Here is a 144,179-nt window from a genome sequence, read left to right on the forward strand (position 1 = left end):
TTGTTTCATAGTACTTAACCTTATTGCTACACAAATTAGCCAATGAGGTATCAGTGCGGTCTTAAGTAGCCTATAGATTATATCTTTACATGTATAGGTATAATGTATAGATTATATCTGTACATCATACATCATATACATGTATTTCACTTAGTAGGTAAGTATGTGGTTTCGGACACAAATCGTATAGCATGACAAATAGTTAACTGCACTTGAAGCTTTCATAAAATTACAAATGAAATGTACGCGGTTTCGGACGCAGCCGTGCTCTCTTGTGTGCCGTCAAACGGTTGAGCGCTGCCGTGTGTGTACGTGTCCTATCACAAAATGCTGTGAAAACTCCCACACGGTGTTAGTAGTGTGATTAAGGTGTGTACATGTCTGTAATCCACGTCGATAACGCGACTAAAACAGGAATACTCCACACGTCTTAATTCGATTTGTGTTTACTTCGAGTATGACTTTAGTCGGATTAAGGTCATCAATAATCGCTGTTTACATGCTAGATTCTTAATCCGAGTATTGTCTTAATCAGGTTAATATCGGATTATTGTTGTCCATGTAAACGTACTGACTGTCTGGCTCAAAGTGGATCCTAAAAAAACACTTCTTTTTTTTTTTCTTACACCTGAATGTGAACAAAGGAGTGCTGTGACATCTACGTAGATTATCACACTTATTATTTAAAATAAAATAAAAAAAGAAAGAAAGAAAAGAAGAAGAAAGTAGATCTTGGAACACCTATTTTCTTGCACACCTTTTTCTCCCCCACAGTTTAACCTTGCAGTGGACTAAAGAACCGAAACCTTGATGCCCAAGGCACCTGAATTCTTTACTCTACCATCATATTAGTCGCTGACATTAACATGGCGGCTGACACAGAACAGTGCCAAGGCTACACGAATAAAGAAAGCGGAGTGACGCGAGCTGGAACTGCGATCAAGCGCTCGCTTTCGAACGCACGCGACGCTCCTAATGCCGTCCTCTGATTGGCCGCTGAGATGTCAGCTCGCGCCCTGGCCAGCCTATGAAAATGCCACACAAGTGAGCAACTGGCAGAGTTGAAACAGCGCCGTGTTGATGCTGCGCGCACGCTCTGAAGTTCCTCTGCTCCCTGTAAGCGCGCGAGGAGAATAAACTGACGCCCAACGGTTTTCTGAGAAAAGTCGACGAGGAAACTTTTTATTGGTTGTAATTTTATTTTTTAATAGAATTGAATACTTGAAAAGAAAAGGGGAGGGGGAAAAAAACCCGCTCACCGGTCATGGATGCTTTAAGATTTGTGATGTTTGTGTCAAGTCTGAGCTTCTTTCTCTCTACCGTAAGTTCTTCTCACATTCAACTTCTGATGCTTGTGTTTGTATCAATAATATCTTGACCTATCTAATAATGGTGTTGATATTTTTATTTATATATATTTAAATCGACTTATATATTAAAAGCCCATTTGCAGCCTGCTTATTATGACAGGCAGTTCGTAGTTCTACAAAATGGTGTTGTGTATGGCTAGCCTTAGCTATGTTGAAGCCTAATAAACTAATAACTGAATCATTTGGGCATTTGGAAAATTTCGAATTTGTATTTTAGTCCTGTTTGAACAGAGTCCAGTTGTTGGCACAGCCTGGCAACTGCCACCCCTGAAATATCTCATGATACCCCTATTTACCACTCCTACGCTTATATATGAATTATTGATTTAAATCATTGTAGTAGCTTTTTAGTTTTGTTTTTGTTTTCCAAATGCCTTTAGTATTAAGATCTATAGAACAGTTCTGAAGCCAGTACACTTATGCTATTCATTTTAAACCACAAAACCAGTAGAATTTGGGTGGTGACACCCGCTTTAATGTGTCCTTTGCCCTCCTTCTTTGCCACCCCATGTCTAAAAACCCACACACACACTGTGTGAATCTATTTCAACTTTTAAACCCAGAGAGTACATGTATTCAGAGGAACCTAAACATATTTAATACAAAAGCACAAAATTTATTATGGCTTTCAGTTTCTATATCAACAGAATTTATCATTTGTTCATATAGGTTATACAAAGCTCTAACGAGTTAATAACGAATGCACTTCTGCTTCGTAATTTACAATTTAGACTACATGTTAATGAACTGCGATGTACAGAGGTGTGTCTGGACAATCTATCAATAGTTTCTTGTCTCATTGCCATACTGCACATTTAAAATACTGATATATTGCTGCAAATGATCCGTCTAAATGTATTATGGTGATACAGTCACCATCTACAGGGGTTTGTTTTCAGGAAATGTCTGTGATTTATAGAGTTAGAGAGCAGCAGAAAAAAAAAAGCCACAGTAACTGCCCATCTTGAATCGAAGTGCAATTTGTTCTCAATCAATTATGCGGTTCGAAGTGCTAGATTGAATGTGATCCTGCAGAATCGAGCCTGAAAGTGTTTAAATCATTCTGACAGGCGAAGTTAAGGTTAGAGTGACGGGTTTGACCAAAACATGTTGCTTTTTTTTCTCTGTCTTCCCCCCCCCCCCCCTCAAAGATCAAAGATCTTGAAACATTCTCAAAGATCTGAGACATTTAATATACAAGAGTAGAGGTCGACCGATATTGATTTTTTTTTCTAACAGATACCGATAACATGTCCATGTGCCCGATAACTGATATGCAGAACCGATATTTATTTATTGTTTTACTTCTGTTTTTGACACAGTGATAACAACAACACTGAACTGAGCAAACCGTTTTATTTATAACAATGTTGTCAATTTCAGGTCCTCCTTGCCTTGCATACAAAACAAAACAACTCTTATTTATACACCAATAATTAGAGGGGTCTGAAAGAGTGCAAAAATGTCTTCTTTTTTTTAATAAAAGCTTTGATGAGGTACACAAACAGGTAAACAAATATAGCACATACGAATAAACAAAAAACAAATATATTGCTGCATTGGCGGTCCTGCGCACAATTCTCAAAACGGCCACAAGATGGCGCCATTTATCGGTGGATCCGGTATTACAAAACCGATATCCTATAATGGAAAAATGCGTAAATATAGGGAAAAATATTGGTAAAACTGACTATGAGTCAGTCTCTACACAAAGAGGGCTGAAATCTTTTCATAAGCTGCTCTCAGATGTCTCTTTCCCAAGGTGAGACCCTCTTGACAGGTCTTGCTTTTAGACCGATAGGATCTTGACAGAGATTTGCATTTCAGATCGGAGCACGCTCTGAATCCCGATCGTTTAAAAACAAGCATGCTGGTTTTGAAATGAAGCTGTTTTGCGCGTGGTGGTATTTCTTTAGAGCTGAATAAGCTTTGCTAATCTGGGCAAAGTTAGTTTCCTTACTCACACCTCAGTCATGCTAATTTTGGGACTGTGTGTATTTCCCACAGTGCACGGTGCATATATGTCAGCTATAATGTATGAGTGAGTTGGTTTGCAGTTGGTGTAAAGAGCTATCTCATGCACTAACTCCTAATTATCCACTGAAAAGGCTACAGAATGCAAAATGATGAAGCCCTAAACAAACCCATAGTACACTACCACACAACATTTTTACAATGAATCTGTATTGGACATATAGCCTATCTAGGTGCCGTGGGTGCCATCTGTCTAAAACGGCGTTCACCCTGGGCGAACCGACGTTTAATATAACGATTGACACCGAAGGCAGAAATACATCGACCAGTGTAGTGACCTAAAAAATGTTGAATGAAGAAGATGACACAAAAGCCAACTCCGAGGACATGTATGTTCTGAGCAAGGATAAGCCTGTATGACTTCTTTACCGCACCGATTTTTGTTGTAATTACAAAAAGAAAATAAATGTGGCAAACTATCTCACAACCACAATGCAATTAGAGAATAGATGCATTTGTAATGATACGCTAAAATCCATCAAAGCTAGTTTTTAGCCCTTTAAGGGCTCAGAAAAAATGCAGAGCTCTCCTAACTAAATAATTGAATACTTGCATTGTCCCTGCAGTAATATCCAACACTTAATGTCATCCACTTTACAAGTGTAAAGAGCTAATGGTCAGCGAATTGTGACTTTTCAATATTGGATGTTGTTTTTCTGTGATAGTAAGTCTTTTGAGAATTTAAAAAAAAAAAGCAACTGATTAGACAATTAACGAAAAACCCTTAGACCATTTTGTTTAGTCAGGCAGCATCTAAGTAAAATATTCCAGTAGTGTAATTGTCCGTGAGCTCTGGTTACTGTCTGTTTGTCTGACTTTCCGCCTCGAGAGGATGAGTTTCTTTAAATTGCCTGTAGATGTGAGCGATTGTGCAGATGTATTGGCCTCCTACTCAGCGTGCACCCCCTCCTCTCGCATGCAGTGCTTTGAGAATAGGCTTACTGCTTTTCTGCTGTCTGTGTTTATAAGACCTCACACATACACACTTACTTCTGTACACAGTATCTGGATGAGTATGAGAATGACAAAGTAGCTACCGCTGCTGTTTTGTGATTTGTTTTGCTGGAATCCGAAAGGTATTACGTGAAAGAAAGGTCAGAGGTCAGCACCAGGCTATTACACGCTGAATGAAAGCTCTTTGAGTGCATTACTTCCTAATTGGTGTTTCTATACTGAATGCATGTAGAGTACAGGACAGGCATATAACCCATTAGGGCTGATAGTTAAGTGGTTAAGCTCCTCTACTAGTGATCAGAAGGTTGTAAGATATTTAGGAGTTTAGCATCATGCCTTCATAACAACATTAGCCAGGTTTTTGTCCTTAAAATGCTCCTGTGTTTGGAACAAATTTACTACGCATCCCATCTCAAGCCTCCGCTTCACCTCATGGCTGCATTACCACTTCAGGCGTATTATTTTTCTAACAAGTCAACGGCCCGTCATCAATTTTTGCTTACTTATTTGTGTAAGATCAAAATTTTCTGTCGTTTTGTTTGCTGCTAGCTCTGTGTGCTGTGGTGGACAATAGGCAAATTTTTCCGTTATTTCAGTCAACTTGACTGGAACTACTTTAGCTGTGCATTTACTGAAAAATAATTGCGCACCTCAGAACGTCTGTCAGCCAATCAGAATCAAGATTTCATCACCTCTGTGGTACAACACAGTAATTAACAGTAGTTCATTTTACAAATACAAGTTACGGAGTCAGAATGTGCTCCGGTGAGTGCTTGAACACTAAATTAAACACATTATAAAATATTCATGAATTAAATAGCAGCACTCAGTTCAATCAGTAGCAGGAGAAGGTGCAATTTCTCATATTTTTTAATTATAGTAATAGAGCAGACTTTACTTACTCAGGCATTGTATGTCCTACTATGCGTAATCACAATCATTCCTGTTTGGCAGCTCTTTACTCTGATTAAGAGAGAGACGTTGGGGGTGGGGGTGGGTGGGTGGGTGGGGGGGGGGGGGTTATAAAACTACACTAAAATAATTGCCAATATTGAATAGTTATGTCAATAAAATAAATAAGGTGTCTGTATGAGTGAAGCTTTCCATTCACTCAGGTCTATTGTTACTTCAAGTCCCATGACTGCCAGAAAGGCACTGCTGGGCCTTTGAGCAAAACCCTTAACTCTTAATCTGCCCAGGATATAGATGTTTGCCTTTGTGAACTTTAAGCTTGTGCTTCAAACTTGTTAGTGTGTAGCAATCCCTCATGCATTAATAAAGCATGTGCTGGTCGTTACCTCACAAAACCATTGGCGGTGTTCTCAATCCTGTGATTGCTTTATGAATTGTTACTGCAACACAAATAGTGGCCAGAGACTGATGGAAGTCCTGGAGTTGCAGATTCAGCACAGCGTGATCATATGAACCACATTGATTGTACCGCATGTTGCCATATCATACTCTATATTAGTTCTTCCTCCTGATTCCTCTTTCGCCATTGTTACACTACTGGATCATTATCGGGGCCATGGGGAGTGGAGAAAGCAGTTAGGTAACATCGCAATTATAATATTCTAGTTTTTAGGTGTATAAACTGCTGATGAATGCTCCTCTCAGTGCAGCTCTCAGTGCAGCTCTCAGTGCAGATAATTATCATCCTACATCCCTTGACTGTCCAGATGTGAGTATGTGAGGAGCTGAGCTACATTTTAAATGTGGGATGACCGTGTGTCCTTGAGCCTGACTTGCTTCTGAGTTAATGTGTGCTCCCTGATCACTTTAAGTGATTTCTAATTGGGGAAACATGTTAATGACCAGGATCAATGAGGCATGACATGTACCACACCACACTGCCAGTTAAAACATTTTGGTTAAACTTCAAGAAATGTGTTCATGATAAATTCCTATGCAGATCTAACTGGGTCACCCTTATAAGGCATTTGTAGAACAGAGCATATGTTGTTTTTTTTTTTGTTGTTGTTATAGCTGATAATAACACTGTCTGATATGAAGCCTACAATCAAATCTGGGCTCACGGTAGTAACAAGCAAGTGCACTCACCTTTAATAAAGCAATCTGAGAGTGGATGATGACCAAGTCCTTAAATGCAAAGATGTAGGGATTTGATAGTAAATTTGTTTATTATGTTGTATGGGATATATCTGGCAGCAAGTGAACAGTCAGTTGTTAAATATGGGCAAGTGTAAGGATATGAGAGACAAGGGCTATATTGTGATGGCTAGATGACTGGGTCAGAGCATCTCCAAAATGACACGTTTTGTGCGGTCTTCCTGGTATGTAGTGTCAAAAACAGGCCCCACCTCACAAAAGGATCTGCTGCTAACGTCTTGGTGCCAGATACAACAGCACACCTTCAGAGGTCTTGTGGAGTCCATGCCTTGACAGGTCAAAGCTGATTTGGTGGCCCAAGGCGGACCTACTCAATATTAGGCATATGGTTTTAATGTTATGGCTGATCAGTGTACAATGCCTTGTTATAGAGAAGGTGAACTTTCTAAGCAAATTCCACTGCTGATAATGCGTAAAAAAACAACCTTTTTTTTAATACTGTGTATTCTTACTGGCAATTTTAGACGAACTCTTGGGACTATACCTCATCTTTGTCTGTGTATAATGTATGTTAGTCTTCTGTCCTTCATGAAAGTCAGTTTATGACCACAGAACATTTAGCACACTGTAATAGAATCAGAAAATTAGGCTGGTTGGTGTGTTGGGGCAGTTCCTGGTTATAAATGTTGTGAAGAAAAGATGGAGATTTTTTAAATGACAGATCCCGGTAATTGACAAAGCTGAAACTGACACAGAAAGCTACACTTTCCATAATTAATCTGCTTAACCCAAGAGATTTGCATGTCTGTGTTCATAGGCCAGCTGTGTTCATTCATTTCCACTAGACTCCTCATTTGCCCATTCTGGACATTTCACACCGTCTTTAGAAACAGCAGCAGTTTCTGAATGGCTGTCATCTGTGTGGCCCATGCACGGGTATTTATACCAAATGAAAAAAACATAAGGAGTACATTTACACTACTGCAGGGTTTGTATTTTCATGAAGCTGTCTTCACTGTGAACTATAAAGCTGTTCTAGTAAAGTCTGTCCACTCGGTGGCCATCTTGGTAACACTCTTGAACAGTTATTTTCAGTTCTACAAGACCAGGCTTCTATCTCCTTGAAAAGAGAGCCACTATTATACTAGAAACAGATTGACAAGATGATGTTGGAAATGGCTGATAAAATCTGAATAAATGGAATAAATGATGTTGAGATCATATTTCTCAAACCATCACTGACTAGGGTTGTGACGATACACTCCAGTCACGATTTGATTCGATTCGCGATACTGGCTCCATGAATCAGTTCAATTCTCTGAAAATTTTGAACCAAATTTTAATGAAGAAAAGTGACTCCTTTTTTATTTCTGAATCATAACCAATGCAAAACACGGTGCATTTTTGTCGGTATAAAACTAAATAAATCAAACATTGCAAAAAACCGAACAAAATGTACTACATATGCACCATATGTTAAAACGAAATAAATAAATTGGTAAATTCTCCCCAAAATTTAATCGAATAAACTATATGAGTGCTGCAGCAACACCCATGGCATCATTTGAACTCAAAATAAAACTCCAAAGTCGGTTAAAATGGCCGTATTTCACGCCTCTTTCTCATGTGGTCGTGTAACCGTATAACCTATAATGTGTGTCGGTCGTCGTGGTCCGGAGCTGCTGGTCACTTAACAAGTATAGATAATTTCAGGTAAAAGCACAGGCTCTCCACGAAAAAAGATGCTCATGTGACTAGCGTACTCTCTATACATTAAACTCTATTGGATGCACAGATTGGAACCACTGGTGTTCAAAAAATAATAATTAATGCATAATTAATACACGTCATCACATTTTTGCATCGCGAGGCACCCCTGTCTCTGATGCAATGCTTTCCCCCTTCAATAAAGCGAACTTTGCACAGCCTTATACAGCAGCTGTCTCAATGCTGTTCTGAAAATTCCTGAAAATTGTCTGCTTACCTCAGCAGCTTCCTCCCAAAGGAAGTGATATTCACTATAATGATTATTACTCACACTCTTCTAATTGTGAGGCTGCGCCCATGTGAAAACTCACCTCATAGCAGAACAACTGACTTTAATATCTGATTCACGATATTTCTGCTTTGGGAATTCCCTTAATAATTTGAATAGTGAGTGGGTTATTACGGTGAGTCATTTCATCCTAAATTAAACTAAGAAATGGTTATTTCTTTTTGTTGCACCCTTGAGCAGGACACTTAATGTCAACCTCGTAGGTTCATATGTATGTTGGATTCTGGCTCACTTTTACTGACGTACAGACATAACGTGTCTCTCTGTAATGGTCCAGTTTGAAACTGTAATAAAAGAAAATCAATCATTTTAATTGAGTTAGAGGACAGAGGAATTTGGTCTTTAAGTCATGTTCAGCAATGGACATTTTACTGAACTTGGTGAGATATATAACCTCAGCTGGTAAATCTAAAATGGGATGTGCTCTCTGGGCTGGATGGATGGCAGTACTCTCTCACCTGTCAAACACTAACCATGCACGTGTCTGTGTGCTCATGTATGAGGAAGAAAGTGAATAGCGCCTTCCTAAGTGTTCAGCATTCCTTCAGTTGATATACTTTGCCTTGTGACTTGTTTAAATAAGGGAAAACAACAGTCCCAAACTTTTTGGTTGTGCTGCCTGACATATAAGTTGCATCCAGGTGGTCTTCCTCCAAAATTACCTCCTCTCTCTCTCTCTCTCTCTCTCTCTCTCTCTCTCTCTCTACCGTCACTCTCGTTACATTACAACCCCCTCCTCACTAATTGCCCTCGTCTGGCCTAGTGTGAAGGGTGGTTAAACAGCTGCATGGTGTAATCTTAAAGGTCTGTGTTAAGGAACCATCCTATACATGGACTTTACATCAACACAGCACGGTATGATTTACTTACGAAGTCATCAAGGCTGCTTTGCTTTCTGGAATAATAAAAAATACTTTAATTACTTATAAACTTATAATTGTCAGTATTCGGTTTTGTAAAAAAAAAAAAAAAAAACATTACGGACGTGTATGTGGTAAGCTGAATGCAGTAATAGATGTAGTCAATGCTCCTGAATGATTAAAGGTTAAAGTGACTTACAGGTGAGAAAGAATCCAAGCACAGGTCTGAGGGTTAAAGGTCACGCTTAAGGGTAAACAGTGGCTCTTAGAATAACCAAAGCAGAGCTTTACTAATAAACTTTATAGTTTCTGAATTCTGCGAATGCGCTGAAAACTACAACCCCAATTCCAAAAAAGTTGGGATGCTGTATGAAATGTAAATAAATGTAAATAAAAATAGAACGCGATGATTCGCAAATCTCATAAACCCATATGTTATTCCCAATGGAACATAGAAAACATACCAAATGTTTAAACTGGGGAACGGTACCATTTTAAGGAAAAAATGAGGTCATTTTGAATTTGACAGCCGCAACACGTCTCAAAAAAGTTGGGACAGGGGCAGCAAAAGGCTTTTTCGTAAAAAAAAAACTCTGACTGTAAAACCTAATGCTGATTTAATTATTTAAAACATTTTTTTTCGTTACAGAAAGTTTTTAATTTTATATTATTGTTTCTCTATATAGAGTATATACCCCTTTTAAGCAGAGATTGTACATTTTCAACATACAGAAGCTCCGAATAAAGCATAAAATGCCTAATTGCACGATCAGCTTCTGCAATTTTAGCAGTTGGAGAAACTGCAGAATGACATCTGGATGACATATGTCTTCCCTAAGGTCAAATAACTTTGTGATTAAAAAAGAAAGCACCGTAGGCTTCTCAGAGACTGCAGGACTTCATGACTCTTGTGGGGACACGTGCACTCTCCCTCTCTCTCTCTCGCTCAAGTCTGTCAAACTGCCAGAGCCAAACGAGGCAAAGTGACTCTACATCAGTTAAATGAAGCCTCAAAGATAAAGGAGTGGACCGAGGCAGCGTTTCTCACTCCTCCTCCTCTTCCTCCTGCCCACGCACTTTAATTGGCTTGGTCTGAGCTTTGCTTCAGGAACGTCAGCTTCATCAGGTTTATCACTCTCCTCTGCATTCATGCATGCAGATCTTGGGCTACGGTAGCATTCTCTCAGCTTCAGTAAACACAGCCCGCACTTTATATTAATATTAATATTTTTATAGGCAAATGTAAAAACCTATAAATATTTTGATTATATGACTGACAGCAGAGCCGTAACTTTTCATTTCAAAAAGATAATGAAAGGGATGAATGCCTTTGAGTAGTAATACTAAGCTAAATAATTGTAGTAATAATCATTAAGTGCACAGTCATTACTTGTTAATAAACTCTGTGATTGTATTTGCTGATTCAGAATGTCTGATCTTAATGTTTAAAGATAATTATCTGGTCCAAATCAAAAACAACGTAACACTTCAATAATTTGAGCAATGTAAACGCGGTGAGATCAGCATATAAGTGCTCAAATCTACTGTATTGTTATCTAGCATTATGTTTTCAAAGCACGCTTGTCCATGAGTTCCCCAAGACATCTTAATACTATGTTAGATTGTTCCACTGTACCAAGTACTGGAGCTTTCAGAGTAGAGAGGTGAAACGGTCGTCTCTATCAGTACAGAAAGTGCCACCTTTTCAATTTCTACTTAAAGATATTGTGCTAAAAAGATATTCTAACACTGATAGAGTAAAGAAAGGGCTGTGGAACCATGAGAAGATGAATATAGATCTCAGATATAAGTCCATCCATTCTGGCAAAGGTATAAAGCTAAGCACTTTTTCAATGTTGGACGCATAACTGGCGTGAACACACTTTGTGCTATGATGACATCAGATGATACTGAAAAATATACTGTAGTAGAGGTATGTTTTTGGTCATGTAATGTAATGTAAAGAAATGTAAATTTATCCCCAACTGTGCACAACTATGCTCCTTATGGTCTAAATATCCAATGTAATGTACAGATAACATACACTTAAGATGAACAATTACATGACAAGCGTTTGCACTTGAAAGTTCCAGTCTAGCACCTTTTCTCTGAGTTGACGAAAACCAGAACTGCTCTCTTCTATTGACTCACTCTTGGATCTTATGTTTTTTTAATGAGTAGTTCAAAAAACACCCCCAGATGAGAGAGAGAAAGAGAGAGAGAGAGATAGAAAGATCAAGTCATGACTCTTGACTTCAGGAGCAGAACATACCCATAAGGCATTGCATCCTTTTCAAACCAGAAAATAAGCAAAAACCGAAGATATTCGGAATAATTTATTTATATATAGTCCAACTCGTAAATCTATAGGACAGAAATTTCATTTCCTATTTGTTTATTAGCACGCTCACGTATTAGCATGACGACGACACGAATAGTTCCAGTGAAATAAATAACTGCTTACTTTGCTGATTATTGTTCTTGCTGTCAAGGTTGAAATCTGTTCCTGCTGCAGGAGGCTACTTCAGTGACCTTTGGTGAAGATTCAGAACAGTTTTAACCACATTTGCCAATAATTCCGGAGCCGACTGTAGGTGATGCACACTTAAATCTCGATATACCACGAGGGGCTGTAAACGGACGGCGTGTTAGAAACAATATTGAAGTGCAATATAGATATGCATTTGGGCTTTTGATGACTCTGAGATGAGATTTGATGTTCTCGGTTAGATAAGTAAGTAAACAATGTTCCATTAATGTTAAGCGCTCATACAAAAATGGCCTATGTTCTGAATAACCTTCGGAGTCATTCTTCAACGCTTTGTTCACATGCATTTATCCAATTTTAAAGTGACTCAGTGCTTAATTTGCAGGGCTAAAGTGTTTTGTTTAGAAATAGTGTTTGTGAACCGCCTTTTGCAATAATTAATTAGTGCCTTCATGACCGCCGGCCAGTCTTCAGAGAATAGAGCCACAGGATGAATGATGGCGTCTGATTCTTCTGACTGCAGCATATTAAGTGACTTGGTGAGCGATGAGCTTGTAAATGGAAGGCTCTATGGCAAAGAAACAAAAAACGCTGTGTGTGTGTGTGTTAGTGGAGACAGAAAAGCAACGTCCAGCACGCTGAGTCATCCTACAGCACTTGTGTATTTCTTGTGCAGAGTAAATCGAAAAGCAAGGCCAAAGAGAGCTGTAAAATGAATGTTTTCATTTGCAGTGCACCAACTTTTCCAGCTCCAGAACTTTCAAGATGCATCTCAAAGCCTCCAGTGTCCTAAGAGTCGGATTATAAGACGCCGTGTTTAGAAATGACCTGGACCACATGAGGAGCGTATGCGAAAACATAAGGCTTGTATTACTATACACATACCGCTTTGATTTACATAAATAAATCCCAGCAAATTACTGGACTATAAACACAAACGAGTAGGAGCATTATCAGGTACGCATCAGCAAATATCCTCTCTGAGCCGATGTGTTCCGCTCACAAGGCACCATGGCTGAAGGAGAGAAAATGGATTAATCGTAAGGTATTGTGATGAGAGGAAGCACTGTATGGAGCGTGACTGCTTTGGGAAGTGTATTCATGTGCTAGTCTGATTCTGATAATTCATCAGAAATAAGTGTATTGTTGAAAGTGCTGTTTAGAAGTCCATGAGCAGAGGTCATAAGTAGGAGGATAAAGGTCATTAACAGGAACTCACTGGTATTTACATTCATGTTTATTCATTCAGCAGATGTCTGCTACATGTGATACAGAAGCATAGTACAAGTAAGGATCTGAGCGACTTTGTCAAGGACCAAACTGTGATGGTTAGATGACTGGGTCAGAGAATTGCGCATCCCACAGAAGAGTTACTGTTGCACAAAATGGTGAAAAATTTCATGTTGGCTATGATAGAAAGGTGTCAGAATTGTGGCTGTGTCGCCACAGACCAGTGAGTGCCCATGCTGAACCCTGTTCACCATTGAAAGTGCCTACAGTGAGCATGTGAACATCAGCAGCAGTGTGATTCTCTGGGAAATGTTCTGCTTGAAAACCCCAGGTCCTGGCATTCATATGAATGTTACTTTGGCATGTTCCACCTACCTAAATATTGTTGCAAATAAAGTGCACCCCTTCATGGCATCGGTATTTCCTAATGGCTTTGGCTTCTTTCAGTGTGATAATGCGCCTTGCCACACTGCAAAAATTGTTCAGGAATGGTTTGAGGAACATGACATGAGTGAGTTCAAGGTCTTGACTTGGCCTCCAAATTCCCCAGATCTCAATCAGATCAAGCATCTGTGGGATGTGTTGGACAAACACATGCGATCCATGGAGGCCCCACTCCGCAACTTACAGGACTTAAAGGATCTGTTACTAATGTCTTAATGCCAGATACCACAGCACGCCTTCAGAGGTCTTGCGGAGTCCATGCCTCGACGGGTCAGCGCTGTTTTGGTGGCACAAGGTGGACCTACACAATATGAGGCAGGTGGTTTTAATGTTATGGCTGATCGGTGTATGCATACCAGTACTTTCACTGTCACCTTTTGCCATTTCTCACCCACTAGTTACGCTTCCCTTATTGCGAGAGAGCTAACAGTCTGTAAAGGCAAGAACACACTGGCTGATGGATGACAAATTGTGTCAAAATCGTAACCTTGCATGATCTACTTTATGGCAGCTGCCATAGTGAGACCGAACATGGTGCTCATTTAAATTTTTAAATCACAACAAGGTTTTTTTTATATTTTAAAAATCTATATTTTTTAGATGTGTTAAAAACCTATCATTATCTAATGATCTATAGTAAAAGTGTTTTAACTATACCCTAACCCTGAGTATACTATACCCTAACTATACCCTAACCCTGAGTGTTTGAGAGTTCTCTATGAATACTACAGTAAATTAAACGTAGAGCCATATATGGCAGAACAGTTTGGCAGTACAATTGGTGGCTTGTATTGTACACTGTGTGTGTCAATATTTTATGTTTTAAAGATCAAAACAAACAAAAACGTAATGATTGATTGTCTACACGTCTTATATAATGTAAACACACATGAGATGAAGAATACATTTGTTTTGTTGGCTTGGAATAAGACAGTTTATTATAAATCTTTACACTGGCTCCACATGTTTGGAACACGTGGCCACAACGTTCTGACATTTGTTTTTTGAACGCCTGAAAAATGGGGCTACGGCGTACACAGTTACAGCACTCCGGCGTCTCAAGTTAGCCAAAAAGAACAGCGCTTTTTGGGTGCCTGGCATGACACTGTGGAGCTACACTCTGAACACAAAAGAAGAGCTAATTACAGTGCTCAAGTCCTATCAAATAGTTACCATAATAACCCTTACCTTGGCATGTAGAAACAGGACGTAATAGAACAAGTTGAACCAATTACGTTAGTGTTCGTGCAGCTTTGATACACAGTGTGTCCAAGAGTTCGGTTCAAGAGGACCAGGGATCATTTTTCTGAACCAGTCACGGGCTCGGAAACAGTTGGAGTTCACCAAGCATTACAGGCTGGAGTTTGTACGAAGGCCAAGAGAGTATAATTGACAATGCTCTCTTGGTGGTAGGCATAGCCTTCGTCGATCGACTGTAGATCTGAGCGACACTAACTAGTCCCAGGAGCTTGTGAGGTCATGTGTTCTGCAGAGGTCAGTTAGGGTCTCCTCCAAGCATGTGCAGCTGTTCTGTCGTGTTGCATGAGTGATAGTTTGGCTGTCTGGCTTTCCCTTGTTGTGTGATCGGAAAGAGCTAGTTACCCTTCTCAAAAAAATAATGACACATATGTATACGGGGCAGTGGTAGCTCAGTGGTTAAGATGTTGGACTATTGATTGGATGGTTGTGAGTTCAAATCCCAACATTGCCACTGCTGGGCCCTTGTGCAAGGCCCTTAACTCTCAACTGCTCAATTGTATAAATGTGAAGAATGCAAGTCACTCTGGATGTGGGTATCTGCCAAATGCAGTAAATGTAAATATATGTGTTCCTACAGTAAACTATCTCTCTCTCTCTCTCTCTTGCTCCCCCCAGTGAATTCCCACTCTTCTTTCTTTTAAACATCGTCTTCACTGACATTCATGACTTGTTTTTTTTTCTCGGTCTTTCGCCTCCTCTTTGACATTCAGTCTTTGGGCCAGTGACTGTCACTATGCGTTTGTCATCGCTGATCATTCCTTTCACTGGTCTTCACTTGTTTACAGCATTATATTATCTTGCTGCATTTCATCCCTCATTCTGTGACTATAGGAAGACCGAATTGTGTCAAAACGCCTCCTAAAGCATAGCAGTGTGCTGATTTTACATTCAACATGTGAAACTTTAGCAGGCCACTTTGAAAAAGCATTAAATGACTGTAGGGAGAGAAATGAAGATGAAGTGGGTGGTGAACAAAGCTGTTTATTAGAGTGCACTGCACAATATCACGCATATGCTTTCATTCAGCTTTTATGCATTATTTTGAACGCTATCAGGTTGTGTCCTTCTAACTTTGAAACACGTTGGATACAGCTGCATTTTATTGCGCCACATAAAGATACTACAGATTAAATGCAAAGGTGTTTTCAGTGCCGTATGCTGAAGCCTTACAGTATATTCTCCTGTTGTTTCTCACACAGAGCAGTGCAATCCAGATGTGTGACGTGGTAAAGGAAATCAAGTTGGAGCAGGAGCAATGTGAAAACCGAACTGCTGCCAATATAACTTCAGGTAAAGTTTATAAAACCTGGGATGCTGAAGGTCATCCTAGTCGATAGCTTTACGTTTTCAACATTGTAATAGTCTGTGGGCATTTTCCTTTCAAGCCTCTGACGCAGTGCCCGATGGTGAATGAAAAGCTTTTTTTCCCCACCCTTTCCTGCACAAAGCCAGCTTCAAGGGCTTCTGAAAGTTCATACCAATGGTTATCTAGAACTTTCTTTGAGCTCTGAAATGATTTGTCCTCCTGTGACTCATTCTTTGCTATGACAAACCAGTGTGAATTCCATTTCTCTGAAGTGAAAGTCATGTTCGCATTGTAGGAAGATAACAAGAGGAGTAGGAGGACTCAAAGTCCACACTCATCCCACTGAGTGGTTTGAAGAGATAGCTATGTATTTCCGGTTCTGTAACAGACTGCCTTGAGACTCGCAGGAGTCATCACAAAAGAGTATACCTTCCTGCAAGGCACACTTCCAAAGTAATGTTTGCTGTGCACTGGTAGGAAATACCAGATTTTCACCCTCAGTTGTAGAAATGACCCTTTTACTACAATTGCACTATAAGCTACAGTGCCCTCCACGGATATTGGCACCGTTGATAAATATGAGCAAAGAAGGCTGTGAAAATTTTTTTATTGTTTGACCTTTTGATATTTTGTTAAAAAAAATTCTCAAAAATACTCTGCTCTCATGGATATCAAACAATTGCAAACACAACACAGGTTTATAAAAAAAATCCTTGATAATATAGGTGTGCAACAATTATTGGCTTCCCTAGGAATTCATATGAGAAAAATATATTTGAAGTATATCCCCATGACTAGGAACAGTTTCACGGGGTATAAATATGAGGTAACACATAGGCCAAATTCCCTTAGTCATTCATAACAATGGGTAAGACCAAGGAATATAGCTGCGATGTGCGACAAAAGGTTGTTGAGCTTCACAAAATGGGAAGTGTCTATAAGAATATAGCACAAGCATTGAAAATGCCCATTTCCACAATCAGGGCAATAATTAAGAAGTTCCAGTCAACTGGAAATGTTATGAATCAATCTGGAATTGGACGTGTGTCTATACTGTCTCAACGCACTGTGAAGAGGACGGTTCGAGTGGCCAAAAAATCTCCAAGGATCACAGCTGGAGAATTGCAGAAGTTAGTTGTGTCTTGGGGTCAGAAAGTCTCCAAAACCACAATCCGAAATCACCTACATCACCACAAGTTGTTTGGAAGGGTTTCAAGAAAATAGCCTACGGGTTATACGGTCAGATGAAACCAAAATAGAGCTTTTTGGGAGTAAACACCAGAGGTGGTTTTGGCACACACAGAGAGGTAGCCATATGGAAAAGTACGTCATGCCCACGGTTAAATTTGGTGGAGGCTCTTTAATGTTTTGGGTCTGTTTTTCTGCCAGAGGAACTGGATGTTTTGTTAAGATACATGGCATCATGGACTCCATCAAATATCAACAGATATTAAATGAATATCTGACTGCCTCTGCCAGAAAGATTGAAATGGGACATGGTTGGATCTTCCAGCAGGACAATGATCCAAAACATACATCAAAATCAACACAAAAATGCTTCACTGACCACAAAAAAAAGGTCCTGCCAGGACCATCCCAGTCCCCTGACCTGAAACCCATAGAAAACCTGTGTGGTGAACTGAAGAGGAGAGTCCACCAGCGTGGACCTCGAAATTTGAAGGATCTGGAGAGATTCTGTATGGAGGAACGGTCTCAGATCCCTCGCCATGTATTCGCCAACCTCATCAGGCATTATAGGAGAAGACTCAGAGCTGTAATCTTGGCAAAGGGAGGTAGAGTGTATTTTTGTGAATTTTTGGAAAAAAACATCAAAAGGTTAAACAATAAAGACAGTTTTTCCACAACCTTCTTTGCTCATATTCACCAAGGGTGCCAATATTAGTGGAGGGCAATGTATATTTGGTTGTTAATTGTCTACACAGCACAATATTAACATGTCATAGAAGACGACCACAAAAAAGTCTTTAATATTTTATTTCATTTCTGTTTCTAATGTTATTATTACTGTGCCGGTATACAGCGCAGGCTAAAGGTCTACATTAAGACTTAACTAAATGTAGAATATTCACAATAAGGTTTTAAAAATGAGATAAGACAGAAAGAAAAATATCTAATGGAGCAATATGGACAAAAAACAACAACAAAAAAAACCCAACAGGTTATAATGGTGTTCCTTTATACCTGTTCCTGTTTTTACCATATGATGACCTAGTCTAAAGATATCACAGAAAATTACAGGAAAAAAATATTACAAAATCTTTACCACCTGCACTGTATGATTTAGGATTTTTAGGAGTCCTAAATTGAGGGGTTTTGAGATGTTAGGGAAGTCACAGCCAGATGCGAATATATGAGAACCACTGGAGTAAGGACTTTATTGGGGATAAATTTAAAAAAAAAAAAAAAAAAAAACCTCATAAATGCGGTGTCAATGGTGAGATAACTGTCCGATCAAACATGATGTAAGACTACCTGAGGTAGTTGTAAAATTAAATGTGACCAGACAGTTCACTTTGTTGTTTGAATTTCAAACTGTTAGTAGAAGAGGCTTTGGAGTAGTGCATATCAACAAAATACTTTAAAAAAATAAAATAAATAAAATATTTAAGTGATAATCACATCTATTGTATAGGGACATTTTTTTTAACAGCTGGAGACATATCAATATCTTTTATCAGTTAGGTCTTGTATAAGTAAATGAAGTCATGTGAAACACCTGTTCCTCTTCATCGTGTGTGTTATGCTGGAAAAACAGCAGTGAAATGCACATTCGAGACATTAAGATGCGTTGTAATTGAGTGGTAAATCCTCCTTCTGTTGCCAGGCTGCAAAGGAATGTGGGACAGAATCGCCTGCTGGCCGACAGCCAAAGTCGGAGAACTGGTGGTAATTCCATGTCCAAACTACTTCAGGTATCTCAGCGAGCAGCACAATGGAGGTGAGGCACGAAAGGATTTCATGACGAACTGAATGCCATTGGGGTGGACTTCAAACTAAAATGAAAATATGAACAGTTTGTTCCACTGGGTTTTAGAACAGTCCTTTCAGGTGACAGAACTGCGTCTGAGAACAAAGTTTAGACTCGTAGGAATGTGTTTTTTCTAAATCCAGTTTGAGATTCCACACGTGGTTTATTATATAACAAACATTTAAAAGAGGCTGTTTTGTCAGCTGAGCTCTAATGACTGCTGGCAGATATTGGCGTGGCAAGAAATCTCCGTAATGCCATGTGGGGATTTCAAGTCGAATTGTTTCTGTTAGCTATTAGCTATTGCAGTGTTTTTATACCTCAAACCTGAAGCTAACCGTTTACTGTAATGGGGTTTTGGGTCTGAAAATGGACTGCAAATCTAACATTAGCTTGCTATCAACATACACACTCCCATCAAATGGAAAATGGAAGATCAGCGATATGTATTTGATGCTCTTGTAACCATTAGCGTTTTGTATCAGGCTTGAGAGTAGAAGATTTTTGAGATTATTTGTAAGATCGTGTTAAAATTCAGATCACAGACCTGTTCAGTTCCTCAGAGTTTCATTTCTTGTTTATGTCATGAGGCCGTGTAAAAGGGATGATGTAAACAGAAAGTCGACAAGAGGGCTATTTACTGTAATAGCCTTAACCAGATGGAGTTTTTATGCATTAGAAAAATCCGGGTTTGTAAACATATGAGTGAACTGAGTATGCGTTTTGATTCTTTTCATTTTTTTTTTTTTTTGCCTTGTTGGTTCTCTCAATCCCCATGACTTATTACAGTACGAAAAGCTGTAGTGAAACGCTTTTTCGATGCACCAGAAAGAGGTCAGTACTGTAGGTGAATTCAGAAAGTTAATTCACAAGAACCTCATACTGTTTCTTTGGTCATTTGTCTTTCATGAAAAGTTCATGATTCCTAAAAGAACGCTCGTATAGAGGAATACGTCGAGATGAGCATCTGGTACAGGGAATGACGCATATCCATAGCATACTGGCACTCGGAGAAAGTGCTACGCTGAGTACTGAAGCGCTGAGTTTAAGAGGACAGACAAATTACACAGTGGAGCTGAAAGTGGGCTATGGTTGTACCATGTCCATGTGAAGAGTGAAATTAGTGTTAATGTCTGACATGGGAAAGTGTACGGAGGCGGTGGGAGGGAAATCATTTTTCTTTACCTTTATGATCAGGTATCCTGGGGAAGGTTGCCATCTGGTGGACCTGCTTCTTCTTATGGTTTTCATAGTATACAAGCCGTCCTTGGCAACGTTGGATTTTAAGTCCAATTTTCCTGCTTATTGTTGTTGTTAATTTCATATGTACTATTTCGTATGTACTATCCAAAAGTCTCCTCTTTAGTTAGTATTTGGAAAAATCTGAATTCTGAAATGTCGATGTTAAGTATCTTGAATGTTCACTGTTCTTGATTCTGCACTATTTCTAGTCTGCTATTTAAATCGAAGCAAATTCATGCTCTTGACCATGTTTGTACTGAAAGTCAGATTTTCCTCAGTTGAAGCTCGTGTTCAGACGACACTCCAGTGGATTTGATTTGAATCATCGCAAAATAACACAAATCTTCAGGTTTTGCACAAACTTCTGCCCGAGTGGCGTTAAAGCGAGAAGGGGCGTACCAAATAATAAGAAATTCTGAAATTCGTCTAAACATTTCTAAGATTGTATTTTTCTCTCAGGTTATTGTCGATAATATCATTTGCAATGAAACATTTTGTAAATTTAATGTAGAAGCATTTTCACTAGTGCTCTCGGATTTTTAGACCACACGGTATTCAATTTTCCGCGCATTACTGAAGAAATGTCAAATTTGCTGAGTAAAGATCTTGTTTATAAGAGACTAACTAGCTAAATAAATGTAAACTGTAGGAATTCACTTACCTGCATTATCTTACAAACAATGTGTGTGTGTGTGTGTGTGTGTGTGTGCCTTGACGGTGCTTGCTGTGTTTCTTTGTGTTTGTTATTTCTGAGCTGGCATTATCTACCACGTCACTAGCGTCTCATCGCTCTTCTTTAGACAGAAATCCATCCACATTCAGGACCGCCTGTGTGGCACGTCTTTATTGGAGTGTGACTCAGAAGACATCCTGCTGGGTTTTGATTACAGTGCGTTCAGCCACTGATGGACAGATCAGTGATTCATCACCCGTTCCTCTCAGGTTGTGTGAATAGCGTGATTTCTAAAAGAGCAGGAATGTGATAGCAATACAGAACCGCTGTTTATTTCAGCGCTGAGCAGCACTTAAGGAACGCAGCAATTCGACGTGCCATTTTTTTTTCTTTCGCAAATCAAAACAAGACTATAAAAGCGTAGAAATGGAGTGGTGCTTATTTAAAGTAGTGTTTATTTTCCTAGTAATGGTATACATCTACAGTAAATAGTTCTGCGTTCTGGGAGAAACCGCAGAGATTTTCCACAAACTTGGGATACAGTCGCTGAAATACAAAACCGTAGCCTGTAGAAACACAAGCGAAGGTCAAATGATTTAACTTTGGGAACATTGTGACATGCGATTTTAATCCATCACACGATCTATTCATGTTGGACGATTTACCACAGGCTCGTAATTCATATAGTACCTTGCAATGGCCGTGTAGCTAAAACCAAGCTGTTGTCGAGATGACTGAGAAAGACACACTTCTCACTGGCTCTGTTTAGTCTGCGGCTCTGACAGCTGGAGCCCCAGCTGTGCTGTTTGTGGAAGCCTCGGTACAGTTTATAGACGGACTCTAAAGAGCATCCGAGCAGCTGTGTCACTGTCTGCTATGGAATTGCAACATCTCAGACTGGTAGACATTACAGCCGTTACTGTCCTGTAGGTTTATTCTACTAAAACTGCAGTAAATTGCTCTCGTCCTTCACTTTTTGTACTATTAACCCCGAGGTTTCCAAACTACAGTAGGGGTCGTGACCCCACGTGGGGGTCAGTTGATTTACGAATGGGGTCGTGAGAGAAATTCACATTCTCTCTTTGTTTTTATACATTTATTTGACAAATTAATATTAGATATATCGCTCGAACTATGAAAACAGATTTTGTCATTTTTGGAACGTCGCATTCATTCATGCCGCACTTTAAACAAAGCGCGTACGTGCTATTCTAATCTTTTTCACGCAGCAGGACAGGAATTCAGTGATGAAAAGGACACATTTTCCTGTCCAACAACCTTCAGTAAACACACTAGTGTTGCAACATTGCTGAGTACTACCACACTTCCTCGCTATCACACAGAATTAAAAAAAAAAAACCCCTCTCATCTAGCCTTCAAACTCACCGGGAAGGTCTGTTTTGCGTACAAGTCTTCTGGATTTTCTAGACTGGTAAATACTTTTGAATTTAAGGTCAGACTTTTGAATTTGAGCATGCGCATGACACAGCGGAAAGCACAATCAAGCCCGTGGCGAAAAGTTTTAAAGCGAAACGGATTAAAGCGGATTTGATGTCGCCGTGCATGAAATTGCTAAACATCATACTGTTCGACTTGGAAACCAAACAGAGACGTAAGCTTTGGCTATGACGTCCCAACTATAGTAGATGTGGCTTTTTAAACCTCTGGGTGTATATAAGATTGGCAGGCTCATGTACAAACTAGGCTTCGCTACATCGTGTCAGGCCGTATCACACCACCCAGGTGTGGATTATGTATATTTTGAAGTTGGATGTGACAGCGGAAAGAGACGCACCCTTTTCAGCCTTTTTGAAAAGCGTCAAGACATGCAAGTTCACCCTTACAACTAGACTGGTAAGCTAATGCTAGGAATATTCCTGTGGTTTTTAGTCACTTAGGTTTCCCATACCGTTCCTAACATAATAAAATGTTCAAATGTTGCAGTACTAGTATTCCTAAATTGTATATATGGAATTTAGGGTGGTCAAAGCTTGGGTCGCTTTTGAGGTCGTTTGCACCAAACACTTTGGGAATCGCTCTCTATGAACTTTTTGTGTATTGTCTTGTGAAGCAACGATATTTGTGACAATATATATGACATGACAGAATAAAAGTTGATTTGACTTACTGAGCATTAATATGAAGAAGCCATGTGACCTTGGTGCAGAAATGGTCAAATAGAAAGCATTTATTTCAGTACATACATCCAAAGCAGTACATCCTCGATCTCTGCCAATGAAGAGCATTGATGTAATGCTGAAATAAACATCCATTAACAGGTGCCAACGATCACTGATGAGCCATTAATGTATTAGAGTTCCAACAAAATCACCTGCTCTTAAAAATAAAATAATCCAATTAGCCCTGCCTGTTAAATTCACTGTGTGAATGAAACACCATGAAAATGGCTTCCATCATCCGGTAACTGATACGAACGTGACATTTAAATTTGTACATTTAAAGTTATTGTGATCGCTAATTATAGACTATCAGGATTCAATTAATATATTAATTCTTAAAAATGATTAACATATAATAGTCCAGACTGTAATTATGTCAAAATCATGGAAAATACCGGGAGGAATATAAGCATCTGTGGTACATCTGTGTATTTGAGGCTTCTGAGTGGCACAACAGAAAAGCGCTCACCCTATTCGACCTTGTAATTTCCCGACAATGTGTCAGTCATCCGTAGCTAGGAGACAGGAGAACAAACCCGGCCATGCGCTCCAACCCCCCCCGTCAATGACAGCGACACTAGCCAACCGTGAACATTTGCCCGCTCATGTATGTTCAAAAGGAGAAATAATGATGAGTCTAATATGGAAATAGTCATTCTAATTGACACTCAGTGACCTGACCTTGTATAAAAACAAAACAGTTGTTAGTTAACATCACAGATTATCCACAGTCAGTGGATTAAAAAAAAAAGAGAGAGAGATCCCAGTGTTGCATGTCATTATTAATCTATTACCATAATCAGTATTAGGCTGGTGCAATCCTAATATTGATTTTATGTCCCAATTTCCACTTTGTCTCAGGATCTTTTTATTAAGATTGATTTGTAATATATGTGGTCAGAGAGGAAAAAAATATTGTTGAAATGTCATTCTGTCTTGTTAAGGATCAGTGATCGTGTTTAAGAGTCATTTAAGAGTAGACCGAGCCAGTGTACTGAATCATAAATGACGGATTGACGGAAGTGACAGATACGTGATAAATTCAGTGCAGTGTGTGTGAGGTCCTTCTCTTTAGGTTGAAAAGTCGTTGGTGACTTGCGGGATTTGAAGTGTGGTAAAGACGAAGGGAGCGAAGGGATGACTCACCCGTTAATCAGAGCCGTGAACTTCCTTCAGGGTGAACCGTGTCCTTAACGGTTTGAAAAGCAAAGCAAGCGCTTGACTGAGGAGGAGAATTTCAAGTGCTTTATAGAGTTTGTTGAATTGATTTTAGAGTGTCAGTGAAACTGAGTGATAACACATCACTCAGCACTTAATAAAAGGTCAGAGTGTGTCTGGTGTTTAAAAAGAAGGTACATTTATTGTTGTCATATGGTGAAGTGGTATTCCACATGATTAGGGATTCAGGGTTTAATATAAACTTAATAAAGCATAATGAGGTGTGCTGTTATAGGGGAATAATCAAATCCAGTGAACTACCTAGCTCTATTTTGTGTAATAAACAGTACTGTGTTTCAGCAAATCGGATTTAGGCTGCAGCATGTTGTATTTGAAAACAGTAATTCTACCACAGAGTGTTCGATTCTGATTGGTCAGTAGGTGTGCATGATTTTCGTATAACAGCACGGCTCAGACAGTAATTCCAGTTGTAACATGAACGACAGGTTAATATTAACGTTCTAATACATTATTGTTTCCATAGTAACAGCTAGTGTTGCGTCCGAGTCCACATTTGTCGAGTTCGAGTCGAGATCTACCCTGGTGAAAAAAAAAAAAAAATACTTTACTGTATTTCAAATATATTTGCTTTTTCAATAGTACATTGCAGATATTCTAACAAAGAATTTTATCATCTTTAAATATATAAAAAGTATATTAACATCATGTTTTTATCTATTTTCACTTTTAACACACTTTCAAATAATTGTAATGTAGCATATTTTCTAAAAAATATACTTAAAGTGAAAGTTCCGTGTAATTTTTCAAGTGTACTTATTTGGACTTTATTTTTTAAATATATTTTAGGTATATTTTAAACTATATGCTCAAAATGATCACTATAACAATGCACTAAAGGCATATTTAATATCCGGAAGTTGTAATATATTTTAAGTTAAATTTGATTGTAATTTTTAAGTTTACTAAAATTCATGCTTGGAATTCACTTCTTGGACATTTCTTTCAGAAAGTGTTGCAGTGTATGACTAATGCGTTAAAAGCCCATTTTTTAAACATATTTTTAGATAACGTGTACGCAATGTACAAATGGCTACACTTATAATTGTGATTGAAGTGTAAGTATGTTCAATAGGTTTTTATACTGGCACAGAAGTATCATGTTACAGTCGTACAAATCCATGCTAAACAATTCAGCAACAGCACACTTAAAAACTACAGGTACACGCAAGAAAATGTGAGTGTTCTACTGAACAGAAAGTGGCAGCTAATAGATTGTAATTTCACAAGTGACAGTTCAACCACAGTACAGCAGACAAGTAAACACTGGTTATAGTCCTTAACCGATCGAGTCCGAGTACAAAAGGGGCAGAGTCGGACTCAAGTCCGAGTCCTTAATGGCCGAGTCCGAGTCGAGTCCAGAAAGTAATTAAATTGAAATAAGATTTGAAATTGCAATTGTAAACTCAACACTGAGCTGTTAAATGAACATTTTAACCTTCACAAACCAATGGGAACATAAAAGTAACACAAAAATATCCCACTATTACATCTTCCGTTGGCATTTAATATTTTATTTCATGTCATCAGCACCTCAACTAGTTTCCTATCAAACAATGGTTTCAAAGAAAAAAAAGGGATATAGAGGTATATGTAGAATTTTTTATATATTACAAGTGTATGAAAATATAAATTAATCTGTTTTGTTATTGTATCACACTATATGGTGTCCTCCAGTTCGAGTTGACATTTCAATGATTTGATGCGTCTCCCCTGCAGTTATATAGGCAGAGCGAGAGAGAGAGAGAGAGAGAGAGAGAGAGAGAGAGAGAGAGAGAGAGAGAGAGAGAGAGAGAGAGAGAGAGTACAGAGTAGCATTACATTTAAAAGCAGGTCATAACAACAAGCTTCATGCTTTATTTCTGCTTTTAATCTGTCTATGAATCACAACAACAAACTCATTTCTGAACACAGTTCTGTTCTTGTAACTAAATTTTAATTCCTAAAATGAAAAATCAAAAAATCCCTATCAGCAGGGTTTATGATATTTACTACTTTAAGAAGTACATTTCATATTTTGCGAGAAATTTAAGACTGGAATCACCAGATGGTAATGTTTATGGCTGGGTGATATGACTGCAATCTTATTTCATGATAACGATACGCGTACGATACGCGTCAGGTAGGTCTATCAGTAGTATTCGAGTAAGAAATACTACAGAAATTTAATAACACAATTAAATGTAAAATAAAATAGACATTATTTTAAAAAATAGAATAAAATAGGATAGAAATGTTATTAAATGTACTGAAGTTAATCAGTCAAATGAGCGAGTGAGGGATTTTCTCTTTGTTTCTCGATTAAAAATGAAATGACGCACTTATATAGCACTTTTATCCAAAGTGCTTTACACTGTGTCTCATTCACCCATTCACACACACACACCAACGGTAGCCGAGCTGCCATGCAAGGCGCTAACTTGCAATCGGGAGCATATCGGGGTTCAGTGTCTTCCCCAAGGACACTTCGGTATGTGGAGTCACGTGGGCCGGGAATCGAACCGCCAACCGTACGATTAGTGAACAACCCGCTCTACCACCTGACCCACAGCCAGCCCGTTAACATTAATGACACTGACAGCAGCAGGTTTATTAGATTTCCGTCACTTTACGACTTAATGCACAGATCCAATATAATGTATTGACACACCGACGATATTTCCCCCAACGCTTTACATTCACTTAAGACATAACCCACTGTGTTTGCATGAATACTCGGCAGACCTGCTTTTCGACATGATGTGCGTGTATTTATTTGACCGTCCACGCGTAATAAGCCGCTAAAGAGAACTCAATTCGGTACTCGCACGCTCAGGCAAGTCAGGCAGGGAGACATTAATGACTTTCTTATTAATTAATTTCTTAATTTTAAGTTGCTTATTTTTTGACTTTCTTTTCATGTTGCACATGACGCGGATTCGACTGTAGTCGGAAAAATTTCCAAAAGGTCCAAAAGAGATCAAGTACCCCAACTCTAGTAACAGCTCACACACAAGGACGCGGCATATAATCTAAGACTAAAAATAAACTGATAAATAAAACATGTTGCTGTTTAACAAAGTAAAATATATCATTATTGATGCGGTGATGTTTTTATTAGGAGACATTTATTTAACATTTATGGAAGGAGTCTCGAGTGTAAGCACTTTGTAACCGGTGAGGTTTCCCAGCACTGGAAAGTCTTGAGGACGGAGGAGTTTCCTTTCTGGGTTCTCGGTAAAATGACAGGGAGGGAGGGAGGGAGGGAGAGAGAGAGAGAGAGAGAGAGAGACGTGAGAGACGGTTTATCGCAGCTCTAAAGTAGGTGAGAACAGGAAATAAAAATCATGGTGTTGTTCATTAATAAAAGAAACATTGTAATCGTTGGCAAATCGCTTATCAGTCACATCATTATCATTCCTTAAGTAACAGCGAAGATCTTTTCTGATATTTCCGATAGCATCTTACACAGTATGTCTCAGTTAATTCTCACTGCTCTGATTAATGATGCGCAGTGTTCCATTAGCTCATTCATTCAGCAGTGTACAGATCTGCACTCATGTTCAGCTGTCAGAATGTTATTGCTAAATAATTATCACTTAAGTGTGAATAAAATAGATCCGAGCCTACAATTCAAACGTAGCACCAATGCAGATGCTTGAACGAAATAGGTATGCTTGCGCACATATGCAAAAAAAAGTCTTTGTTTGGTATCGTATTTGAGGAACGCTGGAATTTGGTGCTCGGTTTTTGTTTTTAAAAACATCTGAAAGTCTAATTAGCAGCAAACCACTTTAAATAACGATTCCCTGCGTCATACGTAGCTTATCTGTCGATGGATGGCTGAAGGTTTTGGGTTGTAATAAGCCTGTCATGATTATTCATTTATTTATTGAATTCCTGCTGCTTTTTCGAATGCAGTGCCTGACTCTCTGTGACTAAATTCTACTATGTAATATTTCAGATTGAGAGCAGGCAAAAGTCCACATTCCACACATTCCACACAAGTTTCTATTTTAAAGTTGTTGGTTGTTTTTTTTTTTTTTACTTAAAAAGCTTCCTAGTGCCTTCCTCTGCACTTTGAGAAAGTCATTCTCAATTAGCTTAATCACCATCCACGTGGATCAGACGTGGTGCGTTGGGTGTGTGTGTTTGACTTTGAAGTTTGACTTCTGAAAATCACTGTCTAGTAAAAACACTCATTGCTATAACAAACATGCCAAGGACTTTTTTTTTTAACATAAAAATTTTAGTGGTGAGGCTCAACACAGAGATCATACAACCCCAATTCCGAAAAAGTTGGGACAGTATGGAAAATACAAAAAAAACAAAAAACAATAAAAAGAGTCATTTGAAAACTCAGTGCACCCTGTACTATATTGAAAACACATTATTAACATGTTATTTGATGTTATATTACATTACTTTGTGAATTTCAGTTATTTTTGGAAAATATACACTCCGTAAAAGTTGCGACAGTCGACTGTTTACCACTGTGGGACATCACCTTTTCTTTTAATGACACTTATTAAGCCCCCATTCATCCATTATGTATTTCTTCAGCTGTGCAACTGTACGGGATCTTTGTTGCCTTATTTTACGCTTCATAATGAGTGACACATACTCAATCGGATACAGGTCAGGACTCCAGGCAGGCCATGCTAGCACCTGCACTCCCTGCTTACGCAACCATGGGCTTGTAATCTGGGCAGAATGTGGTTTGGCGTTGTTCTGCTCTAGATGGCAGCGTATGTTGCTGCAAAATGCGTACAAATCTTTCTGCATTAATGCTGCCTCCACAGATGTGCAAGTTACCCATGCCATGGGCACTGGCACACCCCCATACCATGATAGACGCTGGCTTTTGAACCTGACGCTGATAACAGCTTGGATGGTCCTTTTCCTCTTTGGCCCGGAGAACACGACGGCTGTTATGCCCAAAAACTATTTCTATATGTTGACTCGTCGGACCACAAAACACGATTCCACTGTGCTGCTGTCCATCTCAGATGAGACTGAGCCCAGAGAAATCAGCGGCGCTTCTGGACAGTGTTGATGTGTGGCTTCTGTTTTGCATAGTAAAGCCTTAACTTATATCTGTGGATGCAGCGGCGAATGATGTTGTGTGACAAAGGTTTACCAAAGTATTCCAGAGCCCATGTCAGGATATCCATTACAGACCATCCATCCATGACGGTTTTTAAGACATTGACGTCTAGTTAGACGTTGGAGGCCTAGTTAGACGATTGCCTACTTATTTCAACTTGACACATCGCTATTAGTCCTAAATTGCCCCTGTCCCAAATTTTTGGAACATGTTGCATACATCAATTTCAAAATAAGCATTTATTAAAAAAACACAAAACTATGCAGTTGATTAGGTAAAACATCAAATACCTTGTCTTTATACGTTTTTTGTTTAAATACAAGTCAAAGTACATTTACAAATCACTCCTGTTTGTTTTTATTAGCATTTTCCATACTGTCCCAACTTTTTGCAAAGGTGCCTTGGTCAGCTTAAACTTGTAAAAACACCAGAGCACTATTCCTGAAATAACTTGTGGAGATTTCGCTAATTAGTCAAAATGCTCATTACTTTTGAACTTGTAATGATTCCCTAGCAGATGCCGAGTGTTCTTGATGTAACCAATTTATGGTTTGCAAAACAGGCCATTTTGAATCCAATCAAACAAAACCATTTTTGTGTCTTTCCTAGAAACACACAAAAATGTTTGTGAAGATGGTAAACGGAAAGTGAGGCCATATCTCAGCAACGGCTTAACGTATTGCCATCACACTTAGGTTCTCCATGGGAACAAACAGTGATGGTCCCAGTGGCTTATGGTCTCTGTCGCTGAGGGGTGGGGGTCAGAAAGTGCTTGGCCCCTTAATTGCTGTGTCCGTATTCTTTTCCTGCAATAAGTTAATAATTAAAACATGATTAACCAAAAATCATGCCTATTTTGTAGATTTGAATGGACTTTGCACTTTAAATGGCTGTCAGCTGTTTGTTAGTCAGGATTAGTGAATTAAAGGGTCTCTCTGGCTTCGGAGTAAAGAAAGTAAATGGGAATAAAATAAGAAAAAAAGGGATAAAAAAATAAGTGAAGGAAGTATTGTGCATGTAGGATTCATTCACATCTACACTAAATACAGTATCGTTGATAAGCAAACGGTGCACATATTTGTTTGGGTAAACTTAAGGTTTGCTTAATGATGTCGTCTTTGATTTTTCGTTCCCATAAATTATTTATTTTTAATCTTTGATTCAATTCATAATGGTTTAATCATGTGTTAAGACATGTACATGCTTGTCCGTAATCAAGAAAGCACAAATTCTGCCATAACTGCAGATTTGGAATCTTATAAAGGGAGGGCTGGAGGGAGGGATGGAGGGAGAGAGCGAGAGACAGAGAGAGAGAGAGATACTTTGGGATATAGAGCAAAATAAATGATTAAATATTCAAATAATGATGTTTTTGCAGACAGTGTAGATTGGTGGTGATGTCATTTTATTTCAGCTTCTTCTGGGGATATCTGATAGATGACTCATGAGCTGTTCTGATTCATTTTATCCAGATAAAATGTTCATCATGGGGCAAGACTTTTCATTTCTTGTGTAGAGTCCAAAATGAATGTTTCCTGTCTGGAATATGTGCTCAGATTTTCACACTCTCATCACACATGAATCAGTAATCTGGTGTTAATGGATATTCTCCTGCAATAGTGTGTGTGTTTGTGCATGCGTGCGTGTGTGTATGCGTGCATGTTTGCGGGTGTATGTGTGTGTGTGTGTGCATGTGTGCGTTCGTGCGTGCATGTGTGTGTGTGTGTCTGCATGCATGCGTGTGTGTGTGTGTGTGCTTGTGCGTGTGTGTGTGTGTTTCCTGTTTACGGCCACTGACCATGCCTGTTAGTGGGTTTAAAATTAGCCCTGACATTCTAATTAAGCTGTATTTGCCACTATTGACTGCCCAATGCTTTTTGTAGCGTTAATTCCAAGTAGTAAATAAGTTTATCAATAACCAGACTGAACAAAAAACAACAACAACAACAACATTGCAGTGGCTTTCCATTCTGGTAAACTTTTCAATCAACATTGTACAGTAGTTCTGGCTGTAACATGAAGGATAGGTTAATATTAATGTACTCGTTCTAATACGTTATTGTTTCTATAGCAACAGCTCATACACAGGGTTAAAAAAAAAAAGTGTTGTTTAATACAGTAAAACATACAGTGTAATCAATGGTTTAGTGATGTTTTTTTTTTTTTTATTAGGAAACATTTATTTAACATTTATGGAGTCTTGGTTGTAAGTGCTTTGTAACAGTCAAAGTTTCCCAGCTCGGAAACGTCTTCAGGACAGAGAGAAGTTTATGCTTTCCAGTTACTTGGTAAAATGACAGGCTGTGTTTTGAGAGAGTGTGAGAGATAGAGAGAGAGTGTGTGTGTGTGAGAGAGAGAGAGATGGAGGGAGGGAGGGAGGGAGAGGCTGGTGAGGACTATAATGTAAGTGAGAACAGGAATTAACTTGTCTCTCGAACATTCCACAACATTAAATCTAGCTATAACCATTAAAAAGTGCACAGTTTTATACTTTAATAAATTAAGCATTATATTCATTGGCAAAACGCTGTGATGTAAGCACGATAACCCACTCTAGACCCTGCTGTAATATGAAAATAATGCACTCTGTGGGGGTTCACGCTTCACATCGTGCCGCATACACACCCCCCAACGTGCATTATTTTCATATGACAGCATGGTCTGCAGTGGGTTATTCCTTACTTAATTAAAGCAATCAAAAATCATACAGTGCTATTATACAAAGTCTATCTGAGAAAATACACTCCTCACTCTGTGTCACGGAAAGGATGACAGAAGGTCCCCAAGATTAAAGATAAATATGGTTATTTTCTCACGATGAATGCCACTTAATACTAAGATACTGTTAATTACTTATCAGCCTGTCAACGTTTATTCTGAGACTTTTGGCTGTGCTAAAATTGATTGAAGGCTTGTGTTATCTTGTCTGTCAGGACTGACGGTATATTAGTGTAAAGGTACTTTTCCTTTAATGCTTTTATGCTAAAGCGCACAGAATAAAATGCGATGTGCTTTATCAGCCTGTATTTTTTTATCACCCAGTTTTTCATGGCTTGAAGGCTGGACCTTGATTTAACAGCTTAAACTCTCAAGAGCAAACAGGAAATCACTTGGTAATGTGGATGACTTTTCCTGTGTATGACTTTTAAAGTAGTGTGGGTGACTTTAGTTGCCAAATGTGAATATGGGCTGAAGTTTGTAAATCGTACTCCACTGTGCTTAATGTTATAAGATGTAGTATTTCTTTCAAACTCAATCTTGCATGTTTTTGTCATCACCCCCCCCCCCCCCCCCCCCCCCCATTCCCTTGGCAAGACAATCCAGCAAATGATTAACTCTAGTACACATTTGTCATCACAGCTGCATTAAGACTGTCTCTGCTTTTCTTCATTTTTTGGCCCTGGTCAGGAACAATGAAGCAGAGCACACCCAGTTTTAACATTTCCACTGTTACGTAGCTGACATCATTGTAAAAGTACACACAAAACCCTACTTAATTACATTACTGTATATTTGTTTCAAAGAAAACCTAAACAAACTGTTCATTTAAGATATCGCATCGAATATTTGGTCGATAAAACATGATGTAATCCATTTTTAGTAATATCGTCCTGCCATATTTCACACCATGCAGATGGTTCTAGATAAATAACTGTTAGATCCCCTCTTGACGTTCCCTCTTGACTAAACTTCATGTTATTTACTCAAAATGTCAAAATGTTCACTCAGTGTGGAGGTGTGGCTGAAAGTACAGGAAGCTGTGACATGTGATTTAAGTCTGGAGATGAAACAATAAAGCTGTTTCATTATGGCTCATGCAGCCGGATCTTAGATGTAATCTGACTCCTGTTTCACTCTTTGAGTATTATCAGAGGCTGGAGCACAGAGGATGTACTTAAGAGAGGCAAAAGCCAGAAACAGCTTGTAGAATGAAAGAAGTTTGAACCAAGTTCTTTGGACTTATAAGGTTTTTGCATTGCAGTTCATTTTTTTTTTCCAAGTTGTTTTCTTTTTCAATCTCAAGCATCTCTTCAGTCTTGTACTGATCATTAAATCAAATTTGGTTCAGTCGAAAGGAAAAGGTTAGCCCGAAAAGGACCGATTCATTCCAGAAGTGACAAGAGCGGGACTGATTCGTTTCAGAAGTGGACACTGTCCAGAGCAGGACTGATTCAAGTTCATAAGAAAACATTATTGAGGGGCTTATTCAGTTCAGTAGAAGACATTGTCCAGAACAGGACTAACTGATTTTGGTAGGAGACATGATCCAGAACAGGACTTATTCAGTTCAGTAGAAGACATTGTCCAGAAAAGCACTAATTGAGTTTGGTAGGAGACATGATCCAGAACAGGACTGTCTCAATTCAAAAGGAGACATTATGCAGCTAGGGACTGCTTTGATTCAAAAGCCAACATTGTACAGAGCAGGAATGGTACAATTCAAAAGAAGACATTGTAGAGAACTGGACTGATTAAATTCAGAAAAGGACCCTGCACAGTCAAATTATTTTCAGTTGAGGACAACTGATTCAGTTTTGTTGGAGACATTATCCAGAACAGTACTGATTCAGTTCAGAAGAAGACAATATCTAGAACAGGATTGATTCAGTTCTATAGAAGGCACTGTCTAGAACAGGACTAATTTATTTCAGAATAAATTAGGCACCGTCCAGAACAAGACTGATTCAGGTTTATAAGAAAACATTATCAAGGGGCTTATTCAGTTCAGTAGAAGACATTGTCCAGAAAAGCACTAATTGACTTTGGTAGGAAACATTATCCAGAACAGGACTGTCTCAATTCAAAAGACGACACTGTACAGAACAGGACTGATTCAGTTCAGTAAATGACCTTGCACAGAAGTCAGATTTGTTTCGGTTGAGGACAACTGATTCGGTTATGTTGAAAACAGGACTGATTCAGTTCAGAAGAAGACAAAATCTAGAACAGGAACGCTTCAGTTCTATAGAGGAAAATGTCCAGAACCAGAATGATTCAGTTCTGTACAATACATTGTACAGTACAAGACTTAATCAGTTTGGTTGAAGACATTGTCCAGAACAGGACTGATTCAACTCAGTGGAAGAAACTGACACATTGTGTGTGTGTTTAATTTAGAAAACACGCCCGTCTTCATTTTATGAATACACAGAATAAACAATAAATACATTTCTGTTAATGTGTGTGTGTGTGTGTGTGTATATATATATATATATATATATATATATATATATATATATATATGGTCAGTGTTGTTCATGTCCTCCACTCTGTCTCTGTCACTCAGGTAATCTCTCCAAGACTTGCACAGCAGATGGCTGGACTGAAGTGCTCCCCATAATGATTTCTGAGAATTGTGGGTATAATCCTAATGGCACTGTTGATGATGTAAGTCCTAGTGTCTGTCAAAATACAGTTTGTTTGTGTGTGTTTTTTTTTTTTTAATTTTTTTTTAGAAAGTTGACATTGTGCATACATTTAAAAAATATATATTTATAAAATATTCATACTCCTCAGACATTAAATTCACTTTTGCCTCTACGATCTTGAGATATTATGCTGAGAGCCCATGCGCACACACAGCTTGGAACTCATTTCTTTTTCTTTATATTTCATTCCCTCACCGTGGCCTTCACCTCAGCAGCTGAGTTTTAATGTTCTTTCATTCTGACTCAGCAGTTCATCTCCTGCTCTTTAGCCGCCTGTCACTCTCCTGGCACAGAGCAAAGTGACACATTATACTCCATTACACTGAGCACTTGACAACAAAGCATTCTCAAGAAATATTGCCAGGAAATGCCAGGTCCTCAGTGGTGAGCCATCTCCTAGATTCATACAGCTCTGTGATGGAGGTTACAAATGACCATTTTATGCCAAAGCCATTTATATCTTTATACATATTGCTGTATTGACGTTTCCTCTCAACGGTTCAGGAGAAACACAGTTGAGGCTAAATGTTTGCATTACCCATTGATTTTGAACGGGGGGGAAAAAATAAAGTGAACCTGTATTTTGCCATTCATTTATTTAAAATAGTATGTTAAAAATGCATAAATTAAAAAAAAAATTCAATGAAATAAACACAAAGGCAGGTTAAAAGTGAAGTGTAGTCTTGACCCCCTCAGTCTCTAGACTTGATCTAAAATGGTAGATACAGACAGATCACAATGATGATGATCACCTTTATGCTATGATGAACCATTTCTATCTTGGGAGTGGCCTCTTCTAGGATGACTCCGCCCCATCCACAGGACACGAGGGCTCACTGATATTGTTTTTGCCTCTAATTTGTAGCCGTCTATATGTCTAGAACAGTGTGTAGAGGGTTACGAAAGAAACAGACAAGTTATTCACATTCAGAAGGGGGGATGCAAACTTTTAAACCTAACCATTTTGAAATAACATGTTATTTGAACCATAGTATATGAATTGGAAGTTCCATGAGGGAACGGTGCACACACTGTCTGTCAAGTAAGCCGAGCCTTTTCAAAACCTTTACGTTAAATCTTACATTTCCACACAAGACATAGCGGTGAATCATATAGCTGTTCTGCACCCAGGGGAAATAATTACACATGAATTATATTTCGAGATAGGAAAGAAAGATCTTGAGGGAGAAAATATGCTAGGAAGGTGTACTGAATGATGGATGAAGATCATAATGTTATCTCAGGCAACAGCAGGAAAAGGCAGTATTTTTATATGACAGACGAATGTGTTCTGACCCTGCTATTGTCAGTGGAGTTAAGCTCAGCAGCTTTATTTAAACAAATGAATAAATAAATAAATAAACACATCCCTGCTGAACACTGCTAGCTCTTACGCAGAGCTTTTTAAAGAATTCTTCCTGCTCATTTTTATATTTTATTTTGTTTGAGGTTTTTTTTCCGACGGAATGACGTCCGTCGAAGCTTTTCCTGAAGGCTGTGCATAACTTAAATAAAAGAAAGTTATTACTCAGTTATGTGAACAAGCTTAAAAGTAAAAGTGTTTAATTAGTTGAGCCAACCTCATCGACTGATGTCCCTTCTGTGTAATTGTGAGTAATGATGCAGTTATTCAGTGAGTCTGCAGTTTACTTTAGTGGCTAATAATTAAGTGAAGCCTAATACGTTCTTACAAGAACTAGGGCGAAAACTGACAGCAGCATACGATAAGCACGGCGAGATACAATCATTTTTGGTGAACTGATGTTACTTTTGATATTTATACCATGTGAATGTTTAAATGAGATGTAAATATGTTTTGCATGACAATGATATGAAGTCCTTTAGAAAATATGACGTCGGAAAATGAATAAGCCAATGTAGCAGTGTACTGTACATGTCAGAGGTGTACAGTATATCAGGGTTAAAAGAGTTGCAGGATCTAATACCGCCAGTGTCAGTAGTTGCTAAGAGAAACAAGCTAATCAACTAAACACCCATGGGACAGTTGCACCAGCTGGACGTAAAAAAAAGTTGTGTGTAAGGCCTTCAACAACACCCTCTGCTTCATTGACTGCCGCTGTTATGATCTGCCAGACGTCAGTGGCGCCAGTAAATTTAAGCTTGTAACCATAGCAACGTGAAGGGCGTGGCAACTATCACCTTTGTAGAACGTTTCAGCATGGACGTGCATCGTCTACGCCGGGTGTAGCTGCGCCTAGTCGTAGTTTTCGGTCGTAGCTGGACGTAGCTAAGCCCAGCCTTGTGAAAACTACGACTAGGCGCAGCTACGCCCGGCGTAGACGATGCACGTCCATGCCGAAACGTTCTACAACAGAAGCCGAGGGTGTTGTTGAAGCTGAAGAGGACTTAGTTTTTCTTACACATCAAATGCTCAAAATTTCATCAGACACCAGTCATCGAGATTAAAACAAAACAAAAAAAAGGCTTGAAATATTTCACTTTATGTGTAATGAATCTATAATATATGAAAGTTCCACTTTTTGAATTAAATTACGGAAAAAAATGAACTTTTCCACGATATTCTAATTTCTTGAGATGCACCTGCATTCATGAATAAAAACATTACGCCAGCAACCGTTTTTGCATTTAGCTTGACTTTGCTATTAATTTTGCTCATGCTTTTAGACAACAAAAAAAATGTAAAAAAAAAAACTTATGTAACAAAATGAATACATTTTAAACATTTTTCTTGCATTAAAACAGGGACAATTCTTACTGCAATTCTTTTATAGGCTGATGAATCGAATTATATTGCTTCTGATGAGATTAGCCGTCACATCCTCCTATGCGGCTTGTTCTCTGAATTGTTCCACCTCTGCCTCCACTGGTCCCAAATCCTCCATTGGGAGAGGCACTCTCTTGGCTAGGCAAACAGCACAGCTGCTGTACACCTGATGGTACATGCCCTCTCTGGCTCCATCCTGATTTCACTGTGCAAGCAGTGGAATCTAAAAAAAAAAATCATTAGTATGTGTATATGCAGTAGCTATGCATAATAACCAATACTAGTTTAAGTGCAGGCTAAAATGAGCAGGATTAAACATAAGCCACACACACACGACCTCGTCCGTGAGTGCTCACGGTTGTGTTTACGTATCTTACGTCCAGCCTAGTCTTACAACCAGGTGTACGTCCAGCTGGTGCAACCGGCCCACAGAATCCAACTGTACACTGAAAAATAAGTTGGATTGATATGAAATGATTTTCACGGCCTCAAATGGACCTCCAGTCTTTCACTAGGTTGTTGACAAAATCGTATTATCATTTACACTTTGATTAAAAGCCAATAGCTACAGAGATTACTTCACATAATGCACTGTGTGTTGCTTTTAGATCTCTTCTAAGCATAATTTCTACCAGGCGGTTAAGATCGGCTACACCATCGGACACAGCGTTTCTCTCATCTCTCTGACTACGGCCATAATCATTCTGTGCATCTTCAGGTAAGTAATTACTTTCAAATGCTGAAACAAACACTCTGCATGAGTTTATATGACGGTTTGCTGATTGATTTTTAATTAGTAGTCCATAATTAGTCTACTCAAGCGTGCTGTGACTGGAAAGGAGAGAATAAAACAGATAGCACTACGTGTTAGCGCATGTCAAAAACTTCACGCGCTGACGATTTAAAGCACAAAATAATCCCAAATGAGAACAATCCCCTGATAATCCCTGACTGGTTACAGCCATCTCAGTAGATTAGCAGCTTGTATGCACACACATCTTGATTCCTGACAGGTCGAGATTGTTTTTAACGTTTTTTTAACGTCATGTTTTACCTTCAAAATAAAAGTTGCGCTGTGTTTTTAAAACTGACATGAAGGATCAACAACGATGCTGTGTACATGAGATACAGATTTAAATATTTACCTTGTAAGCAGAAGTGAGTTATCAGCAGGACAACTTTTGTTTAGGGCTGATCAGACAAAATGATTCTGCGGAATTTAAAAACAACTCTGTTGTCTATAATGTCATTTCAGTGGAAGACTGTTAGGCCGATTGTATTCGTTCTGTTCTGTTTTGTTCTTTCACGTTCTCGCTGCATGATTATAAAACCGTGAAGACTTTCCTGAGGTCAGGAGACGCACTTCCTGAGAGCATATGCCAATTAGCCGTTGTTAATGTGGCTTTAAACCAGATTTCCCAGCTCAGTCAATCGTAATGCTGTCTGTAATCACCTCCAGTGCAGGGGCGGGAGGCTAATGCAGCCTTAACATGTCACTGATCAGCTCAATGTTGAGTTTGCATGGCCTTCAGGGAGATTTTAAGGATAAATTTGCAAAACACTGTTTATCGTGTCTGCCGGCTCATCACCTAGACCCTACAGGATGACAGTGTTCATCGCAGGCTCTCATTTTGATGATTAGGTTTGAGCTGTGTAATTTAACACAACAGAGCAGAACCAGAGCTGCGTTGGAGGAGATTACATGCACCAACAAAGCTGTAAATGTAATCATTTGTAGACTTGCAGAATGCTGTGTCGTCGTTGTTGTTGTTGTTGTTGTTGTTGTTTGACTCCACTGCTTTGATTTCTCCACAGAGAAACATTTTGTGGACTTTTAAGGACACCACTGGGAGACAGTACAAATGAGCTAGTATTCACTGATTTGAACAGTAATTTAAGTACCTAACTTTAGTGTTAGGGTGGTTTTATTTACATCACCTTGCCATGCGTTTTTATTTGGATTTATTAAGGCAAATTCAGAAAACATCAGGGATAAATACACATATAGACAACATCATAGAAGGACAGAAGGATACCCCATATTCAGAAACCATAACACAAGCAAGAGTCAAAACAATCTACAGAGAAACAACGCTAAGACTTTGCAATGCGAAACAAGAAGGAATAAATATCTTATCAAGGAGAAACACAGAACAGGTGAACACAATCAGCCAATGACGAGACATATCGCTGAATTAGGGAACACTGTTGCAGAGAGGACAGATTACAGGCAATCGCAATATTTCCACACAAACTAAGGTGATGCTAGAAGGAGGAAAAATTTCAGTACAATCATAACGTATTCATATCCTCTCATTGTCAGCAAACGTAAAAATATATATGATTAAAAATGCAAGTACACCACAGCAGGCTTTGCTAATTGTGGGGTAGTAACCAAGCTCTCTTAAAATAATCAATTCTATAATGAACAAATAGAATCAATGTGAATAGTAGACATAATTCTGCTGTTAATGTAGCATTACTATTATTACTAAGCCAAACCATGGCTTCTTTCATATCAAACTTCTTTCATACCTTTCTATACCCAATTTTGTATAAGGAATGTGTTTTCAGGATGATTCATACCTGCCCTTTTTCATACTGGTGAGTTGGAAGGTCGCAGAACGTTCTGTAATGAAGAACCCCAGGGATATTTGAGAACTATAAATATAAGGCATGCTCATCGTACACTATACACCGGCTCTGAACAGCCTACCGCTCCATAGTAGTAATTGGTTGCAGTCAGTCGGATGAATTCAGGTGCACACCAGTGATCAAGAGTTCAAAAGGAGTTTGCGTAACTCTCATAAGGCTTATTTGGACAGTATTTCTTTTAAACGGGGAATGGGCGTGGTAATCCATGCTTTTTTTTAAAATTTATTTCCATCCGGATTGGAGGTTGTTGTCCTTCATGTTCCTCTGAACATACAGGATTTCTGGCTCAAAATACCTCAGACAAACTCAAAGGTGGGCTGATAATTAAAGAATCCAGATAGACATCTCAGGGATTATACAAGCAGATGTTGCTTTTTGCATTTGGAAAATGGTTTGACCGCACACACAGACAAATAATTTATAAGTACTTAGAGCAACCAAAATAACAGCTGCTTTAGGAGAGTCTTACATTTTTTTTTCGGGGGGTTTAATTTAGATCTTTATTACTTTGTCTGTATACTGCCTTCACTGAGAGCTTGTTAGAAGAAAAACAATTAAAAAGAACGAGTAATTATCCTGCAGGCTGATTAAATTGGTCAGTGAAGTGACAGCTACTGGTAGCGTATAAAGCTTCACTGTATAATTGCAAAAGCCACAATATCATAATTATAGTTTACAGTTTATATATACTGTAGTTTATAAATAAATCATGGTCCAGTGATGTGATCATATCATCATGTGTGATCTAAACATCTGGATTCATCGGAAAAGGAAACCTCTAGAAAGTCATTATATTTATGGTTCGGTTCACAGGCATCTGGATGCAAGAGTTTTATCAGAGAGGAGACACGCAAATACTTTACTTTATGGATGTATAGTTGTGTAGTGTAGATAATAGGAGCATGAATTGTTTGCAGTCTCAGAGACATGTTTGATGTACCTGCAGGCAGGGTTAGAATGGGTAGCCCGAAACGCAGGCTAAGATCAGCCAGATGTCAGAAACAGAAAATACCTGAGTGTACAGGAATACAATTTTCTTCCTAATTTGGTCTTGGCCAATTCCCACCCTCGCTCTGATTGACCGGGGAGAGACAATGTACTCCTCCTACACAGAGAACACGGCCAATCTTGCTCTCTTGAACTTCCGGGTATGGATGGTTGTGGCATCAACAGGATTTGAACTTGCGATCCACTCAGGAGCAGGAAAAGTGAGTTAAGGTATTAGGAAACAAGACCGGAAAGATACTGATCAGCAGTTTGGAATTTCTGCATCAACACAGATATGACTTTGTAAAGAACACAACGACACACTGCTCAAAGCACAGTGGTGAACAAAAAAAAAACCACACATACATAAGGTGTTAGACCAGGAGACAACAGGAACAGGAACTCTAGAACACACAGTAAACAGGAAGTGTCTTTGACATAAAACCTTTACAAATCAGATTGTAAAACATGTAACAAAATGTAATCATATATTTTTCTACTTCCTGTATGGCTACCATGGCTAAAACAAAGCTTAACAAATTAAGTTTCAAGTATTCTTGCAATTCTGCAGCAGAACACATATTAGTTTTATAGCCTCCTGTTTAACTTTGGATGGTGAAAACTCTTGGCATGGTAAGAGCAAGAAGATGAATCTAGCTGTAATATCCTGCATATCTGAGCCAAGCTAATCATTTAGTACTGCACGTTATAAAATCTAATCAAGATGCAAGTGCTTAATTTGCACTGTAGGGTTTCTCACTATAAGTGTGTTATATTAGGAAATGTTTCATCTCTTTGTCTTGGCTTTTATAACATGAGCAGCTGATTTGAATTAACTTGGATCTATTTGGATTATTAGAGAATGTAACATGAAATATGATTTAAAACAGTGACAAAATATGTATTTGCTGATTTAGGAATCTGTATGAAATCCTTGTTGGAATTGTTTGTGTCTTTGGAATTATGTAACATTTTAGTGATGACCCTCAATTTCATAGTGACTTCATTTGTTAGCATAGTGTTAGTGCATTGCTTTTACAGAATGTCAGGTCTTCAGTGAATGGCCGAGAGTCCATAAAAACGTTGCACTCAGCGATCATTCAGCAAGCAGGCGGATGAAAAACACTGTTTAAGCAAACTGCCAGATGCTTTTCAGATAAATAAAGAGGCACAGGTAGTCATTGTTTTTCTGCACTTTGTGGATTAAAGACCACCGGAGTCAGCCAGCTCAGGATAAGAGTTATTGTTAACATTTCTACAAATCATTGTACGAATTGCGTACCTAAAAATGTCATGCACTCAGGCTATTGTCTTACCTCATTTGCTTTACCGTAAGCTGTCATCGTATTAAAAACCCACCATAATCTTTATTATCCTAGCTCCATAATTCTCTTTAGCATGCACCAAATTATTCTTATTCTTATTCTAGGCAGCACAATTACAAGTTTGCATGAGTTGGGATTGTTATAAATGTCAGATGTCTATTAAACTGCACTCCAGGCCTGTAATTCAACTCACCATGATTGTACACCATAACATTAAAACCACCCGCATAATATTGTGTGGGTCCCCCTTGTGCCGCAAAAATAGCTCTGAGGCATGGACTCCACAAGACCGCTGAATGTGTGCTGTGGTATATGACACCAAGACATTAGCAGCAGATCCTTTAAGTCCTGTAAGTTGCAAGGTTGGGCCTCCATGGATCGGACTTGTTTGTCCGGCACATCCCACAGATGCTGCGATGCGCTGTGTGTTCTGACACCTTTCTATCAGAGCCAGCATTAACTTTTGCAGCAATTTGAGATACAGTAGCTCTTCTGTGGAGTCGGATCAGACGGGTTAGCCTTCACTCCCTACGCACATTAATGAGCCTTGAGCGCCCATGACCCTGTCAGCGGTTCACCGCTTGTCCTTCCTTGGACCACTTTTGGTAGGTACTAACCACTGCATACTGGGAACACCCCACAAGACCTGCCATTTTGGAGATGCTCCGACCCAGTCGTCTAGCCATCACAATTTGGCCTTTGTCAAAGTTGTTACGCTTTTATGACAGTTTTTCCTGCTTCCAACACATCAACTTTGAGAACTGAGTGTTCACTTGCTGCCTAATATATCCCACGCCTTGACAGGTACCGTTGTACCAAGATAATCAATGTTATTCACCTGTTTAATGTCTGATTGGTGTAAACATTTTGTTGTTTGTCATTAGGATTGCATGATGGCTATCAAAACAAAACTGTAAAAGTTTTTGGTATAGGATTAATGAAAGCTTTGGTTTAACATTAAAAAAAAAACATTATTAATTGAATCACTCAGCTCAGATAACATCAAATATCATCACAGCCCAATTTTAGGCATGCAAGAAATCTGACCACAGAGTGACAGGCAAGAGATGGCAGCCAATCAGGTGAAAGAGAGAGAAAGATTTGAGAGAAAGCAAACAGGTGTCAGAGTGAGAGCTTTTTGCTTGCTGTACAGGTAAGACATTTATTGGTTCTCTAACTTGGTGGGAAATCAGTGAATGATTTATTAGGCTTGTTGTGGATTTTACATCGTGAGATACTCATGACAGAACTCAAGATCACTGGCTAGTGACTACTTGAAGTGTTGGAGTGTTTCTCTGTATGTATGTACTTCAAGGTCGATTATATCGGGTGAGATCCTGTGTGTTTTTTGTTTGTTGGTTTGTTTGTTTGTTTGTTTGTTTTTTGACAGGCTTGGGAGCAAAATACTGTACACAGATTAGATTAGATAATTAAAATAATTAAATAAATAAAAGTGCAGAGATCAGAACCATGGTTTCATAAAACCTTATGACTATGAGTGATTATATGTGCTTATCACTTGGTAACAATGCTTTATAGGCATTTTACTACACTTCAGTAATGCATCAAGCGATACCTTTAGTTCCTTGATAACTAAAAAAATCTAATATAAATGTCACATTCATGATAAGTTCCTGAGATTTTTGTCATTTCTTTTTTTTTTTGTAAGTTAGCAATTTGGAAGAATGGGCCTGGTTTTGGCTTGTATCTTGTCCTATTTTGGTTCTCCCTTATTTAACTCTTAATGAGGATGTTTTACTTTTTTACTATTTTGGAACAATTTGTAATAAATGTGCTTTAAAATTCTGTATAGAATTTTCTGACAGTAGTAAGACTCACAACATGGCATTACAATGAACTACAGTGTCTAAAACGGGTCAGATTTCTGTCGGACTCACGTGCACATCCTTGGTTTTATTTCCCCAGGAAACTCCATTGCACAAGGAATTACATTCACATGCACCTGTTTGTGGCCTTCATCCTGAAAGCCATTTCGCTGTTCATTAAAGACGACGTCGTCCTCTACGATGTCGTTCAGGAGTCGGACGACTGCTTCACTAGCTCTTCACTAGTAAGTCCACTAGCTCTTCACTAGTAAGTCCACTAGCTCTTCACTAGTAAGTCCACTAGCTCTTCACTAGTAAGTCCACTAGCTCTTCACTAGTAAGTCCACTAGCTCTTCACTAGTAAGTCCACTAGCTCTTCACTACTAAGTCCATTGCAGCATTTTTCAAATTCAGTGTTCATCCAGTCACCTGCAGTCATCAATCACTTATCTTGCAGCGTCTCTTATTTGCATTGAGATTTAATTGATTAATGATATGTTCTTCTGAGAGATATATGATAAAGAAGTGTTTATTTAATTGTAGTTTTTACAGTAACCCTGCCCTTGTTGTTTTTAACTTTTAATACTGGTTTCAGTTATGTGACTTTGCAAGGGTAAGACTGAATAATAGTGTTTAAATTTCCTATTACCTATATCCATTCAAATGTGGTTGTATTAAAACATTTTTCCTTTACACACTATTTTAAATCAGAGTTTTAAACAGAGTCATGTTATAAATATTAAGTCTGGTGCATCTGTTTTGAAACTTTACATCCTTGTGTTTTAGTATTTCAAACTGATTTTATATAGCTTTTTTTTTTTTAAGCTTGAAAATAGATGGGTATACAGTACCGAGAGTTTCTTTCAGCCTCCCTGCTGTTATTGTGTTCTGTAAAGTCCACACAATGCAACAGAACACTTACTCCTTTACTCAGAGTGCCTGAGTATTTTAAAGCATTGTTTATTTGAATAATTCTGCATCTTCATGATAGCTTCTTCTTTAATCATTGCTTCTGGCTCCCACTAATTTCCCATGGTTTGCTTGCCCTATTAAATTCCACTCAAGTCCACTCGTGTGAGTTGACATTATGGTCAAGTTTGGAACGCTGACACTGCAAAGTTTTGTTCAACGCCACACGAACAAAGCTGTATTTAGAAATGTGTCACAATATTTAACATTGAAGCTGCATTTGTAAACAGCCCCTTAAAGACAGCCACCGGCACAGAGAAAGTAACACGGGAGATCTCGTGAGAGGATTCAGCTGCTTATGTGAATAACTCACATAAATAAACTGGATCAAGGAAACACGAGCCTTCTTATCTCTGGAATGCTTGTCCAAGCAGTTTTCTTCAATTTACCAATGTCAGAATAGAGATAACGTGAGAGCAAGGCCAAATACATCTATGTAATTTTCCAGTTCTATTTGAATTTGTATACGTTTAGAGTTACATTTAATATTGTAGCGCGCCTTTGAAACAGGTTAGTTCGTTTGTGAAAGCACAAAAGAGACACAAATAAGTAAACTGGCGGTAATGAGATACAGGTGAGAATCATCACACGTTACCTCCTCCTCTACGTCCATAGCTAACGCTCACCCACACCCACGCCACCGCATTCCTGTTATCACTTTATATCAGTTATAAACAGTCATTCCCTCACCACGGCAATGCCCTCTAACTTGAACATTTCCCTGTCTTGGAAAGCATAAAGTTACATCTTTACTGTTACAAAGCACTGACACTGGAGCCTCCTTCCAAAAATGTTAATAAATAAATGCCTCCTCTCAGAAAACTTCACCATATCAACAATTAGACACATTTTTCAAATCAGTTGATGTGTCGCGTCCACCATACAAGTCCCTGTGCAAGTTGTTACTATAGAAACGATTACATATTGGAACAAGTGCATTAATATAAACCTTGCAGCCGGAACTACTGTCAGAGCTGCCGTTATGTAAAATGAATAATTTTCTGACCAATCAGGCTCGAGCATTCAGCGGAGCTGGGGTATAATTTCAGTTAGCGCACAGGAAATATTATTAGGAGAATTATATATCAGAGAATTGCCAGGTTACGGGTTACAGGTTGAACTATCAGTGCCTTCAACGTTAAGCCTGGAGCTTAGGAGGATGACAGATCATTACCAAAAGAGTATTATAAAATAATCCATTATGTGGCGATTTGCTGCATGGGGTCATATTAAACACATGATAAAACTCTAGAATGAGGCTGATTCACCATGTTTTCACCCTGTGCGTGGCCTCACCTCCAGCCAGAGCTTTTTAAATCCATTTCAGGAAGAGGACCTGAAGCAGGAGGCCATGTTTCAGCTAGGCTTTTGGAGCAATTTTAGATGATGTGGGTGCATTAGAACTACAGACAGAGCCCATTTGTATCACATTCCCTATGCAGAAAGCATCAATCAGTTTCCACACTCCAAACCACAGAGTGTTTCTGTTTCCCGGTAAAAAAGTTTGTGAGAGATTCATTATTGAAATAGGAACGAAGCTCGGAGCTGTGGGGGTGTTTGAGTGCTCGTCTGATTCGGCTTGATTTTGCAGCACCTCAGGGAGAGAGAATTAGAGACAGAAACATTTGTTCCGACTAAAAAATAATTCAGAGGCACACATCACAAGGCACGTCCAGTGGAGTTTTGGAGCCTTCTGTTGTGGAGTTGAGTTTGGTCTTTTTAAATTTTGTAGAAAGAAGTCGAGAGTCATTATGAATTCATTACGTGTATACGATGTCCTTACCCCGGTTGTGTTGTGCCTTTTTTGTCTCTACTCTCTGATGTCTGTTTGCATTTCATTGGTTTTATCTCACAGTTGCTTGTTTACAGTCTTTTGGCTTTTGTGTCTCACCACTGCTCATACCATCTACCATTTTTCTTCGTAAATAAAGCTTAGTGTATCTGAAGTCTGTGTTCTGACTTTTTGAAGCTGCTAATGATTAATGATAATGATCATTTAGTTTAAAAGGTCTGCCACCATTTTAAATCTGGAATAAATGATATATAAAAACATTATACCACAGCCCTGTTAAATTCTCAAATCTGATTGGTCAGACGGTGTTGAGTAATTTTCTATAGCAGCAGCTCTGACAGCAGTTCTAGCTGTAATTCAGTCTATTAAATCAATCTATCTATTATATTTTCTAAAGAAGATGTTTATTTAATGTTTTCTGCAAGGAGTCTCCAGTGTTAGTGCTTTTGTATGTCTTTGTACTAGAGAAAGAAAGAGTTGCTGGTGAGGCGAAAGACTATTTATACAGCTGCTATAACATAATGATAACAGGAACTAATTCGTATTTGTGGACGTAACATAAAATGTAACTATAAAGGGATAAAAAGCATGACGGGTTGTTCTCATGATGTAGATTTAATTTAATTAACGTTGTTTCTTGGGGGAACCTGCTACAATTCTGCAGATCTTTGGCTCTGCAGTTTGCAGACATCCTTGCTGGGGTTTTTGTTTGTTTGTTTTTCTGAACCAGAATGTTACTTATACAGGTCTTTAACAATCGTCAACCAGGGAAACACAATACAAAGGACAAGATTTTAAAAAATAAATACAATTAAAAAAGGGGGGGGGGGGGGGGGGGGGGGGATAAGCAGGATATTGTCTGACTGATAAGGGATGTTTAAAACAACCACCACAACAAAACAATCTAGCTTAAAATATAGCTTAAAAGACAAATACTCTCCAAAGCCATTGTAAGCAGCCTAGGAGTAAAATCGTGCTCATAGTCCTGGATTTTCACAGATGAAATTTTAAAGAAATAAATGTTAACAAAGAAGGCAGACTTACAGCTAAGCAGTCTGAAAGCACTAAATCCTCTTATCTTCTTCACTTACGAATTCATTGTTATGCTAAAACGAACGAAAACCCAGTGACTCTACACAGAGAAGCAAATTATGACAACCTCCTTATGATAAAGCCTTCCCCACTAGCATTAATTACTGTTTTGTTTTTTTCTTTTTTACCCCACACAGTTTGTGTAGTAATTAGCCAGAGCACAGTTGGAAGCTCGATTGATTTGTAAATGAGTTATCTGAAATGATCAGCTAATGAAATTGAAACTTTATTCATTCGCATGTTCTTGATTGTGTGATATGTAATTCTGTGAACATGTCTTTGTTTTATTCTTTCATGAAGAATATTTCAATGAAGCTGCGGCAAAAGAGACTTGGACATTTAAAAAAAAAAAATCTGTGCCCTCTCAATCAGCATACTCTCAGCTTTCCCGTTCCACCACTTACTGAACATAACAGTATAAACAGATAAATAAATAAATAGAAATGAATTGAGAAGAAATGAAAAAAGGATTTCTTTTGCATTTTATTGCACACATTCAGCAAAAACAATTTGAAATATAGCTGCATGCAGCAATTATGGGACCAAGCACAACAGAACCAAAGTAAGGAGTTAAGCAAGAGTCAGAGCATGAGCAACAGTTCGGTTTGGTCTATCAACAGAAAATTCATAACTTATTGCTGGCATGGACTGAAGATGATCTGAGTTGAATTTGGTGAAAATCAGACAAACAGTCAGTCAGAAAAGCAAAAATATGCTTTTTTTCATATATCGTGAGCACTAGGTGGTGCTGTTCCAAAACTGTGCAGGTACCCACAAGGCATGATGGCTATGACATGTACTAAGTTTGGTCTGAACGCACTAAAGCGTTAGGGAGATATAGCCTCACATCCATTTCAGCGTGCTCATCATCGAATTCGTTTGCATGTTATTCGAGAACGGTCTGACTGCACAGCTTGAATTCATTATGTTTAAGACCGAACGTATGATGCGAAGCTTTTCTCAATTTTTTTAGTCTGATGTGGAGTTTAAGGCAGGTTAAAATGTAACATGGTTTTTAAGGGGTTTTTTAGTTAGCATGTGACAAGGCGTTACCCATAAGGGTTACATAAGGATTTCTTAAAGAATTGATTTTGAATGTCAGTTACTTTCAACATTTCTTGTGTTTATTTTCAGGTCGGCTGCAAAGCTGCCATCATCTTCTTCCAATATTGCATTATGGCGAGTTTCTTCTGGCTCTTGGTCGAGGGCCTGTACCTCCATGCCCTATTGGCTGTCTCTTTCTTCTCAGAGAGGAAATACTTCTGGTGGTACATCCTGATTGGCTGGGGTAGGTAGCTAACACTTGTGAATCTGATAGTACAAGAAGGTATCCAATATTTTTGGACAGGCATCGTTACGGCAGCTGTCTTCTAAGGTTCTTTATTTTGAGCATGTTCGAATGAGCATTAGAACTTGGTATGCGCAATTATTTCGATAAATATAATTTAACCATGTAACGCAGTATAACCCTGTGTGAATGAGTGTGTACATATTCATCATTGGATCTTTTGCTTACAAGGCCTAAGTACTATTCATACAGGATAAAAATTTCATGCCATATGTCAGTTAAGTAATGTAGTTGGGGAAGGTCTGTCGTAATTAGTTTCAATTCTCAAAGGCTAAACCATGTACTAAAAATGACATGCATACTACATACCCCTCAAACGGATTGCTTTGACATTTATTATAAACGCTTGTTGTAGGTCTCATGCCTGCACAAGTTGATTATTAATAAGGTCACATGACCATAACATGTGCGTAGGCTGTAGTTGTGCTAGGACCTTCTTTTAAACAACATCTATATTTTATTGTTCTGCTTTTTAAACTCAGCCAATACTCGGCTTTGTTTTGGTCTCAGCAGGAGACGATAAAAAGGGCGCGTGCTCCTAGAGGGCTTTATTCTGAATAAAAAGTGCAAACCCTCTTTTCCCACATGATTTAATGGAATATTTACCAACACATCAATTCGGACGGGATTTATATTTCTGGGGTTATTTTTACTGGTCATTTTTTAGAAGGTAAAACACAGTGTATGTAAGTGCAGTCTGTTAAAATTACTGACATGATGCATTTGCACGGGATTAAAATCCCAGAGAAATCCCATTCTGGTAATAATTACAATACATTACTCCAGTTCTCCTTGTAAAACTAATCCAGATTTTATGTGAAATATCCTAGGCTCAATACCACTGGCAGCAGTGAGTGGAAATTCCTGTACCAGTCCATACAGGATTTAGGAGGAGTATTTTTCTGATTGTTGCGGTCAAAAATGCTTGATTTTGCAGCGTTTTTCTTTTCTTCCAAATCTGCGATGCAATTTGCAAGTTGAGGTTTTTTATTTTTTTTCGGTGTGTGTGTGGGGGGGGGGGGGGGGGGGGTGTTTGTGGCAAAAACTACTTGTATTGGCAAAATTGCAATTGCACTAAATTATTTTGCACGGTCTTTCGCAGTGATGTTTGTTGGTAAATGAGATGTTTTGGCTGTATTCATGTTCGACGCATGTGAATTGAAGAACACTCTGGCTGAATGCGCAATGTGTTGACGTTACATGGCGCGCCTTGGCACAAATCTGCGGAAAGTCCGCGGTAATTTTGAAAAATCGCAGACTCCTGCGAATATTGCGGAATTTCCTTGATATTGCATTAATTTCTGTGACCGCAAAATCGCTAAATTTGGCTTATGCACCTGATTACCGATGAAAAGATTTCAGGAAATCACTCAAATCTTTTGCACATTATTTTTCTTTTAGGAGGGCCGATGATTTTCATCACAGCCTGGAGCTTTGCCAAAGCCTATTTCTATGATGTTGGGTATGTCATATTCATAAATCACCACACACAATAAAACCAATAAGGTTACATTCTCCTACAGGGTTAAACCTGAAGTTAATGCAAACTGACAAACTCACAGCGAGTTACTGAGAGTAATTCAACACTGGTAATTGAGCCTGCTGCCTCTAGAAATGTATGTTAATAAGTGTCATGCTCTGAGGTTATTTTAAATCAGCCATAAAAACACCATTCCTTCCCTCCCTTTCTATCAGGTGCTGGGAACTTATCGAGAACTCAGACCCGTTCTGGTGGATCATCAAAACGCCCATATTAGCGTCTATACTGGTGAGATCACTCATTTTCAAGGTTGGAGAAAAAAATCGATTTACAGCTCAATCAAAGGTTATATAATGCCCTTGATAAAAAATAATTGAATAACCTGAAGGTGTATTTTATATTGAATTATCTGTCACTGAGTTATAGAGCTGATCATCTCAGTGTATTGTCACCTTATCCTTGTTTATTAGATATAAGTAAGAGGTGTCTAATTTAGCTTCATATTTCCCTGAGGACAAAAATATGAAACTGTTTATTGATTTCAGTGCAGCAGACAACTGGATTGCTATAGTGGTAGCCCTTTACAGTACAGTATGCACCTATTTCAGTTAGATCTATGGCCATTCTAAGTAATTTCTGCTACATACTTTGCATATTTCATTTTAAGGTACATAACTTGTGTAAGTGCTACCAGGTTTGTACATCAGTACTCAGCGTTTAGTAGGTAATACTATAGAACTTGTTGAGAACCTATTGAGGATGGCCCTACATGGACAGCCTGAAGATCATTGAGATTATTGAGGATGGCACCACTTCAAAACTATGAAGATGGATTTGGACCACAATTCATACGAATAGTTATGCTATGATAGCTTTAGGACTGCAATTGCCATGAACAGTTTTGCACTCAAGTCTCCATCATGTGAAAACTGTATTGAATTTCCTGGTTATACAACTGCACTTTTTGGCCATGTAGTGCACAGTTATAGAAGGAATTTATGTATAATTACACTATCCGTTGTCACCCAGGTGAGAACGGGTTCCCTTTTGAGTCTGGTTCCTTTCAAGTTTTCTTCCTCATATCATCTCAGGAAGTTTTTCCTCGCCACCATCGCCTCTGGCTTTCTCATTATGGAAAAATTCATACATTAAAATTTATATTCTGAATGTATTTATTTCTGTAAGCTGCTTTGTGACAATGTTTACTATAAGTAAAAATAAAAATGAATTGAAATTAATTTTCCTATTAAACTGGCCAGTGAGTGTATTTACCCATTACATTATTTGCATTTATTGCACAGTAGGAACAAGTGTGATTCTACACGCATAGCAGTTTGGTATTTAAATATAACATGCAAGGTATGGCCCAGACATTACTTATAATCTTTACATCAGTTAAATTATAGTGCTACATTCTGTAAGTGCATATGAAAATATTACTATGATTATGTGATGTTATTCCCAGTATTATTACTTTTAATACTCTTTCAATCTATGCAGAATATTTCATTACTGATCTTTGCGTGTTTGAAGGTTTCTTAGTTCAACCAAGTATGTGAAGTTTTCACACCCAGTGTGGACAAAATAAAACAAGATGAAAATGGCTAGACTAGACATGAATTATATAGTGAAGAAGGATCCAGAAAGAGAGAGAGAGAGACATTTCCTCCCCCAGTCCAAAGACATGCATGGTAGGCTGATTGGCATGTCCAAAGTCCCTGAAAAAGATTAAGCGGTATAGAGGATGGATGGATGGACTTATAGTTACAGAAGGTTTTTTTCCCCCCTTTGTGCCCAGATTCACAGTTTGTATTGTTCTATATTCACAAGTAATCTGTCGGAAACAGTCTGGTCTATTCAATGATTTTGGACGAAACTTTTTTAAACACACAGACTTCTTGCTTATCTTGATAACTTATCATGACTTAGAAGTCAAATTTCAGCCAAACACGTACCATATATTGCACTCACCAATCAATCCAATTGAGCTCTAAAACAATGCTTGTCAACCGACACTGCAAGCTGACAAAATCAGTGTCTATTGACTGAAAATATTGACCATGTGCTTAGTTCCCGTGGTCTGGCCATGTGACCTACAGATTGGACTGAATACGAAAACAGGACGTCCTCAAATTAACAGGGATTTAAAGATGGACCGGCACTTCCTGACAGCAGGAGAAATATGATACAATTAGCAGCCACTTTGCAAGAAAATGTATCCCATTACCCCTGACTTTGGAGAGTATTTGAGAGGGAAAAGCATCGTAGATTTGAAGTCTTGTAAGAACGTAAACAAATTACTTTTGGCACTAATAACAAACTCTTACACAATAAAAGCCTTTAACTACATACATCATCCCCTGCAGGGGGAGAGAGAAGGGGAACGTGGAGGATGTGCCTGGCCACCGTTGGAAAATTTGTTTCCCTAGTTAAATGTTTATGCAAATTTGATGATGTCTGGGATTTGCGCTCTCCAGCAAGCCTGTGATTTGTGGCTGTAGCATACAAGGATAGAGTAGACACTTCTCACTTCCATCCACCCACTCATCCCCTTGTCAAAGTGCAGCAGAGAAACAGCTGTTCCATGCACATCGCACATTTGAGGTTTCCACAAACATCATTGAACAAGAGTCCATTAGTCCTGCTGTTTTGGGCTTCCTGTATCTCTGCTAATAGGCTGCAGCTTTAGTTTTTGTGACAAACCAACACTTTGTGCTTTTGGGTAATAGATTAGTTTTATGCTGTAGCATCAATTATGGAACGTGGCACTGAGTAAACGAGCACACAAGTCATGCTGTTGTTTTTTTTCTCCAATGACAGATGAACTTCATCCTGTTCATTTGTATAATTCGCATACTGCGACAGAAGATCAACTGCCCCGACATCGGGAGAAATGAATCAAATCAATATTCGTGAGTGTCTTATTCGCTATCAGTACTTTTTTTGTTAATGTGTTTTCTATGCATTTTCCAGTTGACAGAACATGTATGTTTCATTTAAACAATTTTATTTCATGTAATTGTAATGCAAGGTAGAAGAAGAAAGACATTTGAGTCATTCCCCAGTGCCCAGCGGCTCAGCTCAGCTCTCTGCATTTCAGTCTCATCTCCGTAAATGTCAGTGGCTCATGCCAGCTCTATCCATGTGACTTAATGTCCTTTGTCCTTACGTAGCTTTCTGTGATGCAGGACGAATCTGTCTTAAAGCCCCTACAGTATCATCCCGTCGTTGCTGTTGTTGTTATTCTGTTTCATGATAACACCTTACTCGGGTTTTCAAAAATGTACCCCAGCTTCCTAATGCTTCCAGATTACAGATGAAAGAAAAAAAAAAATTCACCCAAAGCTGTTTGTTTGTTTTGCCCTCGCTCTGCAGGAGGCTGGCTAAATCGACGCTGTTGTTGATTCCGCTCTTCGGGATAAACTTCATCATATTTGCATTCATCCCGGAACACGTCGAAAGACAGCTAAGGCTGGTGTTTGACCTCATCCTGGGTTCCTTCCAGGTATGGTCTTAGAGTTCAGGCTTTTTTATTATTATTTTTTTTCAGCAGGGGCTTCGTGTATCATGATCTAAATTTACGAGACGAAGTGGGAAAAAAACCCCTCCGCCCAGGTTGTTGTTTTTGGCTCATTGCACAGATTCGGTATCTCAATGCCACACACTTTGACTGTCTTTCAGCCAAGCTTGTTTCCTAATTTCACCCTCTTTTTCTGTTTTAAATAAGCTTCTCAGTAGAAGGCGTAATTGCGTGATTTAGGCAGCGTCTCCAGGGTGTTGCAGTCTCAGAAACCATGATGTGTCAACTTTCCTTATTGTCTACTGCATGAGTCGGAGAGGAATGGCCTCCCACATACTAATTACGCTGTCACAGTCACGTTCCATGAATAAATGAACTGACAGGCATCCCTAGTCATACAGCTCAGTGTAATCAATTTGTTTAGTTCCCAGGAGGCTGTGTTGAATGAATGAGCATGTAAAAAATCCTCCCTGATGTGTGTGTATATAAGATATCCTTACTCTACTTACAGGGCTTTGTAGTGGCTGTCCTCTACTGCTTCTTGAATGGAGAGGTAGGTAGCTTTTAAATGATTTGGACTCCTTATACGAAGCATTAGAATGAATCCATAATAGAAATGTCCCGCTGTCATATGTTCATTGTAAATAATTGCGCAAAATTTAGACTGGTAGTGTCTTATTCTTACAGCTTTAACTTGACTTCTGACTCTTTTTTTCTTCTAAAAGTTGGGTGCGGTCTGTGAAGTTTAATTTGGCTCATATTAGATTCCAGTTTTGTTCCTATTTCCTAATTTGATTTGATAATTCTGGCATACTGAGCTGCCTCGGAAAACAAAACAACTGTGTTCTACAGATGAACTGAAAAGAAAAACTTTGCTTGGATGAACTTTTCACGTTCAACACATTTTCATTAGACACATTAATGAGGCACGTTTGAATAAATTAAACAGAGCATGTCTAACCTTTTGAACTTGCTAATAAAAGTAACTGCGGACTCAGTTGGTGTAACTGGGTATGTGTAAATCTACACACTCATATTCAGAGTTGGGTGTATCACAAAGTCGTGACAAAGTAACGCGTTACTATAATCGAATGACTTTTTCTAATAACGCAGTAATGTAACGCATTATACTTAAAATTTATGTCATTTGATTACAGTTACTGATGTCGATAAAATTACGTTACTTGCATTACAAATTTATACAGTATTAAGTAAAATGCATTTTTTAAATAAATCATAGTGCGGTTCGTCACTACGTAACTGAACGTCAGTAAAAGAAGACCGCCTGTAATTTTATATCTTCAGTGAACGGAGGCGAGACCAATCAGACAGAGTTTACAGGAAAATACGTGGAAACGCTCGTGTCTTATTGGCTGACAGTCGATCAGTTCTGCAAAATACTAGCTCACACAGTCAGAGTGAGGGAAAATGGATATACTGTATGCCGATTTTTTTTTTTTTAAACCACTGAAGGGGTTGAAACTGAAACAGTAACATCCTCTGATACTGAGCAGGAAAACACAGGTGTGTAAATGTGTACATGAGTTCCAGTTTACGTGAACACGATATGAGCAGAGCAGAAGGAAAGTTAATGTACTTTGCATGGCACTGTAGCAGCTAAACCCATACAGTGATAGCTTAGCTGTGCCTTCCCTTGGCTAACGACACCAAACTAGCCTAATTAGAAAAAAATTATGTTTTATCTGTCTGGTTGTCCTACAAACAGTGACAACACCTGAGGCAAGTTTTATAATAAATCTAACTTTTTCTGATCACGTCATACATTGATGCACGCTAAAATTACTGAAAGAACTATGAGTTTCACTTTGTAGTGTATTTTTGTAGGTTTGATAGGTTTTGAAAGTAATCTGATTACTTTTTCCATGCAGTAATCAGTAATGTAATCAGATTACAATTTTAAAGTAGTAATTAGTAATCTGTAGCGGATTGGTTTTTTTAATTAACTTACCCAACACTGCTCATATTCATAATCCCATCCTGACCGTTGTCTCTCTGCTGTTTCTCAGGTTCAGGCTGAGATCAAGAGGAAGTGGAGAAGGTGGCATCTGGAGAGGTTCCTGGGCTCCGGCACTAAGTACCAGCACCCGTCTATAGGCAGCAACGGCAACAACTTTTCCACTCAGATTTCCATGCTGACGCGGTGCAGCCCTAAAACTCAGCGAGCCTCCACCTGCCACGACGACTCCTCCATCACCATATAGCTCAGCAGAGTCACCTGACACAGGACAATAATCGTCTGTAGATCCGCTCATGCTGTGTGTCGTACGCATCAGGATATGGGTGCAGAATTCTGTGAAGTTCCTCTCAATTCTGATGGCTTGAGGGTTCCACAAGCACTCCACAGCACATTCTCTAGGGATATGAGCTACGTCTGGCTCAGAACTGAATGTTGAAAGGTATTTCCATATAACAACATAAATTTCGTTTTAACTGTTGCATCAGTGACATGCGGTTGCGGTGATGTGCTGTAACCAGTGTTAGAAATATCAGCCAAACAATGGGCCTCATTTACCAATTCAAATTTTCCCGCCGGATTTGCAAAAGTTTCGGAAAGGCTGATTTTCTTCATACTTGCGTGCGTGTGGTGTTCACCTGTCACGTGCGAAGTGCGTTCCCGACACGGCTCATTTGCATGTATGACGCCCACACAACTCCATAAAAGGTCATGTGCACAGACAGCTGGGAGTCAAAAATGAACGTTCAGGATTAAAGGCTGAAAGGTGGAAGTGGAAATGATTTAGATTCGCTTCTTTGCCAATACAAAGAATGAATAATATATAATATTAATAATAACAATAACTGAGGGCTAAATCTTCCATCAGCTGAGGCATTTATTTACAGCTATGCGCAGACAGACCGGCCCTCCGTTTATACTATACCATTTATTTTTCATAACTGAATTGAATTTGTCTTTTTTATTTTAATTCATGCTTTTCCCTGCCGAAAAAACCAACAGAAACCATTACAGAAATTGTAATGGTTTCCACTACTAATGCAAACCATTACAAACCATCAGCTAACCATTAAAACCATTACTATTATTGTATCCACTAGACATAACATGCCACCAATAGAAGGCAACACATTAACAGTAGAGGCCCACAAGGACCATTACATTCCATTATATTCCATTCTATAATTCCCATTATAACCATTAAAACCATTACAAATTCTATGAAGGTTTCTATTGTGGGTTTTTTTTTTTTTCCAGCAGGGTCGTGCTGGCTCATTTTCTTTATATAAAACGACTGGTTTTCACAAAATGTTCTTTGTCTTGGACCTAGTGAACTAGCATGAAGATGAGACTCCAAAGCACTTTGATAAGACGCTCTGGATAAGAGCGTATGCTGAACGCTGTAAACGATATAAAAATACGCCATTTAGACTCAGCATTATGTTCCATATATAAAAGTGCAGTAATCCATGCAAATTATATGATTTGAAGTCGATCAAGTCGAGGTTTACATTAGTCAGTCTTCGCACGCGTAAGTTTACACACACTCAGGAGCACGAGTAGGTTACAAACATTTTTTCCCCCCGGATTTACGGCATTTTCATGAATACCAAATTTCTTGTGTAGACGATTGATCAAACGATTTGCGAATAAATCTGTTTGTATTCAACTTGATAAGTGAAGCCCACTGAGTGCATACTGAACAAACTGCAAAAAATCAGATGGCAATAATACAATCAGCACACAAAACGTACATATGTTACAAGTAATCTGAAAACTGCAGCTGTACATGAGCTGATCATTTGACAGGCCCAAAATTCTGATAGCTTTATCAGATTTCTTGATATCCAGTAAGACTTTAATCTAATTTAGGATAACATCGAGTCAATCAGATAATAATTGGATTATGAGTATGCATGTACACCCACTTATTTATTACAGTACATTATAATCAGTTCTGGCAACTCAAGTGGTTCAGTAGCTATTCTGCACAAAGATGCTGAGTGATTTGATTTTGGATGGTAAAAATATTCTACGCAATAGTATTAATACGCAATAGTTCGGTTCTCAAAGTGGTAAAAACAACACGAAACAGCATGAGTATTGGCCCTGTGTAGATGGATACGACTCAAAAGCCTAAATGGTACTGAGAGAAAAAGTAGACTACGTAAGTGTAAATAAAATAAAAATGATTAACCATTACCAAAGACAGGCGTCTGTACAAATATTTTAACAGAACTCTTCACTCCAAACTTACTTACAATGCAAGAGCAGTTGTTTAATTAGAACAATTAATGTGTATGCAAATCATGTATTTTTTGCAGGCAACGTTCATGAATTGTTTAGTTTCAGGTCTGTGGAAATCTGCATAATTAATCCTTTAAGGGATGCGACTGCTTTCTGTTTTCAGAGAGAAATATATACAGGTTTTGTGGATATGTTTTGCAGGTAGAAACCACAAAACCTTTTGGGAAAGTGTATTTTTTTTTTACTGCATTTCTCCAGTGTTGAAGTGTTAAATAAAACTTTGTGTTATATATTCATGTATTTAAACATTTACTGATGGACTTCTGCAGCTGCCCTTAAACTTTATTATAAGTGAGTCTAGATTAAACACACTTTCTGTTCTTTTCTCAGTACAGACATGTTGAAATTATTGTTTGTAGTAGTACACTACAGTATACAATACACTGAAAAAAACTTTTTACTATATTCCCACATTTAATACTGTTTTTGCTGTTTTCTTTTCCCAACTAGGACTAAATAATTAGTAATGAAGCTGAACTCTCCATTATATAACATCACTGCTGCTTCATGTTGTCAGTGTCGCTCTTAATTCGGAATATGTTGTCATATGTTTACTTTGAAGAAAGTACACAGCACCATAACTATAAGTATGTGGAGTTACTTCTCCACTTCACTGCTGTGTAACTGAATGTGATTGTGTTGTGCTTGAGGGACCCACTATGTTGTACAGCAGTGTTTCCCAAATCTGCTCCAGCAACTGCCATAATCTGCACGTTTTAGTGTGTTTCCTGCTGGAACATGTCTCAGAACTAGCTGGCTAAATGTTACAGACAGAGCAGCTAAGTATATATTTTATATCGCATTAGTATACAAACATTTCCTGCCCTGAAATGACACCCAACTCCCTATTCTCAACATTAGCAAAGTGTATTGTGTGTATTCTGTACCCTAGCTTACACAGTTTGGGCATTAACTTACTGCAGAGAATTGTGGGATTTAACAATTGCTAACTAATATGCTCAGCTAAGGGTTCGGGCATGACAACAAAATAACACAACTACATAAGTACATACATACAGCGCACTATATTAGGGAATTTCAGATAGTGGTAAAACTAACTCACCCTTGTGCATTGGGAATCCATTTGGCCACCGAGACTATATATAATATAAGGTTAGAAAGTAATCACTAGGGTCCAATCTAAAGTTATGATGTCTATCCAGGAAGCATTTCAGAAAGAACAACTGAGGGAAAACTTGTTCCTTTTTTTTTTTTTTTCCTTGCTTAATGAAAATATGGCTGTGGCAACAGGCCAGCTTAAATGTTGGTCAAATTCAATTAAGAAACATTATATTTAGTCATATTAAATTGTAAAGTAAAATAAATAAAACAGCCAAAAAGTGGAGTTGCATCAAATGAGCACTTCGAAAGAGATTTCATGTTTTAATCGCTACCTCAGGTCACAACTCGCAGCTCGTACATTTGCATTCGTTTGCTTCTCATTAGACTAAGTGAACAGAGGCTACTAAATTAAACTAGAGGCAGAGTTGGGGAATTTTTCTCGCTTCGTCCATTTGTTCATTATCAAATCGCGGTACTCGTTCGCGTTTACATAATCGTCTGTGATCGTGCGACAGTAAAACACCAGCTTTTGAAAAATGGCATTTAAAGTGTAATCCCTTTCAGACGTAGTAAGGTCACTGTATTTATTCTTTAAGAATAGACCGCATCCAGTGTCCATGTCTACTAACAATGAATAGACACTAGGCTTGATTTCTAGTGTTTGAGTCATAAACATTACCACATTGAGGCCACTTAAAGCTGGACCATAGTGATTCATTTCTAACCTTATATAGTCTCGGTGGTCAAATGGGGCAGTGGTGGCTTGTGGCGGTTAAGGCTCTGGGTTACTGATCGGAAGGTCATGGGTTCAGCCCTGCGCTGCCAGGCTGCCACTGTTGGGCCCTCGAGCAAGGCCCTTAACCCTCTCTGCTCCAGGGGCGCTGTATCACACCTGACCCCAACTTCCTAACATGCTGGGGTATGCGAAGAAAAGAATTTCACTGTGCTGAAATGTATACGTGATTAATAAAGACTCATTATCATCATTATCATTATGATGTGTGTCAAAGGAGGAAACACACTAAAATATGCAACACAGAGAGACAACAGCAGCAGGACAAGAAAACACTGCTGTATAAACAGGATCTGGATTCAACATGATTAATTTATACTCATCAGAGGAAACCGCACTGATTGTGTAGATCCTGAAGATTCCAGAAGGCTTTTATTTCTCTGCTGGGACTCTTTTTTTTTTCCTTCTTACATGAACAAATAACAACCAAAAGTGGATTGTTGACTATCCAAAATCTAAATGGAGATACACTGTAGAGAGAAAATGTGACATTTCTCCCAGACACCTTGCATATTTTGTGAATGAGTTTCCAAACTACACAGTATGTGTATAGGGTGTGTGTGTGTGTGTGTGTGTGTGTGTGTGTGTGTGTGTGTGTGTGTGAGGGAGCGAGAAAGACTTGATGTATTTATAAGCTGAATGCCCTTCTCTGCACTATCATTATCATTCCCATAAGGTATCATTCCTTGTCGTACAAGCAGAGTCTGTGTTCTTTGCGATTGTGTTTGCGTTGGTTTATCACTTAAAGCTGAAGCGTGACCGGACATTTTTATGGCTCGACGTCAGATCCCATTCAGCGATAAACAGCGAAACCAAGCTGGAAGTTTACATCCAAGAAAACGAGTAAAATCGGATCTGTCAAAAACGGATCCAAAATGTCGATGTTGATGTTTAGTGTAGATTAAAATCCAAGATTAAAATAATTGTGTATTTATGGTAGAATAAAAATGCCATGGCTGTATTTTCAAGATGATGCTTTTCTCACAGCCTAGCCTGTATGTTCTTGTCTGTGTCTAGCAAACAGAACAACCAGTCCAAACCACATGCTGTACATAAAGCACACACTAAAGAACGTTTGGTAACACTGTATTTGAAGGCTACCTACATGCATTAACACTGAATAACATAAATATAGAATAATGCATGAGTACATATGTAAGGCTTGGGTCAGTAGTCACGTTATTTGATTATCACTTAAGTTTGGAGACATTAAAATTCAGCATTTTTTGCTCTGAATTATTTGTAGTTTTCTGAAGTAATCAGTTATCTTGCATTACTTTAAACCGGTTGCTAATTTACTGTCAAGTATCTGACATAATCCTGATATAATCTACTAAATGCATTATTCAGTGCTTATTCATGTGTCATTTTCTTCATACCCCTTAATTTCTTTTTGTTCTTCTAAATACTAACACAAGCCTTGTATACATACGTATGTATTATTGAATCTCATTCAGTGCTTACGGAAGTGATCAAAAATCCTTATATTAATAGCCTTCAAATAAAGTGTTGTCTAAAATATGTCTGAAGTTTGAGGATCATTGTCTTAAAGAACTTGTGTCATCTCTGAGCTCATCACGAACACAATAACGAAGTTAATATATACTGTGGTATGCTCTTTCTGCTTTGTTTGTGGATTGCAGTGGATTACTTAGTGGAAAGTATTTGCTGTAAAGTGGAAGTATTTCAGTTAAAGAAATGATGAGTATGTTTAATTCGCAGCTAGTTCAGGTCACCAGCTTAGTTATCTCAACACTTTACGTTTAAAAGTATTTTATTTTAGCTTGTGTTCTACAGCCATTGTGTTCAGGTACAGTGTAAAATAACTTCAACTTACAGTTTCATTTTTTTTTTTTTTGTACGATACATTAAAATGAGATTTCATTTCACAACTATTTAAAGCGTTTGTCAATGTTTAAACAACACAAATGACCTCTCATTCATTGCCAAAAAGAATGTACGCCCTCACAAAGTATCAGGTGGCTTTGATCTGTGTTCAAGTTTTAGTTCAGATATACGTCGTGTACTTGGCCGTGTAAATTTTGTCGCAAAACGACAAGATGCCAAACGTTTCCATCCGTGGTGCTGTACAGGTTTTATTAAGATTAGTAAAAAGGTATTAAATGAGCTTTTTTTTTTTTTAACAATGTACCATTTACACACATGAACAGCTGAAGAACTGGATGTTGTGTAAATTAATCTGTGTTTGTGTATTGTCGAAGTGAAGCAAACAGTTCAGTGCATTATGCATGCTGCACATGCAATATCCAGTACACGGCACATCACAGCCACTATACATGACGAGTGCAAATTTATCCAACCATATGCGAATAGTCTGATTATTTTTGTACTCAAGCTCAAATGTGCTCACGTGTATTGTCGCTGTATGGTATTTTTGTAAGATGAAAAGCAAACTATTCCAGTTCTGTTTTACAGTGTTTACCACTATACCATTGCCAATAAACTACTTGAATTATTGTACTCTGTACTAGTACTCAATCTGCAATGTGTGTATTAATTGTAACTAAAATTACATTGACAGTCCCTGAAATGTACACGAGTGTACAAGAGTTGTATTTTAACACCTCGACATGTCAGAACCTGTATTCCTTTGCAAATCAACTGAGCCTAATATTTTTTTCTCTTGCTTTCAAGATGCCATCAGCTTTGTACAGGTCTATTTTTACGTGATCCAACTGTGTGCCTTCTGCATTTCCCCTGTAGAGAGAACTGCTGATACTGATCCTCAGTGGTTAGACTTGCCGATTATACTATGTGAAGATATTCAGGTAGAAATAATTTTGCTCGAGGATATAAGAATATATTAAGTGTAGATGTGTAAAAATATAACTATCAAGAAAAGGAAGAACACTCTGTGTCTGAGCAATATGAGCAAATGTAAGTCATTGGTCTGTTGTGTAGCTAATATATTCTTTACCATGTTGACGTTTGTGTTAATAGGTTGACAGAGGCCAAGCTTTGTTTTTAATATAATTCATGTTACCTTGTGTTTTCTTCTGTTTTGGATTGCATATTATAATTTCCTTTCAGGTGCTGGTATACCTGTGGAATCCTTGCATCGCTATTACAGAAGAGGCCTTTAACAGTGGATACTGCTGATGGAAGTTGAACAGCTACATCTACAGCTTCTACGACAGCAACAACCTCTGCATTCAAAGGTCACCATCATCTCTCAATAATCTCTTGTGAACATCTTGAACCAGCTTTGTCTTGGGAGGTAAACCCAACTGGAGGTGGCTACAGGCAGGACTCCATCTACATGTATGTTGTAGAGCTCACCCAGCTTCACAAAATTCATGCACTATACCTGTGATGAGTCATTTTAATAGTCCCTGAGCAACTCATCAGTTCAACCCACAATAGAACAATGGAAGGCTCTATTTCAGGGTAAGGCTAGGAGCTTTATAGATCTGCATTGGGCTTGCCAATCCCTTGTTTGCCCTCCGAAGTTCATCACAAAGAAATAATTTCACTCTTCAACTTAAACATACCATCATTCTTGGGCATCTGTGGATCCAGAAACAAGTCCTACATTTCCATGACCCACAAAGAGATACCTCATAAGATGTTCAGCAAGACCAGGGCTACAGAACTGCCGACACCTCAGCCCTGTATCTGCTCTAGACTTACTGCCCAATGCCACACCTTTGCACTTCCATCTACTCACATGTACAGATACCCTTCCCTTTGGTACCTGCCACACTCCAGCAGCAGAGCACGCATCAACACCACCCTGAATCCACAAAGTGTGTACAGCCTCATTCGGCAAGGGGGTCCATTAAAAACTGCTTTTTGAACAATTTCAGGACAATACAAACATCAGCACATGCCTTATGGTCTTGCCAGTGCCCTCTCTATGTTTCGGGTTTTCATAAATGTAACTTGCTCAGCAGATTATTCATGGTCATATATACCCTGGAGAAACGCATCCGTCATGTGGTACTGTCAAGGTTAATGTAAACACATTGGTTATTAAAGCTCAGCAGTGTTGATTTCACCTATCTCTTTCCTCTTGTGGTTAGAAGAATCTTCTACTGGCTCTCCAGTACTCTATCAGCACCTTTAACCTTGCTCTATAAAGGTTCTCTACACAGAATCCCCTGGAGAAGAATTATTGGCTGCCCAAAACATGCTTCAATCATAGCACGTTTACTTCTAATCCAAATTCCTTCCTGTCAGTTGTAGCTGGAGTTTATTAGGGTTTGAGCCATGCTATCAAGAGATCTTTCCAAATTTACATTGGTTACATTCTTCTCCTAAAAACTAATATTTACAGAGAGGAACTGTAATGTTGACAACCAAGAGCTCCTTACTATCAAGCTGACCCTTGATAGCAAGTGATTACCGGTTGGATGATACCCTCCATTCAGAGTACTTTGTAGATTTGATACCTGTTATCGTAGTGCCTCCCACCGGTTTAGTTTAATTATTCCCATTTTCTACAAAAATTAGACTAGGAAGCATACGGCTGCACACCCCTGGGCCAGGTAACAAGACCACTGGGAAGGTCTGCGTTCTTGTGATATTCCAAAGTAAGTGTGCAGCAGTATGTTCTTGCTCAGTATGGGATCAGGCCAAGACTTCTCTTCAACTTCTAGACTGCTCCTTCTGGTCTTTTGTGATCCCATCACTCGGTGACGTTGTCACGTTCAACTGCTTCGTGGAACAGTTGAGTATCACCATGAGTGGGTAACATCCTGACTCCAGTGGTCAACTTGAGAGGTGAATTTATTTTAATATCATTTTTAATGCAATGTTTGACAATTCTGTAAGCAGTAATAAAATGTCAGGCAGTTAAGGAGATAGTAAATGTAATATTTACACTAAAGAAATGCAACTGGTAGAACATATATTGCGGATAATGTGGAGATGTGGATAATGAGGAATCAGCGCTTCAATCATGACTCAAATTCAGTTTGAAAAAGCAGTGAAGTCCTTGACGCATGATGCAGCTTGTGTACCGTTTCATTCTGCTTTCTAATGAAGTTGCATTACTACCCGCTGTCCTTGGAGTCAATGATACATTCAGGTGACCTTTCAGTTCACCAGCATAACAGAAATGATGACGCACTGCAACATGAATTAGAGAAAAGAAGCCTGCAGCTTATTTCTAACCATTTCACGTGAAGGGAAACAGGACGGAAACTCAAATACATGCAGTCTTCATATAAACACATCACGTGTTGCTCTTAAGGTGCACTCCGAAGCTATAACAGGTGTCCTGCCTTAAAGCATGTTGCAGTATTGATGTGGGTTGAAATATTTATGCAGCAAAGAGCTCTATGAAACAACTTTCTCTGTTCAACAAGTCTAAAAGCTCTGCGCCGGCCCAAATCAATAAATCTGTATCATTTAATATCCGCCGTTTTAGGTTTTTCAGCATTCTGGTATCATGTAAGCCTGTCGAATGAGAATACAATAGCGAAAAGCAAAAACCTGCCAATTTGCGACATCTAAGTGTTCATGCTGAATTCTTTAGAACCGAGATTAATGTTGAACACAGAGAATTAATACAAGTAATTCAATTTAAGTGAGCTCATTACCCACCCCACCTCCCACCCCTATGCTGAATCCATTATTCCACCAGTTTTCTGCTCATTTGAGTACAAATGATTCATGTGGTGTATGAGGTCAGGCTTTTTGCTTGAGGTGCTCCCAGGATTAGCCAGGTCTGGATTAGTATGTGGGTATATCAGTGAGACTACAGAATGATATTGTCTGTTCACTATTCGGTAGTGGAATTTTTACACCTCCCATGGACAAGGCTATCTTATTGTTGCTCTGATGTACTTATTTCTTTCCTGTCATTTATTCCCAAAAGTGCTGCAATGAAAGCGTTTGGAGGATTTGCTATATACAGTGGATATAAAAAGTCTACACACCAGATAAATCATGTCAGAAGTGTTTTCCACCCTCAATATGAAATTACAACGTATAAAAATGACGTGAAAAACAATCAAAAACATTTATAGGGGAAAAAGAAAAACTCAAACGTTTTAACTGAAATATCTTTCAGTCTTTTTTGGTGAGTCTATCAGCGTGGCACATCTTGACTTGAAAATATTTTCCCACTCTTTCTTGCAAAAACATTGTAGATCAGCGGTTCTTAACCTGGGGGTCCCTGGGAGTTGCAAAGCAGTAGCAGGGGGGTCACAGGAAAACATTTATTTTAAATGATTGTACACAGAGGTGCACAGAGAAGACACTGGCGGATTTATGGACATACATGGACGCCGAAGTACCGACTGAGTGTACTCGGTCTGAGTGACACGATGCTGCCATGCTTCAACATGGGTATGGTGTTCTTTTTGTGGTGCTTTTTTTGCACCAAACATACCTTTTGAAATCGTGTAATTAATATACCTTTTGGAATTGGTCTCGTCAGACCATGACATATTTTGCCACATGGTTTGGGGTCATTTAGTTGGGCTTGGATGGTGTTTGTGAGAAAAGGCTTCTGCCTACTCTCCCTACCTCAGAGCCTAGACAAAGTTGTCACATGCACAGAGTAATCAGTGCTATATTCCTGCAAGCTCCTTTAATGTTGCCGTAGGACTCTTGGAAGACTCCCCGGTAAGTGTTTGTCTTCTCCTTTTGTAAATTCAGAGGGACATCCTGTTCTTGATGATGGCACTGTGGTGCTCCATTTTCTCTATTTGCTGATGATGGCCTTCATGGTGTTCCATGGTACATTTAATGCTTCGGAAATTCTTTTGTGAAATTCACCAAATTCTTTGGTGGAAAAAGTTCTGACGGAACTTTAGTGGACTTTAGTTTCATGTTTTTACATCACAAAAACCTGACATTTTAACAGGGGTGTGTAGACTTTTTATATTCACTGTAGTATTGGTCATGAACAAATGGTATCCAAATAAGAAAGTTAAATTGCTTGGTTACTGTGCAGTTTTCAAGCACCTGTACTCTTTTAGAATTTTGTTCACTTATAACTTTTGACTTTTACTTACTACAAAAAAATCCCTCTACTTTCTATTTCACTACATTTCAAAACTCTGTATCCTCAACACTTTTTCTGCATTAGACAGCAGAGAGTAAAAGTACTTTAACAGAGCCGATAAAAGTATGAAAAACTGTATTAATACTCCATCTATAGTTTTAAAAACATGAACCAGCATGGCTTCTAATCACATGCATCTATGTAAATTTATCTGAAGATGTGATCTGTGATTTATCTGACGGCAACTCATTGGACCAGAGACTAGCTACTGTGCTAGAGGCAATAGATCAGAAAGGGGAAAGGTGTTCACAGACTTTCATTGGTTCCTTTCCTTTTTATATTATCCTTTGCTTTGCCTATAAGCCTTAAAGTTGTAAGACTAGTGTTTGTAGCTCTCTTGAGCACTCTGGAAAGCTTAAAATAATTGAATTATAGAAAGGGGTGCATGGTGGCTTAGTGGTTAGCACGTTTGCCTCACACCTCGGGGGTTCGATTCCCACCGTGGGAATCAGTTTGCATGTTTGCATGTTCTCCCCGTGCTGTGGGGGTTTCCTCCCCCAGTCCAAAGACATGCATGGTAGGTTGATTAGCATGTCTAAAGTGTCCGTAGTGTATGAATGGGTGTGTGAATGTGTGCCCTGTGATGGATTGGCACTATGTCCAGGGTGTACCCTGCCTTGTGCCTGTTGCTCCCTGGGATAGGCTCCAGGTTCCCCATGACCCTGAAAAGGAGTAAGCGGTATAGAAGATGGATGGATGAATTAAAGAATGTTGTCTGATTATCTCTCAGACTCAAAAGATGTTTGATCATTCATCATGGCAATAACCCAAAATACAACAGAGGAAGATTGGTAATGTAGGACGTTCATGTCAGCACCTTCACCTTCATCTCATCGAATTGCTGAAGCAAAACATCCTGAAAATATGAGTTTAAACTGTCCTGTACATATAAGTGGGACAAAATAGGGCACACATACAGTACTTTTGCCATCAAATGACCTAAATTTGTTCAATAAAAATAGTGGCACTAGAAAATGTAATATTGCTAAATATTTCTAAAAAATGAATATAGTTCATTTCCTTTTAGGATTAGCGTGAAACATTTTCTCATTAACTGTATTGTCTTTCTGCTACTGGATACTTTAATCAGTTTCTTACGAATCCCACATATGATTAGGTTTGGCGAAGGCAATGTTCAAAACCTATTAAATTAGCTTTCATCAGGTGAGAAAATGTTTCCATTTAAATTCAATCTCGACTGACCAAAAGCAGAACTGCTCCTTGGTTTAGTGCTTCACTGTGACAAATTTGGAAAATTGCACTTCCCTTGGTGCAATTTTGATTCTAACGTATTCACCCTCTCAGAATATAGAAATAAGGAAGTCGCACATACTGATAAAGTATGATGGGGAGCAGTTTCACATTTCAACCCACATACATATTCGGTACATTTTCATTCAGTTTTCTGCACTGATGATAAATGGAGAAGGCTTCACAGCACAAATCTATCTAGGAACAAACTCTGAACAAAGGAAGGACCTCAGATTGTAAAACTCTAAAACAACAAAACCAGAATAGAAATATTCTTTGAAATTATACAGGGTGATTAAAAAATATTATAATATGTACAGGCAACAGTTTTCTTTATGTAGTTCTTTTCTTTACAATATTGTTGTCGGTTTTTGGTGCGATGGCTACCAGATTGACTTTGGAGCAAAAAAGGAAGGTTACTGCATGTACCTGCAATACAAGCAAAGGAGTTATACACAATATATTGAGACAGGAGAAAAAACAACAAAGTGACAAACTAGAATGAGGTATAAAAAATGATTAGGGGACATGGACAAAAACAGAGTTCATGACAGGGCACACATAGTGGTTAGTACATTCGCTTCACACCTCCAGGGTCGGGGGTTCGATTCCCGCCATGGTCTGTGTGTGCAGAGTTTGCATGTTCTCCCCGTGCTGCAGGGGTTTCCTCCAGGTACTCTGGTTTCCTCCTCCAGTCCAAAGACATGCATGGTAGGTTGACTGGCATGTCTAAAGTGTCCAGAATATATGAATGGGTGTGTGTGTGTGTATGTGATTGTGCCCTGCGATGGATTGGCACCCTGTCCAGGGTGTACCCCGCCTTTGTGCCCCGTGCTCCCTGGGATAGGCTCCAGGTTCCCTGCGACCCTGAAGGATAAGCGGTATAGAAAATGGGTGAATGGATGGACTTCTGACAGTCCTATGCAAAAGGTCTTAGCCTTCACCTTTACATTTTCCTTAGATGTCTATTTTGTCTTCTGCTTTAGTGTGTCAGTAATTCATTCATTTTTCTATTCATTCATTTTTCAGAGTCTCGGTGGATCCAAGGACTATCCTAGGAACACAGTGGGAACACACCCTGGATGGGAGCCCAGTCCATTGCAGGACATCCAGCAGTCAATTAGAGGCAAAGGCTGGTCACACTAAATATTTTATTTTCACTATAGTAATTTTTTGGAGAACTTTCCATTATTTTCGAAAACACATCTTCACGTATGCTTAAGATTTATCAATACTGTACTTTTGCTGTCAGGAAAGCAATTAACATGTGAGGGGGAAAAGTTTCTTCAGAGTGAGCGTGTTCATTTCCCCCAACATCACGTTATTTGAAGTTGACTTTAGTTTCTTAGCAGGATAATACATTCTTTCTGAAAGGTAACAATAGAGGGAGTTGTTTGCAGCACTGCCAACACTGAACCACTGATTCAACTATAATGAACTAATTAGCATAATCAATTAAGAGAAGATTAAAGACGTCGTCGTAGCAAGCAGACTAACAGTTCTTGTCAGGCTTCAGTGTTTTTTGCACTGTGTCTTCTGCAGCTCCGTCTCAGACAAGTCAATCTTCGTTATACCAATCTACTGGTAGTCTTCCTTCTTTTATTTGTAATTATTAAACCTTGTTTTCCCTATTACTGAACTGGTTCTTCCTTAATCCAGTCCCGGGATGTTGTTTTTATCACGTACTGACCTTTCTGTTTGTTTGTTTGCGTGTGGATTCACCCTTGATTACTCTGCTGGTACTTAAATACAAATCAGCCTCAGAACTTTTGCTGTCTACACCAATGCAGTTAACATGGCTTCACTTTAAACTCATTCAAACCATTCAAATAATCTATGTAGAATAATAAATTGTTTAACGCGTTTCTATTCTAAAATGGTCTCAGAACACCTTTACACTTTTACCTTCATTATATATGCATAAATGTGATCTATAAATATGTTAATTTTAAACACCCTCATGCCCTCATTTAATTTTCTCTAACAGCAGTAGAGGGAAAGGATTATATACTGTATTATATAATGTACTAGTTCTAATACATTGCCATTTCTATAGTAACGACTCATTCACAGGGACTTGTATAGCAGACGCTCAACCTAATCTGTGCCAAATAATGAACTAAATTAAAAATGTGATATTTAACAAAGAAAAACATGTAATCATCGAATATTATAAGAACATTTACTGTTAAGAAAGTAGTTGTTTTTCAGGCAACTTCATGTATTTGTTTCAGGTCTGTTTAAGATCTGTTGAAGCTTTTAAAAAAAAAGAAAAGAAAAGAAACGTGAATTTAATCCAGTAAAACAGTGGTTTTCAAAGTGGGGGCACCCGGGGGGCCTCAACAATTTGGTGTGAAAAATAAATAAATACATGATTCTCACTCTCAGACAACCACACACACACAATAAATTCCTAATGTAATGTAATGTAAAGATGCAAGATGTAATTATTAATTTAAAAAAAGAGGGATATAATCAGAAGTCTGTATTTTTTAATGTGTTTTAAAGATATCTTCCAAAAGGGGGGCCTCGGTCAAATGTTAATGCCATGTGGGGGGCCTTGCCCTGGAAACGTTTGGGAACCACTGCAGTAACCCACTGAATTAATTATCAAAGCAATTAAAAGTAGATTTTAAATGTCACTGTAGCAAGCAGATAGAACATTACAGTCACAGAGGCTCCTGGTTTTGCTGCTTCATTCTTTCAGTCTTCATTGCACTCGTCTTTAATCTGTGCTCTCATTAGCTTCTCTTTTATTTTAGTCTTTGCAAAGCATCATTTGTAGTTGAGCATTCCTGATCTGTTGGGTTCTGTGTTCTGACTCGTCCTTAGTTTCATCGTCATGGACTTGCCTTTGCTCGCTGTGTCTGCTGGTGCTACTGAGCTTTCCTCCTTGTTGTCATAACACCTAGGTGAACAATTTTAAAATCACTTTAGCATTCATTCAATCATCTCAGCTCAGTTAGCAGCTACAGAATCATGTCCGCACCAAGAGACGTCCTGATTCATTTCCCCCGCATATACAGCCAACTAAACTCCACTGTTACATGTAATAAATCCTCACGACTCTAATAATATTACAATTTTTAGACTGCTAAATTCGAGGTGTGACGCTGAAAAGCTTGGCTTAGTAGACGTTGCTGTGTATTTTGTGTTCGCTGAGACATGCACGTTGTAATCGTTCAACTATCATTGATGTTCAGATAACACTACTAGTCCTTCCTCCAGACTAAAGACCATAATGCCTAGAAAAATCACACCCAAAGGAGAGAAAGACTCTGAGAAACGGAAATGTTATTAATGGGTTTATGTGTTGGATTTTTTTTCCAAGGTGGAGAATTTCACTCAGCTGAAGATCAAACACATGCCGAACTTATCTCTGATGGACTTTACCTCCACGCTCATCTCAGGAGGAAACAACGTCTTTCATCTCTTGCCCTGACTCGTACTGTAAAAATTGCTTTTGCTCAGCAGGACATCTGGCTACCAGTTAATCCTGACAGCGTCCACTAAATGATGACAGTGTTGCACTGTAAAAGTTTAAACTTGTCTGTTTTTCTCACGTTGCATCGAGCCTGCCTTGAGCCGAGCGCTGGGGATAAATGATGTGTTTGGAATTCAGCTCAGCACGGCGTTGGCATGGGTTGTGAACCAAAGCAATAGATTAAATGCATAACCAGCGCGTGACAGGTCCAGAATGAGTCACTTTGATTAAACTGGGTGACTCACTTTGCCGTATTAAACGCCCAGCAACACAACTCTTCAGTGGGGCATTTCCAGCACAATGATGACCGAAGATGGCTCTGTAATGTTAGGGCCAGTCTATTCAAATTACACTCACAGTCTTTCTATAGTGAGAGGCCATTTTGGTGTCAGGTAGGCATGTGCTGATAAATCCATCCATCCATACCGCTTATCCTACACAGGGTCACAGGGGGAGCCTGGAGCCTATCCCAGGGAACTCAGGGTACAAGGTGGGGGACATCCTGGATGGGGTACCAACCCATCGAAGGGCACAATTGCACACACGCTCACACACTACAGACAATTTGGAAATGACAATCAGCCTACACGCATGTCTTTGGACTAGGGGAGGAAACCATGAAGCACAGGAAGAACTTGTAAACTCCAAGCACACATCGTGGAGGTGAGATTCAACCTCCCAACCCGGGAGGTGCAAGGCAAACATGCTAACCACTAAGCCACCATGCCCCTCCCATGCCGATAAATGGTTCTAAGATATATTGCAGTGGATATGCTCCATCCCAGCTTAAAACTAATTTTAGGTTAGCAGTACATTTTCAGAACATTACAGTCTATTTTTACACCAATATTTGTCCCGATTTCCAAAGCACTGACACTCCAGACCCTTCATAAACATTACCTAAATGTATTCTTACAGAAAACGTAATCATATCAACAGTTCCACACATTCCCTTTATTATTAGCCTTTGATTATGTAGATCATTCACCAAACAAATCCCAGTGTAAGCTGTTACTATAGAAACGATGATGAATTATAATTGGCGCATTCATATAAACCTATTGTCAGAGCTGCTGTTATTATTATCATGATGCGAATTTAATCTCGGCACACGACTCGTGTCAAAAGGTCAGTATGAGGAAAAAGTGCTTTCCAGACAGACCACTTATCGATCGAGTACAGAGAAGAGTTTGATATTAAATGAGCAGTTCAGCGAACATCTCTTTAGAGAAAACAAAGTGCTCACCAAAAGCCTCCCGTGAGAATCCACAGCGACAGAAGACCTATAAAGAAGACTTGATTGTGAATTATTTAGAGACAGGTTATTCATAGCCACAAGATGCCATTTCAGATATAGACCTGGTTTATACAGAGCACTGAGGTTGGGCGAGGGGAGGGGGGGGGGGGGGGGGGGGGGGTGAAGTGAAGTGCATGAAGGGATGATTTAATATGAGAAGGAATAATCTTCCCTAGAAGCAGTACACAAGACAGATCACTGACTAGAATGCTGAAGGAGCTCATAAAACCTCACTATCAGTATGAGATTGTAGTTTGCATGTGTTGATGTTTTGAGTATAATCCACATTTTCTGTTTTATCAAAGGGCATTAAACATAATGCACAGACGATAAAGTGAATAATAGTGGCGTAGTAAATTCGCAAAATGATATCAAATCTAAATAGAAAACGTTTTTTAAAAATCACATTGCAAAAAATTAACAGACACATAAGGGAATTACTCAAATGTATATATATATATATATATATATATATATATATATATATATATATATATATATATATATATATATATACTCCAGAATTTTTGGTGCCCTTTATGACTATGAGCAAAAATAAATAACAAATGCAACAGGGGATACCATTTTTATTTAATGAACAACAGACCACTTTTTTTTAAACTATTGAATGTTATGTTATAGAACACCTGCAAGACAAGTTAGTTTTTATCATCACTTATGTTATAGTAGCCTCATTTTTCCTCCCTCTCTCTCTCGAAGTTAATCAGACGTTAAAATACATCGTGTCACGTCACGGAGAAACCAGAACGCGCAAACTTTCTGACTGTTCCAAAGTGCTGACACTGGAGACTCCTTCCATAAACGTTACACAAACGTCTCCTCACAGAAATCTTCACCCTATATCAACGATTATATCTTCTGGCCAGTCGGATTCAAGAATTCAGTAGTGTTGTGGAAATAAATAGTGCTACACTTTGACCCTTAACAAGAAATTATTAGTACATTAAAGGGCTGCCTTATGAATAAAAACATCTGCGTAGACGTGAATACAGTCCAGCAGGTTGTGTGTAAAGTGTGTGAACTAGATGGATTAGTCATTACTCACAGTTTAATCCCACACTCTTCTAAATGCTGCTCTAAATTTAGCTTTTAGTCGTCACAGTGTGTTTAGACTAGCCTCAGGACACACTGTCAGACGTTAGCCAGTTGCACACTCCAGATTTAAGGGAAAGGTTTATGTCTTGGGTTTATTTCTGCTCTGAGACTATAATCTTAGAGGTGAGGATTTATAAGACTATTCTAGCTCACGACGAGAGTTTACGAGGATGCAGCATGCCTCAGTGTTGTGTACTTCTTGCTTATGGGAATATCAAATATTCCACTCAGGTGCAATACAACCAAGTGCAAAACTTTGGCAAAACAGTTTTAAAAATTTACCTTCATTTTGCAGTTTATGGTGCTTTCACATTTAAGAATATTATAGCAATTGATTCAGCAGTTCTCTTTATTAGCAAGCTCATGTTTAAACATCATTTTCTTGTATATCCCTCACCAAAGTGTCTGATGGTTCACTGTGAGCACTCGAGCTAAGAGTCATTGGGATCAGAAAATAGCCCTCATAAGACCTAAAACTGAAAATATTGACCTTTCAGACAGCTGGAGAAGATGATAAAAGCACATAAAAGTGTTTAGGGAGACTGCTAGCCACAAGGAAAACCATCATTCAGAAACCAAAGGAAACACAAATTTTAAAAGATATGTCCAAAGAGTGGGGGTGAAAAAGAGAAATAGTCAGACCTAGGAATACATTTAGAGTCAAGTGGAATAAAGGAATAGAAGTTCACATTTATATCACTTGCAGAAACAGCATGGTAATTGTTTCACTGTACTACTCTGCTTTTGAATTTCCGATCTGGACAGTTTTTAATTAACAAAGAAAAATGTGTGATCATTAATATAGTGAAGCTTTTTATTCGTTCCTTCATTTCAGTGTAAAGGGATGAAAACTTTTGTACTTTACTTACAACTTTAATTTTCAATTATACTGAATCACAGTTATCCACCCCGGCCCTGTGGATGTTGTTGATGATGTCACTGACTGTTGTTTTGGGGTTTTTCTTCACAGCTAGCGCAACGTTTCTGTCATCAGCTGCTGTTGTTTTCCTTGGCCGACCCATTCAGTGTCTGTTGCTCAATACACCAGTGGTTTCTTTCTTTCACAGGACATTCCAAATTGTTGTACTGGCTATGCCTAATGTTTGTGAGTGCCTCTGATTGATTTTCCCTCTTTTCTCAGCTTCAAACTGGCTCGCTTTTCTCCCATAGACAGCTCTCTGATCTTCCTGTTGGCTTATCCTTTTTAACAACAACAAAAAAAATGCAGTCTTCACAAGTGAAACTGAAGGCTAAAACCAAGAGTAGATATTCAGAGATATCAATCTAGTTCCATACAACAGAACTAGATACAGATCCACCTACATTTAATGCTCGTCAAATTATCCAAAATCTATGAATATGTAAATTGGAAACTCTACACATGCCCATTCCCTCATAACCAAGTGTAGTAACAAAATACATTTGCATACTGTTACATGATTGGCTCTTATAATTTGTGATGCAATAACACATTCACATTCCAATAAGGAAACATTGATATTCTCACCACTAGCTAACTTAGATAGCATCGCTGATGAAGAAATACATTTTGATTGTTATGGAATATTTTGACAGATTTGTTGTTTTGTTAATCTTAAACTTTATTGTTATAAGCGGTAAAGATGTAGACATGTTCTTAACTGTAGAGATGTTTCAGGTTTCCAGATCGTATAATGATCCGAAGTCATGTTGTAGAAACACTTCACAATAATCCCATCTCTCTGACCACAAGAATTCATCTCTTCCTCAGAGCATGGTGTATAGAAGCTTTTAAATGACCCCATCGTAAGAGCAGGATGATGACCTGCATGACACGAGGACCTCCATATGACCCTCTCTTCATCATCTCCAGAGTAATGCTCTCCTCTTTAAGTTGGTGTGTGCCTGACTTCTCTACTCCAAAACTGCTTCAATAAGCAGCTCTGAGTGTTCAGCACGCAGAGGAGGTGAAGAGTGCACGCAGTTACAGCATCCAACCCACCAGCTTATCCCATCTCATCCCAGCGATAAAAGCACGCCTGTCCAAATCCTCAATTCGGATTAGACCGAGTGAGAGTCAGGAGGCTGGACGTCTTAATCACACAGAGTCATCCGGTTAGAGTGTTTCCAGGATGCAGCATGATTAAGTGATGGACAGTAATACATCAAAATACCAAACAAATAAAAAGTAAATGTGTAAAATCAACTCCAAATTGCATTAAAAATATATATATATATATATATATATATATATGTTGAAAAAAGCTAAATAGATTTTGTAAAAAGGACCTGAGATCAGATTTACATTAGTGTTAGATTACATTACGTCACCATGCAAAACCGTTCTCTGTATTTCAAAACCACAGAATGCTAAAATTGTTCAAATGATTGTTTGGCCATCAAGTCTAATTTCATTAATATACGTTTCCAACAACAATGCCACGGTTAAAATCACAGAGATCACATTTTCCCCTGTATCTGCATGATTGTGCAGCTGTCACATGATTGGCTGATTGGATAATTTCATGAATGAGCTGGTGTATAGATGTTCCTAATAAAGTGAGTATATACGGTATACACTGTACATCTAGAAGAACAAATCCACAAGAAGGAAAAAAATGGAGTATTCTGAAATTGGCATGACTCCTACCATGGGTAAAGCGGTGTTGCAGATTGAAACTGTGTTCAGAGCTCCCCCTAGTGTTCAAATGCAATTATTCTGGCTCAATCTCCAGATCAATTTAATTCAGTTCAATTTGACTTGTATTGAGATTTTAACAAAAGAGCTTGTCACAAGGCAGCTGTAGAGAAATCCAGATCTAGATCTCGATCCCTAATGAAAAGCAGCAAGGAAAAAACTCCCCGACATTGAACACAGAAGGTACCTAATTCAAAAGGCAAGAGTAAATGGTATTGTGTGTTTTTAAATATACCTCCAGGGCCAGCTATAACCATGTGTGCGCTTCAGGTGTCCTTCAAATGAAACTGAAATGAGAAATGAAAGATTTGAAAGGAATTTCAAATGGAGTGTGTAAATCAGCATGTCCAAAAAAAAAAAAAAAAAAAGATTTTTTCCCCCAAGGACACTTATCATGGCTTCTGCGGTTATTTGAATGGACTATTTTAATTGGACACCAAATGGACTCTTACTTGAAAGTAAGATACATTGGCACTTTACAGTTTAAATTTTTTTTATTCACAAATCATGATAAAATCACTCACATAAACAAATCTTTCCTGTATGTTCGTAGCTAATATCAAAATGTTACATTACAGTTATGGAAGCTATAACAAACTATCATTCGCTTGGTCAGTATAGTCCATAGACGAGCGTAAGAACCACATTTCCATTAGAAAATACCCGAGACATATAAATCATACTCGGAGCCACACGTACAAGCTGTTTAATGGGAAACGAGTGGAGCAAACCTGCTTTATTTCCTAGCAGTATTATTACTGAAAGATTGCCAGTACTCTACAGAACCATGTACCCTCATGTTTTTTAAAAAATTTTAATTGTCTTAAACGTTCACTTTATGACGAAATTACATTTCAAAACATACTTTTCCAACCAAAATCAAATATTACAGTTTGTAACAGTTTACTTACAATCTGTAAACAAAGCAACATATTGAGACTTTTCATATAAAGACTTTTCCACAGTACGGTAGATCATGTGATTAAACTTCCACACACGGTTAAATACTCAAAACAGAGGACTGTGTATGTGATTCCAAATATTGGTGAACAAACCTGATCTACTGTACAGTATTTTTTGGTAGATTTGATGTAACAGAACAGAGTGTTTTAAGAGGCCAATTCACTGGATTCACAGTTTTGTAATACATGTTTGTTGTATAAGCAGTGCACAAACTTTTGCACGAGTTTAAAAACAGCAGGATTCCCAAAGAGCCACTGCTGGGCCCTTAAGCAGAACCCGTACCACTTTTTAAGTGGGTTATACACTACATGATTTATAAAATTTTAAAAATCCTAACAGATTAACAGCATCGCACATGTGACAGGATTTAAAATTCAAAAAAACAAAACAAAAAAATTGTTTGTATAGATATAAAACTCCTAGGTGGCATGTTAGCTTCTGCTTCTGTCTACTGCAACACCGCACCACATTATTACACTCTTAAGAGGAAAAACCTGGTTAAACTTCGAACCCTTACAGGTTTCTTTGTTTTTTTTGTTACAGGCTGTCCCTGAGGGTTGTATGCAGAACACTACAACACAGTGTTTCTCTACCAGAAAGCATATAAAAATAAAACCCTTACTCTTTCATTCATCTTCAGAGGGTTTTGCTTAAAGGTCCAGCTGTGGCTTTCAGTCAGTGCTTGGGATTTGAACTCAAAGAGACAAAACGGTACGTTGTGGTTCGTCTACGGTCATGGACTTTCTTCCTTCCTGCTATTTAATATTAATTAGATCTGTAGTTATCCTTTATGTCATCTATCTACTGTACAATCCTCAAATTACCTCTCCCTATACTTCCGCCATACAATTTTCCCTAACATGTTTTATAGAAATGTTCCTTGTCTTTATGTAGCTCAGCTCATGGGATTTGAACTCACAACCTTTGTGTCTCTAACACATAACCTACCACCAGCTAGTGATCGAATCTAGTGAGCTGTAAAAAAATGGCATAAGACGCATATGAACACACGGGTAAGTTATAACCACAGGTATAAATACAGTAGGACAACCTCAGCTCATTTTGAAACAAACCTTCATTCAAAATGTACATTTAATTCAAAATAATAAATAACCGACTTTGTACATCATGTAAATCTAGGGGAAATAAACTGATCGAAAGCGTTTACAACAAGCGTTTTCTTGAAGTATATTACTACAGCTAAACCTTCTACACTATACATGTCATCTCTAATCATTACAAATGTAAAAATATAAAAATATATGTTTTATTATTCCAACATACACAGTAGTTTAGGAATTAACCAACGGCGAGCGTGAGGATATGTGCATTTGTAAAAAATCTTCACTGTCGCCTCAGTTTACGAGCGTAACGCCAAAGTGAGAGCATGATCACGATTTGTAGCTTCATGCTAAAAGTTATTTCATCAGTCTGTCAAGAAAAACGGAGCCCTTGAAGATTTAGTTTACTAAGCCTGCCATATAACAAGGTGTTAAATCATTTTAAAATACACTGTATCGTTAGGAATTGCTCTATATAGGAATATTGAAGCACGTAGCATTAGACGCTAGCTGTTACCACAACACATGGCATGAAAGATTAATCGCTAAGCTAGCTTGAAGGGTTTTCGTACAGTATGGATGAAATGTAGGCTTACTGGTTTCAAATGAATTCTGATCAATTAAGACTCAAATGAAGTGACTGAAAAGTGCTTGACCTGGCAGACAGGACAGTGTGTGTATGTCATTAGCTAGCTGGTCTCGTTTAGCTAACTATGTTTGTCAGCTTGGTCTGTGCTACAACAGCTATCTCTTAAAAAGATATCTTATGTGAGATATGTTAGTCATGTTAGCTGAACAATAATCGAAAGAAAAATTGCTCACACTGTGAGAAGAAACGCAAACTGTGACAGTAAAAAGTTATTCGGTTACTTGGTTTATGTAACATCATTATGTTGGCACATGGCTAGTTAAAACTCTCAGTATTCATCACAATGTCAGTGTTACTGGAAAAAAATATTTAAGACTGGAATTAATATTGTACCGTATTTTCCGTTCGGTAAATTCAGTTAATTGAAACTAAAACATATAAAAGTCATTTTATTATAGTCATGATCGTGTTCAATAAAAATGTCTGCTACATGCAAATGTACACGCAGTGTAGTTTTTTAAAAAGTCCAGTATTTCATCTGGCTTACGTGGGGTTTAGGCTTAGATGGGGTTTTGGATCAGATTCAGCTCCACCCCCTGGACTTTTTGTTCCGCAGGGCTAATGCCAGGATTATAGCGTATAACCAGCTTTAGGGGCAGAGTGGGGAAACAACTTGCTGTAAACTCCAAAAAATACGGTACTCCATTAACATCTATTAAAACATACCAGCTAATACTGCCAGCCACAAAATGAGCATAGTTCTAAGCATTACACCAAGAAAAAATTTATTTGTAAACAATTAAATAGTGCAAATAATTAATTTTTTTGACAAATATGCTAGTAAACTCGGTCCTATGTACTGTAATACGTCATTGGGAATTTGTATACTGTGTGATGACGGGGCTAGAGGTCGACAAACCCGATTAATCGGCACCGAAAACCGATTGCTAGAAGTGTTTTTTGATTCGTTTCGGACGTCTCTATTTTTATTTGTTATTTGGAGTGTTACTTTTTGGTTCAGTTCGGATGTATATCGCTTACTTACTTTAATATTTATTAATAGTTCATATATATGAATATTTATACATATATATATATATTTAAAGTACAGTAGATTTTCATGGTACAGTCAGTACTGTTTCTTTTTGTAATAAAGTTCAGCAATATTTTACTTTGAGTGTTATGTTTTCATTGAGTATCCATTTTAAAAACTAACCTTTGATTAATCGGTTATCGGAAGGTTAGTTATCGGTTGAATCCACTATCGGTCGACCTCTAGACTCAGCTTTTTAACATAAATCAGAAATTAGAACTATGCAAATAATAATAATAAGAAGAAGAATGACTTAAATCTCCTGATGCAAAAGTAGATAAATACCTGATACAAAAATTACATCTGACTTTTTTCTTTTTGAAAATTGATTGAATATTTAACACAAACCTTACAATTTATTTTGGATTGTCCCTAAAGTCCCTTTAATAATCTCTCAACCTTATTACATTCAGAATATGTCCTACACAATCATAGCGATTTGTGAGGAAAAAAAAAAAAAATCATTATTGACCTAAAACTGATTAAATCGTATTATGCTGTAAAACACTCAAATATACAAAAATTCAGAAATTGTCCCACTGTTTGTCCTGGAATTTGGTCTTCTGTTGGAAATGGATCGTTCATGGGTCACGTCCTACCGCATGTGCTTTCAGAAGCAGCACTAGCAGATGCCACCTCTGTGTGTGTGTGTGTGTGTGTGTGTGTGTGTGTGAGCTCACACTCCACAGTCCGAGCTCCTGTCCAGTAGTTTGCGGTTGAGGATGAGGAGGGTGGAGAGGAAGGCCACGAACACGTGGAATGTCAGCTGCCACACGTTCCTCAGGCCGAACAGGAAGCCGTTGCAGAGGACGATCGCGGTGAGGAGTGTTAAAGACTTGATCTTCTTCCGGGATGAGTGGAATAAATAAAGCTGGCACTGTGTGGTGTAGAGAGAACGAGCGTCTGAGTACAGAACGATACTCAGCTGATTTGACCTTCAGCTTTTTTTATATAGAAATCTAAAGCGAGTTACCTGGCAAACGCAGCACACGAAGGCCACAAAAAATGCCACGACGTTCCATAATCCGTCATAATCGTCCTGTAGGAAACGGAAATCGTATTCAACATTTACGGAAATGTGCTCGTGTGTTTTTTATTCGAACATTATGTGAAAATAAATAATATACCGTGTGTGTCCGCACTGCCGATAAAATCCAAGTGACAATATCTTGAATATAATCATTTATAAAGTATTTCCTTTAAGATTACAATAAAACAAATATAAGATTATTTAAATCTAGGCATTTTTCCTAATTTCAAGCTTTTTTTATTGGTTCATTTTAAGCATTTATTTCTAGAAAGAAACAAACTCATCTTGCTTAATTTCAACGCTAGAAATTACTTTAAATGATTTAAATATAATTATATTTATTTTTACCTTCTAACAGGAAATACATTATAAATTTGACTATACTCAAGATATGTTCACTTTCTGTCAGGACGTGATTATTTGCATTATTTGAGGTGTTTTTGTACTGGAGCGAAGAGGATAATGTCGCTAACATGTAACGTTATCTATCAGAATCTAGTATTTTCAATCATTTTGAAAAGTTTATCAGGTATAATATTTTACCTGGAAGGTGTACTCGATGAGGTGGACGCCCCGGATCAGATTGAGAGCAGCGCACATGATGTTGAGGATGAGCGACAGGATTCCAGGAGCGGACACCGGCTCCAGCCTCTGAGTCTGACCTGCGGTTTCATATCAAACACGATGTTCGATTTCGTTTCATTCAAACTATAGCACTGCAGAATTCTCAATTCTGACTGCTGTCGATTCATTTTCAATAACAGAGCCCCTGACAGTTATTCCAGCTACAGGGTTGGTATTAACATGCTTCTTGTTGTGATACGGTATCGTTTCTATAGTAACGCCTCGTTCAGAGGGACTTGTACAGCGTATGCTCCATATAGACAGTTTTTAAAAAGGTGTGCAATTGTTCATACGCTGACGTTTCTGTTAGATGTTGTTTATTTAACGCTTATGGAACGAGTCTCCAGTGTCAAAGCTTTGTAACAGTCAGAGGTAAAGCTGTAACTTTTTTTCTGCATCTTCGTGTCGAAAAACATGACAAGCTGCTTTTTTGTGTGTTATTAAATTCACCAGAGAGGGAAAAAAAGAGGCTGGTGAGAACAAGAACTTGGTTTGCAAATATTTAACAACATTATGTGTAACTATACACACACAAAAAAATACATACACAATCTTTCTGTAATGAATAAAAATGGCTATGAAGGCTATCTTCGTATAACGTCATTATTCCTTACGCAACGTTGCTGGTTTAAATTAGAACACTGGGACAAACCCGACGAGGCCGTCTGCTCGGCGTGGCCGTTTGCGACTCCGTTACTGAGCTGTATCTCGTCCATGGTGAGGACCTGAGGAGGACTGAGGCTGAGCTCCTCCTCCACTGTGCTCAGAGTGACTCCGAGAGCAGGACCGCCGCTCTGGTTATAGTGCTGCTGCAGCTTCTGAATCACGCTGTCTGAGCGAGAAAAAAAATAATTGTGCACTTTTACACAAATCTAAGCTACAGCGGGTTTAGGATGTACATCAGATACAGTGTACAACTAACAACAAGATATAAGGTAAGACTTGATCATGTGACATGTGACTGCGTTACGATTACATTTACACTTTGAATCTACAAATGTAATTTTATGTTCAATAATGGTTGCATTATATGTTTTCATGGTTTACAATTCTGTAATAATGAAATTAAATAATACAACAAAAACTGTTTCTTTAACCAGTGAACAGAACTGTTATTACCTTCTGTGAGAGTTATGAAAAAAATCATATACTTTGCCCGAATAGGGGACTTTCAGATGGGACACATTTTATCGCGTGTGCATGCTCTGATCTTTCTGTACACTAACCGAAGTCCAGGAACGGGTACGGCCGACACGCCCGGGCCACCGCTGAGCTGTCGAAGCTGGCCATGAACTCCCAGCGAAGATCTTCCAGGAAGCTGAAGGCCACGGCAGCAGACACACTGCACATACACACACTCAGGTAGGCCACGCCGTCAGACATGAAGAAGCTACGACACACACGCAGACATGGTTCATACAGAGATGACCACACGGAGTGATTCCAGCTTTTGAACCATTTAATGACAGAACATAAACAAAGCCAGATCCAAACGGACATCCTCGGGCTATCTATTTTACTTCCGTAATATTTCTACAGGTTTTTATGATGTTTTTTTTTTTTTTCGTGCCTCGTTTACTAAAAACTAAAGTGTATTTTACACTCACTAGATATGGAGCTCATGGCCCATGATGATCCCTCTCTCAGGAAGCGAGTTCAGCGATTTTGAAACAGTGCGAATCTGCTGCTTCCTCTCCTGCAGCTCTCTGCTGTGCTGGAAGTCGGTGGAGGCGGACAAAGGGAGTCCATCCCTGAGCCGAGCCACCAACACAAACACGATCAGTGACATGCTCGTTCACACACACCTGCTGCAAGACTCATCCTGATAAAGAGAGAGATAACAAGAAAAAAAAAATGACTGTCACCAACCAATGACATCATCGTATACTTTTCTAAAAAAAAAAAAAAAAAAGTCCTCTGTCCTGAAGACTTTCCTTTGGTGAAAAACTTTCTGAATGTTTTTTTTTTTTTTTTTTTTTTTTTTTTTTTTTACAAAGCGCTGACACTGGAGACTCCTTCCGTAAATGTTACACCAATGTCTTCTTAAAATAAACTTATTACACCATAGTGACAAGTATACATTTTTCCTTCTGCCCTACAAGCCCTTGTGAATGAGTTGTCCCTATAGAAATTAATATAGACATTAATACAATAAATAAATTATATAAATAAATAAATAAAAACTAAAAAAAAAAAAAAAAAACCCTACTGGACTACCCACTGCTGCTTTTTTCTGTTTAATCTATTCACCTCGTTCGCTCAAGGAAATATCGCGAGACTTATCGGGTATCCTAAAAATATTTAAAATATCGCGATATTTTACACAAAGTGCCACAAACATGAATAAAACAGCGTAAAACAGGGATACACTTTCAGTTCTGCAGTTAAAATATAAAACTAATTAACTTATATAAAAGGCAGTAGATATAGACGTTGGAGAGAGTCTGTTAAGGTGAATATATGTTCAAATACTACTATATGTAGTTGTTTTGCTGTTCTTTAAGTGATTTCTGACTGTATATTTATAATTCACTCGTATTGTATTGTACCGATTTATTATTCATTTATTCATAACAATGAAACATATCAACCTGCATCTGTTACTTGGACAGATATCATTACAGCAGGTGCATAAATAAAGCTTACCGTCTCTTACCTTAGTGGTTCATTTAACTCCTTTTGCATGATGCTAATGAAACGCTGCAGAATGCTCTTTTGTTGTAGGGGTTAGTTTAAAAAATGTTGAGTACAGAAAGATCTGTTAATCCGGTTTATTTGCTGTTATATAGTGTAACATGTCTGCTCTTTGACAACCGACAGCTTTTTGTATTTCTCTCTGCGTTGTGAGGAAACGTCAGAGAAACTTGAACAAACGTTCGCCAAATCCCAAATGGCTCGATGTTGAATATAAAGTGCACTACATAGGGCGCAGGTGCCATTACCCTACACTCTGTGTAGCGCGCTTAGGTAACACGAAGGCGTTTGGGATTCAACAGCAGATAACTTCCGCTGATGACGGAAGTTTATGTCCATTTTAAGATAAAAGTCGTTAAAGCGCGATAACTATTTTTAATCACGACGTTAGACATTTTAAGTCACAAATCTCAAGATATATCAGACATATCACGAAAAGCGTCATATTTTGTTTTGTTTTTTATTAACTTTGGTATTGGTCATTTAAGGCAAAGCAGTGCATGTGAATAGGGTGTTTATCAATCAACATACAAAACATTATATACAAATCTAGATATATACACAAAACACAATATCAAAATAAAACGTTATATGACATATTATAATAACACAAACTGACATCAGGAAACAAGCTTTTTGGGGATGTGTTACGACATCTTTGTGCAGAGTGGGCGGAGCTTACGATATAGGATTGATATATGAATGAAATAAAAAAAATCAATTTTTTTTTTTTTTTTTTTTAATTTATTACAGTTTAGGAGAAGGTATTTTATACAAGCAATTCTTAAAAAAAATTATTTCAACCCAAAATTGTCATTTCAACCTGTAATATCTTATCCTGAGAGACCTACAAACAACATAATTAAATAAAAGGATTGATGCGTTTCACTTTATTTTTCATGAATTGTGCATTTTAAAAAAATTTTAAATACAATTTGAGCTGAGTATGTTAAAACTGGTTTATTTGACAAACCATTAAATAAATTGTTTCCGGATTATTATTATATTTAATTGTAGGCGTTGGGAAACAGCGCCCCCGTGTGACAGCACAGCGCAGCTCTGCTCACGTCGTTCAAATCGCAGGTAAGAAAGTCAGAAGTGTTTTTGGTGTTCAATTATATTATAATTTTTTCTCTTACTACCGCTGCTTATAGGAGAATTGTGATTTGGTCAGAATGATCCAAAATAGCCTGTGTAAAAAATAATTACACCCGTCGCAGAATGTGAAATTTCCGTGGTAGCAAGCTATGCTAAAGGTTGCTAATCAAAGCGAAAGGAAACTATTTCACCTTAGTTAGCTCAGCTAACTTCTTAAATTATTTCTCATGCTAAATATGAATAAGTATTTATTAATAAGTATTATGTAAGTATTTCTGTATATATTTACAAATAAAACCCTTTCATTATACCAAAATACCTTTTATTATTACCATGACTGTCTAACTAGCTAGCTAGCTGTCTGGTTAGCTAACTTCATGATAATCATAATGCCTTGTTGCTAGCTTAGCGAAATCAGTCGAGTTCCAGGACAAACTGAGATGTTCGAACTAAATACTCGACAGATGTGATTATCAGGGATCATATGTAGAAAACATCAGCGACATTTCTCATTAAAGCCAAAGGAAGAGAAACGAGGAGCTCATTAAATCAGGAAGCGCTGAATATGAGATTTCAGCAGCACCAAGAATGAGGATTAAATTGTTGTAACGCGTCCTAATGTTAGTTTCAGACTTTGTGTCTTATTAAAGTGACTGTTTAACATCTTACAGTTTAAAAGTTGTTTTTAATGTTAAATCAGTGAGTAAGAGCCTAACACAATAACTTGATAACAGAAAATCAAGGTACAAAGGGTTACTTGGAAATCAGATGAAATCTTTTCTTTAGTTCAGTTCCTTCAGTTATTTATAGGAGCTCAGAGTCATCTGTTTAAAAAGATATATTTTTGTAAATAAAATGTTAGTTTTCAAATGAAAGGAAGGAATATGTCGGTACGATTCTATTTTTGTCTACAACACCGATTTCAAACATTTAATTATACATACTCAGATCAAAAGCTTTTTAAGATCATGAGAAACATTTCAGTTGAGTGTCCCCAAACTTTTGACAGTTTTTGTGTGTTTTTAATATATATATATATATATATATATATATATATATATATATATATATATATATATATATATATATATATATATATATATATAAACTTTGGTATTGGTCATTTAAGGCAGGGCAGTACATGTGGATAGGGTGTTTATAAATCAGATATACAAATCTAGATATATACACATCAATATCAAAATAAAACGCGATATGACATAACAATATCATAATAACACAAACTGACAGCAGGAAACGCTTTTTGGGGATGTGTGCTGACATTTTTGTGCAGAGTGGGCGGAGATTATGATATAGGATTGACATACAAGTGAAAAAAAATCGTAATAGTTTTTGAATATTTTTATTACAGTTTTGGAGAAGGTATTTTATACAAGCAGTTCATCAAACAAAAATTCAACACAAAATTGTCATTATAAATATAAATAATCGAATAGTTTCTGTTCTCTTTGTTGAAGCCGCTTGTTTCTGAGAAACTACAAAGCGCACACTTTTCTGTCCTGAAGACTTTCCTGTGGTGGAAAATCTCCTCACTCCTTCCATAAAAGTAAAAATTTTTTCATCAGGATATCGATGATGGTTTTTCTTTGTTAAATAATGTCAGTTTATTATTAGTCATGGATTATGTGGCACGTACAAGTCCCATGAACCTGTGATTTGAATTGCAGTTGGAACTTTGGTCAGAGCTGCTGTTGTGGAAGGGATAATCCATGGCTCGGTGTGCGTTACACGAGTTTAATGCACGACGAGGAGGCAAAGAACTACCGACGCGCACTAAGGAGAGGGGGGTTGCCTCGGCGGAGTGTGTTAAAATCATGGATTATCCTGCTTATACCGTGGTCACTTGCCAGCGTTGACGATTAAAGCCGTCATTGATGTTTTTCAGCGTAGAATTCGACTGAAAAGTAAAAAAAAAATCAGTTAATTTTCATTAGTTATTTTCTATACCGGGTCGTTAGATCTGGAATTCCACCTGCTCTAAATCATACACAGTGATAAAGTAGTGCGATAAGATTACATTTATTTGAATGAATTATAGTAAATAGCTGTAGGTGAGAGAGAGAGAGAGAGAGAGTGCGCGTGTGAATTACGGTGTCTGTCTACTAATAATGAAGCCGTGAGTTGAACTCTGTTACTATGGTTACAGTCGTTTGTAGGCAGCGCATTAATTTAGAACGGTGAGTAAACTGACCGGAAGCACCTGTGGTATATGCGATTTTAACGTGCGGTGCAGTAACACCTTCTGTCCAATCAGAATCGAGACTTCAACAGCGCTGTGCTGCAAGAGCTTATACCTCGCAAAATGATTACAAACCTGTACATGTAGCGATGATGTTTTCAGCCAGCGACATACCAAATCAACCCACCTAGAGCGCAAAGAAACGATAACGCATTAAACCATGCCGGGTCTCAAGGAGTGCGTTTCTGCCAACGGTCGCCATGATGACAACAAACATATAGGTAGTTGCTAGATTGTTCAAAAGTTGACATCTTTTAAAGAATTGAAAGACGAGTAAAGGTGAAATCCCTTCGTGCGTGCAGGTCCCTGTTCTTCCCTGTGTGACGTTTCTGTCTGACATTTGGTATTTACCCAGGCGGACTTCATGTCCTGTTCACCGCAGCAGCTGGTGAGCTGCAGAGATCCTATTCGGACAGAAATGAAAACCAGAAGAGCTGACGTGAAGGAAACACCTGTCATGTTATCTCTAATGATAGCTTTAGCATGTACAGAGACACACACACACACACACGCACGCAGAGTCTGGATTGCTTGCATGCCTCATCGCTTTCTTCAGCTCAGCAATGAGCTTGTGTGAGTTTGCGGTTGTGTTATATATATATATATATATATATAGTGTATATGTGTATATGTATGTGTGTGAGTTGAAGAATATATCCTCACTGAGAGATTTAGGACACGTTTAGTTGAGTCTGCCTCGAGAAAGCCGATCAAACTCCATTACGAAATATCGTTCAGATGCTTTTATAGGTACATGTTTGCTTGTTTTTTTGTTGTTTTTTTTTTACTCGTGAACGTTTGGAAAGCACATTTTAGACAGACAGGCGTTGAGGATTTGCATTACACCTATTTGCACAGGAAAACTTCCCTGTTCTCAGTCTTCCCGATTTCCATTGCAAACTGCAGCACGCCTCGTTTCGCTGGACGCTTTCAACTCCACGGAGGGAATTTAACCCCGTCACTCTGTGCTGTTTGTTGTTGTTGTTTTTTTTCGCAGTAGACCGACGGCAGCCTGCTTCGTCCACGATGGGGCTGAAAGATCGTCCTCAGTGCTACTTTGATGTAGAAATCAACAGAGAGCCAGGTAAGACGTTACTCTGGTTTATTAATGTTGACGGGAGATTTTAAAAGCTGCAGAACGGTTTTAAGGTAATATTTAATGTACATGACAGGCTTTATTTCTTGATCTGGATACAAACCCATTTATTCGTCAACGGTTCAAGGGAGCGTTTAAAAATCTGTAATATTGAATTTAAATTTAAATATTGAATTTAAATTAACGTCACATCCTCGCGCACAGCTTTCAGACGGTCTGTGATTAGTAAATAATAAATAAAGATTTTGTGGTATCTCAGAACAGCATATTGTGACATCATTTATCATCATATTGATATTACAGCGTAATATTGCCTAGCTGTACGCATGAATTGCTGTACCCTTGTATGCATGAATAAGTTGTCTGGTGTGTGTGTGTGTGTGTGTGTGTGAGAGAGAGAGAGAGAGAGAGAGAGAGAGAGAGAGAGAGAGAGAAACACTATGTCCACATAAGTATTCTCTTTACCTAAAGACAATTGTGGTCGTTGTCAGTTCTTACACACACCCAGTGGGAAAAGGGATTTCGTGTTAGTTGATACACTTAGTTAAAATGGTAAGTAAGCACCTTTTCCTGGCTTTTTTGGTTTGTTTAATCGAAAGATTAGCTCCGTAAGACACTTTTTTTTTTTTTGGTCTTCAGTTATGTTGCAGGTTTTTATTACAGAACCATTAATCTACCTTTGAGCTCACCTGTGCTGAACCGTCAGACCACAGATGAGCTGAATTAACGTCTGCTTTCCACCACAGCCCGCTGATAATTATGTGCTTCGTGTCATGAAGTCGGTGTGCATTTTAGCCCCCGTTGCTCTGATCTAATAGTCTAATAGGCAGTTTTGGAACAGTTATGTCCACTCGAATAATTGGTTTAATTAGCGGATTTGCCGCTTGTGTGATTCATCTGATTGCAGGGATTTTCACGGGGCAGCCGTTAGTGGTTGTTTTAATCATTTTGTCACTTCCGGGAATTGTAGTATTATAAGTATATGTTCTTTAAAGTGTTATTTGTAAGGAGTAAGACACTTAATCACTTAAAAAGTTGCTCAACATGGAGCAAAACAACATTGTTTTATTCCCTTTGTAGTGAATGGGTATAAGTTAAATATAGTCCCCTCTGAAAGTATTGGAAGAACAAGGCCAATTCTTTTCTTTTTGCGATTCACTGAAGACATTCATTGTGGGTTTGAGATCAAACGATCAATATGAGACGATCGATCAGAATGTCAGGTTTTGTTTCCTGATATCAGATATGAAGAAGATTAACCTGTACCAGAGTGATGGAAAGGCCAAAGTGTGGAGAAAGAAAGGATTTGAGCATGATCCAAAACATACAAGCTCATCAGTCAAGCATGGTGGGGTAGTGTCATGGCTTGGGCTTGTAGGGCTGCTTCTGGAACGGGATCACTAATCTTTATTGATTACGGAGAAATGCATCCAAATTAATCAGGAGGAACTTCATCATGCAGCAAGACAGCGATCCAAAACACACTGCCATCTCAACAAAGGACTTCATCAGGAAGCAGTGGAAGGTTTTAGACTGGCCAAGTCAATCACCAGACCTTAACCCAATTGAGCAGCATTTCACCTCCTGAAGAGGAGACTGAAGGGAGAACTACCCTCTGAAACAAACAACAGAAAGAAGCTGCAGTACAAGCCTAGAAAAGCAACACAGTGTGTCAGGCTTCATGCAGTTTATTGCAAGGAAGGAATACGCAACCAAATATTAAGTGTTATTTGCATTAATTTACTTTAAGACCATCTGTTCATATACTTTTGCTCGCTCAAAAACCGGATCATCTGCCGCCAAAGCTGCTTAACACGTTTAACAGTTGTTTAACACATTTAGATGCAAATATAAGGAAAATAAAGCTGAAATTCAGATCTATCGTCTCATGTTCATCTTTTCATCTCAAATCCAAACGTGTTCTTCAGCATATAGCAAAAACAAAAGAATTTGGCCTTGCCGTTCCAATACTTTCAGAGGACCGTATGTAAAATTGCAAGTACAGTTTTAATGGTGTTTGGTACTTTTTTTGGGGGGGGGGGTACATTTTACATAATAAGTGCTAATCAACAGTCTATAAATAAGAATGAGTTTGGAGCAGATCAGCTGTAGTGGCGTTTACACCCTGGATCTTTTGTACGGATAAGTTAGGTTGTAAGTAATGAAGGATTTTTATGTGTTCAAACTGTGTGAAGATCTGTGATGCATCTTCCTTTAACGGTCTCTCTTGTTACAGTTGGACGCATTGTCTTTCGACTGTTCTCCGATATTTGTCCCAAGACAAGCAAAAATTTCCTCTGTCTATGTACTGGTAAGTAAGCAATAGCTAGGCTGTCAGACATCAAGTGCTTTTATGTCTACATTTATAATAGTTGCTTTAAAAAACCCCATTCTTTTAAAATGACTTCTGTGAACAAGTCATTTGTTGATTCAGGCTTACACAGCAGGATACACAAACCGCAGGATTTTCCCTACGCTTCAACGTTCCAACAAAACCGATTTGTGAAGACTTTTGTTTGTTTCTAGAGCAATGTTCTGATGTTACTGTTTAATTATTGTCTACATGTCAGGTCACAAACAGGAGTATGACCAGGTTAGTGTTTAGACAGAGTTAGTATGTGGGTGGGAATTCAGAATACAGCTGCAGGTTCAATACATACACAGATCATTTGTTTTCCTGGTAGAAGGGCAGGAATGTGACAGACTCGTGACCTAAAAATAGCGTCCGTATCTCTGCTGAGCTGATCCGAGACGTCCTGTTATGGATCTTGTGTGTTCAGGGTGCTTTAATAGATTTTACAGATGCAGTAATGCTCCTGGGTTGTAGTCTAGTATATGCTGTGGATAAATAGTTCAAAGAAGGCAAACATGTGATCCTGGGTTTTTATTAAAAAATGTTTAGAGCTTATGTCTTCGGGTTTTTAATCTGAGCGCACTGGCGCTTTTTAAGAATGTCATTGTTTTGACTTCACAGGTGAAAAGGGCACTGGTAAAACCACAGGGAAAAAATTGTGCTATAAAGGTTCTGTCTTTCATCGAGTAGTTAAGAACTTCATGATTCAAGGGGGAGATTTCACTGAAGGTATGTTCTGTTATTCATATTTAAATGTGCTGCATATATATTCGCCCCCTTGAGCTTTACAACCATCAGTGCTCATTCTTACAGTGAAGCATGTGGTGGTAGCAATATCTTAATAGTTGCCCTTGGCCTCTTAGTTGCTTCTCTGACTAATCCCCTCTTTACACACACTTTCTTTTGTGGACAGCCTCCTCTAGACTCACAATTGTGTTATATTACTTTTCTTTTCATTTCTTTTTTTAAATAACGGATTCGGTTTGTGATTGTTTTTCCAGAAATTTCTCTTGGACTTGATATTTATTTTTAAATAATTTTGAAACCTCTATTGATTTCCCCCAATTTCTATTATTTTGTGCTATTTTGTGTAGATTCAAGACACGCAATCCCTGTGAAGGGGTGAATACTTATGCAACGCTTTTTATCTGTATTTTGTTCAGTCATAGTCGGAGTGGATATTTATTTAACCACACTCATGTTTGATTCTGCGTTTTCAAATAAACCCTTTTGTTTGCACAGGCAATGGAAGAGGAGGAGAGTCCATATACGGCGGATACTTTGAAGGTAAACAGCTCTAAAGCCTTATATACACTCTGTATTACTAATCATTTGACTTGTCATGAGTTTTTGTGTCTACTTCTTTATTGAAGTACTACAATACCAAGAGGTTGCATGGGCAGTTCACGCATGGAAAATTAGGCATTATTTATTATTTCTACTCTTATATAATTTTGTTGTCCATTTACAGAATTTTTTACCTTGTTTTTCTGTAATTGTTTGGGGTTTTTTTTTTTCTGACTCAGCATGGAGGTTAGGGATATTTCTTTATTGAACAATCCAGAATCTACTTGCCTAAATATTTCAACGTATTCTTTTATTTATAGAGATTGTGGTCTTTTGCAAAATGAAAAGGTAAGAGATGTGCACAGTGCAGTAACACAAATCTAAACACTGTCCCTTCCTTGTCTGTATAATATGACCGAGTGTTTTAGTGTCTGCAATGTGCTCATGAACATCTGGGTCTTGAATTTGATTGGATTTCACTTGTTCGTTTTGCCTTCTCATTTCTGAACATAAGTACACCTCTATTACGAACAAACCTCAGTTTACAGTACATTCTCCTACTTATTCCACCCTTCAAACAACATTGAAACATATCATGCAACTTGTTTTCATATTGTCTATATTGTTTGGGTAAAAAGAAAAAAAAAATCACTACACAAAATAAGCCACACCTCTCTGAATTGTTTCTTGTTGGGGAAATAATCTTGTTGGTTTATGGTTAAGGTACAAGGCATGTTTTTTCCATATATTTGACCTTCCCTTTAAAACAGCACTCCAGAGCTCAATTTTTGTCCTATTAGTGTTGCCATAGTTCATCTCTGTATTGTTTCCAGAGCTAAAACTTTTGCTACAGTCCTGAATTTAGTCCTTCATCATAAGATCATCTTTACAGTAAAACAATTATGTGCAGTGTTTCAAGCTGAAACATTATCTTTCACCTTAGAAGTAGATTTTTTATTATTTTTATTTTTTTTAGCATTTGTTTGGCTGATATTGCAGTGTTGTACCATGTACCGTCTCATCAGCAGGTCAAAACTTCTGGTAGAGCTTGCCTACCATTTGAAAATTTAAAAAAAAAAAACAGTTAATGACCATATTTCAATTATGCTCGTATAAAATTCTGACACGTACATCACTTTAATGCACACTATACTGCCACAAGTTTGTGGACACCTGACCATCACAATCATATGTGCTTTTTGGATTTAGTTATGAGGTATAATAATCTCCATTGTTCTGGGAAGGCTTTCCATTAGATTGGACATGAGCATTAGTGAGGTTAAGTACTGATTGTCAGGTGAGGAGGCCTGGGGTGTAGTCAGCATTCCAGTTCATCCCAAAGGTGTTTAGTGGGGTTGAGGTCAGGACACTGTGCCCTCCATATCTTCATGGAGCTCACTTTGTGCAAAGGTACATTGTCGTGCTGGAACAGGTTCGGGCCTTTGAAGGGAAATCGTAAAGCTGCAACATATAAAGGCATTCTATACAGTTGTGCGGTTCCAGCTTTGTGGCAACAGTTTGGAGAAGAACCACATATGGGTGTGATGATCAGGTGTCCATATACTTTTGGCCATATCGTGTATAAGTCTCAGAAGCCGTATACAGACCTAACAACCTTTATGGATTTTGCATAGGAACTCTGCATTTTAACATCGGAGTACGCCATCATGCCCGTGTCTGCCATTTTTTCCCCAATAAAATGGCAAATTTGGCCAATTTGCATGTGACTCTAGAATGATACACAGGTGTTTTGGAGTCTCTGATATTAACTGACTCCCTGGAAGCCCCGCCCCCTTTCCAGGATTGATTAGGAATCTCTTGTTTCCTGTTGATTTTCCTACTCGAAACATGCATTGATGTAGCTTGACTTTGTCAAGCAAAATGAAGAATGTTTTGTTTTTTAATCCCCTCCCAAACCATCACGGATGAGTTCTGTATAACCCCTTAAATACATGCACTACGGTTTCTGCCTCATGCAAGTGATTTGCAGAAGGACTACATCAAACCACCCTGGCTCTAGCATTGTTATTCTTCTGGGTTGGCACGCTGCTTTAAAAATAAATAAATAACTAAATAAAAATTTAAAAAAAGGAAAGAAAAAGTTGACTTCATTTAAAATTTCAAGGCAATTTGCTGCACAGGTTTTTTTTTTGTTTGTTTGTTTGTTTTTGTTTTTGTTTTTTTTTTATAAAGTTTATTCAGCTCAAGGTTAAAAATTGAGTTAAGTGAACTACTTTGGTTAAAAGTTGAGTAAAGCCAAAAAAGCTGTGCAGAAAGTTGCCTTGAAATTTTACGTAAAGTCAACTTTCCCCTTTTTTTTCTTCTTTTTTTACAGTGCAGGTCTGCATATAGCGTCATATAAGTCTGGTAAACTATACGTCAGCCCAAGGACACGCTCACATTCATGCAGATAAAAATGCTCTAAACTGATCCTTAGCCAGTGATTGAAATGGGGACTGCAGTGGGAAAACTTTTTTTCTTTCTTTTTTTTTTTTTTTTTTTAAATCCCTTTCGTCACCATGCCTCTCATGAAACAGATGGCCAGCACTCAGTCTGTTCTGTTTCCATGTCTCTTTCCAACAGATGAGAACTTTATTCTCAAACACGACAGAGCCTTCCTCTTGTCGATGGCCAACCGAGGCAAGGACACTAACGGCTCCCAGTTTTTCATGTGAGTACGACTTATTCTGTTGGGGGGAGAGTGTGTGTGTGTGAGGTTCAAACATCATTCATATGAATGTGCATCACCAGGTTGTCTGCTTGCCATTTAACATCACTGGAAAACATTAAATGGCACTTTTTTGTATGTATGAATTATTTAATACCCTCTGATTATGGAAAACTCCACATTTACTCTCGTTTACTGTCTTAAAGTATTTACATGTAATTAAATTACCATACCATTATCGCACACATGGTTTCATCCAACTAGGTTTCGTATTTCCACTTCTTTTTTTTTTTTTTCCTTTTTTTTCTTCTTTTTTTTTCTTTTTTTAAATTTTTTTATAAATTAACATAACATGACAGCTTTAAGAAGCTATTTGGAGTTTTCAGTTGGTTAGTTTCTCATTCCTGCATTCCTCAAGCATCACTGTAGCCAAATATCCCGTCCTTCTGCCCTGCTTTTCTCCCCATCATTTATATTGGAGACACTGCATACGGTATTTATGTGTGATGCAGGTGCCTCAACACGCTCATCTCTTCTTTCCCTTCTCAGTGTACATGTAGAAATATATTACAAAAGAAAACTTGGACTCCTTTTTTGCCTACAAATGTATTACAATTTTTCTCTTGCCGTTTTTGTGTAAAATTTGCAGAAACTCTAGCATCCTGCTCTACCAAGGTAATGTGTCTCTCCAAGGCTGTGCTTCTCTCTCCTGACTATTTCTGATTGTTGTAGCTAGACTTTGCGACCTATTCATTTCTTTTAAACTGAGCTGTATTTAAGTTTGTGAACTGTACTGTATATTTGTGAGAGCTGGTCTTTTTAACCTTTTTTTTTCATTATTATTTTTTTTAAGTAGCTCAGTATTTAAGAGACCTCTGATAGCAGTGATGGTATTAATCTAAGATTGAGATCACTGGCACTGATTATTATTGATATGAATATAACTTATCATATAGTATGTTGAAGGAGGCTTGGATAGACGTTTTTGTTTGCATACTGCTTCAACCAGTGTGCATTTACTTACAAATTACAACAGTTTTATACTCTGTGCTGATTGTGGATGTTTTTGAATAAAGATATTATAATGTCTGTTGTATGTGTGTGTGGATCCAGCTTTCCACTTGATTGACTGAACTTATGATTTTGCACGTTTAAATCGCCCTCCATTTTCTCTCTCTTTCTTTACATGTGTCTGCTGATCTGCTGTGGCTATTGTACTGTAATTGTACCTAAAACAGAACTACGAAGACAGCACCACATCTGGATGGGTACGTTTACATTCACTAATAGAATAGGCTTTGCATGACATGCCCTGTGATAACGTGTGGATCAGGATGTAGTCTGATATCTCACGGTAACTTTGATTCACTTGTTTGAACACAGAGTTCACGTGGTCTTCGGGTTGGTCATCTCCGGGTTTGAAGTGATAAAGAAAATCGAGGGGCTGAAGACCGACACTGCCAGCAGACCCTACGCTGACGTCAGAGTGATTGACTGTGGACAGCTGATCACAAAATCTGCTAAAGATGGTAAACTTGTCCCTCAAACACAACGTGCTAGTCCTTTGGGTTTTTTTTTTTTGGGGGGGGGGGGGGGTGGGGGTTTCAGAGGGAAGAGGATTATGATTATTAGACAATTAATTAAGCCAGTATTTTAAATATTTGCTTGTGTCTGGGTTTCTTGCTGTTCTGTAGTACTTGAAGGTAGGAAGAGAAAAGCTTTCCATTCTGAAGAAGACTCCCAGAGTTCTTCAGAGTCACGGTACTCCTCCTTGGAGTCTGGAGAAGAATCGGAAGAACGGTATTCGCGCCGAAACAAGAAGACCTCCGCCAAGAGCAAGCATTCAAAGAGGAGAAGGAAAGAAGTCGAGAGGAAAGGGAGACGGCACGAGAAATCGGTTGGTGAATGGAGGTGAGTGTTCAGCTCTAGTGCTTTGTGTTAAGTAGAGGTAGACTGATTAATCGTCACAGATAACTGTCGTTATACGTACGAGAGCGGCCTCTAGAGGCAAAATAAAATCTATCACTGACACATTTTGTTGCTTTATTTGTTTAATTTTGTTGCTTTTGCTTTATTAAGTGATTTTTTTGGTTGTTGTTTGTTTGTTTGTTTGTTTGTTTGTTTGTTTATTTATTTATTTATTTATGTCCTTTTTTTTACTTGTTATTCAAGTGTTACTTCTTGATTCAGTTCGGATGTATATCTTTCATTTACTTTACTATTTATTAAGTGTGTGTGTGTATGTATGTATGTGTGTGTATGTATATGTGTGTGTATATATATATATATATATATATATATATATATATATATATATATATATATATATATATATATATAAAAATGTGTGTATTAAAGTGCGCCTATTATGGTTTTTTAAATATTACCTTTCATGTAGTGTGTTGGAGCTGTTTTGAATGTAAAAACGTCTGCAAAGTTTCAAAAATCAAAGAGCACAACAAACAGAGTTACTGACTCCCTAAAGAAGGAACCGATTCTGAACAGCTGAAACGAGTCGTTTACTTCCTGTACTAACCTACATAGGTTTGTAACAAAAAACCCCACCTCTGGCCTTCATCGGCTGCTCGCAAACAGACGGAGCTGAAACTGGATATGGTAGTGGGTGTTTCCTTTTCGACACACGCTGACAGGGGTAGACCAATCACAGAGCCCTTGAGAGAGGTCACAACAGACTGGGACATCTGACCAATCAGAGCAGAGTATGCTCTCTGAAAGGAGGAGTTTAGAACAAATCCTTTGGAACAGATCATTTTAATAAGTCGTTTGTGACACTTGGGGGGGGGGGGGGATTTAATGCTGAAATTTAAATTATGTGCACATTAAAGTGTTTTTTGACCTAGGATGCATGTAAGTCTATTGTATGAAATCTGTTGTATTAATATAAACATACATACACATTATGGCGTTTTTTTCCGTTTCATTTATGTTCAGTATGTAGTGTTTTTGTATCTGTGCTCAGTGGTGACTAATGCCTGCCTCTTCTGCAGCCCTTCTGGACGAGAGATGATGGAGGAAGAGGATGGACAGAAAGAACATAATGTAAAGAGAGAGAAGCCTATGGTGCGCCCAGAGGAGATCCCTCCTGTGCCAGAGAACCGCTTCCTGCTCCGCCGAGACATGCCGGCACAGGAAGAGATAACAAATGTGTACGTCTGTTCAGTATAATTTCAAACTCGCAGGAAGGCGATAAGTGAGCTGTGTACGTTGTTACATGATGAACAGGGCTGTTATGTACCAAAACGGAGGAGGAAAAGGGATACCCTTATATATGTTTATATGTTCTTATTTAACATAAATGCTGACTGACTGTTATTTGAAAGTTTTGCTTTAATTTGTGCCACCTCGCACACTTCAAGCACAGTGTTCTGTTCTGGTTGTAGTTTGGCGTTTTTCTGGCAGCGCATATTGTTTGTAAAATCTCAAAAGAATACTAGAATGAACTTTTTTCCCCCCCTGAGCCACTGTATACATAGCTCATAAGAGAAGGAAATGTATTTAATTAGTGACACCTTAACATTCAGATTCTTAGATTCAAACTTTCTGTTTCTGTTGCTTTCACACCCTTTATACTGTTTTTCCCCTTGTCTCTTTTTAGCACTGTACAGGACACAACTAAAGTGCCAAATGACACCAAGCCAGCGGTCACAAAATCTGGTCGGAAACTCAAAGGCCGTGGCACGATGGTATGAACTCTCGCATGGAGCGTTTCTGTGTGGAACATAGTTATACTGCAGTGAAAGAAACTAGGACTTATTGCGTTTCTACCCATATTTAGATACGTTCTTTCTCTTCTCTGTGCACATTTTCTGGAAACTATTAGATTTCATGTTCTACAAAAGCAAAAAACACATTTCCATTGACCCTAGTTACAGTAATTGAAGCCATTCCAGCTGTAGTGAGAGAATAAAGAACACAACTAGTATGATTCCTTACTGCAGAGATACCATACTCCTACTCGGTCGATATCCCGGTCTGAATCTGAGGAGGAAAGAGGGAGCAGCGAGACTCCGCCACACTGGAAAGAGGAAATGCTGAGAACTAAGACTTACCAGCCTCCCAGCGTAGAGAAATGGAGCAAAGGAGAAAGGTAAGGCCTTATCGTATAGAGAACTACTGCAAGATCAAGGAGAAAAAATGATTGCATATTTTCTTACTTAGCATCTAAAAGAGTTTATGGTAGCTATCGTTAGTTCTAACTGATTTTATTCAGATGTTAAGTAGTTACTTTTTCCAGTACGAGTTCATATGCAGGGATGGACAAGTCATAAATCCATTAGCAAGCCCACCAGGCAAAAGTGAGCTCCTTTGCCCAGATACCATATTGACTAGGCAATATGTGGTAGCTAATGTAATGTAGTAATAGCTGCATTAAACAAACAAGTATATGTTTGTATAAGTTATTGGCCATTGGTTTTTCACTAAGAAATGTGGTACATCGCACAGAACAGATATTATTCAAGTCTGGCCAGCATCTTTATTTCCTATCAGTATAGTCAACTTCAAGTTAATTGTGTATTTAAGTTGGACTTGTTCTGGGAACTGGGGCTTGTGATTTGCCCACCCCTGATATGACACACTTGAACTGTATAATGGAAGAATAGACACTGATGTAGAGACCACATTGAATGGTTTAACAGATGGGATGACAGAAGTGGCACCCCCTGGTCAAGGTCAAGGTCCCGAGAATACTCCTCAGAACAGGCCTCTGATAACTCTAGTCAGCATCACCATCACAGGAAAGAAAAGAAAAAAGCCAAATGTAAGAAGAAAGCAAAGAAGCGGAAACATTCAAAAAAGCATAAGAAGAACAAATTCAGACAGGCCTCTCTTTCAGAGGGAGAGATGTCGGTGTCATCCGACAAAAGGTCAAAAGTCTCCAACCATCCTGAGAGGAGGTCTTATTCACACTCTCGCTCCCCTTCTATGTCACGCCGCTCTCGTGGGTCATATAGATCAAGGTCAAACAGGAGAAGATCGTCATCCCGTTCATCTAGAGACTCAAGATCTTACTCTAGGTCAAGAGACAGATCCTATACCAGAAGTCGCTCTAGATCTGGGAGTAGGTTTAGATCCTACTCAAGATCACGGTCGGGAAGTCAGTCAGGACGGTCTATTACGCGATCTAGGTCTGATTCCTGCTCCAGATCTAGATACAGGACAAGATCCAGAACCAGATCTAGGTCCAGGTACAAGTCTCAGTCTCCATATTACAGAAAAAGAAATGCATCAAAGCTTTCGGACAGCAGTACACAGAAGGTTAAGAATCCTGTACCCACCACTGCTCAAGCTGTAGAACCCAAAGCTCCTCCATCTGAATCTGCTGAGAATGTCCCAGTGCTGCCTTTAAGTGACAGCCCACCACCTTCTCGATGGAAACCAGGACAAAAGCCTTGGAAACCATCTTATGTTCGCATCCAAGAGATAAAGACAAAAAAAGACTCGCCCTCTCAGGCTCTCATGAGCCGACCCCCAGGTACGCCACTGGAGACTCTGTCAAAAGTTCAGAGTCAATTTGAGAAATCCACGTCTCATAAGGATCTCAGTAGTAGCAGCCAGTACAATGAAAAAACCAAGCAACCTGAAGGTCTCCTCCGAAAAGGTTCCTCCAGGAGTCGATCCTCCAATCATTCAAGAAGCAGAAGTCACTCTAGTTATCAGTCCCTGTCACCTGGTCAGTACAGCAGGTCTTCTTCATCATCCTCTTCTAGCAGGTCAGACTCTTATTATTCATATAGAAGAACGTCATCAGAAAGAATAGAGAAACACCATGGTTCTCACAGGAGGGAACATAAGAAGACCAAGAATGTGATGCATAGCCCTGTCAAAGAAGATGCATCTCCCCCCCATTCAGATGATGGAACTGATAGCACACAGGGTCCTATTCAGAGACACGTTATTTCAGGGGCACAGGAAGATGCACTTGATCCTGTGCCAGATTTTCATGTTAAGGCAGAAAAGAAACTTAAACCAAAAAATGCTTCTGTAGTGGCTGCCACCAACTGTAAATCTGGATCTGGATGGGACAGTGACAACGAACATTTGAGCAAGCTGGCTTCTGCTGATGAGAGTATACCACCTCGAATTTCTGTTAAGGAGGAGAGCGGACTTTCTGAAAAGAACAAGATGAAGATTTGGGCTCATTGCTGGGACTCTGAAAGTGAGTCTGAAATGCCAGACTCAAACAATGTGGGTAGTCAAAATAAACCTTCATCGGAAAAGGAAGAGGGGGAAGCCAGTTCAGAATCTGAAAGTGAAGAACCTTCTGGGCTCTCCAACAAACCAGACCAGCTCTCCAAGGTTTTAGAGGAATTCAAAAACAATGAGGAACGTTCTGGGGATCATACGAAAACCGAAAAGCACAAAAGCAAGAAGGCTAAGCGTAAACACAAGCACAAGAGGAGAAACTCTGACAGGTCTGGCTCACAAAGAGTGAAAACAAAAACAAAAACATCGAAGAAGAAACACCAGAAACCGAAGGAAACATTTCACTGGCAGCCTCCACTCGAGTTTGGTGATGAAGGCGAGGAGGATGATTCACTTGCTCAGGGGAAAAATATTGACCCTGCACGGCAAGATTCTAACGATGAAGGACTTACAAAACTGGTAAAGAGGAGACAACTAAAATCTCAGTATGTTGAAAGCAAGATAAGTCATGATTCATCAAAAGAAAGCTGTTCGACCGCAGAGATCTCTAAAAGTGCCGATGAGTCTGCGAACTTGACAAAAAGCCAACAATTAAAGCCAAATATTGAGGCAGCAAAAACTCCAGCACAAGACAAACCTCCACAGATTGCTTCAAGTCAGTCAAGTGTTAATGCGATACATGCCCAAGACCAAACGAAAGATCAAGACGATATGGAAATATGTACCCCAGAGCACAATGCAGACCCCAATACAGAACCACTTGACCCTTGTGTTTTTGACCTGCCAGCAATAAAAGATGTTGTTAATAATGGTAATCAACTTCTGCTACCTCAGACAGATCAAAAGACCTCAGGTTCAAGTCCTTCTGTTTTAACTCCTGCCAACCAAACTGGAGAAACCACACCTGGCAGCGTTGGGCTACCAGTCGATCCTAAATGGAAACCTTTAAAAGGTATGACTGTCGTACCAGCGGTCAGTGCAGTACCTCTAGCCATGAAAATGAACAGGCCACAAGAGCAAGGGGATGGCAAGACTCAGGGTCTCAAGATTGAGATCAAAAGCAAAAACAGGGTCCGACCAGGATCCCTGTTTGATGAGGTGCGGAAGACAGCTCGGCTAAACCAGCGTCCCAGAAATCAGGACAGTTCCAGTGAAGAGGGGTCACCCGCTGCCACAGGAGAGCCGGCTGGATCTCCGAAGCACTCGCGGAGCAAGTCGCGTTCGGGGTCAAGTTTAAGGTCCCGACATAGAGACCGGTCTCGGTCATACACCCACTCCAGGAGCAGGTCCAGGAGCTCCAGCTATTCTTCCAGGTACATACATTATGTCTGCCATATTAAACATAAACATTCACTACCATGAGTCATTCGTGGAAAATAAGTTGTTGGGTTTTTTTTTTTATTTTTTTTTTTTTATCTCTGGCCACAGGAGCTACAGTAGAAGTAGAAGCAGATGGAGATCCAGTAGAGAACGTTCCAGATCTCGAAGTAGTAGCTACCATAGCTATCGCAGGTGAGTGTGAAATGATGTTACTTAGGAAGTTTAACCTCAAATGCTTATTTGTATTTCCAATCCCTGACGTTTATTATGTAGTAACAGCATAGTTAATGCAAAATGGTTGTGCTGACATTGCATTATAATGTTTCTGAGTTTAGGAGGCCATTATTTCGCACAGTTGAAGGACGTTTCAGTGAAATGAAGCATTGTTCATTCACTGAATTAATTTTAGTCATGTGACATCACATCCAGGCAAAAATCCAGGCAAAAATACGAGCACGTTATTTGATCCTGGTGTACAGAGAGAGCAGGCAACGTAGAAATTCTGTTCATGGATCCTGTTGTTAGTCCCATTATATTGACTGGCAAGACCTGAAATATTGTACATGATGACTCATTATGCCTTGAAGAAATAAAGTATAATTTAGGAGGGGCTTTGATTCCTGCAATTCAGTGAAAAACTGTTGGGCCTCACCTGTTGTTATGGACACCAGGTCTGGTATTTTCTGTTGGTTTTTTGGCTTATCAAGTTTGTTACATTATTATTTTTTTTTTTCAGTCATACATACAGTCGAAGTCGTTCCAGAAGTTGGTCCAGAGGACGCCGTAGGTCGAGGTTCGTAAAATAGGTTACGTAATTTGTTCAGCAAGCAACATGTTATACATTTTTGTTTCAATTGTAATATTCACAGTTGTTAGTAGTAGTGCTTATGGGACTGCATTTCCAGAAAGTTGTAGGAAGGTCTTTATTGTAAGAAAAGCTACTTACGATTTGAAAAATAGAATTTCAGCATTATACATTGATGTGTATTGACTTTTTCGTAAAGATGGATTCACACGCCGAGAGATTAAGATCAGTTCTGTAACAAAGGCAACAATAATGGGACAAACACTACAATACAAGAGTGGGATTATCCAAAATTTCATTTTAGAAGTAGGACTATGGTAAATAAAGTAATTCAGGAGATAGTCATTCCTCTAATCAGAATTTAGTTTTTAGTGTAAATAATCTGAAAATCACTTCAATTTGTGGGGCCTTTTTAAAAAAAAAAAAAAAAAAAATTTTTTTCAGATCCTACACTTATGACAGCTACTCGAGCCGCAGCCGGAGTCATAGCAGAAGGCGGCGACACACACGGAGTGAAAGTTCTGATCACAGATCCAGGTGAGGGGGCTGAACGTAATTCATGCTTTGCTTCTTTTTTGTAAGATTTTACATTTCTACTATAAGCTGATTTTGTTTCTATATTTTTTTTCCCTCTCTTTCAGATCATATCGTTCCTATAGTCGCAGTTCATCAAGGCACGGAAGTCGTAGCAGTCGATACAGCTGAGACAACTTTTGGGAAATTTCCTGTAACTTTGTTGATGGTTTTTTTTCATTGATTATTGAAACTAGACCAGAGCCACACTGATCTTCCTTTATTTTCCATAAAGATTGTTTCTCTGAAGTCAGGAAATATGAGAGACTTTGACCTGTACCTGTACATTCTGTGGAACTGATCAGTTATATACTGTTTAACTGTTGTTGTTTGTTTTTTTTTAACAAACTTTTTATTTTTCAATAATAAGACATACATGAATGTACAAGAGCTGTTTTATGCCGCCCTGTTTTGATTTTGTATGTAATGTGTATTAAACTCTAACATGAGGATCATGCCCGTTCAGAATGGATGTTAACACATTCTCCATTGACGAGACCTCAGATCCAGTAAAAATAAGTTTAGTACAATGTGAAGAATGTGTTTTTGAATGTGTTTTTTTTTTTTTTTTTCTTTTCCAAAAATTTTACTGTAGGGGAAATCAGAATAGGTTCAGTCAGTCAGTGGGTTAAAAAAAACCACCCATCATTTATTATGTACGGAATAAAACATGGCGGTGTGTGTGTGTGTGTGTGTGCTGTTATAGGAAAATAATCAACTCTTACCAGTCCAATGTTGATTATTGTTCTATTTCATCATGTTCTGAAGTGTTTCAGTCTTCTACAATGGCAGTTTGCCAATTATTACAGTTTTTTTATTTATTAAACAATAAATCATACTTTATACTACTTTATAGTTACAGTTACTGTTGTGGAAAGCCAGTGAAACAAGTTAGTTCCTGTTTATCACTTATGTTATAGCAGCTATGAACAGTCATTCCCTCACCAGCCTATCTCAAAAAAATTACGCTCGTCACGTTAATGAGAACCCTCGAACCGCAAACTCCTCCGTCCTGAAGACTTTCTTGTGCCGGAAAACCTGAAGCTTTACAGTTTTACCTCGCACTGTTAGTCCTATACTGAAAACGTCACGATATCAGTGATTTCACACGTGTTTATATGTTTCTTTGGAGCGTTCACTGTTCCTGTGCATGCTATAACCATAGAAACCATGACATATTAAAACAAGTACATTAATATAAACCTCACAGATGAAACTACTGTCAGAGCTGCCCTTTTTATTGTTGCACAAAAAGAAAAGAAAAAAGTTTTGGGTTGTTGGGTTTTTTTTTTCTAAATCTGATGTCTCTTTATTTTTTTTATTTTTTTAACCTTTTACAGATTTATTGTCTGGTAAACAGAATGATGCGATTGCCCTCTGTAGGAAGCACACATACAATGCTCGATAAATTTTATTCCAAACTTACTGTTAAAAGACCGCTGCCTTTATGCTGTTTTGTAAATAGGACATAAATAATCTCAGTACAACACTGCCATGAAATGCGGCTGGTTTAGGAAGCATCTGCAGCAGTGGAAGCCAACAGTAGCAAAAATGTCCACAGGTTAAATAACAACATTTTTATTTATTCAGCACATAGCTCATCTTTCTTCAGCGTATCCTGCTCTCCCCTGGTATGCATCACTTTTACTTCTTACTGATACAATATTATACAGCAATAAACTAATATCACTTCATTTCCTTGTTACATGTTCCTTGTCCAAACTGCACTTGAGCTGAGAATCTCTGGTTTATTATATATTCAACCGTCACTGATATTTGCAAATCCTGGAAATGAGACTAGTTAGTATGTTATTCAAAGGGAGGAAAAATATTGTATATATATATATATATATATATACAAGTAAACTTTTGAAGAGCTTGTTTAAATATATATCTTTTAATAAGTCAGGTCTCTTTAAAATCCAGGGCCAAGAAAAGCCCATCTGATCCCCGAGCTCCAATCACCTCCTCCCCCTGCAGAGGCAGCATCGCAACGTTCCCACCGGGGTTGCCAGATCGAGGAGTTTTCATCAACAAAGGTTATTTTTATTAGGTTTGATTTAAAGAATAATACAGTTGGGCAAGCAGATGTAATTTCACTCTGTTCTGACACTGGTGGTATTGGAAACATTGAAAAACGTGGAATGTGGATCAAGATTGAGGTATTTATCAGGGTTTGCTTTGTTTATAATTCTGTTGATCTGCTAGAAATACAATATGGTCAAAAGTGGACACCTGACCTTCACATGCATATGTGGTTCTTCACCAAACTGTTTGCACAAAGTTGGAAATAAATAATTGTGTAGGATGTTTTTGTATGCTGTAACTTCACGATTTCCCTTCACTGGAACTAAGAGGCTCAAACCTGTTAAAGCATGACAATGCTTTATGAACAAATGATAGTACACAAAGCTAGCTCTATGAAGATTTATGAAAACTCTATGAAGTTTGCCAAAATTGGAGTAGAAGAATTTGAGTGTCTTGCACAGTGTTCCTCAACTTCACTTTAGGATGAACTGGAACATCGACCTGCACCCCAGATGACCTCACCCAACATCAGTGCCTGATCTCACTAATGTGCTTGTGGCTAAATGAACACAAATCCACACAGCCACGCGCCAAAATCTAATGGAAAGCCTTCCCAAAAGAGTGGATGTCAATATAAATCTGGAATGGTGAAAGGTGTCTCAAACATTTGGCCACATGTCTATTAAAGATATAATGACCTCGATTGATAAATTAAGGCAACAATCATAAATTGATTATTTTTTATAATAATTCATTCACAATCAAATGAAAGATTATAGTTGATGATAAAGCAATTATTATCCCCCCCCCCAAAAAAAAAGACAACTGGTGTCTAAAATAATTCCTAATTTTTAAACTGATCATGCGGACATGATTTGCAGATTAACAGTAGGCTCCGATCAAATTTGGTCAAATAGGCTACTATGGGAGGCTACTAAAGCAAATCATACTGTACCATATCATATCATACTGTATCTGTATCAGTCAGTAGTATCAGTGGGTACTGAATCGTTGCCTTAAAAATTTGTATTATGTAGGTTCATGCCCCTATCACTCATGCCATTGATTGGAATAATCCCAATAATTCATCCATCCAACATTTTTTCATACTGCTTATCCAACACAGGGTCGCAGGGGACCCCGGAGCCTATCCCAGGGAACTCGGGGCACAGGGCAGGGGACACCCTGGACGGGGTGCCAGTTGCACATCCATTTGCACCCTACGGACAATTTAGAAATACCAATCAGCCTACAGCGCATGTCTTTGGACTGAGGGAGGAAACCGGAGTACTCGGAGGAAACCCCTGAAGCATGCAAGGAGAACATGCAAGCTCTGTGCACACAGGGTGGAGGGTCAGGATTTGAGGTGCGAGGCAAACGTGCTAAGCACTAAGCCACCGTGCCCCCCCCTGTTTGGGATTATTATTGTTGTTGTTATTATTATTATTATTATTATTATTATTATTATTATTAATAATAATAATAATAGTTATTATTATACCTTACATTAAGGGCGCATGGTGGCTTAGTGGTTAACACGTTCGCCTCATGCCTCCCTGGGTTGGAGGTTTGATTCCCTGCCCTGTGTGTGCAGAGTTTGCATGTTCTCCCCGTACTGCGGGGGTTTCCTCCGGGTACTCCGGTTTCCTCCCCCAGTCCAAAGACATGCATGGTAGGCTGATCGGCATGTCCAAAGTGTCCGTAGTGTATGAATGGGTGTGTGATTGTGTGTGTGATTGTTCTCTGCGATAGACTGGCTCCCTGTCCAGCGTGTACCCCGCTTTGTGCCTGATGCTCCCTGGGAAAGGCTCCAGGTTCCCCGTGACCCTATAGGATAAGTGGTATAGAAACTGTCTGGATGGATTATACCTATTGAGAAATTGATTTAAATAATCATAACCATTTTAATTAATTCATAATAATTATAATTCATTTGATATTTACGATGTACATTGAATGTGTTATTTACTTTTAGACACTTTTAGACTTTCTAGCTATATTCTACACTGGACCTGGTTCAGAGTGATTTTGAGGGGGTAGAGTGAACTGCAATCAGTTGCTCCACTCTGGCAACCCGGTGTGGAGTGAGTGAGTGAGGGAGAAAGCAGGAGAAATGTGAAAAATCCGTGTCTCGGTGTTTCATGGCGCGCGGAGGCCTGAGCGGTGTGGAGTGAAGAGCTGACGGATCAGCAGCATGGTAAACAAACCCAGCTTTTTATTCCTGCTCATGACACGTCCTTTATTCCCATCCGCTGCCCTGAACACAGCGATCAACACCGCACTTTGTGCACTTTGTGTTCTGAGGCTTGATCATTTCTCCGGGAAGGTTTTGCGCTTTAACTAAACTAACTTTCAGTCGCCAAAAAAAAAAAAGAAAGAAAAAAAACTAGCTTTCGAGGAACGCAGCCGGACTCGCGCGCTTCATTTCTGCACATGAAGAGTTAATTTTCCATCAGGTCGTGACTGGAGAGGTTTAGTGTGCATGTGCAGATTTATTGCAAATTAAATGTTATTTTAAGTGCATGCAGTCTGAGTGTTTGTTATTGGAGGATTTTTTTAGTATGATTGATTGTTTGTTTTTCAGGCACGGATTCAGGATTGTGTTTTAGTGAACAAGTGCAGTGTACATGAGTCTGCCTTTGGACTTCATGGCCTTAAACCAGGCTTACTGTGTTTCTCGTGTGTGTGTGTGTGTGTGTGTGTGTGTAAGGAGAAGAAAAAAGTTTTAAACTTTGCATATTTTATGAATATGTGAATCCAGGACTGTTGCACTTGGATATGCATCTTCCATGGATTGCATTTTTAGTCGTGAAGAGCAATCTGGAGCTTTACCCAGAAAACTTGGTGTGTTTTTGTGTGTGATTTCTCTCACTGCTTCAGCATCCTCGAACCTCAGTTTGGTAACACGTGATTTATCTACATCTATATGCACATGCATATTAATGTGGCTCTTTATTCTTCCTAGCTGAATTGCATCCCTGACCTTTGACCCCTATGGACAGCATCCTTCCAACTTTTCAGTCAGTCATGCTTCTGGTTAAATGAGTTCCATTTGTTCGTCTTTATTGTGATATTATATCACACAAGGCTGTTATGCAGTCCAATTACTCATTTTTGTGTTATGTACTGTGATCTTCCTGATCAATATCAGATGTGCCAGATGTTTCACTGAATTGCTCACGTCATTATGTGAACCAAAAAAAGCAAAGAATTTGGATGAAAATATCTCAAGGCATCGTTTAACCATTAACATCCAAGCTTAACCAGTCAGGTTTATAACAGTGCATGGAGCAGTATGATATCTTTCAACCCTGATAGTTAACTGATAGCAAGGAACAGTAGCCTGTGAGCTGTCAGTCCCAGTGAAGGGGGCGTGGCCTCTATGCCTGTCAGTACTAGTGAATGGCATGGCCTCTGTGCTTGTCTATTCCCAGTGAAGGAGGCGTGGCCTCTGTGCTTGTCTATTTCCAGTGAGGGGGCGTGGCCTCTGTGCTTGTCTATTCCCAGTGAAGGAGGCGTGGCCTCTGGGCTTGTCTATTCCCAGTGAAGGAGGCGTGGCCTCTGGGCTTGTCTATTCCAGTGAAGGAGGCGTGGCCTCTGGGCTTGTCTATTCCCAGTGAAGGAGGTGTGGCCTCTGGGCTTGTCTATTCCCAGTGAAGGAGGCGTGGCCTCTGGGCTTGTCAATTCCCAGTGAAGGAGGTGTGGCCTCTGGGCTTGTCTATTCCCAGTGAGGGGAGGCGTGGCCTCTGGGCTTGTCTATTCCCAGTGAAGGAGGCATGGCCTCTCGGCTTGTCTATTCCCAGTGAAGGAGGCGTGGCCTCTGGGCTTGTCTATTCCCAGTGAAGGAGGCGTGGCCTCTGGGCTTGTCTATTCCCAGTGAAGGAGGCGTGGCCTCTGGGCTTGTCAATTCCCAGTGAAGGAGGCGTGGCCTCTGGGCTTGTCTATTCCCAGTGAAGGAGGCGGGGCCTCTGGGCTTGTCTATTCCCAGTGAAGGAGGCGTGGCCTCTGTGCTTGTCTATTCCCAGTGAAGGAGGCGGGGCCTCTGTGCCTGTCAGTTCTAGTAACCGAGGTGTGGCCTTTTTGCCTGTCCGTTCTAGTGATGGAGGCGGGGTCTCTGTGCCTGTCTGTTCTAGTAACAGAGGCGTGGCTTTCTGTGTCCATCGGTTTCTGTGAAGGAGGTACGGCCTATGCGTCCGTCAGTCTCTATGAAGGAGGCGTGGCCTCTGTGTGTGTCAGTTATAGTGAAGCAGACATGGCCTTTTTGGTTTTCTGTTCCCAGTGAGGAAGGCTTGGCCTTTGTGTGTGCCAGTTCTACTGAAGGAGGCGTGACCACTGTCTGTCAGTTCTAATGAAGTAGGTGTGGCTTCCCAGTTCCTTAAAATTAAATCTTTCTTTAGGTGAATTTGAAATGTTGCCATAATACTGAATCAGGTTATAGCCTGTAACTTTTTAAATTAAGGTATTGAGCTGTGAGATACACACGATTAATTACAATGAACGCATTAAATAATTGTCACAAACTATTCAGTTTACCAGTCTGAGAAAATTGTGGTCGATTGTGAACAAACTGCTACTCTTAAGTGACGTGTGATGAAGCTGAATCCCTAACGAGTCTCAGCTAATGTTTATTTACCGATAATAAGATAAACTAATAAAATGTGATGACCACTTTAATTTAAATCAGTGCACGCCTAATGGATTGTAGAATATTTATTTGACCGTGTAATCAGTATCACTTTTCACTTATGAGGCAGGGCTCATCTGAGGGCGTTATTGGCTTTGGGGTCGATTCAGGATCCTCCTCATTAGAAGTGGTGCAGTGATGCAGTAATCTTGCCTTCAGCTCACATCTGGATGCTCGGGTTAATATCTGGGTCGGGTCAGTACTGTAGCAGTCAGAGTCCACTCTCTTTAGCTTCTGGTTGAGAGCCTGTGTGTTTTCTGAGTGGGTGTTACGGACATCTGGGGCTCTAAAGCAGGAGTTGCAATCCTTTTTCAGCTTACTGGAATGGGACTGAAGTGAGTTTCAGGTTTCTAGAAACTTTTTGCAGAATAGCATGCCATAAAAGGCCAATGAATAGCCTTTAAATGAAGTATTTGGTAGAGACATAAGTCATTAAATGGGATTAAAAGGTCTACCATTACTTCATCCTGAAAAGCAGTTGATTATTATTTTTTTTCAGAAATTATATCTGCTTACATAAGAATGGATAAAAATCTCCAGGTCCCTCACTTAATCTATCCTGAAATACTTTTACATTTTAAGTGGGATTCATCTAAAACCTCTGAAAGCTGGGTTTATGTTCATGTTCCATAATTAGCGTTGTCATGAAGTTTAGTATATTCAGTTAAAGCATACCTTAACTAAATGCTTTCAGGGTGTTTTAGAGGAGTATACATGAAGCTTTTACATTTTTTGGGTGGATGCTGCCAGATGTTTTATTCCTTTTATACCACAGCAGGAACATCTACGAAACAAGTTAGTTCCTATCTTACTTATATAAACAGTCTCTCTCACCAGTTTCTCTTTATTTCTCTCTCTCTCTCTCTGTCTCTCTCTTGACGTTAATAAGACAGGAAATGCCGCTAATCCTGAAAACTGTCACAGCTTTACTACTGAAGGTTACAAAGCATTTACCCTGGAGACTCCTTACCTAAAGGTTAAATAAACCTCTCCGTACAGAAAACCTCACAGTATCAAAAATAACACACATTTTTAAGCAGTTAATGTTGAGCATCCGGTATACAACATGAGTGCATTAATATACACTTGTGATTCGCAGCTGGAACTATCGTCAGAGCTGCTGTTCTAGAAAATTCATCAAAACCTTCTGTGTAATAATGTAGATTTATCAGACAATAATAAGAAAAAAAATCAACTTCATGTGGGGTTGTAATAGTGTAATATCTTAGGGAATCATCAAGTTATGATCCACAGATGTATAATCAGATCGAGAGCTTGCTTTCTTATTGGTCAGTCTTTCAGCGTTTGTACTAAGGTTTAGGTCCTCACACAGCTGTTTAGTGAAATCAGAGTCTCTGCTTGAGGATCGTGTTGGCATGCGGAGTAACTGTGCGGCGTTTGTGATCGTGTTTTATGTGTCCGGAAGGTGCCAGCGTCACAGACTCTCCTTCTGGCAAGAAGTCCTGACTCAGCTTCTGTTTGCTGAGGACACTGTAACCTCTCTCTCTCTCTCTCTCTCTCTCTTTCACTCTCTTTCACTCACACACACACACACACACACACAGAGTACCCACTGACTGGAGGTCATGCCAGAGAGGACTCTTTATAACTGGGAAGATAGGACATGGATGGGCACGTTGTTATATAATTTGAAAACTTTGGGCTCTTGTGAAGGGAAGTCGGATTTATATTCTAGTTTAAATGATAGAAATTATAGAAAAAATAGTTACCTATAACACATTTTAAGAAAACTGATCAAACCTTTCTGTATATTACTGAATTATTTCGAAGTGAATTATATCATCATAATCTGCATTTGCATTTTGTAATTTTTTTTAACTACTTGCTGTTTTTTAAACAAATCATATAATGCATAATACAATCATATAAGGCATAATACATGAAAGCCTCCAGCACAGACCCCAGAATGTTTGCAATGGAAATGGGCAAAAATGAATATAGACTTTGAATACGGGTGGGGTTTTTTTTTTGTGGGGTTTTTTTTTGGCTTAAATATGTATGGATGCCTTTTAGACTTAAAGGCTAGTTTCAAAATGATCTGCACCCCTACATTTCTTATTGTTTGGTGAAACTTGCCCTGGAGCTAATATGACAGAGTCTAGCACTAAATCTCATCCTGTATTGTCTAACAAGGCTCGAGACACTTGTAGAAAACTTTGGACCTTCCTAAATTATTCCTAAGATTATTTGGTTCTGGCAACCCATTTCGTGGTTCATTTGAATTGTTGAGTCAAAAAGGTTTTGGGTCAAGCAGAAATCATGATGATGTTTGTCATCACTCTGGATCTCTGGATAACATCAGTGACGATTGCAAAGTCGGGTAGATCCCAGGTTTTTTTGTTGTGTTTTTTTTTTTTTGCTAAAATGAATTTTGAAACTTAAGAATAAATAAGCCAAAGAATAAACTAAATTCCAATTATGAAAAGTGCTTCCCTGTCCATCTTCCTCACTCCGCATTATGATAATAGGTACAGTTCCTATCAGAGTTTCTGATAATGTTCCGGACATTTAGTTTGGTCCTGTTTGTGCTTAATGATATTTTTTAAAATTGTTTATCCATTAACAGGTCAACAACCATCTGTATAATCTAGTTTTTAAAGGACATTTACATGTGTCCAACCTCATATTTACAGTCAGGTCCATAATTATTTGGACAGTGACACAATTTTCGTGATTTTAACTCCGTAAACCACCACAATGGATTTGCAATGAAGCAATCAAGATTTGTTTTGATTTGAACTGTAGATTTTCAGCTTGAATTCAAGGAGTTTAACAAAAATATTGCGTTAACTCTTTAGGAATTACAGCCATTGTTTACAGTCCCTGTGTATTGATGATGTGGCTGCTGATAGAAGTAGCAGGATGAATTCTGAAGTGTATAGAGCTATATTTTCTGCTCAGATTCAGTCGAATGCTGCAAAACCGATATGACGGCGTTTCACAGTACAGATGGTTAATGACCCAAAACGTACCGCTAAAGCAACCCAATAACTTCTTAAGGCAAAGAAATTAAATGTTCTTAAATGTGTGATGACCTCAACCCAACTGAGCATCCTTTTCACATTCTGATGACAAAACTGAAGGCAGAAAGACCCACAAACAAGCAACAACTGAAGGTGGCTGCAGTAAAGGCCTAGTAAAGCATCTCAAGGGAGGAAACTCAGCATTTGGTGATGTCCCTAGGTTCCAGATTTTAGAGAGTGATTGACTGCAAAGGATTTGCATCCAAGTATTAAAAATAATACTAATATTTAAATAGTTAGTTTGTCCAATTACTTTAGAGCCTGTGAAAATGGTTTGACTCGGCAAAGATGCTGTAATTCATAAACGCTTAATGCCATATTTTTGTTGAACCCCTTGAATTAATGCTGAAAGTCTACACTTCACTCACATCTTGATTGCTTCATTTCAAATCCATTGTAGTGGTGTGCAGAGTTAAAATAACGAAAAAATGTGTCACTGTCCAAATACTTACGGACTTGACTGTATACTCCAGGGAAACAGGATATGGTCAAAGGCAATCATAGAGTTCCTAGAGTTAAAAGTCAGGTTGTTTGAATTATTTATTTCTGCCCATATTTTGAATGGAGCTAATTATATATTAAGCTGGTACTGCACAATCCCACCTAAATGAGTCTCTCTATTAAATACCATATTGGTTTAATCAGTTACTTTGTAATCAATAGATCAAACTGATCATATCTAATCAAGCTGATCAATTCTATGCTCGAGATGAGTTTCCTCAGCAGGCGAAACTTTAACATTAACATGCTACACGTTTTGCCGCTTTGCTAAATCCTCCAGAAAGGTGAGTCATCACGAGTTTAATTTCTGCTTGACCAAAATATTAATCTCCACTGCAGAGCTTTTAAGTCTCTGGAGGTGTTGCTAGCATTTGCACATTACAGAGCTCCGTGGTTAAGGTTCAAGTTCAAATCCAAGCATGGCCGAGAGCAACGCACAACTACTCAGCTTGGACTGGATTTAGCCTCGCTTGAATGAAAATGTACTTTAATGTGATCATGGACAAGAATTGGCGTATTTCTCTCGATTTTCTTTACTAACCTGAGGACAGAATTTTGGGATGGCTTGTCCCTCTAATTCCCAGAAAAGTCCCCTAGATAACTTGTCTCCATTTCGTCCATTAATCTGGAATATCTCTGGATGGTGGATTGTAGTAATGAGTTCGTATAACACTTTATTTTGCAGACTTTATTAAGGATTTTGCACTAATCCTGCTCATAATCCAAACCAGAGGCCAAAGTGAACACCGCCAGCGTTAGTGTAAACAGATCTGTCGTACATCAATATGGGGGCGGCTGTGGTTCAGGTGGTAGAGCGGGTTGTCCACTAATCGTAGGGTTGATGGTTCGATTCCCGGCCGACATGACTCCACATACCGAAGTGTCCTCGGGCAAGACATTGAACCCCAAGTTGCTCCTGATGGCAAGTTAGCGCCTTGCATGGCAGCTCTGCTACCATTGGTGTGTGAGTGTGTGTGTGAATGGGTGAATGAGACACCGTGTAAAGTGCTTTGGATAAAAGCGCTATATAAGTGCAGACCATTATTTAAAACCATAAACTAATAGATGACACTGAGGGTCCGCGGGATCGAGTTGAGGACTTGAGGCCAAATAGGAAATAAAACAGGAAGTGTTCTGTGAAAGGGAATTTCTTAACTTGTTGAATCCTATATAAGTAACATGTGATCTTCAGTGATGTCCAAGTGGACTTTTTTAGTTTGATCAACATGGTGGTTTGTTTTCACTTTGGTTTCCTACATTAGCCACAATGCTGATCACGGTGCAGTGGGATTTTACCCTTTGTTTCATCTCTACCTAGAGAGAGTGATGCAGCAGCGCTTTAGTCTTTTAGTCTGTCCAGCTCTCTCACCTTTACAAACAGATAACTTCCAAAGCTTTCGCTCTAAAGCCATCGCTCGTCTTCTTATAGATCACCAACTAGCCGAGCCGAGTCTTTCCGTAACCTGTAGCTGCATTGTTTTGTGGGAATTTGAGTAAAACGATTGGCATCTCCTTTACTCCTACATTGGATTTTTCGATAATAGGACATTTGAAAATGGTGAGTATGAAAAAAAAAAGTTCTTGCTTTTTTGTTTTTAGGAGCTAACAGCGAACCATTATCCCTTATGTTTGAGAGAGCTCAATTATTTTTCAACTCCATTTAAACGCCTTTGTAACTGCGCTACCAATAAGAAAGTCTCCCTGTGACTTCATTATGACACATAACCGCTAATCATTAAGCACATGAATGTGTTTCAGGTTGGACTTTTCCTTTAATCTGTCACCCTCCCAGGAAATGTCAGTGACTCCTGACTTTAACTCATATCCACTTGCACGTGTCTATACTACAGATCTCAAAACCTCGCAATAGACATGAGGTGACATTAATGAGTCTTATTTGAAGCGGATGGACGTTGAAGGCATACCATAATTTACACTGAAAAGAAATGTTTACATTGTGTAGCATTATTAACCAGTAATAACTATGGCTGTGATTGCTGTGTATAATAACTCGGCCTTTGTGTTTGGGAGTGGTGACTGCATTGTGACTGCTTCGAATTGTCAGTGGTATTTGCTTGAAAGATGAGAGTACAAACTCTATTTGACCTCAGCACCAGGACAGAAGGGTTTAGATTTTGTTATTAGCATTTCTGTTGTTGTAGCCTCCATACCGGCAGCTTCTTAGTGGCGTCTGAAGTGCTTATGGCTGCCTGCTGGTCCTCACACACGTCTGCACTGTTCACAAAATATAAAGGAGCTCAAAATTACAGCCCTCTCTCTGTGTTTCCGTCTCTTCCTTCCTGTCAGAGCGCATACATACACTCGCATACACACTCGCAGAATAAAGTCGTAATATCTGCTTTGTAATTTGTATGTCAGCTGAAATTGCGTCTTTGGGGTGTGTGTGTGTGTGTGTGTGTGTGTGTGAGAGAGAGACAGAGAGACAGAGAGACAGAGAGACAGAGAGACAGAGAGACAGAGAGACAGAGAGACAGAGAGAGAGAGAGAGAGAGAGGTGTGAGCGATGTCTACCAAGGTCAGGACAAAATGTCTCAGGAATGTATTCGAAAAGGTGTATTGAACAGGACTCACACACACACACACACACTCACACACACACACACACACACACACACACACACAATCTATTTTCTCCCTCCACTGCCACTCCTCTTTCTTTCTGCTCCCTCACCTTGGCCAAGAGGACATAACAGGAGTGCACTGAGACTCTTGCACACATGCGGACACACACACACACACACACACACTTGCTTACCTTGGGTAAAATCATCATTGCAAGCCACACTGATTTAATGGATTCTGCACATTACTATCCACTTTAAATAGTGTTTGAATTGCGGTACCAAGAACATACTCCCTGGTGACAAATTAAAGGAAAATACGGTGACGCTGTTATGTTTTTGGGGGGAGCATTTATTTATTTTGCTGGTATGATTTGGCTTAGTGGTTAGCACGTTTGCCTCACATCTTCGGGGTTGGGGATCCCGATCCTGCCCCCTCCCTGAGTGCAAGGAGTCTGCATGTTCGCCCCGTGCTTCGCCGGTTTCCTCCCCCAGCCCAAAGACATGCATTGTAGGCTGATTGGCATTTCGAAATTGTCCATGGTGTGTGAATGTGTGTGCGATTGTGCCCTTCATGGATTGTCACCCCGTCCAGGGTGTTCCCCTGAATAGGATACCCTGTGTAGGATAAACGGTATGGAAAATGGATGAAAGGATGGATGGATATGGTTGCACATGTCCCCTTAGAGTGAATCATCACTGCAAATCAATACATAGTTCTTCTGACTGATCACCTTCATGTACTTTCTCTAATGTAGACAAGCACTGTCTTGTCACGGAGACGTTACGTTAATTATCAGTTTCTTAAGCATCTGGACTGAAGCACATGCATTGGATTATTGGCACTAGGACATTGTTTGCTTAATCGGTTCTCGATTTACGGACAGCAGCAGTGTGAAGAACGCTCGTAGCTTCCAGATCCTGCCAGGCCTGTGTAGGCTCGTGCGGCTGGCAGCGGAGACGGAGGAAGAGAGCAGGAGGATGGAGATTACTCACATCGTTCTTGCTGTAAGTCTAAAGAGAAGCTCAGGATCCTGAGGGTTATTACTACAGGCAGATCGCTCAGCTTTAACGTTTTGTGTTACGCTCTGGCAAGAGAGACAGTCAGAGAGTAAGTCACAGAATGTTTATCCATCTTCACATGTTGGCATGTTGGTAAGGTTACTCCATACCGTTCATTGTTGGTTTGGAGACTGCATTTTACAAATGGTTTCAGCTCTTTCAGGTTTATTTATTTACACAGTACTGTTACCCAGATGAGGACGGGTTCCCTTAGTGGTCTGGTTCGTCTCAAGGTTTCTTCCTCATATCATTTTAGGGAGTTTTTCCTCACCAACGTCGCCACCGGATCGCTCAATAGGGATAAATCCGCACACTTAAAATCTGTGTCCTGTGTTTATATTTTTCTGTAAAGCTGCTTTGAGACAATGTCCATTGTAAAAAGCGCTATACAAATAAAATGTAATTGAATTGAAAGCTTATTTTTTTATTTTTGTCTTGCTTTAGTCTTTAAAATCTCCTTGTTATTTGATGTGTTGACGTGATTTCCACTGAAACAGGAAGTCAGGGCGGGACATATCAAGTGCCCCCTTCTCCATTTTAAATAGCCAATAGTGTTTAGCTTACCTCACAGCCCGAGCTAAGCCGTACTTGACAGTTAGAGCCATGGTTTAGTAAAAAGTTGGAAGCGGGACACTTCAGATTCTAAAGAACCTTTGATTGGATAGAAAGTCTGATGAGAAGCTGAAGTGCAGAATGATGTCATGACAATTGTTGATCCGTATCAGTGGTAGGGACTGTGAATTTTTAATGCATATATCTTCTTTAAATGCGAATTTTGTCATTATTTTGGAGCACACTAGCTTATAGAGAACCTTACGGCTAGAATATTCATACTAAAAGCCACAAAACTTCCATTTTGAACTTTAAGATGCTGGATTATGTTTTCTAGGATTTCCTCTAAGAATACTTGGTTAAGCTCTTTTATTCATAATAATATGCTTTAATGATCTACACGATGTCCATTTTACTGCTGTAGCACAGTAGCGCTGCACTGTTTACATTTTATAAAATGAAAGGAAGTCACAAGATCTTTAAAGTCACCATTTTTAATTCATCTTTATATATATTATTTTTATTCCCACAAACATGCATTTAGCCAGATCCCAAATATCTTCCTATTCCCTCTACATGCCTAATTTAATTTAAATTAAATAAAGTTAAAAAAAATCAGTTTGTCATATCACTTTATTATTAATTTTTTATTTTTATATTAGAAATGTAAAAAATACTAATGAGACTGTTTTTAACAAATATGTAAAAAATAAAACATCATAAATGTATTCGGAACGCATACCTAGATGTAGAGCATGGGATCTTCTTCTTCGTGTTCTTCTTCTTCTTTTTTGATTATGTAGACATTGATATTGTAACTAATTGGTTTTAGTTGATCATTTTCAGCTCAGTTGATAATTTTCAACTGGAATACCAGCATCAGCATCACAATAAACACCCCCAATACCATGATAAACATTTCTCATAGTCTTTTATTATACTGTGTTGAGAGACAGCGTGAACGATGCTCTCTATCTCTCTCTCTCGTGTGTGTGTGTGTGTGTGTGTGTGTGTGTGTGTGTGTGTGTGTGTTCAGATCAGTGCCTGTTTGCTCAGGCGCCTTGTCCGTTGAGGGAGATGAAGCCTGATTCTGTGCCCAGTCCAGTTATTCAGGTTGTCACTCAAGTCCCCTAACTCCCAGACCCTGTCATAAGCACTGCACATGGAGCACTAAGTTAAGTGCTTTTTTACTTCTTTTTTTTTTTTTTAGCTTCATGACATCATGGTAACTAGCTAGGCAGAACGGTTGGTTTAATGCATTTGATTTGTGCAGTTTTGTGCGGACTGTGATTTTCAGCTGTCTTTTAAGATGAACTGTACGAGATGGTTGTCATAAAATCTTGTCTGAATTTTATTAAAGACTGTGATAACATGTTATCCATGTCAGATTAAACGATGAAGATCCTCTAACGATAGATCTGTGCTTAAAGAAAATGACTATGTTTTGTTTACGTCATCACTCAGCGTGAACACAGCAACTGTTTCTTAGAGACTGAATTTGACTACATGCATAACTGTTTGCGAGAAATAATTTGACCACGTGATAACAGAGCTGACTGCATGCTTGTAAGGCTGTGTGTGAGAGGATTAAATTGACCAAATGTTTCCAGGGATGTGTGTGAGAGGATGACTTGGCTACATGCTAACAGGGCTGTGAGTCAGGAGACGAAATTGACCCCATCATGCTAACAGGGCTATGTGTGAGAGGATCAGTTGACCCCATCATGCTAACAGGGCTGTGTGAGACAGGATGACTTGGCTACATGCTAACAGGGCTGTGTGAGACAGGATGACTTGGCTACATGCTAACAGGGCTGTGTGAGACAGGATGACTTGGCTACATGCTAACAGGGCTGTGTGAGACAGGATGACTTGGCTACATGCTAACAGGGCTGTGTGTCAGATGATGAAATTGACCACATCATGCTAACAGGGCTGTGTGTGAGAGGATGAATTTAACCACATGCTGATAGAGCATCTCTTTTTGCTTACTACAAATACTAAAAAGTATCCACAGAATTAACAACTAAAGTCAGATAGTCTGAGCTACAGTGTTGGTTTGTTTGGTCTTGAGCATAAACCTGATTACACTCCTATGCAATGATATAGCAGAAGTAAAAACTGTGGCTTGGGTCAGAAATGTTTGTTTTTAACCTTTCAGACACAACGTGCAGGCTCTCTATAGGCACAGCCACAGGAGCAAAGCATTTAACTGAGGAACCATGGCCTTTACAGCGGCGTGAATGTGAACAGCTTTCGGGCATGCCATGGGAGCAGATGCTTTCACACGAGCAAAAGTTATTCAGCGAGGGGAGATCTCATTCCCTCCTTCTGTTGCACTGGTTGGCATTCTGCTGCTTGGCATAGAGTTACACAGCATTGGCCAAGTGCATTCCTGTCTGGAGGAGACTCGCAATATAATATGCTTAAGCTTTGAGCCTGATATTGTAATGTTTCTTTTTGGCAATAAAAAAGCGCTCTTGGATCAGAGGTGCTATGTACAAATAAATCTCTTTAAGATTTTTGTTAATGCATGATATTTTATAACAACTCTCCCAGCCTTCTTAGAGGAAATAAAGTAGATGGATTTGATGTATTTTACTGTCTGACACGTCTGATGTTGCTGTGTCGTGGTTTACAGTCAAACTGTTATAAATAACGCAGGCAGAAATAATGAGTCTTGATTGGCCTTGTGGTTTGGGTGACATTTTATTTGTTTGTGTGAACGTGAAGTCACGCTGACCGCTGAATACAAATGGTGAGAGGGCAGGACACTGTGTGTCATGCTTATGAATCTCTCTTCCAGTTTACAGATAATACAAAAATACAAAAAATATATTTTAATATAAACTTTGATGGTTGCAAAGTTGCCACATACAATGGCTTGTGTAAGTATTCATCTTGAACTTTTAGACAGTTTGTAGTGCTATTACCTGGAATGGAAATGGATTTTATTGGGATTATACGTCATGAATCTAAAATCCAAATTCGCCCATAGTGTGTGTGTGTGTGTGTGTGTGTGTGTGTGTGTGTTTGTGTGTGTGTGTTTGTGTGTGTGTGTTTGTGTGTGTGTGTTTGTGTGTGTGTGTGTGTGTGTGTGTGTGTGTGTGTGTTTGGAGCGATCAAAACAAGTCTGAGACAAAGTTCCAGAAAAGTGTTATTCAGGGTTTGTTGAGATATATATATATATATATATATATATATATATATATATATATATATATATATATATATATATATATATATATATATATATATATATATATATATATATATATATATTATTCCATTATAACTGAAAAGATCATGACACAGTCACGACAGTCATGTCTAGAGAGGGTCACCCACCAAAATTCATTGCCTGGGTAAGGAGGACATTAGTCAGAGAAGCAACTAAGAGGCCAAGGGTAACTTAAGATGATGCTATCACCATCATGCTTTACTGTGGAGATTGGGTTAGGTCTTTACCAAATGTATATCCTTGTGCCAAGGCCAAAATGTTTTAGTTGTAGTTTCCTCAGCACTTTTTTGATCTCAGAGAACTTTTTTCTACATTTGCTGACTGTCCAGCATGTGTTTTGGCAAACTCCTAACAGAATCCCATATGTCTATCTATTATCTGTTCCATAAAGCCCAGCTATGGTTGATCTGTGAACATGTTCCCCCATCTGAGCTGTGGATCTCTCCAGGTCTTTCAGAGTTATCCTCGGACTCCTGGTTTTATTTATTTTGATTATATATTTTGGTATTAAAATCGTTAACATATCGGAAAAGGCTTCTCTTTTTCATTTTCAGCCAGAGACTTTCTCAGTACAGTCAAAAAAAACAACAACAAAAAAAAAACCTGATTTAGGAAGCACTGGGTATGAGCTATATAATTAAGTCCACCTCTTTGACCAAATCTGAAAACTTTTAGTTCCAGGTCCTGCTAGCCAACCTAGCTAATGTTAGTGAGGAGCATAATCACTATTGTTATGATATAATATTCCAAAATTGCCTGCTGTTAAATAAATAGCAGAAAATCACCGACTTTGTCACTGAATCTCACTTTTGTTTACTAAAGGTTATTGTAGAGCATTTAAAAACAAAACATGGATTATTCTATTCTACATCATTTGTAATGGTTGCATAAGACATGATTAGTGATTCTTTTATCCCTTAGATATCTTTTGCAACTCAAAAGATATCCAAGTGTCCTTCTCTACCCTAGTTTGGTCCTGCTTGACCACATTTTAAAAGGCCTACGTTGTCTCTTAATCTTTGAAAATTAAAGCTCCCAAAGTGGCAACTGGCATTATAACAAGCACTTTTGCATTAATTCCTGTGGCAGTTAGTTGCAGTAAAAGCCTGCTTAATGAATTAGGATAATTGTTAGGAGAGGATGGTATTTACTCTCACGACTCTGCCTAATTGGTTATTGGCCTGTGTTTGTCTTCTGCATCATGATGACTCTGGCGAGACAGGATGGAGAGGTGGAGGAGGGAGCTGATGGGTTGAGTGTTGATCTGAATATCAATGTGGCTCTCAAACGCTCCTCGTTCACATTGACCTGTGCTCCCATTTAGTTTGTTGTGAAAGAGAGGGCGTGCATATTGAAATCTGGTGTAGAATAAGCCCGGCAGGGACGGCATGTGGCTGTAGGGTCCTCCGATATCTCTGTTTGGTGGACTTTTATTAGTGAATATTTTATTCTCTCAAATATAACATTCTCTCAAATGCTAAACCTTAATATGCACTATATAGTACTTTAATACATATGTTATTGAATCATTTCATATATCTTGGATTTATTAATTCCTAAAAAGCTGATTTTCCTTGTTGAAGTCCTGATTTATGGATATTTTTAAAGTTAATCTTTCTTTACTCTCCTTTTCATGTCTGTGAACCAGCTCTAGCTTATATCGGAGAAGACTGGCGACTACACCACAGTCGTGTTTTGCCTGCTGGAGGATGTGGTGCTACACTTCACCCGTTTGATGGACACGCCTCACAAAGCGCAGCACCTTTTGCAGCCCAACGTGTTTGATGTGGACTTTGCTGGGCATCAACGAGGTGGGCAATCAAGAAGAGTACAGATACACCACTTTACAGCAAAACCAAGGAGAAAGAACTCAAAATGGATGCCTTTTCCATTCAGGTGGTAGACAACACAAAGAGCAGGCTAGAACATCACACTAGCTCTCAGGCCCAGGCTAAGCACTTCTACAAAAAGGAAAATGAAGGTGGAGGAAGTGGGAGGGGCTTATGCAAATCAGAGGGAGGCACCAGCCCTGAAGAGGCGGTGCCTCAAGAAAGCCCTGCCTCTTTTAACAGAGAGCAAATCATTGTTGAAGTGAACCTTAACAACCAGACCCTGAACGTTTCCAAGGGGTCAGAGGGCAAGAACAGAGAGCGACGTCAGACTCATCACTGCACGACTAGCGATGAAGATAAAGACTATGAGCAGAGGCAGGAAGAGATGGAAATTAGCACAGAGGAGGAAAAGTATGATGAAGATGAAGAAGAGGACGACGACGATGATGATGATGATGATGATGATGATGATTATGAAGAGGAGAACGATCGTAGCATTCCAGAGGTTCCACAGGCTATCATGGAGAGACCACGGCGTGGTACGAGATCAAGTGCCATTTCTTTGTGCCAGGGCCTGGGCGGTGGTATGCTGGCACAGGGGAAGAAGGAGCAGGAGAGTTTGGGCCAGAAGGTAAAGCTGGAGGAGAAGCAGCACTTTGCGTGCAAGAAATGTCCGCGTGTATTTAACAACCGATGGTACCTGGAGAAACACACCAACGTCACACACAATCGAATGCAGATCTGCAACAAATGCGGCAAACGCTTCCTTCTGGAGAGTGAGCTGCTGCTGCACCATCAGACCAGCTGTGAGAAGAGCATACAGGTATACACACTCCCTAGCGCACACACACACTCTCTCTCTTATGTCATTTAAAGGAATACTCCTTTTTTTATTATTATTTGCTCTCTGTCCATCGCACATATATATATATATATATATATATATATATATATATATATATATATATATATATATATATATATATATATATATAATATATATGTGTGTGTGTGTGTGTGTGTGTGTGTGTGTGTGTGTGTGTGTGTTTGATTACCACAAACCTAGAATTTCTCTGTACTGAGAAAAGAGCATCACAGCATCACAGGGCAGTGTAAAGCGATATCTGAACTCTTCCATATACAGGAACTCTCAGAGGCTCATGATTGACTAGTGTAGCTGTGATTGACAGGAGAACGTTAAATTACAATTTCACTGTAAATTTGTACTTAAAAGTACAATAAACTTAAAATTACACTGTACTGTACATCACAAATATAGTTCTACAACTGATAGTCTAACAGTAAATCTTAGAGTGTTTTAGTATGAGACAGAAGCACAGTTATTTTCATATTGCCAAAGGTTTTGTAGGATTTATGTATATTCCCTCAGTCCCATCTCTGCCAGAATGTCTACAACAAAAAAACAATAACTCTGGGTTCTTTATAATATATATATATATATATATATATATATATATATATATATATATATATATATATATATATATTAGGGCTGCAACTGACTATTATTTTCATAATCGATTAGTTGGTCGATTATTTTTTTCCGATTAATGGAGGGGGGGGTACTTTCTTTCAGTACCATTTATTTAAAATTAAATCCACAAACTGAGTGTTACAAATATAAATTAAGGCTAAAACTTTACACAACTCTTTGTCCAGTTATAGAAGACTGAAAAGAACCCAATGCACACAGATACACACCAGAATATATAATATTCATTTATTACTGTAGTTTAATTCAATTTAATTCTTTTTTTGCATCTATAAAAAGTAATGCATATATACTTTATATATATATATATATATATATATATATATATATATATATATATATATATATATATATATATATATATTGATGTGTTGGAAGCAGGAAAAATGGGCAAGTGTAAGAATCTGAACGACTTTGACAAGGGCCAAATTGTGATGGCTAGACGACTGGGTCGGAGCATCTCCAAAACAGCAGGTCTTGTGGGGTGTTCCCAGTATGCAGTGGTTAGTACTGACCAAAAGTGGTCCAAGGAAGAACAACCGGTGACAGGGTCATGGGTGCCCAAGGTTCATCGATGCGCATGGGGAGCGAAGGCTAGCCTGTCTGTTCCGATCCCACAGTAGAGCTACTGTAGCACAAATTGCTGAAAAAGTTAATCCTGGCTATGATAGAAAAGTGTCAGAACACACAGTGCATCGCAGATTGCGGTGTATGGGGCTGCGTAGTTGCAGACTGGTCAGAGTGCCCATGCTGACCCCTGTTCACTCTCATGGGTATGTGAGCATCACAACTGGACATTGGAGCAATGGAAGAAGGTGGCCTGGTCTGATGAGTCACGTTTTATTTTACATCATGTGTTTGGCCAGGTGCGTGTGGTAAGTGACGGCACCAGGATGACTATGGGAAGAAGGCAAGCTGGTGGAGGTAGTGTGATGTTCTGGGCGATGTTCTGCTAGGAAACCTTGTGAAACCACTTTCAGCAGGATAATGTGTCCTGCCACACTGCAAAAATTGTTCAGGAATGGTTTGAGGAATAATGAGTTCAAGGTGTTGACTTGACCTCCAAATTCCCCAGAGCTCAATCCGATCGAGTTTCTGTGGGATGTGCTGGACAAACAAATCCGAACCATGGAGACCCTACTTCGCAACTTACAGGACTTAAAGGATGTGCTGCTAACATCTTGGTGCCAGATACCACAGCACACCTTCAGAGGTCTTGTGGAGTCCATCCCTCGAGAAAGCTGTTTTGGTGGCACAAGGGCGACCTAACTACGTTAGGCAGGTGATTATATATATATATATTAGGGGTGGTAAATATATCATTTAAAAAACATATCACAATACTTGAAGACATTTCTGCGATCTACAGTACGATACCAGCAAAGCGTCTCATTTAAATGTTTGATGTATATTTTTTAATGTTTTTAAAAAAAAAACTAAATGTAACAAATGTAGTTGATTGAAAAACTAAATGTAACAAATGTTGATTAGTGTTTAAAAAAAAGTTTAAAAGATATCATAATACTCATAATATCTCAGAAAAGTTTACTGTGATGTAATTTATCACAATTTCAATATTATGTGTCCGTATTGACCAGCCCTACTTGACTACACTTGCCCTACGACACAGTAAAAGACCACAGAAGAAGGTTTTGTTGTAAAATTCAAACATCCGGACACTTTACCAAATTACCATGTAGTAATATTTATTTGGGAATATGTATGCGTATGGTAATACTGTTATTCTTACTGATTCAGCAGATATCTGATTAATGGTATACATGCTATGAAAAAAAGCCTGATAAATCAAAGTGTCCATTATATTGTCTAGAAATACAATATCTGATTTAATCGAATGTGTTTTCATACGGTATTGTTTGTGAGCACTAGAATAAACTGTAACTGCTTAAGTGACTAAATCAGATGAGAATAATAATTAGATTATTAGTGTGCATGTAAACAATCTTCTCACAGTTTTTTGGGGAAAGGCTTTCATCGGTATTTCTGGTGTGCTTCACTTACTGGGTCTATCTCTGTATGGCAGAGACACACTCACGCCTGTGTGTGATGTGAGATGAGATGTGGGTGATCTGTATGCATGTGCTGGCTCTGGAATGGAGAGAACAGCTGGATGGTGCCATTAATGCCAGAGTGCCGAGTCATTTCCTGTTTGAACTCCGCTGTGGAAATGCTTAGACAGCACATACTGGCCCATATATTATTTCACTCTTGCTTCTCTGGTGCCATTTAGAAAATTGCGTCCTTTGAATTTCAAATTCTGAATTTGAATTCATTTAAAGTGTATTCATTTATTGATTGATTGGCACTGATGTATTTTCGTTACAGTGAAGGTGCCCTTGATGAATGGGCTTTTTATTTTTATTTTTATTTTTTTATTATACACAAACTGCAGTGTGTAACTTGTGGGAAGGCTTTTAAGAAGTTATGGTCCCTCCACGAGCACAACAAGGTCGTTCATGGTTACGCCGAGAAGAAGTACTCCTGCGAGGTGTGTGAGAAGAAGTTCTACACGATGGCACATGTCAGGAAGCACATGGTGGGTGAGTATCCTAGCCTGCTGAGGGTTAATTAAAGGGGCAGTATGTCATTTTGTACATGCTCAGCTACTTGTTTGGCAAACTGCAATTCTATGGATAACATTAACAAGCCTTCACTTTTGCTTCTGTTGAAATGATGAGCCGCCTTTTAAAAGAAAAGGGCCTGAGCTTAGGGATGGACCTAATTTCTGGGCCACAAAAATGAAATAGAAGCCTTAATTGAAGAAACTAGTCATATCTATTGCATAGCAGTACAGTGAATCATAGTTTTTTAAGGTATTTCTAAAATTATTATTATTATTATTATTATTATTATTATTATTACAAGTCTAGAAACAATTGTAAACTTTACAAACAGTAAACTTTACAAATCTCTGATGCATAACACACCCTGGACACAGATAGGTGGCAGCAAATGCTCCACGCACAAGGATGCATGATCTAAAGCAGTGTAGTTGGGTACTAAAGAGCCTGGGTCATGTACAGTAAGTTCCTTTCATCTCCTGAAGCCTGATTTGTATTCGACTGAAGCGTCCCGCTTGGGGAAAAGAGCCACGCTGACCTTGTCTCCGCCCCATACAGCACACGCAGCAGAAAACACAGGCCTTGTTGTTTAATCTCTCCTAACAATTCGGGCGAAATCTTTTATGCAGAAGTGCTTCCTTTCTCTGTAGAAAACAGTATAATTATAATATGGTACAATATTAATAATGATCAAGTGTATTTTATGGAAAATATCAAACACACGTTGGCACTGTACGCTTTAAAAGCTCGAAGGTCTTTTTTTGTGTGTGTTATATGGCTTATGCGTTGTAAACATGATATGCAGTAGACATGTGTAAGGGTGCAGAGGTGTGTGTCCTTGCCTGCAGCCCACACAAAGGACATGCCGTTTACGTGTGAGACGTGCGGGAAGTCGTTTAAGCGCAGCATGTCTCTGAAGGTGCACTCTCTGCAGCACTCTGGGGAAAAACCCTTCAGGTGTGAGGTGAGTTTTAGACACGGAGACACTGCTGTATACTGTATACTATATATTATATCATTTAAGATCAGTTCTGATGCATAAGGATCATTTAGAAAATGTAGCGCACTGGAAATGGAAATGTACTGACAACATGGAATATGAAAGCACACATGCAAATAGCTGATCGATATTACTGTAATGATATAAATATATACTCTGGGCACATATTAAATATCTATCAGTGTAACTAATCATTTAATCACACTCACTATTACTTTTGGTGCAGTACATCCATCTAGTGATGCTAGTGTTATTAATTATAACCCCCTAATCAATTAAAAGTCTAGAAGAAACACAAAAGAACTGCGTTATTTCTAAAATATTTGTTCAGTCGTATTTGATCCTAAATTTTACTTCGAATGTGATGTGAAAATAATGAATTTGTAATGAAAATTTTAAGAAAAAAACAATCGTAATTTTAAAAATCAAAAAATCACCTGGCAACCCCAGCTGTTGGATTTTCTATTCTGATTGGTCACCAAGTGTTGATTGAATTTTCCGTAACAGCAGCGCTGACAATACTTTCGACTGCAAGACAAACCACACGTTCGTATTTTTGCTATAAATGCATTATTGTTTCTATGGTAACAATATACACGGAGACTTGTATGGCAGAAGATCCACATAAACTGATTTAAAACGTGTTTAATTGTTGATATGGTGAAGATTTTGTAAGGAGACATTTATTTAGCATTTATGGAAGGTGTCTCCAATGTCATCGCTTTAGAACAGTCAGAGGTAACGCTGTAACTTAAATCTTTCAACACAAAAATACACGTTACTTGCTGTTCCACAATAACACAATATCTCTTTAACAAGAGAGAGAGAGAGAGAGAGAGAGAGAGAGAGAGAGAGGGGGGGGGGGGGGGGGGGGGGGGCTGGTGATGGAACCACTGTTTATTGTGGCTATAACATAAGTGATAACTTGTTTCACTGACTTTCCACATCATTAAATGTAATGAGAAATAGATAAAAGCTTATGTCGTTCTTTAATAAATAGCTACTTGTTAGCATTGGCAAATTGCTGTGTTATAAGATGATAAAACACTTGAGCTTGTCATTGATTTTTTTTTTTTCCTATAACAGCAGTTTTATTCCTTTAATAAATATTGCTTGTGACCTTTATATATATAAAATAACATTTAAGGCTGTTTTCTATGTGGAGTCTCTGCTTTAGATTTGAATTTAAGAAATTTTATGTGTAGATGTTTACAAATCATTCGTAACTTTGAAATCATAATACGCGTAACATTTATAGTAGGATTATTCGACGAAAGAACTGAGTCTGCTTGCAGGATTGATCCAATTCCAGAAAGTGACAAATTAATGATAATGATATGAGTCTTTAACTGGAATATTACAGCACACACACATTACAGTGTAATCCAGCATGCCAGGTCAGAGCGCAGGGTCAGATACAGCGCCCCTGGATCAGAGAGGGTTAAGGGCCTTGCTCAAGGGCCCAGCAGTGGCAGCTTGGCAGCGCTGGGGCTTGAACCCCCGAACCTTCCGATCAGTAACCCAGAGCCTTAACCGCCAAGCCACCATTTCTTAATAAATGTTTATTGAGTGTATGTTTCAGCCACATCCCAGCCCACATTTTTTCTGATTTACTTGGTGTCAAGAGTTCAATGTTTAGCCAAATTATACCAAACAGAAATAGAACAAATACCAAAAGTTTCGGTTTCACTCTTATTTGGGCTTGGCTGTAGGTGAGAAAGCACCATTAAAGCTTTTTATCCTCGGTTGTTTACTGATCTGACTTTACTATAAATTTGCCTTTTCTGGTGCAGAACTGCAGTGAACGGTTCCAGTATAAGTACCAACTTCGCTCTCACATGAGCATCCACATCGGCCACAAGCAGTTCATGTGCCAGTGGTGCGGCAAAGACTTCAACATGAAGCAATACTTCGATGAGCACATGAAGACCCACACTGGTAACTAGTTCATGCTGATACACAACTCTTTAACGTGTGTAATTTGTCTAGTAGAGAAGTTTTATGAACGTCTGCAATGACGAAATGAAAGATTCTGTATAACTGTATAAGTATAGTCGTTTTCTTCTTTCCAGGCGAGAAGCCGTATATCTGCGAGATCTGTGGGAAGAGCTTCACCAGCCGGCCCAATATGAAGCGGCACCGACGCACACACACGGGCGAGAAGCCATACCCGTGCGACGTGTGCGGCCAGCGCTTCCGCTTCTCCAACATGCTCAAGGCGCACAAGGAGAAGTGCTTCAGGCTCAGCAGCTCTTTAGGAGATGACAGCAGCATGACCTCGGGGGGTGAAGGGTCACACCCTTCCTCTCTTCCTCTTCTCCACTCCATTAGTGGCCTTCCTCCTTCTCCTCCTCCTCCTCCTCCTCCTCCATTCTCCAACTCAAGTAACGACTAACAGCTTTCAGTGGAAACCTGGAACTTTTTTGTGTGTGTGTGTGTGTGTGTGTGTGTGTGTGTGTGTGTGTGTGTGTGTGTGTGTGGTGAACCAAAAGCAGTAGGTTATTTGACTCTATGGGTGATGTCATGTGCAGAAGAGTCTGAATGATGTAGCAGGCTTTTTAAACAGTATGTGAACTCATTTTCAAGAGAGATTTTATATATAATCAAGATTGGCTCCTTATACTTCTCAAAAATTTGTTCTCAAATGATGCATCGTTAAGTTCTCATGCGCAGCTGATTGCGCAAATAACATTGTTTTGATTTAGAATGTCTTTACAGACTGTACGTCCTGTCCGTTTTGTCAGTGTGTGTGTGTGCACCTGTGTGTACATGCTGGAAATAGGCTCTGTTCTCTGCTGTCAGAGGAATCACCAGTGTTGTATATTGTGTATCCAGCCAGCAGAGGGAGCCGTGTGACCGAGCAGCAATGCAAAAGAGATTTTTTTTTTTTCCATCAGAAGGTGCGATGCCGATAACCAAATCCCTGCATCCCTGCAGTAACCAAACCCTGTGTGCTTATTAATGAGGTATGATGTGTTTATAATCACTCTTGCACCTTATTTCTAACTTTAACTGTACACTGATGTTGTATTGGTTAATGTTGTCTTATGTGATGGCCTGTCTCCGGCACATGAGAAATGGGGTGAGAAAAGAGGCAGGGTTATACAGAAGGTTATACACAAAAAAAACCTGCAGATATCAGATATTTTAACAGTTTTCATTTTGTTTTTTTGTTTTTTCGTTGTTTTTGTTTTTTAAATGTAGACTTGCACTTTATTAAAATCAGTCTGCATATCGGCCATAAACAGGACTGTAATATCAGTATCAGAAGCCTCTGATTCTGTAGATATATAGCATTATAGCAATATATACAACTAAAGATGTTTGCAATTTTGTACATTTGTGTGTACCTGTAATCATTCATGGTACATTTCATATTTTAAAAATGCAGCTTTTTATGAATTTACTCATTCTAATGGTACATATGGTTTTCACTTCATTTTCAAAATCATTATTGATGTCATATTTCGAATTCGAAATTGAATTGGGATTTTGCTTGAAAGTGATTTTTGATTTATTGCAAATTTGCCCGTGTACACTCTCAAAGTATCATATAAGCAGCTGTTACTTAAATCTAAACTATTCATCTTTACTGAGATAACAAGTTTTGGTCATCGAGATATCTTCTTTAATTTATGTCCATTATAGTATAATAGAATTAATTTAAAAGCTTAATAGAAATATATCCAGAATGTTACATGTTTGTGGCTATATCTAGGACTTGTATCTATACGACACAAATATCTCAAAACATCTCAAAGTCTGAAATAATATTTGTGTCACTAGAATTTGGACTTGAATTTTGTAAATCGAACTTTATATTTTGAAGTCAAAATGAATTCCTAATTAATTAAATTCAATTTTAAAATGACAAAATTGACAGCACATTTCAAATTCTGTGAATCAATTTAAGTTTAGTTTCCTGGCTACTAATTGGCTGAAATTCTCCTGACTTACTATTGTATAAATGTTCATTTTTGAATTCAATCGAATTTCAAGATGAATTTACTTTTTCTTGCATTCTTAATGAAATGATGGACATACAGATTTTAACATCAAATTTAAAAAATTGAACTAAATAACTAAAGCTAAATTTTATATAAATACTAGTGACAGAAATATAGCAAAGCCAATCAGATAACGGTTACAATATTTGAACTACATGAATACACTTAATAGTTTACTAAGTCCCAATCCACCGGCATCCAACTTTTTATGAATAGAAGCAGTTAGAAAATGAAGTAAAATAAATAGAAATATATAACATCTAAAACTTTTATATGCATTAATTAGTGGTCCTTTAAAATTGTGTAAAATTGGATTAAAGAAATGAGATTATACAGCTTCTAGAGATTATGAGTCTCAATTGCTGAGTATTAGAAAGGTTAATTGCATATAAAATATTGAACTCAGTATAATATAGTTTCAATAACAGCTATTACATATACTATATAACTCCTGTTAACACACACATTGTGTATAAGCTGTAAATAAGTAGTCTACTTTGTCATTTACTGTGTAAAGTTTTTTTTTGTTGTTTACATTGTGCTGGGAGTCAGTTGAATGTGATGATATGTGATGAAGGAGCCAGTATTTTGGAAAGACCTTGACCTTGTAAGTTAGAAGTTGGAAGTAGATACACGTTTTTGTATACACGAAAAGTTCCCAAAAATGATTTTCTTTAAAAAAAAAAACAAACAAACAAAAAAAAAATTAAAAAGGAAGAAATTATTAAGCACCTTATATTTTATAGTTGCTCATATTGATATGCAAATGGTAAGATGGATAAATAGTGTTTTTTTCCTTTTGTTGTATTACTTTGTTAAATCAAAGTTTTTCTTCACAACACTGTAGAATCACCCAACTCCTATAGAACATTTTATTTGCTATTAACAAATTCTTTAGTATTAACATTGAACACAGTAACATCTGGTTTCAAATCATCCAATCCCTATAAATGAAAAGAACCCAGTTTTTAATGACTGTTTGAATATTGATTGTTCCTTGTCATATTCATAAATGTACATTTTATACATTTGTCCAAAATGCTAAATTTTATGCGTTTATCCAAAATAAGACCGAATGCAATATGAAAATTAGGTCCCAGTCTGTAAAACTTGGATATAGGAGATGAGGGTGCAGAATTGTGCAAAATTGTACAGTTACTCTATCGAAAACGTCTTCAGAGTTAGGAGGAGTTAACAATGAATGTGTTTGTGTTAATGAGAATCAGGAGGCAGGAGTGATGCTACTGATCAGTGCACTTTCGTTAGGGCACATTGTAGGATAATAACCATAACTATAACTATATATATATATATATATATATATATATATATATATATATATATATATATATATATATATATATATATATATATATATATATATATATATATATAATATTAAAACGTATAATTTGCAAGTCATGTCATGTGCCAGATGGACTTTGAACAAAATATGTTTTTGCATCCTCTCATCTTATGTCTTATGTCTTTTTACTGTTACACACTCATAGTTGCACCTTATTTTCTCCATTGAGAGACCCCCCCCCCCCCCCTCCCCAAGGGACACACACACCCACACCCAGTATGAGTAGGAGTGGAGTACTATATTTCTTCGACACCCAGAGATTAACCTGTATTGGTTTGTAGCTTTCCCTGTGTGGAGAAGGATAAGTTAAAAGTAAAAGCATGGAGAGTCCTGTATTTCTCAACCTGTAAAATGAAATGCGCCATAAAGAGATTTAGGCATGTGTCGATAATCTGGAATCTACAACATGCATGATATTGTTATCAAGGACATGTCAAAATACCATCATCACCCTTACTTTCCATTCTGGAGAAGGCTGCAGATGGAGCTGCCATTTTTGGGCCTGTGTTTCTGCTGCTGAGAATAAAGCCTGTCTCATTCACAAGGCAGTGTAAAGATTTGGTTTAAAAAACAAAACCTTTCTTTTACAGTTCTTTGGGTTTGAGAAAAACATGATGGAGCATCAGATATCCAGGTATCCATCCCAGAGAGGGAAATCCTATAGTTCTGTTTTACCAGATGAGAATTTCATGATAAGCCCAAAAAACATGGCAGTCCGAACACTCAATTATGAGGAATGATTTTTAGCAATGTAGAAATTAAAGGGTTTGTTTGAAAGCCGAGATGTGTGAGTCATAAGAATGCTTGATACTTGCTATAATTCAGATTTTTTTTTTTTTTTTGACGTGGACTAAATGACATTCAGGAGAAATTAAAAGCAAGTAATACTACCAAGTAAAAGTACCAATACTATAGATTTATAGTACAAGACGACTAAGTGTAGCGCATTCTTGTTCAAGAAAAAAAGTCAAGAAATTGACTTTAAAATCTTTTTAAAATCTGATTCTACACTGGAAAGAGAGCAAACTGGGAAATGATTACCAGCTTGCTAACATTATATTATCATTCATTAATAGCCAGGTAAACTTTAGTTATTATTTAATAATAGCCAGTTAAAATTTAATTCGCAAATAATGAAATTTAGCTCAAATATAATAAAGATTACAAATAGCTCCAACCCCAAGTTTTTTTGCCGAAGTCCTGGGATGCATATTGAGCTTAAATAATGATATAAAATGTTCAGTTATACTGCAGAAGTAAATTCTATAACCTAAAAATGTTTGAACTTGACTGTGCGTACTATATATTATTTTAAGAAATAAAATATTGGGGTAACATTGCAGCAACTCGTGATTAACTCGTGATTATTTCTCTAGAGTAAAGATTTAGTTTCCAAGAACTTTATCATCACTTGCCTAAGCTCCTTATACGATGAAATTCTTACTTTGCTCATTCTCACGTATACTACAGTAGAAATAATAACAAATAAAAATTAAAGGCCAGTGTTAAAATTGTATGCTATATTGGCCAGTGTCAATATATTGCACAATTTTTTAACACTGGTCTTTATTTTATTTTGAATGTAGAGTTTAGGAATTGGTTTAATTCAATTGTTCTCCAGGAAATACAGTTTCCTAACAACACTTAGGGAGCACTGATGAGAGCTTAATAATTGCATCCTGACAAAATTGGTCTTTTAAACCTGTTTCTGCAAATAATTGAAAAGGTGACTTTTCACAAAGTTTTTTTTTGTGTATGCACTTTATGGGATGTTTTTATTTTTTTATCGAAAGTCTTTAAATTTGAACATTTAAAAAAAATGTATTTCTGTTGATTCTTATTTTTAAAAAGTTGGCAAATAATACTGTTATATATTATCCTAATTTCTTAAGGATGGCTTTCACTTTTTTCACTGTGTTGATTATCAGATCTATGTATTTGCTGCAAGTTTGGGAAGAACAAAACGGTCCTGTTTGTCCATCTTTTTCTGTAAAGAAAAAGTAAGTTTGGATTTGCTGCTAGTTATGCTTAAGTTAGGAATTTGTGGCCTTTTAAATTACTATTTTTTTTAATACATGCTATGCTTTCATGACATTGCATACATAACCATTTCTATGCCAATGGAGAGCGTTTATACTGGATGAGTTTATGTGGGGAGAAAAAAGTTCTTGTTCCATATTGGTCTTCAGTGTCTATTGTGTTAAAGAGTGAAACAGAAGCATAAACGGATTTGCAACTTTGAAAGTAGTTTTATCATCAATGTATGATTTGAGCAGAACTAACCCACCATGTAATTCATTATAACCAAATCAAAGATATAGTCACTTTTTTAGAACAAAACTTAATCTTATAACGTACTTACTATTGCTTAATATGTATTAAACCATTCTCGAGTGACTGTTCCTGCATCATTTCCTACTTTTACCATGTAAACCCAGTATCTTAGTAAGCAGTGTGTGTAAACGTCACATGTATGCAGTAGTCAAGTTGGTTTTGTAAACTCGGTACTAAAAACGATACAAAGACGCTAGTGTCTAGAGGTGCTAATACATTATACTGCATTTTGTGCCATTTATCTTGTCTGTAACAGAGCAAAATAAGATTCATTTTAATAGCAAACTAAATTAAACAATATACCAAAACCTCAAAGTGCTTGTTTTTATTTTGAGCTTAAATATATTTTATGTATTCTATTTACTGTGTGTATGTGTGTGTACATCTGTATATCATTTTCTTACCCTTTCTCATTGTGCTAATTCGAGGTGGACAATAATGACATAGTTTTATGTAATGTTCTACAAAGATTATTACCACTGAAAATTAAGGAACATAAGTATTTATTTATTTATTTTTTACATCCTGCACAGATTATATTAAGATTCAGTACTATTTTAATCTCTAACCTACCTGTAATCAGTTTCTAATTATTATTACTAATATTGATGTCTTAGAAAATTGTATTGTGGCATAGTTTATCACAATATTGATATTATGTTGTCGTAGTGCTAATCATAATCCCATAATAGAAATAACAGGTTTATGGAGAATATTGTGCAATTTAATTCTAATTACTGTAGATGATATACATTGTTAACAGTAATAACAGTAAAAATATTATCTTAATACCCATTTATAATTTAAATATTCATTTATCTTAATTAAGCCAGAGATTTTAATGACTTTCCTGCACAGTAAAAAATAAGATATGAGAACTGAACTAAGCTGAAATGAACTTACTGATATTAATTGACAAAGTGTTTTTTAAATTTCATAAGTTATAACAAAAGTCTGCACTGTGACGAAATGAAAATATTTTTTATCTAACCCTCCATTTAGAAAATCTGACAGCGATAATAACACAATGGGGACACTGTTAACTTACTAATAAAACATGCAAGTTGATAAAATGTAACAGCAGAACTTTGCTACAGACAGCACACATGATTATTCTGGGTTTTCATACCTTTATTCAGTTTAAGCACACACAATCAGCAATGAGAAGTGCTGACACTCGGGTCTCCAGGTACCATAAGTTCTTGTTGGTGCCAAACTTGAGATGATATTTAAAAAAAACATGCATTTAAAACTGGTCAATGGAAAAGCACAGTTCCAGTTTTTTAGTGCTTTTATTGTCATATATCACACTCGGTCTGATAAAACCAAACTTTATTAGAAAAAAACAAACAAACAAACATCGGGTGTCAAGTGAACACAAACAGTTGTGCCGTTGGTTTCATGTTTCACATTTTAGTGAGTCTCAATGTGTTGAGACGAACACCCAACACTGTAGCACCTGAAGCGTAGCGAATCTCTCTCAGGATACCGTTCCACTTCCTCTCACTTTCATCATACCTGCAAAAAAGTATATGATGTCACTTGTAGAAATTTCCACTCATATATTATGGATTGTCAAAATGCTTTTGATGTTCATCTGTTGTTATTAGAATGATTAATATACATTCAGAGAAAATCAAACTGAACTGAAAATCAAAACAAATGCTGCTCCATTCTTCAGTACTGTCACCATTATACCCCCAAAACATGCATACATGTTCAATTAGGTTCAACTTTGTCATTGTCAGAGTACAAGTAAAAGGCTATGAGATGCAGTAATGTCTTCATAATGACAAGTATGTAAAGATGCCTCCTAATCTTAATTGGTTGGATGTTGTTGGTCTACTTAATTCTGATTTTTTTTTTCCACTTTAAAGAGCCTGGGGTGCGTTCTCCTTGATACATATTTTATTGGCAGCTGCTAGATAGAGATTGGCCAATGATTGCATAGTTTTCTGATTTAAAAAATCTTTGAAGTCAACTTTAAGTCACAATAAATTTGCCATTATGTGTTTCAGACAATTTGACGCGATACTCTACCTCCAAATGTCATTCATCTCTCTTGGTGTGAGCTCCTCACAGTTTTCACTTGGAAACATTGCGAAGCCACCCACAGCGTAGATGCCATTACCCACTGTGATCAGACTGAGGGAGCTGCGCTCCTGAGGAAACTCGACAAACTCAGACCACCTACAAAAAAAATTTTTTTAATCAGTCATTCAAGCTACTTATATTTGGATTAGATGCCAACCTTCATGACTTTGGCCTTAGTATGAGTACAATATTATGTCAGTATTTTGAAGTGTCATTTTGTTGCTCTGACTTGTTTGATTTAATGTCGTAAACCTCCATGGTGCCAGTGAGGCCATTGTCTGTAACACCTCCAGCCACGTAGATCTTGTCCTTATAAACAGTGACCCCAAACAACGATCGTTCAGTCTTCAGTGGTGCAAGATCCTTCCATTCACCTTTCTTTGTGTCATAAGCACAAACTTTGTTCAAGCACTGTCTACAAGCATGACAAGAAGACTTGTGTCAGAATGAACAAAGATTAGGAAATTAACGACTTTAGTTCGAGAAGAACTTACTTGCTGTCTCCTTTTCCTCCTATTACATACACAATTCCATCTTGTGACACTGTTCCATGGGCATATACCGCATAGGGAAGTGGAACGGACTCTCCCCATTTTAAAGATCTTGATTGAAATGAAAGAAATGATAATATGCTTGAAGTGATCACATCATGAGGCATATTTCTGTAACAATAAATACTCACTGTCTGTGATAAACTAGGACCGAATCCAAAGTTTGTTCTCCTTCCTTTAACTCTTTCCCACCTATTACAAAGATGGAGTTCTCTGCTTCACCCATGCCAAACAGGAAACGTGGTGAGGGCATGGGGGGCATTCCAAGCCAATCTGAACTTGCAGGGTCAAACTGTTAGGGGTAAAAGGTGATTCTCATGCCGAAATCATTGTTTATGTATGTCATATGGAAACAATTACAATTATGGTGATTTTGTGTGTGCTTACAATCATACATAATGATGAATAAATTAATAGGTTAAACAAACCTTACCATAGGTGTTGGGGACAATGGGAAGCATCTTAATTGTTTTCTACATTTTCTAAGCTAATCTAATATCTGTTATTGGGTCTGTACCTGTAAAAAGTATGAGTTAAGCTGTTCCTCTTCACTCTGTTCATTGAAGAAAATCCCACCAATCACAAAGATCTGGTTCTCTTTGGTTACAATGCTGCAGTGATTTTTTGGAATCTGACTGGATATTGATGCCACATAGCAGTCATTTCCTGTAGGGTCGTAAGCCACTGAACTTGTGTCATTTATCATCAATATTAAGTCTCTGAGGAACATGCCAAATCTTAAATTATCATTCAGGATTCCAGGAAGTAACTCTTCCTGATCTTCTTCCTCTTCGCCATCTTCCTCTGTTTTCTTCTCCTTGCTTTTCTTATTTGTCATGGTCTTCTTGACCTCTGGAAGCTTCCCAGCATGAGCATCTTTGACCAGCTGCAGTTTCTTAGTAATTTCTGGGTTAGATCGCAGCCACTCGTGTTGCTCCACCTGCTCTGCAAAATAATCCTCAGGGACGAGTCGGAAGCGCACACAGTCCAGTAATGTCGGGAGTTCCTCGAGACGCTTGTCCTTGTCACAGCCCACCCATTTGATCAGAGCCTCAAATACGGCCTGCTCTGTTTCCACATTCAATGAGTCCGAGGCTAAGATGGCGGCTAACTCACTGGGACTTAGATGTAGGAACTCCTCATCTCGTGTGATCAGCTGAAAACGCTCACAGGCAAAATTACGGGCTGAGACAGCCAACCGAGGACAGTCGAGCATCAATCCCAGGCGAAAGATGGCCAGGCAGTTGCTCAAGCTCAAGCGCTTCTGGAGGAAAGAGACACACACTGTGAAAATGGAAGGGATCTGGAGCATGTTGGCAAGAGCGAAGATGTCTTGGACATTCTGCTCAGTCACATTGATGCTTGATGTGTAGAGGTATTTCAGAATCATACCCATGACACCAGGTTCAACATCCTCCAGAACAATCTCGCGCTGTTTGCTTGCTTCTACACCTGATTTAAAAAATGCCCGGAAGTAGGAGCTACAAGCAGCCAGCACCAAGCGATGGCAGGGGAACTCCTTGTCCTTGATCTTTAGCACGCAGTCCACCATGGTGTCATTTTCTAGCAGGTCACAGAGGCCATCCTGCAGCAGTGTTTGCTGGTACATTCGAGGCTCCTCCATGGGGTCTATCGGCAGAGCCATGGTTGCTTGAATTCTACCAGTTTTTCAGGCAGTGCTTATCCCAGCTCTGCTTCTGGCAGTGTCCAATCCAGAAAAATGAGGCAGGGCCCGGTTAGCAGACTTCCTCAGCTGTCCCAACACTTCAACCAAACTCTATCTAGAAGCCTATTTATAGGTTCAGCCCTCACTGGGTGTGGAGGCTATTCTGGTACATAAGAGATACAAGAACAACAGCTGACACACTGCCTCCTATGAGGCAGCAGCTTTTCCTGAATCATAAGGACACGGGGCTGATAGGTGAGATCAGTGGTTTTAACAGTGCTACCCATTGCACTCTTAATGCCATTCTCAATATGTACCTTTAGATAAAAGTTTCCATCTATTACTCTAAAGGGGAACCTTCTGTGGGTAGTACATGGTCTACAACATAGGGTTTCCTTTCAGAGTAGATTCCAAGTAGAATCATTTCATAAAGCTGGAACTTAGCTATCCTTAACTATCCTTAACTATAAGAACCATCAAAGAACCTTTTTAATATGTATCCAATGTTATACCATACAGTCTTAGAAAATTAAATTAAATCTAGAACCCTGAAGGTTTTTAAGTTCATTTCTCTGGTGGAATACAACAGAATGTTCCCCTTTGTGATGTTTCAGAGCAAACACCTTAAGAAACTAGTAACTCTTAACTCTAAAGAACTCTTGAGGAACTCTTCCCTTCCCTTTCGGATTAGTTTCACTGTAGTCAATGAATCATTCATAGTGCTTACTGTATAATGTGCTTTTAGATTTAATTTGGTTTTTTAATCCTTCTGGGTCTCAAACAGTTTCTCTTAGTTTATTTCCACTTATTCTATTGATTTTTATGTAGGTTTTTTTTCCCCCCAAGCTCTTGTTATTTAATATTTTCTCCTTTTCCATCTTTTTTTGGAACATTGCAGTTTCCACAATCCTACTTTAAAAACAAGGCTACACTAGCCTTACACTGGTAAATGTGTAACATTTCTTCTAAAGTATGAATCATTTCCATTGATCTCAGGGTTAATCAGCTGTTTTTGGTGATCAAAAAATAGTGTGTAGGTTTGGATAACTGAGTCAGCTGGTAAGCTGTAAGTCTTTATTTTGCTTTAGAACTAAAGAAACTAGAGAAAGTGAAATCATACAGTACAAATCTAGTATTTTTTTTTTTCCAGAAAATTACCAGAAACCTGATGTTTTTTCTTTTTTCCCCACAGAATCTCTCAATAACAGCCATTAGGGAAAAAAGAGAACATCCTATGTTAGAATATCCTATATAGATTTTTCACACAGGGGAAAAATTGGGAGTAAATATGAAAAGGAAAAAAAAATCACGTCAAAATTATAAATCCATGTTTTTTTCCGATTTTAGTAAAATTTTTGTCGTGACGTTTAGCTAGTTTACATGAAAATGCTGAGTCATACCATGTACTGTATGATATAAATGTATATAATGTAAGAAGATTAATCTCACTCCTGGTACAATAGAATGAAGAGAATTTTATACAAAAAAAAATTTCCAGAGCAGCTGAACATGAACAGAGAGAGAGAGAAAGAGAAAGAGAGACTGTGTGCTTATATGCTTACAGAAGTCTACAGAAATACCACACAGTGTGAAGAGATGAACAATCTCATGAATATGAGTGATTATATGAATCACTCAGTTTGATTTGGTATTTGTTGCTATAGAAGCAGGATGATGTGTCAGACGACAATACAACAAATAGCTGGTCATATAATATTCGAGCAGGTTTCTGTCATGCTCTATTCATGGGAACTTACACCATAAGTAGTGAAATGATTCCTCTAGGGCTGACATTTTCAGTTTTGTTTTTTTTCTTAAAGCAAACTGGTAATATACACATTAACACACAACACTCATATATTTAAGCACTTGGAAACATTTTCAGTCTTTTTATTTCTTAGAGCAAGAGTTTATGTACAGATATTAGAGTTCTTTCAAAGCATTTGCAGTAAACAGTGCCATCATGTAAGAGCTGCAATTATAAATTGCTAATTACGCATGCTAATTGTGTCTATTAACTGTGAGCAAATTTGCTTATCTTTAAGGTTTATTACAATGTTATTGTGCATTTGTTCTGTGTAAAAACCTTTCGTATACGATCTAAGTTATGTAATACTGTGTTGTTGTTTTTTCATTTTTTTGCAATATGCAACTCAAACCCATAAAAGTAGTCTAACCGTGTAATGTCTTCCTACTCTGACTTTTTCTTGTTGGGG

At 38.4% G+C, this 144,179-nt stretch overlaps 6 protein-coding genes across 17 annotated transcripts in view; 3 read left to right on the top strand and 3 right to left on the bottom strand.

Annotated features, from left to right (window-relative positions):
- Nucleotides 1–894: 894 nt before the first annotated feature.
- vipr1b (vasoactive intestinal peptide receptor 1b) lies at nucleotides 895–64,717 on the top strand. 2 transcript variants are annotated; one of them, XR_008393289.1, is made up of 14 exons: nucleotides 895–1,321; nucleotides 15,966–16,056; nucleotides 18,918–19,031; nucleotides 34,766–34,866; nucleotides 38,262–38,371; nucleotides 44,547–44,691; nucleotides 49,434–49,587; nucleotides 51,049–51,109; nucleotides 51,343–51,415; nucleotides 53,948–54,039; nucleotides 54,503–54,632; nucleotides 55,159–55,200; nucleotides 56,675–57,064; nucleotides 63,836–64,717. XR_008393289.1 is itself a non-coding variant. In XM_053674727.1 (13 exons), exons 1-13 carry the CDS (start codon nucleotides 1,265–1,267, stop codon nucleotides 56,867–56,869), a joined length of 1,365 nt encoding a protein of 454 aa, XP_053530702.1. In that variant the 5' UTR covers nucleotides 895–1,264; the 3' UTR covers nucleotides 56,870–63,265. The 2 variants fall into 2 exon arrangements, 1 of the variants encoding a protein (XP_053530702.1); XM_053674727.1 differs by lacking the exon at nucleotides 63,836–64,717 and having other exon boundaries at nucleotides 56,675–63,265.
- A 9,756-nt stretch (nucleotides 64,718–74,473) lies between these two features.
- On the bottom strand, nucleotides 74,474–85,871 carry sec22c (SEC22 homolog C, vesicle trafficking protein). Of its 3 annotated transcripts, none has more exons than XM_053674728.1 (8): nucleotides 85,662–85,871; nucleotides 84,613–84,827; nucleotides 84,232–84,395; nucleotides 83,658–83,837; nucleotides 82,925–83,043; nucleotides 82,325–82,390; nucleotides 82,032–82,228; nucleotides 74,474–76,168 (listed from the first exon to the last, which is right to left on the bottom strand). In XM_053674728.1, the coding sequence occupies exons 2-8, from the start codon at nucleotides 84,792–84,794 to the stop codon at nucleotides 76,030–76,032; spliced, it is 1,047 nt and encodes a 348-aa protein (XP_053530703.1). In that variant the 5' UTR covers nucleotides 84,795–84,827; nucleotides 85,662–85,871; the 3' UTR covers nucleotides 74,474–76,029. The 3 variants fall into 3 exon arrangements, with proteins under 3 accessions (XP_053530703.1, XP_053530704.1, XP_017308654.1); XM_053674729.1 differs by lacking the exon at nucleotides 74,474–76,168 and adding an exon at nucleotides 77,251–77,932 and having other exon boundaries at nucleotides 85,662–85,870; XM_017453165.3 differs by lacking the exon at nucleotides 74,474–76,168 and having other exon boundaries at nucleotides 80,875–82,228; nucleotides 85,662–85,869.
- Nucleotides 85,872–86,705: 834 nt separating this feature from the next.
- Nucleotides 86,706–106,172, top strand: nktr (natural killer cell triggering receptor). Of its 4 annotated transcripts, none has more exons than XM_017453155.3 (17): nucleotides 86,706–86,782; nucleotides 90,055–90,141; nucleotides 92,390–92,464; nucleotides 93,128–93,235; nucleotides 93,749–93,793; nucleotides 96,377–96,464; nucleotides 97,700–97,729; nucleotides 97,845–97,990; nucleotides 98,156–98,372; nucleotides 99,470–99,628; nucleotides 100,078–100,165; nucleotides 100,421–100,569; nucleotides 101,120–103,939; nucleotides 104,055–104,138; nucleotides 104,683–104,739; nucleotides 105,196–105,288; nucleotides 105,393–106,172. In XM_017453155.3, exons 2-17 carry the CDS (start codon nucleotides 90,084–90,086, stop codon nucleotides 105,454–105,456), a joined length of 4,281 nt encoding a protein of 1,426 aa, XP_017308644.1. In that variant the 5' UTR covers nucleotides 86,706–86,782; nucleotides 90,055–90,083; the 3' UTR covers nucleotides 105,457–106,172. The 4 variants fall into 4 exon arrangements, with proteins under 4 accessions (XP_017308644.1, XP_017308642.1, XP_047006056.1 ...); XM_017453153.3 differs by lacking the exon at nucleotides 86,706–86,782 and adding an exon at nucleotides 89,482–89,630; XM_047150100.2 differs by lacking the exons at nucleotides 86,706–86,782; nucleotides 90,055–90,141; nucleotides 92,390–92,464 and adding an exon at nucleotides 94,114–94,141 and having other exon boundaries at nucleotides 93,169–93,235.
- Nucleotides 106,173–109,426: 3,254 nt separating this feature from the next.
- Nucleotides 109,427–134,643, top strand: zbtb47b (zinc finger and BTB domain containing 47b). Of its 2 annotated transcripts, XM_053674846.1 has the most exons (8): nucleotides 109,440–109,549; nucleotides 120,814–120,890; nucleotides 124,667–124,829; nucleotides 124,915–125,673; nucleotides 128,777–128,924; nucleotides 129,794–129,909; nucleotides 131,739–131,883; nucleotides 132,018–134,643. In XM_053674846.1, exons 3-8 carry the CDS (start codon nucleotides 124,803–124,805, stop codon nucleotides 132,338–132,340), a joined length of 1,518 nt encoding a protein of 505 aa, XP_053530821.1. In that variant the 5' UTR covers nucleotides 109,440–109,549; nucleotides 120,814–120,890; nucleotides 124,667–124,802; the 3' UTR covers nucleotides 132,341–134,643. The 2 variants fall into 2 exon arrangements, with proteins under 2 accessions (XP_017309161.1, XP_053530821.1); XM_017453672.3 differs by lacking the exon at nucleotides 120,814–120,890 and having other exon boundaries at nucleotides 109,427–109,549.
- Nucleotides 134,644–138,908: 4,265 nt separating this feature from the next.
- On the bottom strand, nucleotides 138,909–142,081 carry klhl40b (kelch-like family member 40b). 2 transcript variants are annotated; one of them, XM_053674844.1, is made up of 7 exons: nucleotides 141,690–141,854; nucleotides 140,815–141,561; nucleotides 140,429–140,589; nucleotides 140,241–140,348; nucleotides 139,976–140,161; nucleotides 139,693–139,842; nucleotides 138,909–139,170 (listed from the first exon to the last, which is right to left on the bottom strand). In XM_053674844.1, exons 1-7 carry the CDS (start codon nucleotides 141,708–141,710, stop codon nucleotides 139,059–139,061), a joined length of 1,485 nt encoding a protein of 494 aa, XP_053530819.1. In that variant the 5' UTR covers nucleotides 141,711–141,854; the 3' UTR covers nucleotides 138,909–139,058. The 2 variants fall into 2 exon arrangements, with proteins under 2 accessions (XP_053530819.1, XP_017309164.1); XM_017453675.3 differs by having other exon boundaries at nucleotides 140,815–142,081.
- Nucleotides 142,082–143,837: 1,756 nt separating this feature from the next.
- Nucleotides 143,838–144,179, bottom strand: part of hhatlb (hedgehog acyltransferase like, b) — a 10,795-nt gene continuing 10,453 nt past the window's right edge. For all 4 annotated transcript variants that reach the window (XM_017453916.3, XM_017453914.3, XM_053674845.1 and 1 more), the window contains one exon: nucleotides 143,838–144,179. This exon is cut by the window's right edge and continues 178 nt beyond it. In XM_017453916.3, coding sequence (XP_017309405.1) covers nucleotides 144,155–144,179 — 25 coding nt within the window. In that variant the 3' untranslated portion in view covers nucleotides 143,838–144,154.

This window comes from Ictalurus punctatus, chromosome 23, assembly GCF_001660625.3.
Source record: "Ictalurus punctatus breed USDA103 chromosome 23, Coco_2.0, whole genome shotgun sequence".
In the NCBI taxonomy this organism is placed as follows: Eukaryota; Metazoa; Chordata; class Actinopteri; order Siluriformes; family Ictaluridae; genus Ictalurus; species Ictalurus punctatus.

Bases quoted from the DNA above. Each gene is read 5' to 3' on its own strand.
- zbtb47b (XM_017453672.3), top strand. From the start codon at position 124,803: ATGTGGACTTTGCTGGGCATCAACGAG. The intron at 128,925-129,793 runs GTGAGTATCCTA...CCTTGCCTGCAG, and splicing joins TGTCAGGAAGCACATGGTGG to CCCACACAAAGGACATGCCG. The intron at 131,884-132,017 runs GTAACTAGTTCA...TCTTCTTTCCAG, and splicing joins GCACATGAAGACCCACACTG to GCGAGAAGCCGTATATCTGC.
- nktr (XM_017453153.3), top strand. The intron at 92,465-93,127 runs GTAAGTAAGCAA...TTGACTTCACAG, and splicing joins TTTCCTCTGTCTATGTACTG to GTGAAAAGGGCACTGGTAAA. The intron at 105,289-105,392 runs GTGAGGGGGCTG...CCTCTCTTTCAG, and splicing joins AGTTCTGATCACAGATCCAG to ATCATATCGTTCCTATAGTC.
- vipr1b (XM_053674727.1), top strand. From the start codon at position 1,265: ATGGATGCTTTAAGATTTGTGATGTTTGTGTCAAGTCTGAGCTTCTTT. The intron at 51,110-51,342 runs GTATGTCATATT...CCTTTCTATCAG, and splicing joins GCCTATTTCTATGATGTTGG to GTGCTGGGAACTTATCGAGA. The intron at 54,633-55,158 runs GTATGGTCTTAG...CTCTACTTACAG, and splicing joins TCATCCTGGGTTCCTTCCAG to GGCTTTGTAGTGGCTGTCCT.
- sec22c (XM_053674728.1), bottom strand. From the start codon at position 84,794: ATGTCACTGATCGTGTTTGTGTTGGTGGCTCGGCTCAGGGATGGACTC. The intron at 84,396-84,612 runs GTGAGTGTAAAA...TGTGTGTCGTAG, and splicing joins GGCCATGAGCTCCATATCTA to CTTCTTCATGTCTGACGGCG. The intron at 83,838-84,231 runs GTTAGTGTACAG...TTTCTCGCTCAG, and splicing joins GTACCCGTTCCTGGACTTCG to ACAGCGTGATTCAGAAGCTG.
- klhl40b (XM_017453675.3), bottom strand. From the start codon at position 141,942: ATGGCTCTGCCGATAGACCCCATGGAGGAGCCTCGAATGTACCAGCAA. The intron at 139,843-139,975 runs GTCAGAGCAACA...TTTTTTTTGTAG, and splicing joins TACGACATTAAATCAAACAA to GTGGTCTGAGTTTGTCGAGT. The intron at 139,171-139,692 runs GTAGAGTATCGC...ACTTTTTTGCAG, and splicing joins GAGATGAATGACATTTGGAG to GTATGATGAAAGTGAGAGGA.